We start from the raw sequence: 130,311 nt of genomic DNA, 5'->3' as shown, positions 1-130,311 counted from the left end.
TCTCCAGTACGCCGAGAGAAGCGACACCGAAAACTGCCGGCAGTCACTCGAAGACGGGTGCAAGAAAGACCTGTGATGTGAATTCGTCATCAGGCCGGTGGTTAGAACTGCGCTCGACGTCTGGTGATGTCTGAAGGACCTCGGTGACGGAACAGAGAGCACACTATACAGGTGAGAGATATGGCACCTAAGTGAGTAGGTGGCCAAGTGAGACATACGGCACCTAAATAAGTAGGTGGCCAAGACATGCATGTGGTTGAGGTTAGCCGAAATTAACCGGGAGAGAAAGTAGGCGTTATTGGAAATATATATATTGATGTATGTGGATGTGTTTTTATAGGTTTTAGATTAACCTACACGATCCACCCTAAAAGCAACAACATACTGGTGACTGAAGGATAAAGGACGGGTTTCATCCCTGAAAACTAACACCGCTGCTCTAATAGTGAGCAGTAGAAGGCCGTGTTGGTGTCCTCCTGAGGTCTCATGCCAGGGACTTGCTTTTAGGATTTTTTATGTTTTGTAGTGTATTCAATAAAAGGTAACAATGGGAAAAAATCTGAGTAAACAAATCAAACTAGAGGGAGATGAGAAGTTTATGGAAGGATATAAACCAGGATCAGGACAAATAAGTAGTCAGAGATGGAGGAAAAAACATGGGTTTGAAGGAAAACTCCATACTCCAGACATATTAAAGTTACAGGGAAACTTAAAACTGGAGATGTTACAGACTACCAATAATAAAAAAGGCCAAGATAGAAAAAAGGAATACGTTTTCTCTGATGCATGGTTAGAACAGAGTAAACTAAGAGATAATAAGAGACAACAGAAAAAGGGAAATAAGGAGAAAAAACTCCAGGTGGCTTTAATCACACTAGACGAAGAAACGGCAGCAAGACCTTCTGCCCCTCCAGCTCCTCCACCGCCCCCACAAATTCCGGTGCCTGCACCGGCGCTGGTTCCAGCCACAGATAGACAAGAAGCAGGGGGGGGGTGGAACCATCTCGCATGTTAACTCGAGGGTCTGATCCCTCTCTATATCCTGTAAAAGATTTGGCCACAGCTAAAGTACAATGGCATCCAAAAAATAACACAGAACAAGAGGAGGTAGAATGGCAGTGTCCCCTCGTAGAAGTGGCAAATCCAAATCGAGGCCCAAATAATGCAGGACCCGAAACTATGTTAGTATATAGACCCTGGACCGCTGAGGATAGAACAGCGGCTTTAAAAGGAATACCCCCGGTTGAAGAAGGGGTACCCGAGTTTTGGACTGCCATCCTAGAATTACAAAGTAGTTTTCATTTGAACGGCAGGGAAATGTACCGATGCCTAAGACAGTTGTTTACCCATAAATGGGGACGTGTAGCGGGAGACTTCACAGGACATGGTAATAATGATGAAGTCTTAGCACATAACTCACAGGAACTCATTCAAGCATTACAACACCTGCGAGAGAGGATAGACACAGTCTTCGTGAGACGTGCAGATTATGGGCGAATAGCGCAGTGCAAACAAAAAGATGGAGAGGAACCTGAGGATTTTATGGATAGGATGCGAGTGGTGTTCAGGGGAAATTCAGGAATTCCTCACGACGAGGAAGATGGAGGAGTGTATCAGCAACAATTAAAACGAGCTTTTGTCGCAGGCCTAAAGCCTGAATTGCGAAAATATCTCGACAAACATTGGGTACATCAGAATACTGGCTCAGTCCAACAAGCCTTAGAATATGCCCAACACGCACAGAAAGCGCAGAAACAGCAAAAGACAGATACAATATTCAGCGCCTCTGACGTGGTAGCGCTAGTGCAAACGAACCCTCGGGGACGCGGGGGATTCAGAGGTAGAGGAAGAGGAAGATTTAGAGGCCGAGGAAGATTTAGAAATAAACAAACAGGAGGGTTTTCACAGGAAACAGAGTGTTGGACATGCGGGAAACCTGGACATTTAAGCAGGGACTGCAGGTCAGGGAAGCGACCATTTAATCCAAACTCCACCGAAAATGACCAATGACCCTCCTCGGAGACCCCTGTTGCCGACACTATCCGAGGTGAAACAGAGGTCATTTTAAGGGAAGAAACGGAGGTTACCTTACAAGACCTCCTGGATGAGGAAATAGATTTGCAAGCAGTATGTCAGCTATTAGCAGAAAGGCAGTGGGGAACTTTGCCAAGTCGGAAATTAATCATAAATGGCAAAGTATACGAATGCCTGTGTGATACTGGAGCCTGTAGGACTGTCCTAACCTCCAGTCCTCCTGAAGTCACATACTCCTCATCTGTCATAAATATAAAAACAGCAGGAGGCCAAACAGACAGTCATCAGCTAACAAACCCAGTTGCAGTAAAAGATAAGGAAACTGGGATTGAATGTCAAGCACAAGTGTTAATAAGCCCTTCTTGCCCTGTCAATCTGTTAGGCCGTGACCTTATGGTACAGATGGGCATTAGTGTAGTTGCCACAAACTCTGGCATGAAAGCAATCATAAATGAGGAAGCCTATGTTGTGCAAGGAACCGGAGCACCACAATATTACTGGTCACTGGACCTAGGGGGAACTGCACAGACACGAGAATTGTTGCGAAAAACTAGAGAAAAGCAGTCCCCTAAACAAACCCAGTTCATGCCTGACGATGCCTTACACGTCACTATGTGGTACAAAGGCACCCCAGGACCAGATTATGCCTATGACAAAACGTTTCATGCCCTTCAAGACACTTGTATTACCTTACAACATTTGTATGTTAACTCCACTACTGGCTTTTCTGCTGCCTCAGTCATCTTATCTAATAAACAACAGGCTGTGTTCAGAGGGGAAACACCTCACGTATCTCTATCAAAATCACCTCAGATGCAGTGGAGGGATGTAGAGATGTTCTTACGAGATTCCATGCACAGTTACAATGACTACCAACCCGTACCTGGCTCCTGTTGGAGCTATGACAAAAAACACAATGTGTGGCGGTTTCCTTTGGGATGGAGAGTTCAAACCACTCTCACCACACACTTGCAGGACCCAACCTGACAAATTTTTTCTGTTCTGGAGGGGGGATCATGTCCAGATCTAGATCGCCTCCCGGAAGGGTTGTGGTCGTCCTCCCCCACTGATGTAGGACTGGTAAAGGGGTTCCCACCATACAAAGTAATTGTGAAATCAGAACACCGCCCGGTAGTTAGACAATACCCGTTAAAACCTGAAGCAGAGAAAGGTATAGCCCCTGTAGTGCAGGATATGTTGGCATCAGGAATATTGCGAGAGGCTCCTGAGGCCACTTGCAATACTCCTATCTTCCCTGTCCAGAAGGGACATACAGGGAAATGGCGCATGGTGCAGGATTTAAGACCAGTTAATAACATAGTGCAACACGCAGCACCAGACGTGCCCAACCCGCATTTATTGCTCAACTCATTAACCCCTGATAAAAGTTACTTCTCAGTAGTTGATCTCAGTAATGCATTTTTCTCAGTACCATTGCACTCTGATTCTCAACATTTATTTGGTTTCACCTATAAGGAAAAAAAATACACATATACTAGACTCCCTCAAGGGTTTTCAGAAAGTCCACATGTATATACCATGGCCCTTAGATATTCTATGAGTACCTGTAAAATACCATCCCATAGTCAAGTGCTACTGTATGTAGATGATATATTAATTGCTTCAGATACAAAACAGCATTGTAAGGAAGCCACACTGTTGGTGTTACAGCATTTATATGATACAGGACATAAAGCATCAAAACAAAAATTACAATATTGCAGGGAGGAAGTTATATATCTTGGACATAAACTCTCCCAACAAGGTCGATCATTATTAGAAACTAGAAAACAGGCAATACAAGAGGCACCAAAGCCAAAGACTAAACAGCAAATGATGTCCTTCTTAGGACTTTGTAATTATTGCAGAGAATGGCTACCTGATTATGCTGCACTCGTTCAACCTCTGCAAACCTTAATTTATGGGAAAGACATGGCCTTAAAAGATAAAATTCAGTGGACAAAAGAAGGAGAATTGGCATTCACAAACTTAAAAATGATGCTACAAACAAATGTGATACTTGCCTTACCAGATTATCAACAACCATTTACCTTATGTGTTGATGCTAATCAAGGTTATATGAAAGCGGTATTAACACAGCCGTTCGGGACAAAGGAAAGACCACTAGCATTCTATTCTAAACGATTAGATGCAGTAGCAGCTGGTTTTCCACAATGTTTGCAAGCATGTGCAGCTGCTGCAGAAGCAGTAAAATTATCAGCAGAATTAGTGTTGTGTCACCCACTCACCCTGAAGGTGCCACATTCAGTTTCATTAGTTTTACTGCAGACGCCGCTTCCGTTCCTCACACATGCTAGACATCTGACCTTAGTCTCACTCCTGCTTTCACAGTCAAACATTACTATACAGCGATGTGGTCCTCTTAACCCTAGCACCCTTCTTCCGACAACGGAAGATGGAGAGCCACATTCGTGCAAAGCAGTTGTGGAAGAGCAAACAAAACCCAGAGCAGATATTTTACAGACCCCAATATCAGATTCAATGGTTGTTTATGTAGATGGATCAGCATCAAAAAATGATATGGGAAAAAATAAGGTCGGGTATGCTGTAGTTACGTCCACTGAAGTGTTAGAGGCCAATGCACTCCCACCTGCTTGTTCAGCACAAGCGGCTGAACTCTATGCTGTAATTAGGGCATGCGAGCTATTCAAAAATAAGTCACTTACTATATACACTGATAGTCAATATGTGTTTGGAGCTGTTCATCACCATGCAAGAGTGTGGAAAAATAGAGGTTTTAAAACATCGCAGGGAACGTCTCTAACTCACACAAACTTACTACTTAGATTATTAGATGTTGTACAATTACCGACTCGCCTTGCACTGTGCAAATGTAAAGCACACCAAACCGATGCTTCCACAATAGCTAAAGGAAACAACTTTGCAGATAAAACTGCCAAAGAAGCGGCCCTGAAACAGCCCACCTTATCAGTGGCAGACATTCTTTTCATAGATAGTGATGTGCTGTGTGATGCACAAATTCATGCTCCTAAAACAGAAATACAGAGTTGGATCAAGAGAGGAGCAATACAGCAAGGGAAAGTTTACTATATGAATGACAAGCCCATCCTACCAAAAAACTTATACAAAACAGCTGCCTTAGTGAGCCATGGAAATACTCATGTCTCAACAGGAGGGATGGTACATATTATCCAGCAATACTTTTATGCTATAAATTTTTCTGATTATGCAAAGCAATTTTGTAGAACATGCTTAATTTGCTGTAAACATAATGCACAGGGTAACATGAGACCAAAACGTGGCCAGTTCCCTGTAGCTGAGTACCCGTTTCAAGTTGTACAAATGGATTTTATTGAATTATCTTGGTCACAAGGGAAGAAGTACTGTCTAGTCATTATAGACACCTTTTCTAAGTGGGTAGAAATATACCCTGTAAAGCACTGTGATGCAATGACTGTTGCAAAATGTTTGGTAGGCCATTATTTCCCTACTTATGGCATACCTCATATTATAAGATCAGACAATGGGACTCATTTTGTAAATCAGACCATGTCCCTTTGTTCACAAGCATTAGGTTTTACGCTTAAGAATCATTGTGCTTATCACCCTCAGAGTGCAGGCTTAGTGGAGAGAACTAACGGCACTATTAAAACAAGGCTCAGAAAAACAATGGAAGAGACAAAAAGGCCGTGGCCAGAATGTTTGTCTCTAGTAAAATTGTGGATGAGAATAACTCCCATTCCTGCAGGATTAACACCTTTTGAGATAGTGTACGGAAGGCCGTTTCCCCTAGCAACCGAAATGAGTGATATAGGGAAAGCGGACAGAGAAAATACATTGGCTAATTGGATGCGAAAGTTGCTATCATCACAACAAAAACATAGCCCCAGTAGTCTGCCAGTAAATTCTGTTTCTAACCAACAGGATAACTTGCAGCCAGGGGATTGGATCCTGGTCAAGGTCCTGTTGCGGAAGGAGTGGAGCACACCCCGGTGGGACGGTCCTTATCAAGTCCTCCTCACAACACCAACAGCTGTGAAAATAGCAGAACGACCTTCCTGGATACACAAAAGTCACTGTAAACCCATCAAGCCCTTATCAGAGGCCTCAGCGACAGAGTAGCAGTGGAAGTCCGCTACAAAGGCACAGTAACCAATAGGGTGCTGCTGTCTCAACCCGGTGAAGAAAACAACTGAACTGCACTCTATTAGGATGGCTCTGACGGGGTGGGGATGTGGTAAGGTGACTCTAGGGGTCATTCTTGTTGTTGGACTTGTATGGTTGTCCTTGCTCCCACTAGCTCCATTGCAACACCTACGGCGATGGACCCATGACGACTTCCATCTGTGCCCATTGCCTGCTGACCACTCACACCCGTTCATGAAGAACTACTGGTATCGATATGTACATGACACTGTAACAGCAAAAAATGTGACGAATTGCTATGTTTGTTCTGTGATGCCTACTCATAGTGAAGGACCCACTGTATATGGAAAACCCATGAATATGTCCCAGGCCAAATGTGCTGCATCTTTTGCAGGTATAGGGTACCAAAGTATTGTTTCACTTATATTTTCTTTTGTTTTGTTTTTTATTTTGTTTTTCTGTTGTTTTATAACTGTTATACCATGTTTGAAAATGTTTATTAATCAAGCTCTTAATGCTGCTTTTCGGACACACAGTACAATGTTTCTCTCCCTTACTCAGAATATGGAGACAGAGCCTGTTTCCAGCGATAGCGATGAAGAAGACATGTAATTCATAATGACGGCTGAGCCGAAAGCACCCGTGCAGGGCTCGGACCTGAAGTAACGGAATTAGATGTTTTTCTATGATAAACAGGAGGAACGACTCCTGATGGTTTTCTGTACTCCACAGTTAGGATGATGATGATGTGATCTAAATGACAGTTGTACTGGAAATGCTTTTGCAACTTGTACAATACTGATGTTTTTGATCATACTGTCATGATAAACAGGAGGGACTGTTAGGTTGAAGAAACTGTTATTAATCATTTTGTTATCACTCCTGTATGATCAGCAATGAATGTAAATATGTATATATATTATTTTGTTTTCCCCTAGCCTCATACTTTAGATTATATTAATAATAGCATTCCCACCTTAGCAAAACCAGAACTTTCTCTCACCTCCCTATTCTGCATGACTCTTGCGCCTCCCACTGACTATAAATAAAGGAGTCAAGGGGAACCACCCTTTGTAACACATTCTGCTGTAGTTTGCATTGCAGAGAGTGTGGGTACCCTTGCAAGTAAAACTGTAACCTGTGTGTGTCTCATAAATGTGGAGTTGGGGTGGAAACGCCGGGCGCTTTCCCCAACAATTATATAACACATTACGAAGGTGATTTCCAGTCAAGTCAAACGTTGTTGTCATTTCAACATATTAGCTTGTCTGACACTAACATCAGCTTTACACAGAACAAGTTAGACAATCAAAGACACAAGACAAGTCAGTCATGGATAAAACAAGCTGTACATTGTGCAACTTTCAACTTGGGCTGTGCACTAGGTTCATACTCAAGTGTTTTTTTATTATTATTATTATTATTATTATTATTATTATTATTATTATTATTATTATTATTGTCATTTCAAAGACATTCAGTGATAGAATACATAGTGAAACGGGACAACGTTCCTCTGGGACAATGGTGCTATATATAACATTACATCAACACAGGACTACATGAAGTGTAAGTGTGCAAAAAGTGCAGACACCGAAAAGACAACACGAACTGCAACACGAGTACAGGAAATAGAAGAGACGATAATGTGTGAGACAAGGCTAATTCTAAAGCGTAAAGTGCAACAGTGCAATGGGTTGTGCAAAACGTTCTTGAGGTAGTGGGGTGTATAAATGTGTGTGTGTGTGTGTGTGTGTATCAGTCCAGTCTCTGATTGTTCAGGAGTCTGACGGCTTGGGAAAAGAAACTGTTGTGCAGTGTGGGTCCGAATGCTCCGGTACCTCTTGCCAGAAGGCAGGAGGGTGGAGAGTGTGTGAGGAGTGTGTGAGGGGTGTGTGAGGGGTGTGTGAGGTCTTCCATAATGCTGGTGGCTTTGATGATGCGGCAGCTGCTGTGGGTGTCTGTGACTGAGGGAAGAGAGGCACCGATGATCTTCTCATCTGTTCTCACTATCTGCTGTTGGGCACATTATCTCAGTTTAGAAATGTATGTGTGAACGGCATATAGTGCAGGAACAATGGGTGCATGCAGCGAAGTACAGTGTAAGGCAGCTCCTCCGGTGTTTTGTGCATCTGACGCAGAAAGCGTTCAGCGCAGGTGGTCGGTAAGCAGTTATGAGTTTAAGTTGTTCAGTGGAACAGGGTGCCGAAGTGCAAGTGAACTAAGGAGTCTGATGGGAAGAAGCTGCTACAGCATGGAATGGAGCTGGTCCAAATGCCCCAGAGATGGCAGGTCATTGAGGATGCCTGAGGCCATCCGGATGCAATGCTTATCAAAAATGTCTTGGATAGATAGCAAATCTTACAAAATACTTAAAATAATGGTCAATTTAATAAGAGTCCAAAAAGAACTTTATTTCTGAAGTATTTTTTATAAACGTACATAGTTTTAAAGGAAATGCAAAAGGCAGTACAGCACACACAGTCGATGACTGCGTTCTTAAAATGAGGGTCATATTTTATCACTTCCACCAGATGGCGCACTCTCCATTCCACACCACATAACATACTCCATTGGTTCAAAATAATGGAAGTCAATTGATTCTCATTGATTGCAGAGTTGTGCAAAATTCCGAATTTATGAATTGTGCCGCATTCCACTCATGAACTGGAATTTGAATTGGAATGATAGGAAGAAGAATTTATTGTGATCACACAACAAAAGAATGGCTTTTAATCTAACAAATAACATAATAATAAACTTACTTTCTAGATGGTATATGTATTTACTGAACTTTACTGAAAAAATGAGTGACGAATCACTTGCAGCTCGGTGACAAAAGGCGTTTATTAGCAACATAAAACACAACGAGGAAGACGCAAAAGAAAAGGACCACAGGGGGTCAAAATAAAATAGGAAAAATAAGAATGTAACAAGAAGCGAATACATTGGGGAACTGAGCAACACAGGGAACAGGATTGAGGACCACAGCATGCAACAAACTCAAGAACTAACCACAACCGCATACAACTACAATGAACCAGCAAAGAGCAGAACCAGAACAGACACTTAGATACACACAGAAACTCAGAGCAAACAGGGGGACAGGAATACATCGTAATCAAATGAACCAATCGCAAAAGGAGCAGGACAATGAGCAACAGGTGGAACAATAAAAGAACTAGGGAATACTACATACACTAAAACTATCAAACACTAAGCAACACTCTGGGAATATAGTAGGATGACAGAACCAATTAATACAAACAAAAACAGAAGTTAACAGGAAAACAGCAGGGAACCTATAACCAGGAAAACAGAATAGAAAACGCAAGGGAACAAAACTAATATTTATAAAAAAATTTGGCTCTGTTTTGAACCCATGACCAGCCAGTTCTTGCTTAATGCTATATACTCAGCCTGCTGAGCTATGTGGCAGTTTAAGGAGCAGAGACAGTACATAGGAGCTGAAGGGCGAATGACAGGGAGGAAGACAGGATGATCAGCGACACCTGCTGGTCAAACGGGGAGGAGGCACAAAGAGCAAGGTTGGACGGGTGCCATAGGCACATATTTATTGTTTTTGTGTATTTAACTGTTTATGTGTGTGTTAGCATTTGTAAGGAGTCTTCATGCCGTAGCTTTCTTTGCGAGTATTCGTGGGTTGCCAGTTGATTTCCTTGTGAGTGGCTGTAGGTTGCCAGTAGCTTTTCTTGTGAGTGTCCCTGGGTTTCCAGTAGCTTTTCTTGCGAGGGTCCGTGGGTTGCCAGTGGTTTTTCTTGTGAGTGTCCGTGGGTTGCCTGTAGTTTTTCTTGTGAGTGTCCGTGGGTTGCCTGTAGTTTTTCTTGCGAATGTCCGTGGGTTGCCAGTAGCTTTTCTTGTGAGTGTCCGTGGGTTGCCAGTGGCTTTTCTTGCGAGTATCCGTGGGTTGCCAGATGATTAGGGCGTTGATAGGGTTTCTTGTTTGACTGTAACGCCACATGCCTGTAGTGTTTAAGTAAACTGTCAAATGTATCATATTTTTGTTACTGTTTACTGTTTAACATTTTTTACATTTAAAGCAGATGAAAGAATAGATGGCAAAAAGAATTACTTTATTTCATGCAGTTGTTCTTATATTCTGCATCTTGCCTTTCCATTAAACCTTAGCACTATAGCAAAAAATTTTCCTATCTACACTGAAGATCCTCTCAGCAGGTGTAGAGAAACCGGCTGTAGTGGGGAATTTGCAGGCAAGTTCTGCTAACTCAGAAAATCTGGTTTGGTTTCCTTTCCAGTAAGACAAAGGGTTGGCATTCTCTGCTAAATATGGCTGACTCAGGTATAGTCATGTGAAAAAGAAAGTACACCCTCTTTCAATTCTAAGGTTTTATGTATCAGGAGATAATCTGGTCCTTAGACGGTCTTAAAATTAGGTAAATACAACCTCACGTGAAAAACAACACTTGTATTATACTTTGTCATTATTTATTTAACAAAAAACTAAGCCAAATGCAGAAGACTCTGTGAAAAATTAAGTACCCCCTAACTACTTCCATAGAAATTAAGAGGTCAGGTACTGCTAATCAAATGCACATGATTAATTGAGCATCAGCACGTGTGACCATCTCTTTAAAAGCAGAACTTTTGGCAGTTTGCTGGTCTGGAGCATTCCGGTGTGTGTTAACACACTTCCAAGGAGGAAAGGTATCAGCACTAATCTTAGAGATGCAATTGTCCTCACCCAGGACCTGTTTGCCTTGGGTGACCCTAAGAGGGGCATAAACCCCCGATCCATTGTAACGCCTTGATTCTTTTCTCTTTCTGCCATTCAGTTGGAGATTTGCTGGTGTACCTGGGATACTTGTCCTGTTGCATTACCCAATTTTAACCAAATTCTAGCTGTCGGACAGATGGCCTCACATTTGACTCTACGTTACTTTGGTGTACAGAGGAGTTCATGGTCGACTCAGTGACGGCAAGGTGCCCAGGTCCTGTGGCTGTAAAACAAGCCCAAATCATCACCCCTCCACCACTGTGTTTGACAGTTGGTATGAGGTGCTTCTTCTGATATGCTGTGTTTGGTTTTTGCCAAATGTGGCGCTGTGCATTACGGCCAAACATCTCCACTTTGGTCTCGTCTATCCAAAGGACATTGTTCCAGAAGTCTTGAGGTTTGTTCAGAGGAGTACTGTGGGGAATGCTCTGGGAGTATGGGGTGCCGGGCTTAAGTATCTCGGGGTCTTGTTCACAAATGAGGGAAGGATGGAACAGGAGATCGACAGGCGGATCGGTGCGGCGTCAGCAGTGATGCGGGCGCTGCATCGGTCTGTCATGATGAAGAAGGAGCTGAGCCAAAAGGCAAAGCTCTCGATTCACCAGGCGATTTATGTTCCTACCCTCACCTATGGTCACGAGCTGTGGGTAGTGACCGAAAGAACGAGATTGTGGGTGCAAGCGGCCGAAATGAGTTTCCTCCGCAGGGTGGCTGGGCTGTCTCTTAGAGGTCATTCGGGAGGGACTCAGATTAGAGCCGCTGCTCCTCCGCATCGAGAGGAGCCAGATGAGGTGGCTCGGGCATCTAATTAGGATGCCTCCTGTTCCGAGCATGTCCCATTGGGAGGAGGCCCCGGGGAAGACCCAGGACACGCTGGAGGGACTATGTCTCTCGGCGGGCCTGGGAACGTCTCGGGATTCCCCCGGAGGAGCTGGATGAAGTGTCCGGGGAGAGGGAAGTCCGGGTTTCCCTCCTGAGACTGCTACCCCTGCAACCTGACCTCGGATCAAGTGGGAGATAATGGATGGATGGATGGATGGATGGATGGATGGATGGATGGATGGATGGATGGATGGATGGATGGATGGATGGATGGATGGGTGTTACAATGGCCCAGTCAAAGTCCAGACATCAACCCAATTGGAGTGATGTGACAGGACAGGACTTTAATGGAGTTAAAACAAATGCCTACAAACTTCAATGAAGTGAAGCCACACTGTAAAGAAGAGTGTGCCAAAATTCCTCCACAATAATGTGAGAGACTCATAGTCATACTGTACTTGGTACAAGGGGGTGGGTTTAGGTATTCACTCTGAGCACTGAATAAATGACATGAGGTCTGAGGCAGTGAGTCACCCCCTGACAAAATCAAACTTACATCCACCCCAAAAGTAAAAGTGATGTTGGTTTGCTCCTACCTCATGATATTTCCGGGTTCGTGCCACTGTGATTAATACGGGTTAATGAAAACATTCAGGGCTACACTTGATGTAGGAGATCGCTACTCTGTTTCTTGACAGGAAGTAAATTACAGAAAGTAAAAATCTACCTTTTCCATAAATTTTAATTCAACTGGTCCTGGCGAACCTGGCGAAGCAGAGGACAAGAGGCAGGGCACACCCTGGTAAAGGATGGAGTTCATCACAGCGCAGACACGACCAGTGAGACACAGAACAGCAAACTGATTCATCTAAGCTGCATGTGTTTGCAAGGTTCATATAAGAATTTAGACAAAGGCAAAATGAGAACAGGAAATTCAAAGATATGGGAGCAGGAGTCAAATCCACTGCCCTGGAGGTATGACATCACAGTGCTACCCACCTAGCCATGAGACAACCCCGGTTCGTTACTGTAACGTAAATGTACAATTAAATGTGAATCATCAAACTAATTACTAACCTCAGTTTTGGTGTTATTGCAATTTGCATTACAACTGCAACATCACCTTGAAACGCCATTAACATCACATGAAAATCGACGGCATAGGCCCAGGCTGGTGGAACAAGTTTGCTCACAGCCTCAAGACAGAAGAAACTCATCCAATCAAGGCGTACATCACCCTTGAAGGCCCCACCACATGCAGACGGCAGCCCAATCACAAACTTCCCGTTATGCTGACACACACAACTCTGACACGGAGAACACCAGAACCCTAGTGTTCTGTCTATACACAGGCTGTTATCTGTGTGCATGCATACTGCGCAGCCACAGTGCTGCCGCGGAGACGCAGCCTGCAGATAATGCTGCGGCAGGCACCACACTGACGTAGATAACATTTATCTGCAAGAGCCAAAAAATGATGACTGGTTTCAAACGGAGGGAAATGTTCAGCAACTCCAGTGTGTAAACTGTGGCAGATACAGCAACGGCAAGCATTCCAATCAAAGCCATCAGTAAACAGCAAGAAGGGAATCAGATTTCAACCGAAATTAAAGCACTTCATTGTGTAGGCTCTAAGCTCGAAAAAAATTTATTAATTCAGAAAACAGAAAGTGAACCTGTATCTAACAGCATAAATGTGGTATTTTAGGTTTATGGCCTTTGTTAGACCGGGGACCCAAAAATGAGAAGAGACCAGTGCCGGGATGCCCATTTGAGTGCTAATATTCCTTCGCATCAATTGGGGGGGGGGGGGGGGGGGCACAGTATTCCTCATAATTAAGAAATACTTCGATATAAATCTATAAATACTAATGTGCTAGTCAATGTGCTAAAGTATCCCATCTCACAGGCAAAACCAGAAGCCTTTTCACTTGTTTTTTTCAAACCTGCCATGAAACTCGTGACTCCCTTAAGTGTGATGACGATGATGAGTCACTTCCACACTCGAGACACCAGGCAACTAGACAGCTAGTTAACGGAGACAATCGACTATAACCACATTTACCCAACTCGCCCTTCCCTAAGAGGAAGTCACCTTTTTATCTTGTACAGCAGCCTTAGCACTGTGTCAGACATGCTGCCGTTCTTAACGTCAAACCCCAAAAGCCCAGTTGGAGGTGCTTTGATCCCCAGTTGTTACCGGCGTGTCGCACCGCCAAGAATACGCTGTGCATCATCTGACATACTACATATTCAGCACGAGACACAGCTGTGAAAAGTAGTGCAGGATCTCTGCTGATTTTTATCGGCCAACATGCATTGTGAACCTTTTCTGAAAAATGTGAGCTTATAACCAACACAGCATTAAACCGGGAGACAGTTATGTTTTAAAGGTGAATCTTGTACTGAATTGCCCATAACGATGTGTCTGAAAATACTGTGAGGTACCTTTACATCTAGCAGGAAGAGGCCTGCACAGCTGTCTGATAAGCAGGAAATCTGCGGTTTTGTGTGTAAGACATCTGGGTTAAGAGACTAGACTTCTGTTTCAGCTCAGAATCGTCCTTGGTGCCACTGTCCCACTAACTGGGGCATTCAGTTAGGGATGATTAAGACCAAGGGCTGCCCACCACAGCATGGGAGAGAGGTGATATGGGGGGGGGAAGTGTGTGACAACGTAATAATCTAAATGCTAAGGTCTAATTATTGGGTGAGCATGAATAAATCCAAATTAAATATTGGGGGATACATGTTCCACACTTTCACCCCCTGGCTGTTGGTTATTGCAAACCATGAATATGAAGGTGATGGCAGATACGCAATTCTCAGTACTGAGATACTGAGTACTTCAGCTCTGACTCTGAAGAGGATATGAGTAGGTAGACAGGGGGACAAGCATAAGATGAATTCAAGTTTGCAATACTTACTATGTTTGCTCATTGAGCGATTAAAATATCATACTTTGCCCCAAACACAAGGCCTAATTTGGTGAATTTGAGCCTATACTTTTAATTGCGTTTACAGCTTTGGAAATGTGGCTAACTGGGTCATCAAAGGCCACAGCAGGAATCTGCTTATTGGGTCACAAACTGCCTCATCAAAGCAGAAGAATTTCTAACATCCTAGCAGCGTGTCTCAGGTATGTGAATAAGTGGCTGTAGTTTGACAACAATGGTCGCTTTCCTTCGATTTTATTCAGCCCCGTACTTGTATAGTACAATGTTGTACATGTATTTCACCTGAATTAGCTTACTGTTCAGAAATAAAGGAGACAAAATCAGACAAAGACCAGTACTGGAAGAACACAGCATTTCATTAGGCCTGCGCAGTTCATACTTATCCAGAGAGATTGGTTACAAATGAGTGTATTTACAGTTTACACACATAAATTGTTCCTAGAAGTTGTTCACTTCACATTTGACCTAGAATACGGGATCAGTTTTCTTGCTGGGAGCTGAACATGGGTTTCAAACCCTACAGCAAACCACTACTGCATCTTTATTTCTGCATGTCAGTGGTGGGGCCTTCACCAAAGTCATGTTGTCTTCCCAAAAAACATTTTCTGATGCTCGAAAAACCTCTTATAAGTTTTAGTTTTAGGCTCTAGCAACGTCGACTGTCTAGACGACAAAAACGAAACAGCCTGATGCTTGCTACACAGCTGGTTACGAGGCTGTTTCAGAAAGCGTTCAAGAAGAGGAAGAGAAACAGGCAATTTAACGACGCCTGTCCCACACAAAGGAAAATCAGGTGGTACAGAAGAGGCACACATCAGACGCGTGATACTATCACACGAACACGCGAAGTACCACAGACTCCTTCTTTCAATTTCATTTCATTATAGCCCAAATGATACGCTTAATTATTATTGAAAATTGTCACGAAAACTAGAATATTCAATATCGCTCCCTATACCTACATCTTAGTTTGTAATTTATTGAAACACATGGCGAGAGGCGATGCGGCAGATGTTCCATGTTTTTCGCACGAGCAGGGGATTGGAAATGTTCCGGGAAGGAAGGTGTAACAGAAATAGGCATGTAGGTTAACTTAGTAAGTGGCTCTTTATTCGTCATTGAGGTGTCACTACTCATTTTTTCAACCCTTCACTGTGCACATATCTCGTTGTAATTGTGAGCGTTCATGATGACTGACTACTCATTCAGAAACTACTGAAGCTTTACTGATTCTTCAGTCTCGACAGGAACAAAAGACATTTGCGCAGATGCAAGAATAAGGGACCCTACATTGCACAATGTATATTGTACTTGCACAACGAAAAGCAAGTACCCAACTGTCTCTTGTCTACACCTAAGCTTCCCCCCCCCAGCCCCGTCTCTGCACACGCATACACTTCGCAGTTAATCGTGTCTCCCACACAGTACTGATGATCAGCTGAGAAAAGCAGAGACTTTAGCGCACGTAGGCAGAGACGCACGCGACTTACGCAAGCCGAGTTTCACACCGCTGAGCTCAAAATTCCCCACCAGCATGAAACACCCAGAATCTCCCCAATCCGAAGGACAGATCGTTTCCTTTCCATTGAATACATAGCTGGTGGTAGCCTTGTACCCAGGGACGGATTATGGGTTGTGTGGGCCCCTGGGCAAAACGTTCGCGAGCCCCCCCCCCCCCACTACCACCAGCACCACCACCACAATTCAAGGGCCCTTGGCAGCCAAACGCCCTCCCTATAGGGTCAGGGGCCCTTGTAGGCAGAGGATCAAAGAATGTAGGCCCTCTAAAATAGACAAACGAAAATACATTGTTGATAAACGTTGCAAATTGTTTTGGGCCAGGGGCCAAGGGCCCCTGGGCAGCGGCCCCGCTGGCCCGGTCCGTAATCCGTCCCTGCTTGTACCAGTATTTTAAACTGTCTGAAATTGAAATCCAAACCCCACTTTCCGTGTTTAGCCTAATTCATCCACACTTGGTGGGAAGAAAGGAAGAAATTAAAGAAAAACTAAATAGGATATACAGCATAAACAAGTATTTTCTCATTTCCTTCATTTAAATCGCAGCCAGTATCTTGCTGATCAGTTTCCATCTATATAAAAGCCTTAATTTGCTCCGGCTTAATCAAAATAATCAAGATTTTTAAAAGGTCACAGAGAAAACTGTTAACAGATAAGACATGCTCAAATCCGAGTCATTACCCACATCATTTACATAACGCAGATCCGGCCTTAAATCATTGTGTGTTTGTTTTTCTTGTAATTAATTTTCTGATAGATATCAGTCAAATATAAAAGCATAATCTTTCGTGCATCAAAAATATTTCCGTAAGTTACACTTGTATGTAGTCCTATTTTAAATATGTATTTAATACTCCAAAAAGCTTGACTATAGTGTATACACTGTATCTCATTGTAGCTTACAGCGTTTTTTTTAGCGGTGAAACTGATTTATATAATGATTTTAACTGGTAGGTTTTTCGGACGTATATGGTAAGGGCCCAAAACGAATCGGTAACGAATCGGTGTTATGTAAGATAATATGGGTTTTTGGTCACACTTTACTTGAAGGGACATGAATAGTGTAGTAGTACAGACTTACTTAATGCAATAATTAACCAGTAACTAAATGTTTGCTAGGTACTGATCCCTTTTGTTCATCATTAATCAATAATGACAGTTCATGTGGAAAACTATATTTGTTTTTAAGCAGTAAATGAGTGAATAACTGATTTTTGGCCCCTCGAGTGAAGTCTCATTAGTCTAGTTTTAACTAATTAGTTAACTGTTAATTAATATAGTGCCTGAATGAAATACATGAACTGTCATGATTGATTACAATGGTGAACAAGCATGGGATCAGCACGTAACTAACACTCAACAACTAACCAAATATCACTGAATGCATTAAGCAACGATGCGTAGCAAACCACGGCTTTATCCCAAACGCCTACATAAAATGCTGTAGCCTACATGATTTTCAAAGGACATCTTTAAATCTTAAAATGGCTGTACAGTGAAGCTATAATAACAACATTTATTTCACTTTTTTAATCGAAATTCTTTAATTCACTGGTAGATATCAATCTATTTGGAGGTAAATTACAACAACAACAAAAAAAAAAAACGACTTCGCGTGCACTCTGCAGTGAAAAGACGTCGAGTCATTTAACGTGTCAACACCTACGTTAAAAAGCCAGGCAGAGGGAAACACAAATTTTCCTACAGAAGTTCACTGTGTATCTTTAAAGAACATTTCACACGACCGCAGCTGAAACGAAGTGCTGTACAATCAAAATGGTAAAAACACAAACACTTAAAAATACCAAAGACGATAGACAACTCCAATACTGAGTTAAAAGCTAAAGAATAAAAATGAGTTTTTAAAGAGCTTTAAACACGAAAAGCGCTGTTGCCCGACGAATATGGCAGAACCAAGGGCATAACATTGGGTTGAGCATTTGGGGGGGAGGCTGTCTCCACCCATTTAATGGAGTTCATGGGGTTGTATTGGTTGGCTTTGATTATTATTGTAACCCTCCCATCCTCCCATAATTTACGCCCATGTGTAGAACCCTTATCCTTCTATGAAATATTAAATTCGCATTCGTTAATTATCCAAAATAATACTAATAATAATGCCAAGTGCGGGATTTGTCAGCATTACACGTAGGCCTATACTTCACTTTCTAAAGTAACATACAAGAGCGTAATGACACATTGTTCAGAAATGCTAAAATTAACCGACATCGCAACGCTTAAAACGCATAACACAGAATCAAAAATGCAGACAACCGCACAAAGCAACCGTGGAATATCTGTGGGATTTCATTTTCCCAAGCGTACAATTTATAAATAATTCGAAATAACCCGGAATTATACATGTAAATAACACTTCTTGCCTGAGGCAACCGGCTGACAACACGTAAGGTTGGTCTCTCGCTTTTTCTGCGACAGGGGAAGTGGTTACGGTAATAGCATAGGAATGCTCTGTACAGAAAGAAGAAGCGCATCAACGTTTAAAAAGCGACCAGTCCAGCTCAGATAAGATATGGCGAGCACCATGGCAGTCACCACGCTGAGCCCCCTGGTCAGGTAAGACCGTTTACCTGTACAGGTGCCTCCATTTGTCATCGTTTAGGGGACGATTCATGTTGTAGCCCGCGTCTCACTGCTTAGGTGAGTTAGACAGGTACGCAGCACGGAAAGCATTTACTGACCTGAGTAAGCACGAATACGTTTCGCTAATTCCTAAACTTTGTATGTGCTTTCGTGGCTGAAGCAGTCACACAGAGCCAAATTGAACCCGTACTTAGTGAATCGTGAAAACTGTTCATGTTCAAACTTAACATTTTCTGATGCCCAGTATGAAAAGTGTCATTGTTCTCGGAATATTCCGTTCTATTTGTTTGCCTCGCCCCCAATTCAAATCAAAGTTTCCATTTTGCAGAAAGAGTGCGGCTTTACAGAATGATTCAAGCCGTTTGATTTCATTGTACACGATTTTGCAAAACGCAAAGTAATAACCTGTGTAATTTCTTTTTAGTATGAAAAAAACATGCAACAGTGACTTTAAAAACCTGTGTAACCAATTTATCGATTTCAAGTTGAGTGCGGAGATGGGAGTTTACGTTCATACATTTTTTCTGTCAAAAGACACTGCGTTTGTAAGAGGTCGGGCTCAGCATATGTTGTACATTTTCTCTTCAACTTTTTTTAAAATACTGAAACTGACTTGGTTTGGTTAGCAGGCTTCTGACAGGAAGTTGTACTGGTTACCATGGGACTGGACCTCAGACCCATGGACAACAAGTGACATAAACATGAGCTCTGTTCTAGGAAGCTATGCATGAAACAACAGCTTTATATAGGCACATATTTTATTATAAAGAAATATACATAATAATTATACACAGACCTAATACTGACCATATTCCTTTTACAGTGATGGCAATAAGACTAACTGTTCCTTCGATAAGGTGGACGAACTGATGACATCTCTTCAGCTGGTCATCTACATTCCCATCTTTGTATTCGGACTCCTGCTGAACACCACAGCCTTGGTGGTATTCTATGTCCTGCTGAAGAAGTGGACTGAGACAACTATCTATATGACCAACCTAGCGTCGATGGATCTGCTGCTGCTCTTCTCGCTGCCTTTTAAGATGCATGCCACCACCAATAAATGGGCTGTCAACAAGAAGCTCTTCTGCTCCTTCCTGGAGAGCCTGCACTTCGTCAGCATGTACGGCAGCATCTACACCATCATGTGCATCAGCATCGACCGCTACATCAGCATTAAGCTGCCCATCCAGGCCCGGACACTTCGCTCCCCGCGAATGGCCCGGGTGGTATGCCTGCTCATCTGGGTGCTGGTCCTCTCCGCCACCGTGCCCGTATACAAGTTCCACAACGTCACGGGTACCGAATTCCGCTGCTTCCACGGTTTCTCCGATGACAGCTGGAACCCGATGCTCATCGCCAGCGTGGAGGTGTTCGGTTTCCTGCTGCCTGCGCTGGTGCTGGTGGTATGCTCAGTCCAGATCATCCACACCCTGAAGAAGTCACAGGAGTGCAGTGCTAAGAGTCAGGCCTGTGCTCGAATCATCTACAGCAGCCTGTTTGCCTTCCTGGTGCCCTTTACCCCCAGCCATTTAGGAATCTTCCTGCAGTTTCTGGTGCGCCAGGGCTCCATTATTGACTGCACGACGAAGACCCAGATCAGTCTGTATATGCAGGTGACCATGTGCCTTGCCAACATCACCTGCTGCCTGGATGCCGTCTGCTATTACTTTATGACCAGGGAGATCCGTTCTTCCAAAGACATTCTCACCAGGTCCATCAGTTACCGGAGGACCACCAGCATGTCAGAAGTGTGAGACATGCTTCCACTTTGCATTTGCAACACCAGCATGTGAGAAGTGTGAGATATGGTTAATCTTTGCAGTTGCATCTCCATGCAAAGTGGAGCGGCCGCGCAAGGGGGAAGGCCGTGACTGTGCAGGGTGACCACAATCCTCTGAGGCAGTGGTGGTATCAGGAGTATGAAAAATGCAGTGACACAAGATACTGGAATGAGAAGCTTTCAGTGTCTCTCGTATGAGGAAGAAGCCTTTGTTCTGTTGTTACTCTCAATTTTTTTTTAAGAATATAATTATGCAGTGCATATGCCGTACGCTATGCGTACATGAGCATATGTGTCAAATAATGGTGACGGAATAAAGGAACATGGTGACAGTGATGACATTTTCACCTCCTTATGTTACGCCAGTGAAGTCACTGCCGCTGAGTGGAACCTGACTTCCTGGAGAGAACCTGATTTGTTTTGCTAATGGATGGTTGGTATGTTTGATATTATTTGCCTTTCATATGGCATCCAAAAATCACACAGACACACACAGTTGTGCTTCTTCTGGTAGCTGGAGTTTGTCCTTTTTTATCTAGCATACAGGTTTTTATCAATATTTTATTCACTGTACTGGAAAACACACTGCAGTAAAGCAAAGGTGTAGAAAAGTAACATTAAATTAAGTGATCGCACTAGTGTCCAAATCATTTGTCGGACTACTAAACTTCTTTGGATACTGGTGCATTTTCCTAACATAGACACTTTAACAAAGTCACTGCGAGTCACTGCAAGCACACAGAAACCAGTGGTTTGGTGTGCAGATGACTCTTTGAAAATGGATACGTTCGCGATCACATGTGCGAGCAACATACTCCCACACACATGCAGTCAGACACATGCACACACACATGCATGTGTGCACACAGACACACACAGAAGAGTCACGCCACACTGCAGCAGTATGTCCACCTTTTAGGCTCCAGAAAGTTGCCTCTTTATTACCCCCCCCCCCCCCCCCCCACTTCGTTAATGCAACCGACACTTCCTGTGGCTGCAGCTATCAGTACCAACAGTAAACAGTCAGGCTCAGGAGTTCCAGTGTAAAATGGCTAATCTACGTGATTGTAAATGTGGTGTGATTGTTGCTGTTCCAGCATCTCAGAAACAGCCACCCTCTGGGGATTTTCATACACTGCAGTGCCGGTGAACCCGATTCGCCGCCCCTCCTCAGGCACCAAGCCCAGGCAGCGCACACTGTAACACCAAAGAAGTGGCCAGCTGGCTGCAGTGAGATTTTCAATTCAAGACAAGTCTGCGCACACATTCACATGTATGTAACAGTTTTATCGCCTTGTAAACAGTTGGTAGGGTTTGCAAACTACCCCAGTGCTTTTGATGTAGCTAATTTTAGGTTTATAATGGAATAATATAGATTTGGCGTAAGATTTCTTGCGTGAGTGTGAGAGTCTGAAAGCATGCCTGTCACGCCTTGGTACGAATGGCAATGGGCTCTGACCAGCCTTTATACAGCTTAGAGTTTACAGGAAATGGTCAGTGGCAGTTCTGCGGCAGAGAGGCCAGAGGAGGATCAGCGGTCTTCTTAAAGCTACCAGGAAGGTCTATCCTCAAAGCTGTTCTAGAGGTAACAATTTACTGGTAATTGTCAGGTGCACCAAATAAAGCAGACTCAGTGTTTATGACAACAAAATAGACATTTTTTTTTGTAAAAAAATAATAATTATAAATAAAAAAAGGAAAATAAAGCAATATATAACATGGAATGGGAGAAAAGTTCTGAAAAAGGACCCGGTTGAATCCAATGTGAATAAACACACTGGCAGTGAACGGTACTCCAACTCGATAAGTTCCGAAGCCTCGTTTTCGCTGTCAGTACTTGCGATTGTCTTCCACCATCTAGTGTTGAAAGTGGGGAAATGCAAGATGTCAGCTCAGGTGAGGCTTTTACTGGGGAAACATATCAGACTGTCTCGGACTTACGAATGGGTTCCGTTCTTACAGACAGTTTGTACGTCGAAATGGATGTACGTTGGAATTGGATAATCACATTGATATTTAGATGCGAGAATGAGACTGGGAGATGCATGAGAGGAAGGGATCATTGCGCTGCCATGCAGTACAGTGCTGCGCGCAGCGTGCATAAGGTAGCATAGTGCTGCCAGTGTTCTATCGACTAATGCTACCTATGGAGACGTGTAATCGAGCCTTTCTGCGCATGTGCAGTTCCACTGTCTTGGGATTAGGGTTATGGCTATCAATTAGTAGCCCAACTTGACAAAGTAGCTCAACCAATCAGAACACCGGAAAAATGGCCAAACAAAATGTAAACATTTAATTTTACATACGCAGTGGTTAGCGCTGCTGCCAAACAGCAAGAAGGTCTTGGGTTCAATCCCGGGTCCTTTCTGTGTGGAGTTTGCATGCTCTCCCCATGTTCACGTGGGTTTCCGCTGGGGGATCTGGTTTCCTCCCACAGTCCAAAAGTGTGTGTGTAGGTAAATTTATTTAAGTTGACCCCGTAGTTGTGTGAGTGTGCGTGTGTCTGTGTGAGTGTGTGCAACCTGCTGTGTGTTGAACCAAGGGTGACAGGGTTGGTTTCGGTGTTCTGTCAAGTTGAGCTACTTTGTCGAGTTAGGCTACCGTAGGGCTAATTGATAACCCTTACCCTAACCCAAACCCCTAAAACCCTAACCCCTACCCAAACCCCTAAAACCTAACCCCAGCCCAAACCCCTAAAACCTAACCCTAACCCCCACCCAAACCCCTAAAACCTAACCCTAACCCCCACCCAAAGACCGAAAACCTAACCCTAACCCCCACCCAAAGCCCGAAAACCTAACCCTAACCCCAACCCAAACCCAAATGCAATCGGCCTTTCTACTCCGCTTGGCAATATGTGAGAAATAACAGCCCCCACTCTGTAGGGGGATGCGTCACCAGCTAACCCAATAGGAAGAGAAGAGTCAAAAGGTGTCAACAGGGCATCCTGGCAGGCTTTGCTCCAGCTCCAAGCTTTTCCTTTACAGAGAAGACTGTGTATCGGTTTCAGCATGGATGCCAAGTTGGGTATAAACCACCCATAATAGATGAGTAATCCAAGTAAAGAACATAACTGACTTACATTCTGTGGTGATGGGACATCCACAATGGCACGGCTCTTACATGAGGCTGTATGCAACCCGTGTGCGTTCAACCACATGCCCCAGATATCCAACTAATATGGTCGGAAGAAATCGCACTTTTCTTTACGAACCCAGAGGCCGTAGTCTTGTAGCCTCTGAAGGACAGCATGCAAATTATGCAGATGTTCCTCATCGGTAGCTCTGGTGCACAGAAATTAGGTAACACTGCATGCCAGGGAGACCACTGAGGATCTGATCCATGGCACGCTGAAAATGGGCAGGGGCTGATGTGATTCCAAATGGAAGTTGGCAGTATCCGAACAACCCTTTGACCCTTCCTGTACATGCATCTGCAAATATGCCTGGTTTAGATCTATTTTGCTAAACTTTAGTCCCTTTAGTTCAGCAAACAAATCATCAATGAGGGGACGAGGATACTGTTCATCAGTCAGTACCAGATTCAGGGTCACTTTGGAATCCCCACAGATTCGAATTTCTCCATTTTTTTTCAGTACGGGAACAATAGGCGTGGCCCATTCACTGATAGTTACAGGTTCCAGAACCCCACTTGCAACCAGTCCAGTTCAGCATCTACTTTCGAAGGTATTGCGTATAGTACTGGTCAGCCCTTCAAGAACTTTGGCTTTGCATTTGGTTTAATACTTAATTTTACTGTGATGCCTTTCATATTGCCCAGTTCATTTTTGAAAACTAATTCAGTGGCAGTGGGTGACAGCATCCTCACCGTTTGCCAATTAAGGTTCAAATTCTCTAGCCAAACTCGACCTAGGATAGCAGAGTAATTACCTTTAGCGACATAGATAGGAAGCTTTGTCACTTGGTTGGTGGGTACTGGTTCTCAAAGGTAGGTGCTGAATCTGGTGTCTGACGGTCTCAGGGTCAGTTGTCGCAGGTGACGCTTATACACTTTTTCTGAGAGAATGGATGCTTTAGATCCAGTGTCAATTTGCATGTTTACTGGGTGCCCTTCTAACAGGGGTCCTGCCCAATAATCCTCATCATTTGTATCAATTTCATTAATCTTCAAAGTATGAACCCTTACGTCTGATTCTTCATCAGTGGACTCGCTAGACAGTTCCTCCCGTTGTCTCATAGTGTGAACTGGTCTTTTCTTCTTTTCTTTGCTGGGGTCTTCTTTGTTCACAGAAATAGACACTTCCTCTGTAGTATTTTCATTCTTTGTTACTTTTCCAGCATGTCTTTTGCTTTAAGAAACCCGCTCGATGTGGCCCCGTTTCCCACAGCTGACAGTTCAGATCCTTACACCTGCACGTCGTGGCCAGATGTGCCATTCTGCCGCAGCGATAGCATGGGCCCGGCCTATTTTGTCTCTCTGTGCTCACCGTGTGCACCTTGCTAATTGCATGTAGCCGTTGAGCCTCTTTTGATGCCACTTCCATAGAGACACTGACGCTAAAGGCCTTCTTCAATGTCAGCTCATTCTCAGGCAGTAGTTTCTTCTGCACTGCTAAGACCACATACTAATCTGTCTCTCAACGTATCATCTACCGTAAAACTGGTCCGAATTCACCTTGTTCCGCCAGATTCCTTAGCGCGGCAAAGAACATGAGAACTGATTCCCCTTCATCTTGGTCACATTTATGGAATCGGAATCATTCTGCAATTAACAATGGTTTTGGTGAATAATGCTGTGTCCAGTCCTCAACTCTTTCCACGTAGGGCTTTTCTCCTGGCTTTGTGGGTTGTAACAAATCGCCTAATAGACTGAAAGTTTTTGGCCCCATCACTGCTATAAAACTGGGCACTATTTTGGCCCAATCAATGTCATTGGCCTTGATAAAATAGTTAAAACGCTCCGCGTATGAGGTCCATTGTTCCACATGCTCGTCAAAAGGACCAATATTCCCAGTAATTGCAGCCACCTTTAGCGCAGGTTACTGGCTACTCTCAAGCACGTCCACTTCGATAACAGACATAGGCAGTTCTATTTACCCCCCCCCCCCCCCCACGCTTACCTTGACGACCTCTCTCTGGCTCTCTCACCGGAAAAAAAATCGTGAGCTTCATGACCGACACCGGCGTGTTCAACGGACTCATTCTGTTCCCGCGAGGGACCCAACAGCCCCCTCGCCATTTTTATATTCCGGGAACAGGAAAAATCACTTGGGACATTTGCAATCTCCAACGTGTTTGTTTTTTTTCTCTACTTCCCTGAACTAACACCACAACGTACGATTTCCCATCACAAACTTTAGGGATGAATCTCGGTGCTACATTACCATGGATGACCGTCCTGTGCACGTAAGGCGGCACCGAAAGGAGAGGACCGATCCCGCCAATGTTGTGGAGAGACACACCCACGTTACTCCTGGCTTTATGGTGTGGGGAGCGACAGACTATGCCTGTGTCATGTTGAGGTCCTCTTGTGGCCAGCCAGGTCCCCTGATCTTTCCCCAATCGAACATGTGTGGGATCCGCTCAGACGTCAACTCACACCCAGCACCAGTCTGCAGGATCTCCAGGACCAGTTACAACAGCTGTGGGCCGACTTGCAGCAGGAGAGGATACAACAGCTGTACGGCTCCCTTCTGCACAGTATCAATGCATATGTTCAGGACCGGGGATGTGCCACAGCCTACTGACCTGGGACCAGCAGTGTGCCCATACTGCCAACTCCGGTGTCTGTTCTATCTGATATTATAATCGTTGCAATGAAATCACATGACCTTTCACCATGTGCAGATTCATTATATTTCCACCACTCTGTCTGGGTGCTTTACTTTTTTGTCACTGAGTATATAAAGTGAAATTTATCTTTCTATTTTACTGTTATTCATCTTCAAAAATATGGTAGTTTACGTGCGTTTAGTCCTGCATTATGTACGCTGAGTTTGTGGGAATTATTTAAATTATGCATAACTTGAACTGAGATTCTGCCACGAATGTCAGGCCCAATCATTGTGGAAAAAATGACCACAGCGCAGGGTCCACTGTCATGCTCCTGTCACTCTCCTGCAACCTGCCTCTCTTACAAATACATCCTAACTTTCCGGAAAAAAACACAAGCCGTATTAAAATAGCGACTAGAAAATCTTCTCTTAGAGACCTACAGAAGTAAATATAGGAGATTTACTGAATCTCTTCTTGGTATTAAATGGAACTTTCTGCCAGCACTATTTATGAACTAATTGATTATGAGTTTATTACTATTACTGAATAACAAAGGGAGTACCAATGGGAGTACAAGTACCTGGTACTGAATAACAAGGGGAGTACCGACACCTAGTACTGAAAACCAAGGGGAGTACAAGTACCTGGTACAGAATACCAAGGGGAGTACAAGTACCTCACACTGAATAACAAGTGGAGTACCGGTACCTGGTACTGAATACATAGGGGAGTACAAGTACCTGACACTGAATACCAAAGGGAGTACCGGCACCTAGTACTGAATACATAGAGGAGTACAAGTACCTGGCACTGAATAGAGCACCAGTTTTTCCCACTTCAAGCCCTGGATGTAATATAATTTTGGCATTTCTTTTAATTTTGTTTTTACCCCCCGTGTTTTGAATTGCAGCGCTGGTTTCCTGGTTTATATACACCGTTTTCTGTTCATCTGAAAACAAATTGATTAGAGGGTATTACATGTGCTTGCTTATTTTTTCCTTTTATTTAATAGCAGCGGGCTATTCCAACCATTGTATGTACTTATTTTAATTGTTATGTTACCGAAAAAAAAACTGAAAAGGAAGTGGTATAAACAAGCTTACATTATTCAAACCATCAGTGTACCCATTTCCGTCAAACTTCCTCTGCAGGTCTCACGCGTATCTGAAACCTCGGAGTCACATCGTAGTAAGTTAGCTTTTCCAATTGATTAGTTCCGTGTTGTTGGGAGGATCTTAACACTAATGGTAAGTCTCATATAAAACTGAGAGATTATATATAATTAAGAGATTACTTATAATTAAGTATTCCGGTACATTTTCTTAACCTGGTATTTGGATTTGCCGATAGCGGAATGTGATTGCGTCACGTAAATGCCTAAAAGGCTTCAAAGCATTTTTAAAATAGTGTTAATAGTGTAATTTTTCAGATAATTCACGTAATGGCTTAAATAGAAAAGATAAAAAGTGAGAGTAAGTTACACCTAACCCTGTTTTGTCTAAAGGTTTCAAGATCTAAGTCTTCGTGTATTTTTTATGCAAATTTTAAAAACAGTTAAGTTAAATAATGTTTGAACCCAACCAGACGAAAGAAAGATTTCTAAATCCGTCAAAGTTTTTTTTTTTTTGCCCCCGTTGGACGCTACATCTATGAGTAAATTACGCCTTTCTGCGGGATTTCACGCCGCGTAAATAAGTTCGCAGTGGAAGTTTCTTCACATTAACGTTTTAGCCTGCTTGTTTCAATCGGACAATTGACAAAATACTAATTCAGTGTCATATTACGGAAACCGATCAAGTCATTCAGTGGTCTGCTGATCCAAAAAGTGTCGTCAGCCAGACAGTGTGTACAGTGTGTACAGTGTGTAGTGAAACTTCAGTCTATCTAATCTATCTATCTTACTCCCTCTCTCACTCACTTAATCACTCACCCTGGCTGTTTTACGTGCATAATCCCAGCCAAGTAGATCGATCATTCATTTGTGTTTGTTACAAACTGCATTTCTTAATCTTACTTATTCCCCACAGCAAAATGACACGGTGTGATTTCGTTTGCTGGATCCAAATGACCGTCTACATCCCAACATGTATCACGGCCTTCCCCTTGAACCTGGCAGCCCTGTGGATTCTGTTCTTCAAGATAAGACGATTCACAGAGTCCATGGTCTATTTGGCTAATCTAGCAGTGAACAACTGTCTCCTTTTATTCTCCCTGCCCTTCAAGATTTATGCCTACAAGAGGCCGTGGAATCTGTCGCCAAAGTTCTGCTCGTTCCTGGAGAGCCTGGTCCTCGTGAACATCTACGGCAGCATCGCCCTTATCGTGTGCATTTCTGCCGACCGTTACATCATGCTCCGTTACCCGTTCAGGAGAAGATGGACGCCGCGGTCGCCACGTATCGCAGCAGCTGCCTGCCTCCTCATATGGATCGTAGTGTTTGTGGCCAGTTACCCCATCTACAGTTTGCACAAGAATAATGAATACTGCTTTGAGAACTTCACCAAGGAGACGTGGGATAATGTCGCCCTCATAGCCTCCATGGAGGTCATATTCCTCATCAGTGCCACCGCCATGACCCTATGCTCTGTCAACATCATGCAGATCCTGAGGGCCATGCGTAAGAGGAACCCGGCAGACGCCAAGCTCAGGAATAACAAATCCCTGAAGATAGTCCTGAGCAACCTCGTGACGTTCCTGGTGTGTTTCATTCCCTATCACGTCGCCGCCCTGCTGTTCTTCCTGGCTAAGAATTCCACCCTGCCCCAGAGCACCATTGACCCTCTGAGGGACGTCTTTCGCATAAGCTCCTGCATAAGCAGCCTGAACTGCCTGTTCGACGGCGCCTGTTACTACTTCATGCTGAAAGAGAACTGGATGTCCAGTAAAGAGGAGAGAAAGCTGACTTCATACAATGCGACGCTGCCCCTCGGCTTGCAGAGAGAGGGCTCGCTCCCTGCTCACAAGACCTCCGTGAGGAAGACGACCAGTCTGTCGGACTGCTACTGAGGAACGCAAACAGTCTCCTAGATTTTTTTTAGCACACCCTTGTAAAAAAATAAAAAATACTTTATTTCTATAATGACGGTTTATTTTAATAATGTATCTCAGAGATGGGCTACAGTAAGCAAATGCAGATGTATCAACTTTCAGCTTCTGCTGAGCCAGAGTTATTCACGTGTGCTGGGGCTGGACTGGCCAGGGGCAAAGCATGCAAACTCACCCAGCCGAGCTAGCTAATGTTCCGCTCACAGGCCCTGCCGGGCACAAACACCTACATACGAAACCTGCGGGCACAGTGCACCTACTCCAAAAAGAGCCTTTTCTGGGTGGTACTTAAAAGAACAAACAAAAAGTTGATAATCAAGATAAGGCTTTTGGGTTCCTCTGAAAGCAAACAGAAAAAAGTATAAAGGCAAAGAGAAGCAACAGGATGACAAAAAAAAAAACAGTTTAAAACTCTATAACCTAAAATTTTAAGTTCTATAATTTTTTCAGAAGGGATGTCTAAACAGAACTAAATGATATTTACTGAAGAACAGGAGTAAGGCCTAGCTGTGCTATTGAAACATTCCATCAGGCAGCCTCCCAGGCAGCCCAATGAGGGCCTGTGGCAGAACAAGGAGTCCCGTGAATGCATCATCCAAACATCCTTGAGAAAATTATTTTTTCAATTCAAAATTAATGGATGCAGCATAAATATGCTACATGTATGTGGGATGCATGTGTGAGTGTCCTTTTATTTAAATATTACGTTTATTTACATGCTTGATAAGAAAATCTTGATAGCAATTCTAATGTGTTAAAAGTCGTTACGTTGTTGTGGATACAGTGTGACAGTTGTATCATTACTGAAGTTTAAGATGCCAACGTGAAATCGTTTCACTTTAATCTGTCATAGTCAGCTAACAATTACTCTTAAAAGACACTGAACAAGATTCAACGTTCAAGAGACCCTGAGGTCTCCAATATATTAATATTTGGTCAAAGCTAAAAATTTTGTGAGTGGGATTGCAGGCTTTGAGGACAGTTCAGTAGCAGTTATGCTTTAAACAAAGCAGTTGCCTAAATTCCTGTATTATGTCAGATTTCCAATCTGAAGGCACACTTTGGTGCACCTTTCCTGGTCTTCATGAGTGATGAAGATGCGGTGATGTGGTGAAGGTCTATCAATAACTCACTTAGTTAAAGATCCCTCTTGTATTGAATGACCTGGGTTGAAACCTATGGTAATGCAATATTTTATGGGGGGGTGCACATAATCAGAAGGTTGCTAGTTCACAACCCAAGGGCTTTAACTGTCGTTGTCCTATGACTTGGCAGACTCTGCTGTCTCAAGTGCCTGGATAATATACAAATCCGTGTAAAATGATGTGGAGACTGGACCATCAGCCATTTGGCTGGTAGTGCTGCCCCTCCTGTTGACTTCCCTCCCGGAACAACCATAGGATCTGAACAGTCTGCGCTCCGACACCTCTCATGTTTTCTAAGCACTGTCACCTCAAACTCTACACCCAATATAAATAAACTTAAAATTAATTAGTGTTAAACTCTGGGATAAATGCAAGTCAAACTCAATAAATGAATATTTATGAAATTATTCCCGTTGTAAGATTCTGTTGTACTTTTTGACATACATCCGCTTAGATGAGTGTGTTTCGTTTATCCGATTTTTCATCTGAAAGTGAAGAGTGTCACCATGCAGAGGCAGAGAAACCCCCTTTTTGGCCACTAAAACAGGTGAGGTTACATGCTGGATTGTTACAGCGCAATTCTAAAAAAAAAAAAAAGACGCGTTGAATGTTTTTGGCGGAGCAGCAAAGCCGTCGGCATCCGAGCAGAGACGAAATGAGGCAGAAAACCTGAGAGAACGAGCAGAGACAGCGAGGAGAGCGACGGCATTTGTGGGTGCTAATGCTGAGAACGAGCAGAGAGCGCGAGGAGAGGAACAGCTCGTAAAAAGAACTAAAAAAAAATAAGTGCAAAGAGTGCGGCACTGATGAAAAGCTTGATTTAACTAACAGGCGTTGATAGAAATTGTTGCATTGTTATGTGTTCAAGTAATCAATATGACATTTACCGATTTTTGTGAAGGACATCAATGTGGTCTTCATGAGCTCCTCAGTTTACAAATTTAGCACTGGGTCTTCACCATTAAAGGGAAATCAAGATCAAGACATGCCAGAATTTTAGTTAGTTTATTTATAGATGGAATATAATAGCAGATAAAATATACAGATCAGCTGAAAGTACAGACAGACGTTTACAACTGCGCTGACTTTAGTTCTGACTCTGAACTAAGGCATTTTTGTCATTGTCTCAAGAGATACGCAATATAGTCAGAGAAACATGCAGGGAGACAGATCGAGCAGTTAGCAAAAAGCACACGAGCAGATTGTCGAGGAGGAGCAAGTTAGCGGAGAGGGCCTGAATGCAGGAGGTGGGAGTGCAGGCATGGGGAGGCGAGAAAGGCACCGTGTATCACCATGCCTTCACAACGGGGCCAGTTACTAGCGTCTCTTAAGAGTGGGAATGTCTGTATTCTGCTGGTTACCACGTAAACAAGAGCCTCTAGCGTTTATCAGTTTCCCAACTTTTGAGGAAGAATCGCCGGTGCCCAAGGACACTATCAGCAGCCAATCAACGCCAGCTTCCAAAAGCCCAAAGGATGCGAGAATGTGGGAATTCAGAGGTTCAAAGCTAACCTTTCCGGCCGGAGCAGAGGGGGGCGGGAAGCGCTGCGAAGAGAGGGGAAACTTGGGCGGCACTGCATGAGGATCAAGCGAAAATGATGCCACACTGTTTACAAAAAGGACAGAACTGTAAAAAACAGCAATAACAGCAATGCTAATGATTGGCTTTTTACCGGGGGGGGGGGGGGGGGTCACGTTACATTTAATATTAGATTTAAACATTTTATCGCTACATTAATGTAATATATCACCAAAACACGTGGAAACAAAATCCTTCAACCAACACAAAAAATAAATAAAAATAAATCACCGTGGTGGGGTAAACTACGCAACAAAAATGACGTTTTGTCCCAGAACAGGACAAATAGAAACAATTCTCAAAATGCTTGATATGTAAAAATAAAAAAACGTGAAAATGTGACATACAGGTGGATAAATCAATTCAAAGGGAACGCTGTGCTTAAAGTGCAACTGAACGTAAATCCACAGGAGGGCGCTACAGCAGCTGGGGAAGTGGTCGTGCCGACGGGAAGACAGCGGCCCTCTCAGACGGCATCGCAGATCACCGTCTCCACCACGAACGTGTTCTCCAGGTGGCGGATATGATGGCAGCTTGAGGCCCGGCGTTTGTCGATCCCTGCGGCGATCAAACGGAGAGATTCCACATGGATCCCGCCTCTCGGAATGACAGATCACTGACTAACATTTCCTGGAAGGCTGGTAGCCCCTCTAGTGAAGGGGGGTATTAAAAAGCACTCATTTATGCTAAAGGGAATCCTTAAAAAAAAAAAAAAAAAAAAAAGTACCGAACTGTGTGAACTGCGATAGAGGCGGGGCTTACGTTTCCGGGGGTTTCTGCGCTTTAGCCAATAGGTGTCCTTGCCGTTGCACAGCCTGTAGATGAAGGCGCCCAGCTGACGCAAATTATGAACACGTCCAGTTACCACCATATCCTCCTGGATGATGTAAGTCTGAGGAAGATAGGTCCCCTTCTGCGAGGGGGCGGGGCATGGTTATGCAACACACTGGCCCTTTAAGACACCCGCATCACAAAAATGCTGCTGATGCACATATGTTATGGTTATTAACTGTCATTTTAAGGCTCAAGGCCTCATTAGGGCTGCTGCACCAAATTGACAAAGTCACCGAACACTGCAGGCAGCCCAATCTGCCAAAGCATCACTGCATCATGATTACCAACCAGCATCCCTAAAACGTTCCTCGTTATTCCGATTTGGGTCCCGAGAAAACAACATGCAGCACATGCGTGGAGTATCACCTTGACGTTGACCAGGAGTTCCCAGAGATTCCGTGGTGGCATGACGATGGTGCTGTTCAGCTCGATGACATAGCACTTGTCAAGCGCGATGTCATGGTAGGCCGTCAGACCCTGAACGCGGGACAGAGATCGAGATCATCAGGGGAGCAAAGACAGACAGTCCCTAGAGCGATTTGGGTTAAGGGCTGTGCTCAGGGAAGGGAAGGCGAATGTGTCCATGGCAAATGTTTTTTTACTGAGGAAAAGAACAACTATGTAGGCTACATTTTGAAGTAGCACATCAGCGGTAACAGCAATGCATTTCGATCAAAATGTCCATCACAACTGGCCATGGTGATGAGCCCAGGGTTTAGTTACTCTGCTGATACTTGGATCTGACCCTTCTGATAATGGAGCTTACAGGAACTTAGTTACCTCAGGGGGTAAAGTATCAAAAGCACACACCACCCACTTCATAACACCATCACCTCACAGTGCTGTAAATACCGAGAAATCCGTCCCCAGGCCTGCTCACGTGATCGTCGCAAAAAACCACCTAACAGTCACACAACTTTAAGTCCCCATCCCCCATGAAGGCATCACCTTGACAACCTGCTGGCATTCGCTTAAACATGCAGACACAGCCTCTCTGCGATCCCTTAGGCGGCCACTAGGGGACCCACCTTGTGAAAGTCGTGGATGATGTCGGCGGGGTCACTCCCACCAAAGTGGGGCACAGGGACGCTGATCTGCTCGTAGTTGTCCTTCAGGTAGATGCCCACATTCTCCTCCAGCTCCTGGCGAGCACGCAATGGGGCGTAGATGGAGTCTTCATAGAGCACACGGCAGTGGAACAAGTTCTCCTCGCGGATCTGCTGGCAGAGGACAAGACCGGCGTGTTCATTAATTTAAGCTAATAATATGTGGCTTCTCAGAGGAGCAGGACAAACACATGGAGCTTCCTGTTACAGCTACGGCTTTGGCAAACCAGCCAGGCCTCCTATCTGTCGCTCAAGATTAAAGGGTTTAACATTATTTATATCATCTTGGAAAAAGGATGGGTTGCATAAAAAGTTAGTCATCCAGTACAGAGTTGCAGTATCTTAAAACAGGCTTAATGAATATTTCTTATTAAAACTGAAAACGGTGCTCTGCTGATTACAGCAAGTTGAAGTGGCTGGCAAACCGGTTTGATGTAGCAAACATGTTGAAAGTCACACACAAAATACTTGGTAACACATGGGATTTCTGGAACTCCGCAGTGTCAACACAGTTTCAACATCGGCCACAGAGATAAGATGGACATATTTGGACTGTCACTTCCCCCAAAGACCGTCCTGCGTAGCCCATTGTGGTTTCAAAGGGTGTCGCTTTTCACATCTTTCAAAACACTGGAAACACCTTGTGCAAATGTAAATTTCTACTGCGTGTTGCTGATGTATACTATGGAATACAGAGCAAGCAGGACCAGAATGTGTCCCAAATGTAAACATTTAAAATATATAAATCCAGAAATAGCCAGAGGCTCACCTGAGGTATGAAGTAATACCTGTAGATGTAGATGGACGCCAGGACAAGGCTGGTCATGAACACCACGAGGCCAAAGGTTAAACAGCATAGTCCATTTAAAGGATTCTTCTTCGGACGAAGGGGAGGAGCCAGATCATCCTCCTGGGAGAGAGATTTTTACTCTGAGGAGTTTGTAGCGTCACCATAAACAGATTATAAAAAGTGTGGTAACCTGTGATCTGTACTACAGAGTGGGGTTACTGGCATTTCGGAGTGACTTGTCAGATTTAAGGTAGTCTGGGTAACATGTAAGTGAACGAATATATAGTCCATTTAAACTGTGGTACCTTAAATCCAGCAAGTTACCCTGACCACAGACTCACTGCACTCCACCGGCAAACAATTTAAACCAGGGATGTCAAACTCCAGTCCTGGGGGGCCAGAGCCCTGCACATTTTTGGGTTTCCCCTCATTTAACAGGCCTGATTCAACTGTTTGTGCTAATTACCACACAGATCTTGAGATGAGTGGGGGAACAGGGAAAGTACTAAGCTACACGGGGTCCGCCCACCAGGACTCTAGTTTGACACCCCCGATCTAAACTAACCAACAGATCTTAGAACCCACATTCAGCTGAACTGTGTGAGGTTAAATAAATACTCTAAATGGTTTGGGATTCTGGTGGGGGCAACGCAGATCTACAGTAAGAGGGTAGTACAACAGCACTGTGGAGCCCCCTAAGAAGTTGGCTTTTTTTATGGTGCTGCTCTTCATATTTTTGAGGCCAACAAGCCAGCGCCCTCTAGAGGCTCAGCTGGCTCGAAACAACGATAAATAAGAGTGTGATGGGAACGCTTTTCACTGTATTATCTTACATACCGCTCCTCCTTACTGCTTTTATCCATAGTAATTTACTTTTAGGTATCCACATTTTTAAATGACAAGGTGACTTATTGAATATCTCACTCGATCTGAATTTCTTTGGGGTCTCCTTACACCGCAGGTCCAACGAAAGTGTTAAACTCCAAGACATACGGCAGATGTCCAGTACAGAGAATTGCTGCCAAAAACTATGCTAAATCTTTCTCCTCCTTGGAGGGGATGCGCGTTAGACGTGATCCGGGTGCCAGACTTAGACTGCGAACCCACTGAAATTGTATAATACATCACGCTGGATTAGAGAGGACACGTTTTACTCGTCCACTGTTTACCATCAAGACAGACGAGATTTTAAAAAAGCCTTTAAAATATATATGTGTGTGTGTGTGTTTGTGTGTGTGCGCATAATTTATATAGACACACACACACACACACACACACACACACACACACAATGTTCTAGCGCACTGCCACATGGTGTGCTGCTACAACCGTCGTGACAGATTTTGTCATGGGTGTCTGTGAGAAGGAAAACGTTAGCAGGGGAGCTGCCAGGCCATTAGTAATGTAGTCATTTCGGGACGAGAGCGACGCGAAGCCGCCCCCGGTCTCTCAGTACAACTGCTACCGTGGGAGAGAAAGGCCTGGATGCGTCCGCAGCCATTCCCAGCCCGTATTATTATTGCTACCAAAATCCTGCAGTTAACTCCAGTGGAACACTGGGTGTATAATTTGATGATCGGTTACAATGTTAAAGAAATTGACAATTCATGATGAAATGTATTTTAATATTTGGTTCTCAAAATACACCTTTAAACGAACCAGACATAAGCTTCATATACAAAATAAATCAACAATATTTTACATAACGACAACCACAGGCAGTAATGCAAATGAAGGGAAACATAAGGCAAAGAATCCTTGTGTAATTTATAAAACCGTGTTCATGACGGATGCGTCTCGTTGGATTTGATCACTCGGGAGAAAGGCGTCCATTATACTTCATGCACAAAGCTCTGACTGTATGCAAATAGTCAGCGGCAGCCGTGGTGACATAATGGGGTCTCGGTTTCAGAAACCAAAACAGAGTCAATTCCTCAGACAATAGTCTCGTGTCCCCCTATAAGCCGCCAGGGTACACAGATAACCTTGCAGTAAATGCACCACATCAGCTCACAACAACGCCGTCTGTTTCTTTTAACACCTTTCTTCGTGTCAGATATTAACATTATTTGTATATATGGATCCACCTGCTGAGGCAGCTGACTATTAACCCTTTCATATTTAATTTACGTCTAAGCCGTGAAAAAACACCAGTGAGTATTTTTGCTGTAGGTAGCATATACAACAGGAAGATGCATGCAGATTTACCGAGGATTACTACATTCTGCAGTCTACGTGTAACCGGGCCACAGTGAGCAACGTTTGTAGGTTATGAGGGAATTCTTGTTATTCTCGCACTGGATCTGCCATTTTGTCCGTTGACTTGGCGGTCTACGCTGGTCCTCTCACCGGTGAAATCACTCCATTGCCTAATATTCAATCGGTTGAAGAACTTGCATTGATTAAAGTGAATAATTATATAAGTAACATGTAGATGAAAAGGACTGGACTACAACCAAAGAAATATAACCAGCACAACATAAACGTACAACGTGTGTGTTTGTATGTGTCTGTGTGTCATTCATGTTAAATAATTTTATATATATATATATATATATATATATCTCGCACGCTTCCAGGAATGACTGCTCGGTTTTCCTACGCATACTTAGTTATGGCCGGTAGCCCGTACTGCCGTGAGATCTGGCTCCCCGCCTAGTCATCGCCACGGCGATCCAAAGCCAAACACCGCTGCAAACCGGCACTTTTCGGCCAACCAGCCATTCACATGCGCTGTATAAAATGCAAAATACAACCAGCAAGCGATCCGCACATAGCCGGCAGTCCGCCAGCGTGCAGCCCCGGGGCCGCGGATGCTGCCGAGAGGAGGACAAAGGTGCGGGGGGAAAGGGGGGCAGTCACACTTACGGGGGGATGCGGGATCAGGATCTCGGTTTTGTCCCCGTCGATGAGCTCTTTCTCGGGTTTCTGTCCAGCGACAGGCTGGAAGGCGATCTTCACCATATTGGCCGTGCAGAGTTACCGTTCAGAATCTACTCCGCGCGCCTGGATCGCAGCCCCTTTTGATGCCGCTACAATGTTACAATGTTGCTGCTCGCTCCAAGCGACCGGAAGTTGGCCGTTTTTTCCCCAAACTCTCTTAAAGTGACAGAACAAAAGACGATGCTTCACATAGCCGCACGGCACAGTATTCCCAGGGGCGTCGTGGGGTATGGATATTCTGCCAGATTCAGTCGGCCCAGCACTTGACAGTGGCCCTTGAATACTTAAAACTATACATGATATTGGACGGGTGGGCGCAACTTAACATTTTGCCAGAGCAGGGCCAGCCCTGGGTTTTGTCGTGTCCTAGGAAAGATTCTACTGAGCGTCCCCATCCCCATAGCAAAAAAAGTTTCGCCAATTCATTTATATTACAAACATTCCAGTAGCACTGATTAACTGGCTGCTATCTAGCTAGCTTGCCTCCTTTTTGCAAGTAGTGAAATATTACTAGTGTGAACAACTGTAATATCATAGAATGCACCCGGAGGTACTTCCTCTGATTTTTTTTTCACTCAGCCCTTTGTGCTCCCCAATCAAATATCTAGGTATGTCCGTGCCGATTCCTCTACATATTCATCTCACTGAATCAAATTCACCCCTTGATCTACCAACAATTCTTATTAATTTCCCGGAAACAAGCAGTCTTAGAAATCTGGCATTAACAAAAGAAAACCAATGTTTTCATTCCAGTAAAACCACGATTGAGTGGTAGTACGGAAAATTGAAAAACAGAAGTGAACCGGACAAAAAAGAAATCCAAAATTCCAAAGTGTTTTCTTTTTTCAAATTCCTTTATTTATGTGTTCGGCCCAGGTCTTTTCCACACGTTAAAAGCACAGTCGTACTTTATAGTTTGACTATGAAGTTGAGTTTTAATTAAGAATAAAACATTTCTGATATTTATTCTGTTTATAAACGGTCGTACAATATGTAGATAATTGCACTCCCAGTACAGTATAGTCACATAGAATCATGCTCGTTCAGAGCTCAGAAGCGGCATGCTCTTGTAAGGGCGCCTCTTGGGTGCTTAGCGTGTCACTCAGATGTAACATGTTAGGTTGCATCATTTCATAGAGGCTGCAGGACTTGCATTAAAGCACCATTCTTTTCTCATGCCCTCACTGTAACAGCCAACAACTCCTGAATGGTGAAGGCAAAGGAAGATGTTACCACTGCCTTTATTCAGAAATCCTGATTCATGCAGAGAAAATCTTAATAATGAGAGGGCTGAAACCTCCAAATAATACGGTCGGCAGTATTAACTGTAGTATTCCTGCAGCATGAATGCCACCTTAGAAACAGAGAACATTGCCTTCTGCCATTTGACCAGTATACTTGATATTTATTATATTAACATTGGGGGGGGGGCTAGTTACTTTCAGCTCAACTATGGTTTGATTAAACACAAACACTCTGCACACCTTGCAGCCTAAATCTGTCCAGACATTTGCCTCCCACTCCACCTACACACCCCTCCAGAAGGAGCCAACCATGATGGATGTTCTATACTCTGCATACGTATTTTTTGTCTTATCCAAGTAAAAAACAAAAAAAAACCAAAACAAAAATGGAAGCACAACAGATTAATTTCCAGTTCACTGCTCTCCAGTTCAAAGCATGCAGTGCGATCCGCGGCTTGGTACTCTGCTAGCTGGTACCTGTTGTGAAACCTGCTAGAGGAAGTTAGTAACGCATTTGCAGTCATTTTCCAAAAATGAGAAAAAAGGAGACGGGGGGGGGGGGGGGGGTATCTGCCAGTTCCTCTGTTGAACAAGCAATATCTGCGATGTTGATCCAATCTGGTGAGGACGTTATTTACAGTGGATCAGTAATCAAAATGTCACATCTACAGCCTTCCTACTCCAAAATGTATTCGATACCCATTAAAAAAAAAAATTAAAACATTTCAGGATTATGGTCTTTGTTCCAAATACACACAAAAGAGGGAAAGACACAAAGTGAAACAAAGGCAGCATATGTACAAGTTCAGATGCTCTCATCTCTCCCTGTAGCAATCAGTTAAATACGCATCAGGCGTCCTACCCTATTACTCTAACGTTAACACTGTAGTTTGCGTTCCCAATGCCATTAAGTTAACATGAAAGGTGTGTCTTTCTGTCGTCATCCACGCCCCGTGCAGGAACACGGTTCTGTCCACCTAAATCCACCTGCTGGCTGGGTTTTAAGGCTCAGCATTCGGCACGCATGGCAGAGGCTCAGAACCTCACATTTATCGAGCGAAATCGAGATCTCCGTCCTGCCGTTTACATTTTTGCTGAAGGGAATCTTTCAGATCGTGTCCTAATGTGCAAGGAAGCAGCAGCAGCTACGGTTCGCATTTCTTTAAGGAGAAACAGAACGAAAACGACAGTAATATCGGGGGGAAGAGAACCAAACAGCAGACGACCAGTAACGCTTCCCTGTGAGCTGACAAAACGACGTCCTCAGTCCCAGGACAGTTTCTGCTGAGGGGTCTGATGGTTATACGATTCTCAGGGTGCCATCAGCGTGCCGACCCCCACCCCACCACGCCCCACCCCACCCCCCCCAGGCACGTCAAGCCTCCTGTGGCACTGGCCTCTTCAGATCCCTGATCTGCTTCACCAAGTAGGTCTTCTCGTCATTGAACTGCTCGTCCTCGGTCCTGTCGTTCTGGAACTTGCTGAGAAACTCGATGAGTTTTGTCTGGTTCTTCAGCAAAATGTCCAGGATGGGCTGAGTCTTGTTGGGATTGGCAACAAAAACCTGGACATAGGAAAGCGGTGCTATTTAAAAACAAATGTACACAAGGCTGATAATACCACAGCTAAACTGTACAAGTAAAAATAGTACCACAAATCCCAAAACTCCTTGAATTTGAATTTGAATTGAATTCGATTCAATTCAAATTGAATTCAAGATGTTATCAACAATCTGACACCTTATAGGCAGAAGCAGATCTGATGAAATGATCCAAAAGCAATAGATTTTAATTTCAATTTTTAATTTTTTTGGGAACATCCATATCTACACTTTCATTAGCCCGTTGCTAATAGTAACGATGTATTGATGTCACAAGGACTTGAAATAAAAACTTCTCCCATGTTCCACAGACCTTCCAATCGGAGGCTAAACTGTGCAGATACTGGGCCTTAAAAGCCATGCTGTGTGAGCGAGTACCTTAAACACGTGGAAGGCCTCAAACTGGATATTACGACTCTTGTCGCGTAAGAGGTTCATCATTAACTTGAGGTTTTCTGGTTTGCTGATGTACTTTGTCATGATAGTGAAGTTGTGTCGGTCTAACAGAAGCTCCCCAAGCAGCTGAGACGGCACAAGGACACAAAATAATCAATCACAGCTCAGAAATTCAAGGCAAAGCAAAGTTAATCAGGAGGAAACGGGAACTAAAATATTCCCAATGTCCACTAGGGGGCAGCGTAAGCATTCTGCCCACATTTATCTGGCACCAGCAGTGCCTACAGTAATGGGGACCCGGGTGCAGTGCTTACCTTCAGAGACTGCCTTTTAGTCACATAGTTTTCTGAATGGAGTAACTTTTCATATTCGCTAAAGAACTGGGAGGGAGAGAGAGATACAATGAGGGCCTGTCAGACTAAGATGTTTGTTTTCATCCTAAATAAAACAGAACAAACCGGTAATTTATCACCAGAGAATGGCACAGCCATTGTTGCAGGGATGTCATAGAGAGGCACTGTAGTCATTCTGCTGCCTTTCTTCTGTAATTACAGCTGTCAGCCATCCCCGCCACCGGAAGCGTGTGTGCGAATCACGCGAGAGCCCGTAACTCACTTTGTCATAATGCTGCTCCAGAAAGTCGGCGCTCAGCAGCTTGTGTCTCGTGAGCAGGTCCTGCGGGACAGAAAGTGGACACTGTCTGCAGGCGGGGTGTCACAAAACAAGCAGGGCGCGAGACCCCCCCCCCAAGTCGCCAGCTTGCAGCACAGAAAAAGGGCAATGAATCTGTGTCCTTCAGTGTTCACAAGCTTCTGTTGAGAAATTCAGGCTTAAGAGGCAGAATTCAGCCCCCCGTGCAACACACAGCTCAACACACTCACGCCAGAAGCTTAGAGATGATTAAAATCCAGCTGTTTTCCCAGCACTTTATACGATATTACTTTCGCATCCCACAAAGTTACCTCATATGCCATATTGCATTACCTATTTGTCATCAGTGTTGTACTCTGATATTGCATGTCTTGTCCCATACTGGTTTGAACTGCACTGCTGTTTGTCCTTCCCCCTTGTAACCCCACCCCCCCCATCTGTGGCATGAGAATTCTGCTGTATTTCCTGAACACGTGTGTGACACTGCTAGGGACTCACCTTAAAGGTGGCGAATGCGTCCGAGGCTATGTCAAACGTGGACATCTCCACGTATCTGAAGAAGTCATGGAACTGCTCGGACCACAGGATGATTTTGGCCAGCGGCTCGTGCCGGACGCACTCCCTCAGCATGATGCCGCAGTTCAGCGCGATTTCCGGAGACTCGTACCTACAGATGCGCAAAAAAAAAAAAAAAGAGTGAAAATGAGTCGCCGATGGTTATTAGTGATCACTGCGATTGTGCTGATCGGGAAGGTGGCGGGCTGCTGGAGATACGCACCCTTTTAACAACATAAACAGTATGTTCTGCTGCGTGCAGATGTATTCCACTGTAGGAGTCCTCGTCCCGATTTGCCGGCGGAGAATATTGTTAAAGATCTGAGCCACGTCCTTTTTGCCCTGTTTCATAACACAAAACAAAGGAGAAGGGGATCAGAATGAGTGGAACTGGTGCACGACCTACATCACGCACACAACACAAACGCCACACGGTGCAGATTCGTCCACCTGTTCGGGTGGCTATTTTCTGAAAACTAAGAAGCAAAGCCTGCAGGCTCTGCGTTTTGATTAAAGCTCTACAGACGACACGTCACCCATTGAAAAGTCCGGCCTTTGTTCCTGCGCTCCCTTCTCTACAGAATAAGAAAACAAAAATAGCAGGAGGTGTCGCTAGACCTGTGGAGCCTGTTAAATGGTTATGCTTATTTACGTTCAATTATGATTCTTCTTTAACTCGTTGCTCTCAGTCAGGAGCAGACAAGCACGTTGGGGTGGGTATCAGGGCCGTAGGCTGCAGGCTCAGGTGTCGCCGATTTGCACGGTGGAGTGGGGGCTCACCTCGAAGTCGATGAGCTGCAGGTCAGCGATGAGCGTGCTCAGCAGCCCGCTGTTGTACAGCTCCTGCGCCAACTGCGCTACTGCCTCCGTCTGCGGCTCCTTCTCGTTGGTGCCGTACAGGATCTCCTTCATGGCCACCAGGTTCTTGGACACCTCCTCGGTGGCCTGCGCAGACGGGCCACATCAGGGGGAGACCGAGAGACAGCAGAACTCGTCTCTCAGAAGGTTCTGGAAGCGTCGCAATTAATTCCTCGGTCTAAAAATACAGCCCAGCTTCAAAAAAGTAAAACATTACGTGCCCTCAATGACCAGCACCACGAAATCTGCTGGACACAGAGGTGGAGATTTCAGGTCCAGAGAGTACAAATCCAGACCAAGATTTTGTGTGAACCAACCGTTTGAGTACTCTGTGACTCTTTATATTCAACTGGTTGGCTAAAACAACAGCTTGGTCTGGATTTGTTACCATCACCTGATAGCAGAAACACAGTCTTTTGCAAAAGCCGCACCAGCATTCCTGATAAATGCCGCTTCCTCCTCCTACGCCAGTGTCTGACATCAAGGTGCCTCGGACGTCTTACCTTCTCCGCCTTCTTGTCGGAGATGTCCTGCTTTTCCAGCATGGACATGCTGTCCTTAAGGTTCCTCACGATGTCCGCCGGGGACTTGTGGGACTTGCCAAAAGGGAACGGCATGGCTGGGGCTCGTAGCACGAGTAGTGGAAGGGCACCTGTCCACCTGCGGGCACAGGAATGCCCGGATCAGGAATGCCCACGCGGCTCATTTAAAAAAAACGGACAGAGGCTGCTGGAGAAGCAAAGGATTCTGCATCCAACACATGCAGTCGGATTTACTTGTCAGATTTAAGCCAGTAAATCAAAGTACAGGCCACTGGTCATGAGATTTTTCAAATCATAACTCATAACTCAGCACGAGGTCACCAACACCCTGTCACACACGGCAATGCACAAACACCCTCAGGTACAACTTCTCTGCAAAGTGACAAACATTTCATTTTTCTTTAATTCGAAAGGCGGGTCACGGCTTCAGGATAAAACTGCGAGACATCCTGGGTTTCAAAGTCGTTTGTCACGTTTTCCTGATTTTAGCTCCGGGTCACTGAAACAGGAACGACCAGGAGACTTAATCCAACAAAGCAAGTTAATATTCCACTCGGAGTCATTAAACGGCTCGTGGGTGTCACCCGCAAAACGTCACTCGAGGAGCAACTAAAGTCAAGCTGTGCAACACTGTGGGAAAGCTGAGCCGCGACGGGGCGAATGAGTGAACGGAAAACCTGTTTCACTCAACGTCACCACATATACATTATTATGGAATCATGAGGTTACAGCATTAAGCAGTTACACAGCACTTAGAGTTTTACACGCCTTGCCTGGACCAGGGGCGACTCCACGATTTGACCCCTAATTGGGTGGGGGGGTGGGGGGGGGTTTCACTCCTCCATGTTTGAATTTGCCGAGGAGGGATCACCACAATGTACCATGCCGAGGGTACGACACGTACACGAAAATCTGGGAGAAATCGCTAAATGGATTTAGAGAAATTATTATTCAGGGGGATCGAGACAAAAATGGTGAGCTGACCCCCCCCCAAAAAAAAAAAAAAAAAAAAAAAAACAAAGATGGGTTTATAACAAGCTGTGGCCTGGACTAAAACCCAGGACCATGAGACACACACTGAAGAGCCACCTGATCTCACAATGCTGGTCCACAGAACACAGAGGAGAATCCCAGAGCTGCCCAAGAGCTGGTCATCAGACACACAGCAGCGAACAGCATAGCTTTGCACTGTGATTTATGCTTGATAATTTCCCTGCAGAGTTAAGCCCCTTAACAGCAATACCTCACATTCATTTTATCCTCAGCAGGCAACCAAGTTACTACCTGCGTCTGGCGCGTCAGGCCAAACTCTGGCATCAAGCAGCACTTCCTCCCTTCTGTGGACTAGACCAGTTGTATCTCAATGTACCTCCCCAGGGTTCAACCTTTCCGGCCCCCCAACTAAGAACAGCTATCCTTGACCCCAGCCAACCAGAACCTCCCCCAAAAGCTCCAGCCCCACAACCCATACAGGTGCAGTGACTGAGGCCAGGCCAAAGGCACTGCAGATAAGCATTCCTCAGATTCCCGTCATTCTGTTCACAGCCAAAGATCACCTGCTTCCCAACATGTTTCTCTGAAACTTTGGCACAACCTCATGCTGTCTGTGACCCTCCCACTCTTCCTATCTACATGTTTAGAAGCGGATATAAATGCGTAGAAGACAAACCGGGCTCTGTACAAACTGAACACCTCGTTTGCCAACAGCTGCTGTCAGGCGCCGTTTCAACACGGACCTTGAGTGGCCGATTGAGCGCTGAAAGGCGGCCTGACACAGAGCTGGGGCTCTCTCTCTCTCTCTTTATCTCTCTCTCTCTCACACACACACACACACACACACGCGCGCGCGCGCGGTCAGGGCAGCTATGTAGGGGACTCTCCCTCGTGTCCGGATCAGGACCGTCCTGTAGTGTGAATGAATGGGCAGACCGATCACATTAATTCCGTCACACCCCGACCAGGGCTCACGTACCTACGGGCACCGAAGCAGCCTGTAACAGGAGACACTGAACAGCCCATCAGGAGAGACCCCGATCAAGCCATGCCCCTCAATAATGCTAAAATACTGCCTAACCGTCTAAAGCCATAACGCCATGCAATAGCATGGGAGAGAGGTTCGAAGCGCTTCCATCGGTCTCAGATCCGGCCTTGAAACGACACTACGGAAAAACACATTAAATAAACGCGAGAAGCGACGAAGGGCGTGAGGGTACTAAACACCGGCCGAAACAAGCGGAGGCAAAATGGGCAAGCGCTCCGGATCTCCGGACCGGGCCTTCGGGAAGGCGCACCGCTTCTTCGGCTCATCACTAACCAGAATCGTATCCATATCCCCGGATAATCGTGCTGACTAAAGGACCGAACCTTTCAAACCGCTTCCCCGTTAACTCAGATGTACACAACTCGATAACAAAGCGACGAACGCCGCCTCACTGGAACAATCGCAGCGGCCGACCGGGATAAGCTGCAAAGTGAAATGAAAAGGACGATATAATGGCTTTGGTGCTAAGGGCTTAGCCTGCATGCCTTGCAGGGCTGCGTAGACCTGGCAAAAGCATGCATGCATGCTAAGCCTTTAGCAGCCGAGCCCGTATTTTGTTCTTTTTATTTTACTTTGCAGCTTCCCAGTCTCCCGAGGCCCGGGGAGCTTCCGTGCGCGCAGCCTGCGTCGTGCGCCCACGGCTCTACCACAAACCTTGCCAACACGCCCGCCTCGCCGTGTTATTATCGCCGTTCCTGTCCTCTTGTTACTGATATTAAATATTCCAGTTGGAGGTGGAAGGCGCCACCGGGCTGTCGCTCTCGTTCCGCTTCTTTCCGCCGCCTATACGGCGCTCTGTACTCCCAGCGCCCCGCGTCGTCGCCGCTGCGTTCGGGCTCCGGGATCTCCGTGTCTCTCCGTGAGTCTCTGTGTTTTTTTCCGTTTCCGCTTCGTCGGCAGGCAGGCGGGCAGCCGGGTCTACAGCGCCTCTCCGCGGACGAACGTCTCAGCCTTGCATAAAAGCCCGATTGCCCCATTGCCTTCCTCTCAGGCAGAATCGTTTCCGGCCTCGCTGCCATTAGTGTGTTTCTCCAATTCTCATAACCGTCATTGACATTAATGAAAATAAAAACAAAATAATGCATTGCAAAAATGCTATGCCCCTTACATTAAAATTTTCATGTGCAAGAAATACAAAGTCGTAATGAAGATTAAACAGAACTTCATCATTTTACTCCCCCACTAAAGCGCGGTGTGTTTTTGTTATTTTAATTTTCATTTAGTGTTTTGCATTTAAGCGCCTTGTATCACTGCGATGGTGATACATTCATGACACGTGTGTCTTTGAATCTGATTTAAAGACAGTAAAGTGTTACATTGTTACTCAGTGAAAGTCCGTCCGCTGCGGAGTGGAAGCGCAATATGAGGAGTTTCGCATCCGGTAAATGTATTAAATGCAATGTGCGCTATCCTACCAACGACGCAAGAGGGCGCTCGTGTGTTTCACTGCACCGGCCTATTGTCACTCCCGTTGAGCAAGTAAACAAAATATCGCCTAACCTTTGACCTACATAAATTTGTAACGCAATGTATGGTGCAGTTACATAACGCTGACTTGAAAGGATTTGTTTTAGAATGGATTATTTCTGTAATTTATTATTTTTAAAATATTATTTCGCAATTTGGATCAGAACAGTACTGATAATATTATAACACGAAATGGATAAAAGATAAATAAAAGTTAACGGGAATTTTGAAATGCATCTCCGCCGTATCAGTCCATGGACTAAATGTGGTTTAATAATGCGGCACGACTTGTGGTAATAGCGTACTAAACTATGCCTAACGATGGCGGCCTTTAAAATGGAATACAGGCTTATTTCTCGGGAACCAAGTCCGCCGTTCACAAGAATAGAAATAATTCTAATTAGTAAACTGGGTCTGGAATGCCGCAGTGTCCGCTGAAAGGGTAAGTGAAAAAAGCCCTTTGTGGTGTTGTCATTCCCACGCTAATTCTGATTTGGAGACGCGTGGCCAGATGGTGGGGCAGATGAGCGCAGAATCCTTAAATCCTCCCTACAATACCTCTAAAGAACTCCAAACCAGCTACCAGAGAAACTGTAATTCGGCCTTTGGGGTGACATAATCCTCTGCTCTGAGTGCTTCGCAAACCTATGCAGTGATATTAGTCTAAAACAAGTTATTTGTATTTCCCAGCGTGCCTCACCTGGTATGCTATGGATTTAACGCAAATACAATTTGCTAGTAGGCCCTGTTACATACGCACAACATTCCTTCGATCGTGTCGAAGTATAGATACTAATTTCTATATGGAAAATCCGCTTACTGAAGTTCGCTCAAAACAGTAAGGCGGTAGAAATTTGTGAGGCGACCGTGGCAGGTCTGACTGACTTGTCACCGTTTCACGGCCGCTTTTTTCCTTCACTTTCTATGCCAGTGCGGGACACTTGCCCAGTATTAATGTGCTGCCGTCTGCTGCCGCTGATTAAAAAGGCGGCGCCTGACGGCACGCAGGTCGCGTGGCCAGATGTCTTTCTAAGCATTGTGCAGGGCTCATTGTACTGAGCGAGCCCCTTCACTCCCCATGAAGCTCTTTAGTTCTTCAAACACTCGCCACATTCGGCGAATACGTTAAGCCTCGGGGAATTTCGGACAAAAGGGACTAGCATCATTCGTCCTTAAATTCAGATTTACAGATGTTTTCTCTTTTTAAAGAGGGGACCAATTTCCTGAATAAGTACAGCAGTGCCGCACGTGCAGTTTCGGCTACCCATCGGTCGTCTCGTGGATTGATTGTAAAATCACTTTTAGGCAAATGACAAGTCGGCCTACGTTTAACCTGCCTTCAAGAAATAATAGACGCGAAAGATCAAATAATCATGTTTTTTTTTTACCTCAGGACGACCGCTACGAATCTTATATTAAAAGTGAAATGTCGAATTATTATGTCTATAATAATACCACAGCCCGAACAACCATTTAATAACTAAATAATGTATATACATTATATTTATTTACAATACATAATTTTCATGCTTGTATTTATAACTTATCCTTATCACATTTCCCTAAATTTTGTTTTAGCTAAATTTAGTTTACCTTTAGTTTTTTAGCTTTTGTGTTCTGTGTGTATGAGGAGCAAATCGCCTACACCACGCCAAATTCTTCGTATGCATGTACTCTTGGCTAATAAAACTGATTCCGATTATGATTAGCCCTGTGTCAAATACGCCTACTCTGAGCTCTTGAATATTCAGCAAGACTGGGTTAATTATTTTAATTATTTTAAAACTGCAAAAAAATTCCAGTGAACGCTGTAATCCATATACAGTCAAAAACATCGTCAGGCAGCCGGCCACACATGTTGGCATTATGATGTCAGCACCTGTCACCTCACACCAGTCGCTTGCACCTGTCGAAACGCTCCTCTGGGCACTTCCTCTTGGAGAAGTTGCAGAGGTAGCCTGCACCGATTCTTTGTGAGTTATTACATTCTTCATGGCGATTAAATGGAGCTGAATGCTCGCCTTTTGTCCGGCGCAGTTTCCCACGTCCCGGCATTCGCCTGGCAGTCGCGTGTCTCAAGTCAAACAGACCTGCTGCCATGAATCCCAAAAGCGGCGACCAGCGAGCGGGACATCTGCCCCCTCCATTGAAGAAGGGACGAAAAAAAAACATATAACAGATGTTCCAGATTTTCAGTGATTGCGCCCCTATACGCTGAAAAATAATCGAGATATTTTTCCCAACAACCCAAAAATTAGTTTTCAGTTATTAGTCATTACGATTAATTACATTTTAAGACAGAAGTTATGAACATTTTTCCCCCGAGCACTGTTTTGAGTATTTGTATAGTATTGCTGGCTCTATGTTTTATTCAGGAACAAATCAGGATTGTGGGTCTACTTGAATGACATTGCACACGCATTGGCATTTGTTGTTTTTCAATCCATCCAACCAACCATCTTCCAACCACTTATCCTGAGCACAGGGGTTCGATATTATGGTTATTTTGAAATGAACACTTGCCAAAAAAAAGAAACAATATGGAAGGTTATAATGCGTTATAATCTCATTACACTGTTTCCAATACGTCAGGACACCGACACTAGGTAAAACAATAACCGACACCGTCCAGGGGAAAAAAAAGTCCAAGGAGAATGGGCGTTAGAACGTATTCTGCGAGACCTCGGGGGATAGGTTTCGCCTTTTCTCCGGTAATGCTGTCCCGATTCATTGAGAATGAAAGGGCCGTGCCGTCCCCAGTGTAACGCCAGTAATAGCAGACTCTTGTTAGTGCCTGGGAACGCTGGGCCAGCGCTCCGCGCGCCGCGGACCACGTGACGCGCCCTAATAGCGAAACAGAAGGTTTCACTAGGGTGCACATTTCCAGGCTGGACATCTGTCGCTTTTTCTCTTTATCGGGCGGGCAGCGCAGCTATTGAAAAGAAGCAGTGACCTGTCAGTCTTGACTGATGGGAGCGGGCCACTGGGATCGACCCCATGTGTGGGAAAATACCTCAGCCAAAGAGCTCCCACATTCACATGCTAATCCTGCCCTTATAAATAAGAGGAGAGCAGAGCGCGGAGGCCTTAAAGACGAGACAGAATCCGCTCCAAGAGAGAACAGGGGAAAGTCGCGGTTCATATCCACCAAGCTAGGGAGATGACGGCCACCGCCGTGACCCACAACGTGGAGAAATTGTCGAGCGCTAAAGAAGAGAGAAAGGTACAAAGAGCTTTAAGAAAAATATAAAGTAATCTCGTTGGATTAGTCCTGATAGCAAGAGGTGTCAGGATGATATGCAGTTCCTAATGCTAGTTTTGTTGATGCCTGCGGCTGATTTGGTATATGTTTCGATTTTAGCTGAGAAAGCCACTAATTGAAAGAAAAAGACGAGAAAGAATAAATAATTGTCTCGATCAGCTGAAAGAAACCGTGGTCGGCGCTTTCCGACTAGATGTAAGTATGAGACGATAAGACTATACTTCGGGATATAAACTAGTTAAGTAACTGTACTGTGTGGTACTCTATAAAAGTATTTCTTTTAGCAAAATATTCGTGTATTTCATGGCAGCAATCTAAACTGGAGAAGGCTGACATTCTTGAAATGACAGTGAAGCATCTGCAGAATATTCAGAGCAACAAATTCGCCGGTAAGTGTATACTCAAAACTTAAAAAATAAGTACTAGGGCAAGCAAATTTGAGCAAAAGCGAAGATGTTTATTTAAGAGCCGTTCTTATTTTGGACTGCAGGGGGCAGTATACACGCATCTTTTACAACACAATGAAGATAAACCGGCTCTCCATTCATTTCTTTTACACGCGTTTCTCGAGATCATCTTGAAGATGATCTTCCGTCTTAATAGCGACCTATAGGCCTAGAGCCGTGACTCATGTCCAACCCCTCTTTTTATTACAGCTGACTCCACCATAGGGTTAGAGGCCCAGCAGAAATACAGCACGGGCTATATCCAGTGTATGCACGAGGTTCACAATCTACTGCTAACCTGTGAGTGGATGGATAAAACACTAGGCTCTCGTCTGCTCAACCACCTGCTCAAGTCGCTCCCGCGTGCTACCGAGGATACCCAGCCCGCCCTGACGTCAGGGCCCCCGCCTGCTCAGCAAACGCAGGAAAGCTGCAGCGCTGGCCCTGCGGTGCCCTCGAGCCGTGTGTTCAGCGGGGCTGCAGCCAAGGTCCAGGCAGAGCGTGCCCAGCAGAGCACGGGCACCCGCGATAAGGCGCTCCTGTTACCGGGCAACCAGCTATTTAACAATCAGCACATAGCCACACTTGACATGTGGCGGCCGTGGTGACGGGGGCAAACGGAGGCAGCCCTCTGGTTTTGTTTTTGATCTGCGTGTAGACTCTTTTCCTTATGTATCTTATAGATATGCTTCTCAGAGCACTTGTGGGGCAGTCCTGTTCCAGAATAGATGTGCTGCAGACCTCAGTACTTCCACAGAAGTAAACTTCTTGTAGCCTGCATTGTAGAAGGCTATTATTCAGCTATTTATTGTATTAACTCTTAATTTATTTAATAATGAATACTCGCTTTAGATTATTTCCTCTCTTTTGTATGTAAACGTATTAACCCAATAATAATAAAATGAATATTTAATCCACACGTTGCTCACCAGGTTTAAACTACTCTGTGAAGATCTGCATTACACCCCCTCACCTGTTTGACTATCCAAACATAGAGTAACATTCATATATTTTGGGAACATATCACGCAAATATAACTAAGTATGAATGCCAGGCAATTCTGGTTAAAATATTAACATAAATGAAATGTTTTTAAGTTTTTCCCCAAATATCACAGTTTATTAAATATACTAAAACAAAGCCCTACTCCCGAAATACATTCACATTGTCACATCGGTGGCGTTTCCAAACAGAAAAAAAATGCTTTTTCGAATTAGTTCCCATGTTTCAAGACAACTCCATTCCAACAAAATGCAAAGCGATGTGGCGTTTCATCCAACACATCATATAACGTTATGAGCATTACACTATCCCAACATAAAATTACATCTGTATGACATTTATGCAGATGTTTCATCAGAAATCACAGGCGGTTATGTTTACATGTCATTCAAGTTTCTGACTGCTTTTCCTTCATAACGTGGACCAATCAACAGGTATAACGGAGAGCAAGACTTATAGACAAGGACCCGAAACTTACCGATTCATGGCACATGCAGGGTCCCGACGACGCAAAATTAAGCGAAGCCCTTAAATGTATTGCCCTCACTGTCCAGTTGTGTGCACGACAAAAGAAACAGGCTGTGAAGTTATTTTTGAGGAGCCAACTAGAGGTCACAGGGAGAAATGCGTAATGTCTGTCAATATATCACTGATATCAACATCAAAAAGCGAAAGTTTCCTCTACCGCAGGCAACATCCGGTTCTTCATTCAGCAACACTTTTCAGTAATGTTTAATTTAAACAGTGAGGGTGTAGGCTTTTTTCATTACTTGTGTAATGATACAGACTCTTTAAACAATGCAACGCACACAGAAACACATTAGGCTATATATATATCGTTGAGGTATATTTGAAGAATGATGCCATAATTGCTGAATCGAGGCGCTAACTGAGCTTGAATCCGGACACCCTGTCCATTTAGTCTTACCCTCCAAATTTACGTTCTGCCCACATTATACCCGGCTAGCAATAAAAATAATTATTTTTTCTCAGTTTTTTATATCTCATGGATATAAATGAATCTCAAAAAGAACCCCCTCCCCACCCCAGCTTCTTATAACATAATGTATCACGTAATGTATCTATCTATCTATCTGTGTGTGTGTGTGTGTGTGTGTGTGAGTGTGTGTGTGTGTGTGTGTGTGTGTGTGAGAGAGAGAGAGAGAGAGAGAGAGGGAGAGATTGTGGAAATTATGAATTGTTCCAAAAAGGGCAATAAATAAAGTAAGTATTGTATTCGTAATATGCCCGTCATGAACTATTGTACTTCACGAACATGATTACCACGTAATGCTCACCTCAGTTTACATCTTATTCGAAGATTTCTCTAGACTCTCTGGAGTTTATGTGTAAACCAAGGGCGTCAGAAGCATTTTGAATGTGTGTGTGTGGGGGGGGGGGGGGGATACACTGGCATAAAATTAATATTTTATGTTAAATGTGGGGGGGTCCAAACGAATAATTATGAGATGCGTGGGGGACACGTCCCCATCAGATTTCATGGCGGCGACGCCCGTGGTGTAAACGAAGGTATATTAAATGTGCAATCAATAAACATGAAATGAATAAGTCGACGGGGGCAAAAACGACTGCTGCCGCTTCACAAAAAAAGTACTGTAAAAATCAAAGAGACTATAGGCGACTTAAGTATGAGCTGCTTTTCAAAGGCAGCGTGCGGATAAACCGGGGAGGCAAGGAGCGGGACGATGACGAGGTGCCAAAGTCTTCCATTTCAAAGGCCAGGAACAGTGCTTTTATGCTGGAATCTGTTTTACTACCCCATTATTGTGAACCTGTGGCACAAACGGAAATTTAGAACGTAAACGCGTATGATCTACTTATATTACCTGCAAAGAGTGCTGTAACCTAATACACGACCTTGTTCTAACAGTCTAGCTAAACGCGTGTGGCTCTTCGCGTCTTAGCAGACTAAACATCACTCAAATAACCCATTCAAAACATATTAACCATTTTCAGACATGTTTATAAATATTCCCTTTACCCGAAAAAGCTTAAACTGGCTGTGATTATGCTATGTTTAAATACTTAAATATGCAGCCGCAAGCAAATCAGAGGGGGGGGGGGGGGGGTCCGAAAGGTCGAGAACAAATGAAGCGCGAGCCAACACCTGTCACTTTCTTTGGGGACCGGCCGTCGGTGCCCCGATTAAATTCATTTAGTCTGAGGGGCTGCAGCTTGCAGCTGCCAACTGTCGGCATCGCATTACATTCAGGGGACCTCGCGGGCAAGTCCCCTCGAGAGTCAAATAAAGGGGAACAACAAAAAGCATAAAAGGATAAAACGCAGAATCCCCTCTAATTTATCCCGTAATTTCAGTTGCATAGTCTCTTTGGCACCAATGCAAAGATAATTCGGAGTTGAAAAAAAAAACTCCCTGGTGGCTTTTCAAATAGAATTCCAGTACATTTCAGGTCGTTTCATATGCATTTGTTTTGGGCTTAGAACTTGTTGCATTGTACCAATAACTGCATCAGAAAAATCCAATGATTTACTACTTAAAAGAAAATCTTTTATAATGGCAAAAAACGTACTGGATATTGGACTTCGTATCTACAGACGATCATAGCGGTGGTGTAACAATCAGATGTAAATACGCAACAAAGATTTGTTTTAGCCTGATGTACTTTCGAATCAAGCTAGCAAAGATCATTCTTGTCATGTAGGCATGGGTGTATGGCGTTTCTGTTAACGTAACATTAAACATCTACCAATGACAATTTAAATTAAATTGCGTTAAAGTTGCTTTAGTAGTGCGCCTGGAGTTACTCTACCACTTAAAGAAAAACAAACCATATGATATAAACTGCTTATTATAAACGTGTTAAGATAGAATTCAGCTTTGATACATAATTGATATTTTGAGATAATTGGAATAAGTAAAGAATTTAGACGAATTGCCGCATAACAAATCGCACATGAATTGTTCTGATTTAGTTTACGTATCCAGTATTTATTGTTCAGTGTTTATTGTTCAGCTGTCCTTTGTTATATCTGACTGATGCTCGGCAGAAATACAGTTTTGTTTCGTGCGTGTGAAATGACAAAGTGACTTAACTTGAATTTCACCCAGTAAGACGCTGCATGCGAAATGTCACTTTTGCCGGTGAACTAACCCCCCCTCCCTCCCGTTCGTGCTGCAAGCCGCAACTACAACCGCTGTAAAGACAATGCGCTGTGCGTTGATTGGCTAAAACTGGATGCGCCCTGGTGTTTCTTGAATAATGTGGCCAAACCTTTTATTGATATGTAAATCTGACCGTATAAATACCACCTACAAGCTGAAGGTACTAACAGCGTATTCTGTCTAAGCCGTGCTATTCGCTGGACTATTTGCTGGGGGGGCTCTATTGCGTACGCCTGCCAGCTGCCCCCGAGAATTCCAACCTTAACTGTGGATTACAAACACCGCTTTCTTCTTTGCCTGGGTTACAACTAACATGGCCCCTGTCTTCCGAGCTAACAAAGCTGAATGTAGCGCCGTTGAGGAAGAATACTACGGGATTAAAGGAGACAGAAAGGTAATGACAGGGACTGTACCCGTAGGAGACTCGGCCCAGTCTCTTTAAACTGAACCCCGCGATATAATTTGCTATTTTACCGTGTGCATCACCCTCCCTTTCGACAGGCAAGAAAACCTTTGGTAGAGAAGAAGAGACGGGCACGAATTAACGAAAGCTTGCAAGAACTCAGGATTCTGCTGTCTGACACTGATGTAAGTTTTCACTTAACGTCAACACCTATTCATCTGTAAAGTTATTTGTCTTTTGTAGGGGCGAATTTTAACCACATCTGCATTTTTTTTTGGATTTAACAATCACATCACCAACATGCTTCCCACAGTTACAATCTAAAATGGAGAACGCAGAGGTGCTTGAAATGACTGTGAAACGAGTTGAACATGTCCTCAGAAATCGATCCCAAGGTAGGTTTTGTAATCTTTTTCTTGGGTAATATTACCGAATCCAGGCACCTGAGACATATAAAGCGTGATAAGGATGCTTTTCCCCAGTTATGCGGGCGGCTGTACTTGACTTCCTCCATGTGTGTTTTGACAGACGCTGACACTATGAATCGCGAGGCGAGCGAGCGCTTTGCAGCCGGTTACATCCAATGTATGCATGAGGTGCACATGTACGTGTCCAGCTGCCCGGGCATCGACCCTACGGTCGCCGCGGAGCTCCTGAATCATCTCCTGGAATGCATGCCTCTAAATGAAGACAATTTCCAGGACATGCTTGTGGATTTAATGTCGGATGCATCCGACAGCATCAGCAACGGCACTTTGCCTACCGGCAATGGGAGTGGTGTCACTTTGGCCACAGTAGGGGGTACACGCGAAGTCACCCCCGCCTTCTCCCCGGCACCATCCACTACATCCAGCGACGACTTCTATTCAGACCTAGATGAAACCGATGTGGAGCACAGTCATAGTTCCTCAGAAGACCATGCAGTCCAACCCACGACGGCGTATTTTAAATCTATATGGAGACCGTGGTAGGAATCCATCCAGGACCACAATTTGTACCGAGAAGTGTGAACTACGTTCATGTTTTTCAGTTGGATGTTATTCGAAACTTACACTAACATGTTATATGAGATTGACGGAAGTGATTTGGGAAAGCAGCTTCCAGCACTGTTCCCGTCAGGACTGTTACCCGATGGCTGTCCGTTTTGTAGGCCCAAATAAGTTACCAAATTAAGGCAATTTTAACCGTTCCCAAGAACTTGGATTTCCACTGAACTACAAACTTACAGTTAAATACACAGAAAGTTAAGCATTCACGGTTCTCTCATATTATCGGCAGAATGTGTTATGAACTATTTTACGCTCAGCAGATGTGTGTCTCTGCCTTCAGTGAAGGTATAGGTACGTTACTAACTAGAAATAGAAGTTATTTTTGATAGACATTAATTGCGGGTGCCGCTAATAGGTCGATCGTGTATTTTCTGTATGTCTAGTGACTTGGTCTAAAATGTATTAATAAACTAATTTAATTGAGATATACGTGATTAGATTCTAGTCATACTGCAGATTTGTTAATTCGTACTTCTTAAGGTAATTCTATCCCAAGTAGGCCCACATCTGTGCGGCATTTTTTCACCAATTCGCGAATGTTCTGGAGCATGGTGAATCATTTTCTTGTTATACCGTTTTCATCCACCATCATTTGTCAAATAAACACGAACAGTATTTACCAGTTGTTATCTATAGACTCAGATTACTCTTGAATGACCATCTATGCTGTGGAAAAAAAATCAAAATGTATCGCCCTCCCTGCTCCATCGACTGATCAGGTACAGACCAGTATCATCAAAATCAGAAACATACATTATTGAAAACCGTTTATGTTGCTCCCCGTCCTCGCTTTCATCACACTGTAGACGGGCCACAATTTCCTTTCCTAAAAAGCGCCGAAGTGTCGCCTTTTCTTCAAAGAGGGTGATTGTTCGGTGTGGGGTCACACACGGCTTTGAACCATGAAAGGTGAAAATGACGTCCGAATGCTGAGTCTTTAATCTGCTGTTACTTAATTTCACAAGCAACCACATCGAAACGAGAGAAAAAAAGTAAATGTACATCATACAAAGGTATTGGTTTTGACACAAAAGGCATTAATTTTACGCCTGACAGTTGCAATCTGGCTTAAATTGGTCTTGTCATTTTGGTTTTACCTTTACAGAACATAGTAGCCTATGCTTTGTACGTGAGTAACTAAAAACGCTCTAGTACACCTGAGCACAAGTTCTCGGTGTATTATAATATTTGTTTCAAAATTGACGAAATGTGCTGCATATAAAAACAAATACCGACAACCAGTTAATAAAACTGGTTTTTGGGATCAGGCAGTCCCACGCGGCAGTTTCCGAAAATAACCGTGGAAACCCCGGCCAGAGATGGAATGTCGTTAAGTCAGAGAACAACCAACGGGACAGTGTGAGATCAACATGTATGCACCGGCAAAACGGTTCGTATTTTCCAAGGTTATTAAAGTATCAGATTTCAGAATTTAAAGTATAAAATATCAAAAAATTGTGAGTCTGCGCTGTAGTGTTTGCAGTAGAACGTACACAATTTGCATTAAAAAGTGTTATGCGTGGGGTGAAACCCAAACCGGGTCTGTAAATCATTTTATAAATGACTAAGAATTTCCCCCCGGGTTCATTTAAAATATAAATCAACGCCTATTGCTGTAGCGTAGGACGCTGCACATCAAACCATTGGTCCGTTTTCGCCAGGTGACGGGAGATTCGGGGGATCTTTCTCCGGAGGTGTGATCGTAGTGATTCACACCCCGGCAAAACTGGGGAAGGTGTCAGCACAGAGATCCATAAATTGACAAGCGAAACCTTTGATCTCGGATGGAACCCCAGTTGGCAAAAAACTACTAGCTAACACCCGCCCGAACGATAATCGGTCTAGTGGCTCGGAAGCTAAAAGCTCCTGAGATCCAAAAATGAACAAAACCCAAAGCTTTTGGTTTTGTAACAGACAGACCCGGCAAAGGGCTTTCAAAATCCAGAACCCCCCCCCCCCCATGATGATTAGTACATAAGTAACTGCAAATTTATGCAAATTGGGTGGTTTAATGAATACTCTATTTACTCTAAACATGTGCAACTCCTTCGGGAACAGAATCCATCATCCGTGAAGACATTGTCCTTGGGGTTATTGTAAGGTAGGACATGAACAATGCTTAAGTTAAATAATTACCAGCATTTATTTACAAATACAGCCCCTCTCTTAATCAGCCCCTTTTAGCAGCAATCGCTTTTACACACAAGGCCTCTTAGAAACCGACCCGCGTTGTTTTATTCCGCTTCCACATTTGGACAGAACCAAAACACACTAAAAGAGCACCGACGTACATTTATTTATTCTCAATATATATTGTCAGTGGCTGTTGAGTTCAGCTCCTTGAGTAGATAAGTAGTACTGAATAAGGGTTCGTTAAATGGCATGTCTTCACGCTAGTTACATCGGAAACCCCGATTCGATGCTGGCACATTAGCTGCTTATAATAGGGAGACGGTCCTTTGGGTGGGCTACACTGCCGGACGAGGAAGCGAAGGCAGACAGGACGCGCATCCGGAAGAGGCGGTGATCTCTATACCTCCTGATTACCGCACGGAGACTAAAGAAAAGGAGGCTTTGGCGGGCGGTGGGGGGTTTAGAGAAAACAAAGCGTAGAACGGGGGTGCATGGAGACTACAGCCCACACCCCAATTAATTAACACAGAACACGTCTCAGATTAATAACAGTCGCTTTTCTTTATAAAACGATTGGTTTATTTTTTATTAAACTTCTGTATGAACTCTGTCAAAAAAGCAGACATTGCTACATCACCACAAAAAAATACAGAGAACGTATCCGATGCAAAATTATCAGAACCCCTAAAATAGCAAGGCGCGTTAATTTCAGAAAATAGTGCAGCTTGAAATACGGGGAAACTACCTTTCATGAAATTAATCACCCTCTCGGCAATTTTCCAGTACAGCCATCGCTGCACATTGTTACAAAACAATACTTACAATAGTCATTGGTTTGAAAAATATATTTGTGACCTAATGCTAACACAATACAAACTTCACGGCGGAAAATTGCAAATAAATGTGAACGCGTTTCTCACAGAATTTCTCACAGGACAAACACTTTACATTAAAGAACGAGTATAACACAGTTTTCTAGGTTGTTTTGGTCCAGACAGTGAACATATAGGCCGTAGGTCCTCATATATATATATATATAAAAAAATAGCAGGCGAAATAGTTCTCCCTTCTTAATCCACCTGGTTTGTCATAAAAGCCTTCTGACAATGCTTTCATATAGAATATTCATGTAGACAGCATACATTTTGGCAGAATTACCAACCTGTCGATTTTGCTGGGATCTTAGAGCAATTACCATCCAAAGGTAGGCAATCATGAATCGTAATTACTTACGTAATTACGTAATAGACATCACAGACATCAGTGCTAAAGCATAGTGATTCATAAATACACTTTTAAAGTACACATTCAAAATGTAATTTGCATGGATTCTTTTCACTGCTCTGTGAAAATAGTCCAAAGTTTTGTAAATAACATTGGCCAATTGATTTGTAAACGCATATTTTCAACGTAACGCAACTTAATTAACATAAATATTTGGATTTGAAATTCTATAATTATATGCCAAACAAATATGATCATCTCTCCCATAAAATTACACGGGAGACTTCAGTACAACAGCACAGTCCCCCACATATAAAAGTCTCATAAACCCAGCTTGATGTGCCTGACAGCATTCAGAACGGGCAACTTAATATCGTCTCAGATACTAAAACATAAAAACAGAGGAAATAACACAGAGAGAGACCAGGGAGAAAAGTGGCAAGATGATGAGTCCCTGATTTACAAGCTAACCCATGAACGCAGACGGACACGCAGACGGACACGCAGACGGACACGCAGACGGACACGCAGACGGACACGCAGACGGACACGCAGACGGACGCTTCATGGCCTCCTTCCTGGGTCATGTTGGGCAGGCAGCATTGCCCACTATGCATTTCCGAAGGCTAAGAGGCTCCCAACACAGCATTAACACTCCAGGCTCCCGGGCTCAGGCTGGGGGGGGGGGGGGGAGTCTACATTTGGTGGTGCTTCACCACCAGAGCGCAAGGGTGTGCGTAAAATGGGGCTTGCCTGTGCCTGAGGGCTGCGTCAGTCTGCAACAGTGCACACAGGGCCTTGGCAAACAGTGCGTCGGTGTGGCCACAGGCTGTACGTTACTGAAGGGCGGGCTCTTTGTCAGGAAGCGTTTGCCTTGTAGGGGGCACTCCTCCACCCTTCCGGCAAGGGCCGTCCTCACTCGCCTCCCCCAGGGTGCCCAGCTCCATGGCAGGCAGGCCGTCGTCGATGGGGCCCGACGGGCCAGTGACCTCACAGCACACACACTTCTGCACAAATACAGAGTCACATTTTACTGAACTGCACATGGGATATAAATCACAACCTTTTGAAATGCTGGTCATTTACTGGCTGGTGCTGCCTGGATGCTGCACAAATCATGTGACCCCACTATTATTATAAAAAAAAAAGAAAAGAAAAGTGAAAGGCCAACCTTCACGTCAACAGCCTTGGGCAGACACCCTTTTAGAAGCCAGGGGTGCACCTCCATCAGCTCCTTCTTCTGGTCCTGGGAAAAGCGCGGCTGGCTCTTCTGCATCTGCCGCAGCCGCTCCCGATCCTCCTTCAGCACCTTCTGCACATCCCTAGAAGCCAAAGCAGAGAGGCACCCATAAACTCCTGAAAATCTCACCCGCTTTTCCTTAATGTCACACAAGCGGGTGATTCCAGTCTTCAGAGGCGCCTCAGGTAAATAACCTTAAACCCAGTGGGCATTTTACAAGAAAAGGGTCATGTACTTGCGCAAGACTGTAACCTAGTGGCCAAATGTAGTAACTGCATGCTGTGTGGTCTGCAGAAACTTTTGACTGAGGAGGCTGTGTTATATTTTTGGGGGTGGCCGCACCATATTTGGGGTCTTATTTGGTCCCGCTTAAAAAAATTAAATAATGCATATTATTTATTTAATGTTCTGATGTGGGGGGGCAAGAGGGGCGGGTTATGATGGTCTGTTATGATATTTAGACTTTACGATAGGTAAATGTATTTCACTTGCAGTCCATTATTCAATAAATTAATTGAGATATTAAACACTGTTTTTATGAAACTGGCTTTGTGTTAATGATTTCACCCAACTGTGTCCAAATGTAAATATTCTAAGCATATTTAAGGTGGGTTAAGCTATGATGCTTCTTAGATTAGATGAACTGTATTAAAGTACATTTTTGACTTGCGATGGGGTGATGTTCCGATAAACCTATCGTAACCTGGGGAGAAGCCCCATGTTACTATGGGTGGCTGTAGTGTAGCCCCTAAACTCCGCCCATGACTACATGCCCACAGAAAGTTGTCCCTTTTAGGATTTATGTGGTTCGGCTCCAGCAGGACAGCAGTATCAACTTGAGTAGGCGCTGGAGGGTAAGCAGACCCCTGGGAGGCCCTAAGTAAGGGTGAAGGCACTCACCGCGTAGGGAGCTGGTAGGTCATCATGACCGATTCGTCTGCGTTGGCCATCAGCAGCCAGATGGGATCCTGCAGCACACACTTCATGAAGTGCTCCCCATCGCCCCCTGCTGCCTTGGCCTCGCCGTCGGCCTTGGCCTTGTGGTCGTGCTCAGACGAGTCGACACTGCCAAAGTACTTGCTGGTGTTGCTGGTCTGGCTGCTCCCTGGGGGAGTGAAAGGATGGGGGTGATGAGAATGGAGTGGGGGGGGGGGGGGGGGGGGGGCAGAGCCAGAAGAGAGGCAGGAGGTGGCGGTGAGCGACCTGTGCCCGAGGTGGCCGAGCCGGTGCCCGAGGTGGCCGAGCCGGTGCCCGAGGTGGCCGAGCCGGTGCCCGAGGTGGCCGAGCCGGTGCCCGAGGTGGCCGAGCCGGTGCCCGAGCGCGAGTCCTCCTGCAGCAAGATGTCCATCAGGTCGCTGGAAGAGGAGTGTGTGTCGCTGTGCTGTCCCTCGTCCAGCGAGCCCATCTATCAGGGGGTGGGATCAAAAGAAAAAAAAGACAACCTTCTGAGCTCCTAAAAAGTGGCTGGCATGGAGGTGGCACCGAAATCTCGGTTAAAACGCTGGGTGCTCCGGTTGTCGCTCACCTGCTGCAGCTCTTTGTTGGCCTGGCTGACCCTGTCACCGGTGCTGCTCCCCGGTACGCTGCTCCCCGGCACGCTGGCCGTCCGCACTGCCCCGTCCTGCCTCTCCCCGCAGCGCGTTGTCTCCTCCAGCTGCAGCAGGTTCAGCTGTAGTGGCGAGCTGCAGCGCGACTCAAAAAGCGGGGGCGATGCCGTGTCCTGTGGCACCGACGAGGGGGAGGAGCAGCGGGAGGGAGCGTCGCGGGGCTCGGGGCTGGGGGTCTTCAGGGGCTCGGGCGGCAGGCCGTAGGGGAACGACGGTGTGGGGAACATGGCTTGGGGTGGGAAGGGCGTTTGGGGCACAAAGGGGGCGTGTTGGGGCAGGGGCTGCTGCATGGGGAACTGTGGCTGCGGCAGAAAGGCTGCCTGGGGTGGGAACGAGGCCTGCGGAGCCCCCCCCACCTGGGGGAAGACATAGTTGGGCATGACGAAGGCCATGACGGGTGTGACCAGCGGTGCGGTGTAGGGCGGGGGCTGCATGGGGAAGTGCGGGTCCTGCCCAGCCTGGCTGTCCCCCATTCCCGGGGTGGGGGCATCAACGCCGGGGGCCATGCCCCCCGAACCTGGGTAGACAGGCAGCGGGTATGCGGGCATCACGGTGGGGTAGGCCACAGGGAAGGTGGATTGGGAGGTCTCCGAGGGCGACCAGGACGTCTGGTTGAGGCCCTGCAGGGGGGGGCGCAGAGCCTGCTTCCTGTGTGACACCGTGCTGTCCGAGGATTCCTGCGACTTTAAGCGCGCCTTCTTCGTCTTCTTGTTGCGGCCGCCCCTCTTGGGGGCAGGGTCAGCTAGGCTCCCGCCATGCTTGGTCCCTCGCATTCCGGGGGTGGCTGCAGAAAGGGGTACGGTCAGTGAGGCTCAGCAGTATCCAAATCAGGCTGCCGAAGATGCTGTGCCCTGCCATTGAAAGGAGTGTGTGTGTGTGTGTATGTTGCTATAGAGACGGCATTGTGTGGGTACCATCGGTGTTGGGTTGGCCCCGCTGCTTGGGCAGGGAGAGCGAGCAGCTGGCCTGCAGGCTCCGCACGCGGCGCTGCTCTCGGCAGCGGCTCAGGAAGGCCTGCTCCTCCTTCTGCGTGTGGGCCGCCAGCACCTGCTTGGTCAGGCCCAGCTTCTTGTAGGGCTCCCTCTCCTGGCTAGGAGGTGCAAGTGCTGCCGCCGTCGGAGTGAGGCTTTCCACTACATCTTCGGTGATGTCTGACGGCAAAAAAAAAAAAAAAACACAATGCATGTTGGACTAACAGAATCCCACGGGCAGCAAAAACACCCAGCGCCATCGTGCATCGGGACAGGTTTGGAGGAAGCAGATGGGGGCTCTCATAGTCTGGTGGGACGGACCCTGGTCCCGTGGAAGTCATCAGCTCCAGTGACATATCGACCATAGGGCCATTCTGCAGGACCAGACAGGCAGACGCTTTTCCATGATCTCCCCATATTCCAACACGCAGTTCACTGTAAGATCGACAGCTTTCCCTGGACCGAACTCAAAGGTTCTCTAATACACTCTTAGCCATTTGCTATATTTGGCCCCCCATGTATTTTTATCTTCTGGACACGATTATAAACCGTAGGATGATTATTGGTTAAATGGGGACAAAGGGCACACTGGGACACTTGTATATGTCACACTCTATATCCATACACCTCTGTGGTCTATTAACGCCCAGCTCTTGAGCTTTCCATGATACTGTTACGATCATATGTTTGAAGTGATAAAGTAAGTAACATTTTTAAACTTGTCCCAGTTGAGCAATATCAACCCTACAGCTGCTTGTAAATTATTTATATCCTGACCCGACTGCAGAGAGGAAAACCCCCCTCCCCCACCAAAGAGGCAGGCCGTGTCCCTTACCGGATTCCGGCTGGGGCTTCTTGTCCCCCACATGGACGATGGTGCTGCTGTAGCTGCACTGGCTGGTGATGGACGCCACACTCTCCGGCTTGCTGGGCAGGGCCAGCGGGGTCAGTGAGGCCCCCACCACACCTGAAGGCTTCTTAGGCTCCTTGATAGATGGCAGGCCAGCTGGGGCCTCTAGCAGCAAGGATTCTGCCGTGGGGAGTGAGACAGACCGAGCTATGAACCAGGGACTGGCGTTAACGGGACAGTCACCAAGTGGCTTTCACCATGACAACATAAAAGGTCAATAAACATTCACCTCTAACCACAGAAACTTAAGGAGCAGTGGACACCGAAACGCCACCGGCATCCTGACGCCCACATGCGAGAGCCGCCGGCTTTCATACCTCCAGGGGTAGCGCCGTCGGCCACCTTCTGCTTGTCCTCGTCGGAGTTGGAGGACGTTGTATTCGATGACGAGTGACACTTCCTCTTCACTGTGATGGGGACGTTGCAGCTCTCCAGGTACCTGTAGCAGCCATCACATGGTACACTTCGTTATCCCAACTGAACACTAGGTGGCGCCCTTCTACGAACATTATCCCAAGAGACAGAGCTCTGATATTTTAATCCCAGCTCTCCTCTGAAATCATCTCTTCTAGTGTGGGATACACCCCAACTGCAAATGAACCCACAACATCCACAATAGCTAAGCATCGAGGAAAAACTCTACAAAACGGTTCCATTCCTGACTGGACCACGTGAAGACAGACCCATTCGTGGTCTGGGCGCCCCTGACCTGATGACGCTGTCCAGGCAGCTGATCTGCTGGTAGGAGTAGACCGTCTGGTCTTTACAGGGAAAATCCTCTTGAGCACCAGTGTTCTCCTTGGTGCCGGGAGATGGAGCTGCCTCTTTGGTCCGCACCCTTTGCTCAAGCCCTACTGGAGACAATGTATTATCAGTCAACAAACACACACCCACACACACATGCACACACAGTGCAAGATCATACCAAGTTGATGAGGACCAAGACTCTTTAGGCACTTACTGTTTTTCCGGGACCCTGCCTTGGCCGAGGAGGCTGCGGTGGGCTGCTGTTGCTCCTGGCTCTTCAGGAGGTGGACACCCTTACAGATCTCCTGGAAGGTCCTCTGCAGGGCGACGGGAGTGAGTGGATGAAGACAGGTAGGCAGATCATCATCATCAGTGAACAAAAGGGAAGGATACACAAAACCCTCCCTGCAGTTACAAACCCCCCACCAGCAAGTGGCGCTATCACGGCTGGCGGCTATGCGGCTCACCGGCTTGGCCTTGTGGGCCTCGTCGGGTGCGTGGCTGCTGCTGTTGCTGTCGCTGGACGAGGCCACGGTGACGAGCTGTTCGTGGGAGCCGTTGCTGCCCAAACTGCCGTAACCGCTGGAGCCGATGCTGTGGACGGGCTGGAAGGGAACAGCGGACCGAGGATTGATGAGGAGCAACCTCACATACCTTAAACATGCACTCTCACTCAGACACACACAGTGAGTACGCATCCGATCGGCCGGGTGCTCAGAGAAATGTCTCTTGCAGCCTCGGACTAACGGGTTATCTGCAGAAAAATGGCTAAAACACTCTCTGATGATTTGCTAATTAAACTGACATGTTTGAGACAGACCTGTAGCAGCAGGCGATGGATCTGCTCAGTGATTCCCTGGATGTCCGAGTCCATGATCTTCCCCTCGGTGAAGTCGGGAGTGGCGAACACATCCTCATTCACGGGGCCCCTGGGAATCACAGGGCTGTCACTCGTGTGCTCACACCGCCTCCAGCAGGCCAACCAAGAGAAGATCCTGGACGCCACATCTTACTCCTCCCGGGTAACTTGCATGTTACTCCTCGCTTAACAAGGCTACTCTTCATTACTCATACACAGACCTTATGAGGTTACTGGCTACTCACACACTGGCCTGGCAAGGATATACCTTGCTACTCATATTACGAGGTTACTCCTTACTACTAACAAAGAGAATTTACGAGGCACCTTTTTGCTACTCACGCGCAGACCTGGCAAGGGACTTTTAAAGGCTACTTTTAGCTATTCACATGGGTACTTTACATGAGTATGAAGTTACTCCACGTTTACTCGCCCCCTACTCACATGCGGACTTTATGCCTGCCGATGACGAAGGACACCTTGCGGCTCCAGGGATTCACAAAGCTGGACCAGCTAGTGTCCAGGGTGACGTACTCGCCATTGCGGGCGCAGAAGCGGATGGAGGAGTGGTCAAAGGGCTGGCCCATGTACTGCAGGACTGCGAGGGATGGAGGGAGGGGGCGTGAGGCAGGTTGGGGTGGGGAGGGGCTTAACGCTTTAGCACCGTGAACAGCGAGGGCTACATCCGGGGAAAAGGTGAACTTACTCTTGCGGTGCACGGCCAGCATGAGCGGACGGTCACTGGGGTGCAGGTGCAGCAGGACGGGTGTCCCGATCAGGTCCTGGGGCAGGTACCCCAGCAGAGGGACTGCCCTGCAGCAAACAAACACACTTATGTGAGGGTGCGCCTCTGGGGACCGCCAACCCAACGGGGCGGGCTGCTTACTTCAGGTGATGAGATCGTCTAAGCCGCTACACAACAGCAGCATTCAGCTGATGTACATGCTTTGTGTACACATGCCACACACGTGAAGTATCGTAGGCGATTACAGCAGGGTTCTGATAAACTCGATGACTCCCAAACTGAGTGACTGGGGATTAAAGCACAGAAACATCTAGAGGAGGCAGGGAAGGGGCGCTCACCTCTCGTCCACATCCTGAAATAAGCAGTTGGGCGTGTGCGTCGTCGTGAAGATCCGCTTGTCCGTGGGGATTCTGGGAGCTGGATGCACAGAGGAGACTCGCATCGTTAGAGCTCCATGAGCACCCATCAACGTCGCATCATGCCAAACAGGAGGTAAACAGCTGTGGTTACCACACACACACACACACACAGCTCGCGTTCCTACGTGCATGTCACCTTCATATCCGGAGTGCACCCTTTCTGCCAGCAGGAGGCAGCAGATCTGCTCCTCGGCCAGCTCCGGGTCCTGCACTTTCATCAGGTACGGCGTCATGCGGAAGGGGTAGTACTGCAGGTTCCCCCGGCGCTCCCTCCCACCGCTGCCGGGAAACGGAGAGGTGCCTCAGATAGCCGTATCATGAATCGATTTAAAAATACCAAAGGATTACCGGCGGGGGGTGCGGGGGGGGGCAGAAAAAGAGAATCGGCAGGGGCTCACTTCCTGTTTCCACTCACTAAAAACAGAATTAAGGTTAATATGCCAGCGAGGCAAATGTCAGCTCCAGCATTTAATTTTAATTAGATTATGAAGAGAAGGTTACAGAGACTATGTTCTGACACATTCACTGCAATTGCCCATTTGTCCACCAGAGGGAAGCCTGGGCTTAAAGTCCAGCAGGGAGGATGGGCGGGTGGGTGGGGGGCTCTTTAAGGTCCTTTAAGGTGAGACTAAGCTAATTTTACATCAGACGGATGGGAAGGAATTACAAACATGGAAGTTAGGTCGGCTTCATCAGGTTTGGGGGTGAAAGGAAATTACCTTATTCGGCAGAAGAAAGACTTCTCCTGCATGCAGTCAGACAGCGAGGACTCTGAGAGGACAAGGCAGGGCACTGAATGAAGCCAAGCTGCCAACAGTGAGGTGGCAGCCTAATGAATGCGATTAAACGTCGCGCTCGCTGATGCATGCCGCACGCCAAGGAGCCGCTCCGAAACCGAGCCGCAGCGACGACAGATGCGCACTTAAAATAAGCCTAAATCTGGCCCACGCACATATGAATGATGAATAAGTGCGATGCTGTTTCAGGGTCCGCGGCTGGTGCGTTGTCATGGTGTCGGAGAGGCCCGCAAGGGGCGGGTTCGTACCTGCCCCCGTGCACATGCTCCAGGAGGGCAGCCGGTATGGCGTGGTGAAGCTGTAGAAGACGCTGACGTCCTGCGGGGTCAGGAACTCCACGAACTTGGCGTTCTTGAACACGTCACGCTTGCAGTTGAGGATGGAGGTGGCCTGGTCTGAGATGTAGACGATCTTGCCCGTGATCAGGGACACGGCTACGGCGAAGATGTCCTGCTGGACGCAAGGGCGGAGCCAGACAGTCACGCGGGGCTGGGGCACGTTTTACATTTATATTCATCCGAAGTGATGTGAATTTCTGAGAAAACAGGGACCCACGATCCCGGGGAGCGATCGGGGGTTAGGGGCCGTGCTCAGCGGCCCAACGGTCACATCACTCTGTCAGAGATTTCAACCAACAACCTTCCAATTCCAAGCACAATATTCCAACCCGGTGAGACACACACCACCTTCTCTTTAAGATCTGGGGACCATCAGTAATCTTAAAGACCCCCACACCCGCCCCGAACACTTCTGACTCACGGTATTCTTGAGCGTGTACTCAGAGGTGATGCTGTCGATCTCGGCGATGGTGTAGGACGAGACGTCGAGGCCCGGAAGCTGGCTGTCGTTGATCATCAGCATCTGGTAGTACTCCTCATTGGCTGCAAATCATATGGCCTGGTCAGTAGCTCCCTCCTTCTGACCCTCATAGTCATCCCAGCTAACATCCTCGTGACACTCTGACCCCGACACCCCAGCTTGTGTTACAACCACCCCGCCCCCCCCGGGCCGCGCCGGCCTCACCTTTGACCTGCTTGATGCAGCGCAAGGCGTACTTCAGTGTGTTCAGTGTGCTGGACTTGCCCTTGTTCCTCTTCTCTGAGGGCAGGTGCACCTTTAGCTCCTTCAGGGTCTTGAACATCTCCTTCTGTGTCTTGGCCTTGGCGGACTGCTCACTGCTGCGGGACAGGAGTGCGGCACCTTTGAGCAAGCGGCGGCTGAGCGAGCGTGACCTGCGCGAAGGCGTCAAAATAGGCGTGGAGACCAACCTGCAGCCGCTGGTGGAGGGGTTGTCCGGCTCGGAGCTGGCACTCAGCAAGCTGAAGACATTGGTGCTGCTGGGGGGGGATGGGCTGTGGGAGTTTGAGCTGGGGGGGGAGGGGGGGATAAAAGGTCACATGGGAGAAGGAAACAGGAAGACAGATATACAGAATTGCCTTCATTCGCACTGACACAAAGGCGGGAACTGAGCGGCTCTGGCCTTATTCAGCAACACAAATGTCAATGAAAATATTCTCCCATTCTCCATTTCTGTGGCTCCATGAAATTAGGTAATCGACATGGTAAAGGTTCTTTTTTACAACTATCTCCTGGGGAAAAGAAGGAGCACAGAGCCCATTCTGATCCTTTGAATGACTTCGGCAGGGTATTGTGCTGGGATTACATAATTCTGATCTCACACCCCCTCCTACCCACAGAGACACTCCTTGGCCACGCCTGACCTTTACAGACTGACTGTAGGTGGCGCTCACGAGAGTTCCACAGCCCCCAGTGTGACACAATGAACCTGGAAGCGCTGAGCATGATCGGGAATCCGGGATTAGGACATTAACAAGAAGGATGACTATAAACGGCTGCCGGTAACACGCTGAGCTTCTACTTAACGCAGGAAAAAAATACATAAATAGCCCAAGGAGGCAAGGAATTGATTGTCCGTCTACAAAAAAAAGCATTAATGCAGGGTAAGGCTTTCTAAGCATAAACCACACACCCAATTACGTAAAGGCAGGGTTCATAAATAGGCAGCCACACTCCCAGTACAGAAACTCATTTAAACATCACCTATGGGGTTTTTCCCACTGGCAGGCCGGGCCACGTTCAAGAGCCCTGGGTCCGGCCCCACACCAAGTGCCATCCAGACGGAACCTCCCTCTGGGTCAGCATGTGGTCGCTCATAGCCGTGTACCGGAATGTTCTGCACTGCACTATTCATAAAGACATTAAAAAGTGGAACGGGCAAAATAAAAGCGTTAAACTCCATCTCCATTTTGGCCAAGGCTGCCCTACTGGGGACTCGGTCCTTATCTCCTTCTGGCTGTGCTCTATAACTGTGAATTAAACATCTGAAGCTTTAAGTGACCCTGGCAACGCATTAGCGAGACCACTTTCATTCAGCCCACAATTTAACAGCGTCAGCTTGTAGACCATTAGCTGTTGTTTATGCAATTTGTGCTCCTCTTCCCTTCATGAGGCACCGTGAAATCAGCACTGCGGCTAACGTTTTAAGCGGGCTACGTCATCCGTGCTCACTGTCAACATGGGGGGGAGAGGGGGGGTGCAGCAGGATCTATTGGAAAAACAAACAAATTACAGTCCAAATTAAGGTCTGGCGTCAGCCTGAAGATGACCACTTTTGGCCATTTTATACTCGTGTTTATCGTAATACTTCTTGGAAACGTCACTTAACCAAATCATTGCTGATGTCTGAAAATCAGCAGGTTTTGGGGCACATTTTTGGGGAGGTACCCAGTGGGGGGGAAAAACCCCATGGTTACGGAAAGCCAGCAGCTGAAGCAGATAAATGCCACGATAAAGCAGACGAGGGAGCGATTGGAAGGGCAGAGTGTCTAAAAGTGCCGCTCCTTTCCTCCAATCCGACATCCTCTCGGCTTTGATGCACGGAAGTCATTAAAACTCCGTCCAGCGCACAAAAGCTCATTTCGGGCCGTTATCTGCTGTAAAGACTATCGCCACTGGCTGCAGGAATCTTTCACAAGCACCGTGTTTACTTAACGCGCGCAGAACTGTAAGCGGGCCGTGCTGGCCCTGCCTGCTGTCCGGTTCGGGCAATCTGGACTGGAAATGAAGCCGATCAGCAGGATAGCGACGGAGCCAAGCATGACCTCATCGCTTATGCATAAACACGCCCACCTCACACGGCGGCTTGTTACTGTGGAAACGGCCACCTTTCTCAGTCTCGGACTCACGCCTAGAAATGAGGCTGGGTGCCGTGGCTTCATGCGCTTCTGGAAGTGCGGCCGTGGGAGGCCGACGTGCAATGCACGAATCGCAGGCACTGCAGGAAGCGCATGCGCAGCAGGCATTGGCAGCATTTTAGGAAAAGGCGGGCCCACGTACACAGGTGAAAAGCAGCAAGTTTGTGTTAAAAAGGTGAGGAATCTTTTCTACAGTCTGGGTCTCCATCGCCCCGTCTGCAGCTGCAGAAATACCCAACGCCCACATGCCCACATGCCCAGTTCCCTCTTTCAGCGGCTAAAACCCAGGAGGGCTTGTGCAGAGTCTGACCTCTTGTTACTCCCTGACGACTCCAGCAGCGCCGAGTCCTTGCCGTTGCCATTGGAGCTGCCCAGCGACTCGTTGCCATGCGACTCGTTTCCATGCGACTCGTTGCCGTGGGACTCTGTCCCGCTGCCGCTGGAGCCGCTACCGTTCATCTCCACGTCCTCGTGTAGGGAGCGTGTCCTTTGACGCTCGCCGCGCGGCTCCTGGCTGCTGTCACTGCCCTCGGAGGGCAGGCCGCTCATGCAGCACCGCTGGCCGATAGCGCTGCATGCTTCCTCCTCTTCCTCCTCCTCCACCCTGAACACGTCCGGCTCCTCCACGGAGCTGTACAGGTACCGCTTGGTATCCGAGCCTTCAGCCATGGTTAGGGAGATGCTTCTGGGGCCAGGTGGGAATCAGCATACTTCACACATGACTCTCTGATGGAGCGCAGAGCAGGAAGGACACCCCCTACAGGCAAGCAGAGAAGCACATGGTATTACTTTCCAGCATGGGAGAAAAAGTTGGGACAAGGACAATTTGACATGAAAAATCATGCTTCATAACATTCAAAGAACGGTATTTCACAGAAGCCACTCCGGAATCTATCCAAGAACAGCATCGGGGTTCCTAGACTAAGGCAACTGACGAATCCCGCTTCGCGGTTCTAGGTGTGAATGTCAAAATGAATGCAGATGCATGAGTGCAAACTGTTTTGATGACATTTCGGAAGCCTTTGACTCAATGCTGATGGGCTTCAGACAGACTTGTGCCCCCCCCCCCCACAGCAGAGTGAAATCACAGCTGGGGAGGGGCCCTGTGGTGCAGAGCATCAGACCCTCCTCTGAGCTTCAAAGGCCGTCCGTGTCTCTGCCCTCTTGCTGAGGCCTGTCTGGACCCCCCTGCAGTCCCGCTAAACCCAGCTGCCCCTCGCTTCATACCAGCCTTTAAAAAAACAACAAAAAAAAAACAAGCTTGTGATCCACGAAAGGTCAGAGGGCTGAGCGAGAGGAGGGAGGCAGACAAACAGAAAAACACTCAGGGCCGTCAGGCACAGGGAAGCCGCTCTCGTTACTGCTATCAAGCCTCGTTTCTTGTCATTTTAAAACACGGGCAAAGAAATTGGCCGACTCCAATGCACAGGCAGCGCTCGGGTCAGCTATAGGTTACTCAGGCGGCCTAGTCGGCTGGAAGATGCTGAGGATTATGGGAAATGCATGACAACATAGAATCTTTCAGATTTTCACTTTTGAGACCTGTCTCCAGACCGACCGGCAGACACATGAAAAAGCAGGCTGCCACACACCTCAACAGACGCCAGGCAGTCACACATCTGACGGCAGGCTCTGTAAAAACCCCGGTGGAAGGATGGGGCAATCCTGGGGTGGGGCTGCGAGGTAAGCGTAAACACAAGGTACTGCACCTGCGCTTACCCCTAACCACTGGGATGTGCAGCCCAGGACTCCTAAACTAATTATAAAAATATAAACATACAAAGCCAAATGCGATGTCATTACTGCTCACGGTGTAAGGAAACCAGCCGCCTCTCACCGAATCACACAGACTCCCAGAGGAAAACATGCGCCGCTGACAGGCGGCCTGTTGGCCTGTTGGACAGATGATTGCAGAATCATGTCTACATGACAGCTCCTCACCAACACCCTCCCCCCGCAGCGTCGTGAAGCATACAACAAAAAAAACCTGCCAGACAGGGTGATTCATCGCAAACTGGCAAAAGCTGGATGCTACGTGTCTGTGTGAGAGTCAAAACAGCTCACAGACAGTCCAGCTAATCAGGCAGGGCTGGCCAGAGCAGTAAGCTGGCTGCTGACTGGAAACACTGTACCGATAAAACCTGCCAGTGCAATGCAATCCAATCCAATCCGATCCAACCCGATCCAATCCAATCCAATCCAATCCAACCCGATCCAATCCAATCCAATCCAATCCAACCCGATCCAATCCAATCTGATCCAATACAATGCCTCCCTAACATCGTGCCCAGGTGCCTTCTACTCGCCAGGCTCTCCAGATTTCATTCATGCAAACAAACAGCATGCTGTGCAAGCGGGACAAACCCACAAAACAGAAGTGACAGGAAGGGCCGGTGTGGCCCACAGCCCTCAGACTACAAATGCAAAATACTCTGGTTAATGTATCGGCCGACGGTGCTTAAAGAAAATCAAGGCGTCAGCATCAACCCGACGTGTCGATCTTAGTCGATACTGCCCGCCGATATTCATTCAACACTCTAAGTTAGCTCACAGACGACTACAATGCTATCTGCTGTCAAGCCGATACCCCCAACACCCGTGTCAACGGTGTCACAGTTCACCAGCAGGTGCTACACACATTTTTGTTTATCTGTGTGTTTTCAGTACAGTAAGAGGCTTTATTCAGACCTTCAGAAAATATTAGCTACGAGTATCTTGTAATATTAGGCAAAAATACACGAGTTTCTGATATCACTTTTTTCACATTTATGAACCGAAAATGTGGCAAACTGACTTCCAAGATTGAGTGTGGTTGTTTAACCTTATTTATCTTTCAACACCCACTTTCTATTTTAACTAAATATGGAAATAACATAACTACTTAAATATCCTTTACTGTTGAATTCCTTAGAGAGAACTGATGCAGCGTTTTGTTCAAATATTTTGATCATTTTTACCATATAATCGGAACCAAGAATAGACACTAACTGGATTCGAAGAGCAGAATCGGAAATGATAAAGTCTAAATGACACCCAACCCTACTGCTGTGTGGGTGTGAGGGAGACAGAGAGAGTTATCAGAGCGGAGAGCTAATGGCAGGCTCTCATCATGACATCGTGGGTTGGTGGATGATTCTGTGCAGGACGTCATTTCCCGGTATCCGGTACATAAGTAGCCCCACTTGTGCCTTTGGTGACGATGAAATGAACTCTGGTGTTTATGATTATTTCTGTAAATTGTATATTTAATACCAAAGCATTTATCAGTAGTACAGTTAAGATGGAAAGAATATGACTGTGCAGTGCTGCATGTTGATGTAAGTGGTGTGCCAAGATTTTTTTTTTTTGCTGCTCCAAAAATTCAGTGAAAAGCACCAGTGCTACCACTGGAAAAGGTTACACTGGAGCCCTGTAATGTTAAAAGCAGTTTAACAAACCGCAGCAATACGCACAAATCAACAGGCCACACTGACCAGACGGACGTGCTTTAAAATAATCCTACTGACGTTACCCCTTAGTGAGAGCGAGCAGAGGGACACATGGCAGCGACTGTGGTGACACAGGGTGTCTTTGGGCTGGAGGAACCTGGATGTGCTAATAGACTGGAGGGGCTGGAGTTGAGCTTAGAGGAGGATGTACCCATGGGCAGATCATACCCCCCACCCAAAGCTGATCTGTGTTTTAATTTCAGCCAGACCACAGATATCTCATGCACCTGTACTCCACAGCCTGCCTGTAAGAGAGGCGGAGCTGGGGGCGGGGCATCCACACATGGGGCAGTCAGGTGACACAGTTCCCAGTAGTTGAGCAATAGCGGAGATACTTTCCCCTCGGCCTAGTTAACTTGCCAAGACCTGACACCCCACCCACCCCGTCAGCCCTCTGTTTGTTTATGTTTTCTCCCTCTTGCTTTCATCTTTCACACCATCTTAGTTTAATTCATCTCCAGCCACCAAAGGCAGGTTTGTTGTTTTTGGGATCTCACATTCAAATCGGGTGGGGTGGGGGGGGAGGGGGTGATGTTGCAGAAACTTAATAAATAGCTAGTGACAGGTAGTCAGCAGATTGTGACTAGCTTGTTCGATAACAGATCCTGCAACGCTTAAATAAGGAATGTGTTAATACAATATTTAGTGTAGTGACTATTTGTGACCAGCGGCTGCGGGGAGGTGGGGGGGGGGCATGCAGATGTGTGGATTGAGTGATGCTGCCTGTCACCCCCATGTCACATGAGTTTGTTTGGCAAGCCCCCCCCCAGCCCAGATCTTACAGTATAAGGCATCTTTCAAAAACACTTACAGCCTGAGGTTAGATCATCGTCGATAGCCAGCACACAAACCCGAGCCTTCACCTGAGGAGTCACACAGCATGCAGATTCTTAGTAATCCATACCCCAGAGTGCCCATTGGCCAGAGGATCATTTTCTGACGATTTTCAGTTGTGATGCTTCTGACTTTCTACATTCAACTTTGCCTACGGGACTTAAGTCAGTATGCTTCCCAATGGAACATTCTGGCAATACACTTAGGAAAACAGACAAGGAAAGACCAACATACTACATGGTCATCTCCACTTCCAAGAATGACACATCAATAAGTGGCATGATAATATCAGCTGTTTTGTTAAGCAACAATGTTGAATGACACCTAAAACAAAATGGCTACCCCGATCCCTGAATGGATTCTATTTTGTCAATGAGGCAAGATGGTGATTACCTGATCAGACTGCAGAGAGCACCGTGGGTGGGGAGGGCACGACAATTCAGCCCCCAACACAGTAGCTCAGATAGTACTCATGAGTGCCACTCAGAATCGCTAAATGCACAAAGCCGTCCAATGAGATATTAGGGGGTGGAATTACAATCCTAACTCCCCAATTATACCACTCGTTTCCTAGAAGGTCCGTGTTGTGCAGAGAGACCATGCTTTGGAAATAAGTAATCGCTCTAGGGGGAGCAGCGGTTTGGGAAGCTGCGATATCACCGTTATATTTGCTCAGCTCATAACCCCGCGGAAGCAGAAAGCCATTACGATCATTTACAGAACAAAGACGAAAAGCATTTAAATAAAGGAAGAACATCTCATCGTAAAAATTAATCTGCTTCTAAACACTTCTGCATTACTACAGGGTGAGTAACAGCTAAATATACTGCAGTTTTGATACCAAGAAGAGACCAACAAAACAAAATACCATCAACACTCTCAGCCGTCAGGTCTTATACCAGTGAAATGTTTAGTACGCCTACCGTGCGAAGATATTAATGATCAATAAGATTCAAATTACTGCTCAATTCAACACTTATTTGTACATTATTAAGTAGACTAGTTTTATTTCAGATAACGTTAAAAACACGAAAATCAATCCCAAGGCATTCCCCTTGACGTACAATAAGAACTCAGAGCATGCTCTGCAGGCAACTGTATAGATAATAGGGAAGTATTCCAAAATAAATAATGTAAACACGAAAACGAGGTCCTGTATGCGTACACTGTTTGCTACAGAAGGAAGTCATAAAGGCGGGGTGCCTTGAAAACAGCAGTGTATGTACATAACCCAATATTCCTTGTGCCATCAAAATTTAATTATTACACATGAGAGTCATATTCCTCGATGCTGATTGGCTGGAACGCGTTCCAAGCCGCGCTTCCTTCCCATATTAAGAGGGTGGCAAGGCGCCACCTTATAAACGGTGTTAAAGAGCAGCTGCAAACGGCGGAGTCTCCAGTAAACAGATTAAATTAGAATGAAGCGGATCATGTATCGTAAATTGATACCTCCAAATATAAAACACTTTATTCGGTGTTTATGCACAAAGGGTTAAAACCCCACCATTATGATGAACCATATATAACAATTGTCTGTGCTACCGTAAGTTGTCCTAAGTGACCAGGGAGCTTTAGATCTTAAATTTCATCATTGGTGAGATAAGAATAAAATCATGTTTAATATTAACTACAAGAAAAGGCAAAACCAACAAACACTGAGGAGGAGGAAATTAATCCTTTGAGAGTTTGTGTTATAGATACTACACTTAAGACGATTTTTTCTTTTGAAACAGAAGTTGAGCAGTTAATTCACGCTACAACTTCTAATCTCATCCAGCCTGATGAATACGTTCGCCTGAAATAACACCGGTGCACTCCTTGGCAGCAAGGCCAGCTCTAAGCGTGGTATTTAGAGCAGGCTTTGCAGCTGTAGGTCACGGGCAAATTCTGTAGCTCACTTGTCCTGACTTAGCTCCGTCAACATGCATGTACAGTTTCTGCAGTACAGGAGCAACCAAACACAACCACGTGGTTCTGCCATGGGATCTGAAAAGGACAACTCCCCTTCCCCTATGATTATTAAATTAATCACAACGTACATAAATAACACGAGGAGTGAAAATCTCATTGGAGTCCCAGTGATTAATTTATATTTACAAGACAAGTTACAACTGCACACATTCAATCGTACATTATCAATGAAACTTAATTACCATAATTCACAGTTCATCCTATAGATTCATATACATGTTTCCTACCTATTAATTCCAGAACTGTTGATTGTTTATCGAAGGCATGGGGAAACAGCGCCAATGTGCGACGCGACAGTAAAGCAGTAGCAACAAATATCTGGGTCGCCCACGCTTGTGGTTTACCAACTTTGCACAAATTTTACATCACCGCACCTGACATTTAGCCATTGATAATTACGCGTCACTCGTCTATGCAGCTTTTACCAACCACAGCCACCTGCGTTTAATAACAGGTACTGAGGTAGAGATCCGGCAAAGTCCGGACCGAGAACTAAGATTGCTCCATGCGTACGAATACTCCATATAATACGCACTTACCGTTGATCATGTGTAGCTGACGCCCTGGAAGTTAGTTTTAAAAGAGCGCATGTTTGTCGTTCACTCCCAATACAATGGACATTAACTTTGAAGTAGGAATTTTTCACTTCGCAGTTTTAAGGCATGACGTTGTGCTTCCTTTTAAACTAACCGGGGATGCAGCTTCAATACCAGCCGGATCATATGCATACGTTTCAAAGTGGGTGGACAGCAAAGCCAATGTAAGCTGTCATTAAGGTGTTTAACTATAATTTTCATATATTCACAGAACAGAAGCATACAGCTGGTCGGTTACTACATTCCGGGCAACACAATGCCTCGGTTATGTAAACCCGAGTATTACTCTCTTTTCCCCATAAACCCTTAGGCGGAAAAAAACCCTGTGTAAACACAATAAAACCACAACACATTCTTGCTTTTGGTATGATTTTGATGATCGGATAGTGGATAAAAATACATTTAACAAACTAGTAACGTTATTTTGAGATGGACTTATCCAGTGCGGCACATGCGCAGTGCGTTTCAAGTTATGCAACCTCTTTCTCTAGGCATTGTTACAGTTACAAGTAAAAGTAATCTAAACACTAACCTGTACAATCCAAAACAGTGCCGAGTAGTTTGTTGTTGTTGCGATGATTTCCGTAACGTTCTTAGTCGGGATAAGGGAAAAGCAGCTGTAGTGTCCCGCGGAACCGCTTGCGGAAGGCAGACGGGCTGACACACTGCTCCAGGTTCAGCGTGAGACTTCCTTGCTGCTGTCCTACTCCCGAATCCTCGAGTGTCGAACGTGACCTCAATTCAGACTCCTCCCCCAGCCTTCTGCTCATTGGGCGCCCAGTCGAGTTTCCATGGAATATGTTTTCCAGTTGACGTCACCCCAGCGTCGATTGGCCGATTCTGCCGCCAGTCTCTTTATGTAATGATGTCATACTCCTCACGTGTAATTTCGTGTTGAGGGGACCTAGCGGAATCCCTAGTATGTAGAGTAGCGCACGGCGCAGTGGTTGAGTTCGGCATTAATAGAGAGCGGTGGTCGTGGTTGGTCTGGGATGTTTGAATGTCGTTGGCTGTTACCTAAAGCTATTATCAACTGTATGTAAAGGGAATGTGGACCACTAGAGTAACTGGTATTTTTTGTCAAACAGAAGCTGATTTAAAGCAATTGAATACGGAAGAATCTTTGATTTCTAGTAAGGAAAAATGTTACAGATAATGCGTAACGTAGGCGTATTCTCCGAATTTACCTCCAAGGTATCAGGGGTTTCAGTCCTAGAATATTAGGTTATTTATGTAAGTAGGCGGGCACTTGCAAACTGTGATAATAATACTGATTCAAGTTTATAATGTTGCTTCTATAAACTAGAACTAAATTACATGGGACGAGAGCTCAATCAAGCAAAATGGATCTGCATTCTTATATTACAAGTATTAAACGACCGAATGTGAAACTTTTCACTAAGAAGGCTATGCATCAGGTCTACAATACAGAATATATATATATATATATATATATATATATATATATATATATATATATATATATATATATATATATATATATATATATATATATATATATATATATATATATATATATATAAACCTGGTTTTATTTGTATTATGTCCAGATGTAGGATATCTCATGAGTAACTTATTAATTCAATATAGAGTCTATGCAATTTTGAAAACACTATTTTCTTAGTTTTATCACTCAGTAATATCTACTCTCCCGTTTGACGTACACTGCAGTCATACCGCCGCTAGTTTCCAAATCGTAACATGCATATCCTGGTCTGACTAGTTTGCATTTTTCCTACTTGAACAAATGTGCCGCACATTTCCTTCTGCAGATCGGCTTCAGTGCAGCGTAGTGGAGGCAGGCGGAGATGTGAACTGGGAGCGTCTAGCGGCGCCGATTTCAAGTATGATTTAGCGATTGAACACGTACAGTTTAATGTTTTGGGATAGAAATGTCGCACAGCTGAGACGATGCTGGTCAGGCGGTTGAGTCTGTTAAACTTCGAACGCAAGATACAACGTTATACAAGCCCGAGGATCACGTTTTCATTACATAAGGTTGCAATGTCAAATTAAGATTTGAATACGTAGCCTTCTATGCACGGTGTGAGCTTTACGTAAACCCGCTCCCGTTTGCCAGTCTTCAGATGCATGTGACAGCGATGATAAAGGATTTTCATTGAGTAACAAAGATCTATGTGTAAAACAATTGGATACGGTGGTCGTCATGAACGGGCTTTAATGAGAAATTTGCAATTAACGGTGAGATGGGACCGGTAGAAATTAAAATACAATTCATGCTACAGAAAAGAAAACTAAACGCTGTTTGACATACAGACAAAAACAGCTGGAAGGGACTAATACGCAGCTATGATCCTACAGCGGTGGCCGTTCGTGAAAGACATGACGCTTCATAAGCGTGACTACCCTAAGCTGTTGTTAATAAAATGGCCAAGTAGGAAGGATTTAAATATGTCAGTGATCGACTACACTCGATATTCTCTAATCACGGGAATCCTCTAATTTCTTTCATAAATACACACTTCTCACTGCGTCTGCAAACTTTTGCTCCATCGGACTATCTCTGGGGACAGTCTAATAAGGATCAGGGGCGCGGTAAGGTGGGAGGGGAGTTAAGATGATTTCAAGGACCCCGGAGTGATAGGGGCCTTAAATAATTTGGAAAATAACTGGATTGGTCTGGACTGGGGGGGCCCAAAATCTATAGCGATGCCCCAGATAAGGATGAATGGGTGATGTGAAGGCTTGTTAGTGCTTTCCGAACAGGGAAATGATCAAGCAGCCTGGTTGAATTGTGGAAAGTTAGGGACTTGTATCACCAAGCTATGTTTTGGGGTTAGCAAGATAACTTGTCAGATTTAAGGTAGTCTAGGCTAAATGTAAGCGATTGAAGAGAAACTCCATTACAGCTGGAGTATCTTAAATCCAACAAGTTATCTAGCTAACCAAACAACAAATCTCACTTCATCATTCAGGCCCCAGCTGTGGCCAAAATGCTAGAAAGTGCAGTGCTACAGTGCGGTAGCATGGTGGAAAAGAAGGAAGAGGATTTCAAAGCTTCTGTGCCAACTCAGAGACCTGAAGACCACAGCGCCGGATCACGAGAGAAACTAACAACGTTGTCCAAATTTTCCCGGGTTTTGTGTGCAGCTACAGCACATGAAATGGAGAAGCTGGAACAACCCGCTGCCTCAAAAGAACATTAATTTTACGAGATAAACTACAGCGGCATCCCATCCAGGGCGGGACCCCGGTCTTGTGTCCTGGACCGGCCTGGGTTAGGCTCCAGCCCTCCGGTAACCTTGACGAACACAAGCGATTAGAAGATACAGGGAGACACCTACATGCTGGAAGGAGGAACATACTAATAAGGAACAAATCGAAGAAGATCAGAACAAGGACTTACAGTAAGAAGCAAAACAGACTCCAGCATTACTGGTTCAGCTCCCAGTATGGATGCGTGGTGTCCTTAAGTTAGGAAGGTACCTCCACTCCCCATTGCTCTGGTAGGATGCCTTTTCATGCTCTGAACTGTGTGATTATTGCAGTTACTCTGTGCTTGTTCCATGTTGTGTTGTATTTTGTACTGTGTGTATGTGTAACACATGCTGTTGTGCAGTCGTTCTATGTACAGTTTATATTTGGTGTATTCCACTGCAAATGAGGAGCCCAAGACTAACTCACTAGTTCACTTGTTCCAGTGATGTGACAGTAGAAGTATCTTGATTTATCTTGATAAAGCACCAATCCTGTTGCAGTTAGCTGCCGATTCTTTCATCCCATTTGTTTTTCACCTGTTTATGCAGCTGGAGACATTTTTCACCCCAGGGTACGGCAGAGCGACTCCTCTTGGCACTTGGACCATCTAAGACGGTGTTGAGCTCAAGGCCGTGCTGTTCCCATCACACATTAGTGGATGCGAATCAGTGCAGATCAGTCAGAGAATTTTGTAGAATAAAATTGGAAAATCAGGCACATAGTGAACTTTAAGTGGAAATTGATTCAGCTTTATTGCTGGATTTCTGTAAGCAATGACCTGAACTTGAAATACGAGTTAATGGAGTAAATTGCTTCAAAATGCATGAATCGGGGTCCTACTGCTGAGAAACCACACAGCCTGCGTTAAACTAAAACGTGTGCGACACTGTAGCCTTGGTTCTTGTGCCCACCCACCCCCTTACCCTGCTCCGGGGCCCCAGCTTCACGGTTGGCTAAACCCCGGCTGATGAAACGATGACGTAATGCGTGACCTTTATTTGGAATGAATCAGAAGCAAAGTGGACGATTTCGAGAGCATCCACCCTGTGGGGAGAATTGTGTTTTTCTATCCAATTCCACTCAGGAGCAGGAGTGCAGTAGCACCACAGAGCAATTTAAAACACCACCCACACCGAGTCATGACTGAAAGGTGGTGCTTGAGACTTGTTTAAGGTAAGCGTCTTCCGAACAGTAGGGCACCATAACAGATTGAGTAAATCTGTCACGTTTGTAAACAGTATGGGGGGGGGGGGGTAAGGTGACTGTTTCCATCACATATTCAACAATTATGAACACAGTGAAAACATTTTCCTCGGTTGTAAACAATGATATAAAGAGTTTTTTATAAATTGAGTTCGTCACTCAAAGGCCTTAGCAAATTCTGCAGTGCAGATTAAGGAAAACCATGCATTACCTCTCTGAAGGTGGCCTTCGTAACTGTGCATTACGTACTACAAATACTACGTACTACAAAACATGATCATTAGCGAAATCCAGGAACGTGGAAACACATGTTATGCAATCGAAAAAACAACCTAATAACGATGATTTCCAAGAAACCAAATAAATCAATCAATGGGCGTGCAGTTTAAAACTGACTGTGCCAGACGTGACCCCGTCGGAGAGCAAATACCATTTTTCACCAGGTTCAACAACTGGCGCTTTGTCTCCCTCTGCTGGTTTTGTGCGACACTACAAACAGAAATCAAGCGGTAAAGGCAGACGCAAACAAATTTAGATGATAAAATTAGCTAATTAAGGTAGAATAACATAAAAGCAAAACTATTAAGTCAGTATAGTGCAGAGGAATGCTAGGTGCCAACACTTTCCGAAATCTACTGCTCTGTGTTCAAAACAAGTAAACAATAGCGGTGATCCCTACCCACAAGCGGCAAAGCGGCATTCTCATTACCGTTTTGTGAGGAAATTAAACGGCAAACGGCGTCGTGATTCATCAATGGTTGAACCGCACGAAAAGGCGTCACTTATCCTTAAATACCCACCTGACATTTGGTGCAAATATACCAACACTCCATTTCTAATTTAAATGACCACTTTACGCCATAATAAAATATACTTCAATACGCGATGACGTCAAACATGTCTGAATCAACGATTAAAAAAATGTCACTCAAAACAACCCCTGTGTAACAGCACAGTGAAAGTGCGTTTCGGCCACAGAGCGAATAATCATACAGATCGTAATTATTAGCTACGTGACAGTTTCATTCTTAAACACATTGCTCCTACACTTATTAAACTCTTTATATATATATATATATATATATATATATATATATATATAAATAAAACTAATTTAAAGATGTTTACAAGCTTCGTGTCAGATTCCACTGCTGTGTGTCGAAGTGCCTTGAGTGAGAGCTATTCCCTGCCCTGGTCAAGTGTGTTGGAGGCTAAATGCGTTTCGGTAACAGTTTACCAACCCCCCCCCCTCCCCCTCCCCCGCAGTCCAGAACAGCAAGCGGGAATTCCCAGGCGTGCGGCAGGAAACATGTAGGCGGTTGTTATGCTGTCCTGTCCCGATTAAGAAAACTGATCCACCTACCAGTTACAATCACAGTTTTTAAAAACCATTTTAAATAAGCAATAGTCCCAAATCTGTGTGCAATTCAGTTAGCAGAGATGACCCATCAATTAAATTGCATTGAATAATCTGCTGTGTAGATTATACCGATGTTACACATGGAAAATGGCTACCAACCCCAACTCATCCATCCATCCATCCATCCATCCTCACTACCCACTTCGTGCAAGACCGGGCGGCAGGGGTCCAGGGCCCTAGAAGCTACGACTGCAAGGCGCTACGCACTGCAAGGCGCTACGCACTGCAAGGCGCTACGCACTGCACCAATGACCCCCCTCCCCCCAAAAAAACAAAACACAAAACAAGCCCATAAATGGAAAACGAAAAATCCGTATTAGACGTAAAATAACTTTAATTCCTATAATTTTAAGTCCATTGGGAGGGGAGGAAACATCTACAGAACAAAACCTGTACATTCAGAAATATTCAGTGTCTAAAAGAATCCAAGGCTACAGGTGCAGCAACGGCAAATAAAAAGGCATTAAAAACACAATACAGGGAGACTCGCAATCTGCAGGTTCATACGTGTTTAAGGATATTGCACAAAGTCAGACGCAGATGTTGGGAGAGCACCTTAAAAACGTAGCTTTGAAACAAAAAAACATTCAAAGTAAAAAGACTTAATGCTCTGTCAGGCAGTTAAAAAGAACAAACTCTGCCCACATCTGCGGATTTTAAAAAACAAAACTCATTTTTCCACATATTAAGACACACATTCCCCTTTGAGAGAAAAAAAACAAGAGAATGACAAAGTGTGAACGTTGGTCCCTGGTCCCAGGTCAGAGTTCTTGTGCCATTTTCAGTTACATCACATGCCCAAGCATAGCTCTGGGTGTTGAGTGTTTCCTGATGGTGACGACAGGCTCACGGTGATGGAGGAGGCCCCACGCGACAGCCTCAGGCCACGCCCCCCAGCCCGCACCCCCCACACCCATTAGTCGTCTGCTCCCCATGGTCCTCAGGCACTGGGGCGGTGGGGGGGACGAGGGGGGACGAGTGGCTTCACAGCGGCAGATCTGCCCTGTAGCTCAAATTTTCAACATTTCTCGTCAGTCTTCAAAAGAGGGAAATGCTTTCGTTCAAAGCCTTCATTTGTAACACAAACAAGTTAAATAAAACCATTCAAAATCAGACTCCTCTGGCTTATTCTTAGAGTCAGAATCCCAGTGTCTCCGTGGTTTAATTTTCCAGTGTTTAGTGGTTCGATTGGTGCTGTCAATCTGAGCCCGGACCTCAGCTCTGGACTGTCCCATCACTGAGGCACATGCAGCATTAATACTCACACACACGCGTAACTTCAGCATAACCCAAAGCCCCCCTTTTCCTAGTCATCCAGTAGGAGGCGCCATTAGAAACAGTGAGAACACACACATGTATATTTTGGCGTCGTTTTATGCAGGAAATGGTAGCTTTCTCCTCTCAATCTGCGTGACATCCATCAGTGCTGTGGTGGATGGAGGGAGGGTGGCTGGTTGAAGGAGGGACTATCCCACTCCCCCCCCCATCCCAGTTCAGGGTGTGAATGAGTCCGTGCAGTTGCAACTCTTCGGGGCGATCACAGCGCCCTCCAGTGTACAAACTACCCCTCCAGTTCCTCACTCCAGCTCAAGATCAAACAAAGCCTGACATCCAAAGAGGCGTATGGATACAGTGTAGCTCACCTCCTGGTGCAGGTGGGGGGCTTTCACTCAGCCCCACCCACTACAGGCATGCCTCTCAAACATGACCATGAGTACTAGCAGCCCCCCCCCCCACCGTGCAAAATCAGCAACTTGTTCAATATTGATTACTCACTATATACAGATATGTCACAGCAAAAGAAAAAAATATATTGGTCATGTTGTTTCGTCAGGAAGCAGAGTATCTTAGGACAACAAAACAGGGGCACCCCCCTGCCGGTGTGTGGGCCCCCACTCTCCAGGTCCCTTCATCCACACTCACTAGGACCACGTATGTGCCACGTTGTGGGCCATCCAGTTGACCTTGGTCGTCCAGCTCTCCCTCAGAGCCTCGTCGAACTTCTGTCGGAACTGTTTGAGGGCCTCCTCGTCAGTCTTCCCCAACGCCAGCGAGTCCTGTGGGTGGAGGGGCTGCTTATGCCAGGGCCCACAACTCAAGGACTAATTATCACCCAGCTTAGACCAAGCCTTCCCTTCTGTATCTCCATGGCAGTAGCCCTCCTGCCCTTTGGCATCTCATACGGCTCGCCTTCAGCCAAGGTGCCCCTTACCTTCAAGTACTGGATGTCTTTCACCGAGGTCAGCTCAGGTAAGCCGGCCGTCAGCATCAGCGCAAACAGGGTGATGAAGAGGTTCCCATTCTTGCGCAAGATCAGGTAGGCTTCCTCACAATACTGACGGAAACTGGAAAACGTGAGGTTAGCATGTCAGTGGACAGCGTAATGTCAACACGTCACCATTAGGGGGTGCCGTGAGAGCCTCAAACTCCAGCCGGGTCACCAACAGGACAGGGTCCTGGACAGTCACACAGACGACACACACAGTGATCGCCACCCACCTGCCAAACTTCTCTGTGTTGCCCGTCTTGCCCTGCTGGATGACATGGATGAAGTCGTGAGTGAGGATGAATGGAACGCGCTCCCTCTTGATCCCGAACTTTGACTTAAAGTTCCCAAGGATGTGTCCAAAATCGATGTGAAAGAGCTGGAAGGACACGGAACAGAGGCTGAAATCGGAAGGAGCGCTGAACGCCCCCCCCCCCTCGGGACCCACCCAAACCCCCCTCCAGCTGATACTGCCTGTGATGGGCGGGACGTACCTGGCCTGTGCTGCGTACCATGATGTTGTCGCTATGCCGGTCACCGATGCCCAGCACGTATGTGGCCACGCAGTAACCAGCACAGGACAAGGTGAACTCCTCTATGGCACGATCGAGGGCATCCCTAGTCCAGGGGAGGAGAGCAGAGAAACCGCAGTAAGACTACAGCCCCCATAATGCAACAGGATGGCTGGCTGAGCCAAAGATCTTATGCTGCGTTCCAAGTTTCCAATCAGAAATTTCAACTGGATCGCCTCCTGAAGTCAGAATTCCGACTCAGAAAGTCAAAGGAATCTCTGCACCCCAACCTCAGAATTCAAGGGTGGCTCAATTTCGGCTGCCCACGGATTTACCCGGAATTCTTCTCCTTAAGCCAGTTGAGCAGCGCGTCCTTGTTGAAGGCCGCTGCTGCCGCCACGTTGCTGTTGGTCAGCTGGATGTTCGCGATCGTCTCTGCGGCCGACACTACCTCGATCAGCCCGGAGCGGTCGCCTGTCGCTAGGCAACCGTAAGGCACGATTCTGCAGAGAGACAAAGAGATCCACAAAGAATGGTCATAGAGAGCAAAAAAACAAGGGATTTCTCATAATCCTCACCCAGTACATCAAGGAAAACTGTACATTTATGAACGCGTGCAACAACGTACAGGAGAGCCAGATTCTCTGAGCAGTAATGCCCTTCCTTCACCACTAGGTGGGAGTGCATATTTTTCCATCTCCATTTCACATGCTGTTTTTCTGTGCTCTGGTAATGAATTCCACATCATTTAATTGCAAAAACAAGCAGGGTGGACATCAGACTGAAAATGTGCAAGACACGTGCACATGTGCTGGACATGTGGGGGCGGCGTGTGCTCTGGGTTCACGCTGGAAAGCAGCCCACCACATAATATATAACAGCACAGCAGATAACCAACAGACACCATTAGCATGCTATCAAAAACTTCCGCTCCCCCGACTTCCTCAAGACTGAGGTCCAGCGGGCTGAGGCCAGAGCTCTGTTCCTCAAAGCTGCTGGGATTTCTGTTGTCAAAACAAGCCCATCTCCTGTAGTCCACTCCAGATGTGAGGGATGACTACAAAAGCAGCCGGCTGTTCCCAAACAATCGAGGCCTTTTGGGGGCAGGCCCCACTTCCTCTGATGAGGCATGCTGGCTGGAGGTGCCATGTCCCCCCCCCCCATCATGTGACCGGGGGGAGGATGAAGCCAGAGAGGAAGAGAGCAGCACTGCTCCTCATTTGAGGATGGGGGGGGGGGGGGCGCGACTCCAGACACAGCACCTGCGGCCTTGTCACGGCTCATTGGGCCTGGCATCGCTTGAGATGGGGGGGCAGTTTAAAGTAGCCCCATCGTGTTGGGCTGCTGGTGGATCTGGTTAGTGGGACAATAACTGACGGGTTCTACAGAACCTTGGCAGTGTGTCTGAAATCTGCAGGGGCCTTTTTTGGGGGTGGAGAGGACAACAGCCTCCAGAGCAGGAACAAACAGCACTGTTAGAGGGTGCCTTTGATGAGTCGGGGGTGGGGAGATGGTGGGTGGGGGTATCACAGGCAGGAAGAAGGACTGTGGAAATAAATCAGCATCCCTTAACTTTAACGATTTTGACAAAATAAGGTTCTATAACACAATTAAACCATAAGGAGTTCAGTTTCCCTAAATGGAGGCCCTCTACCTTCCTCATTAGAACCTGAGTGGCTCCCCCTGCTGGCCAGAGATCCCAGTGACAACCTCCATGGACCAAGGCAACAAAGGGGGACACGCGACCCTCAAGCTCCACCTTTACACTGCCGGCGTCGGGTATTTCACTGTGCATTGTAACGCTGTTCCTTCACCTGCACAGCCGAGTCACATGAGGGGCTCGATAATTATTCGGACGTGCAGAACAAGGCATGCATGTGGTCTGACAGAACGGGGTCAAAACACTGACGAGGGAGACGGTTCTGCAAGACCCTCACGCCAGACTGGCTGCTATGGCAACAGGTGATTGATAAACGGATACAAGTCTGTCCCCATCGTCGAACATCTCCAGCACAATCATCCCGCGAGCTGGATGTGGGAGAAGATGGGTCTGGGATCTACCTGAGGTCCAGGTTGGCCTCCTTCCAGAGAAGGTCCATCAGGCGCAGAATCTGAAGGGTGAGCATGTCCTGCCGCAGGTCTGAGGAAGGATAGGGGACGGAGGATTAAGGCGACGACAGTGGTGACATCCCCCCAACGCCACAATGTCAGATTCACTTACCATCCCCATTTTTGTAGATGATTCCCAGCGTGTCTCCATCCAGAAGCTTGTTGTTGTAGACAATCCACAGTGGTTTCATCTTGGAGTCCATGTAGCGGCACTTTTCAACACTGCGAATGGAAGGGGGGGGGGGGGGGTGGCTGCGTCAAGCCTCATGAAACTGACAAGGATCTCAAAGGTTGGGGAGATTCTGCTCCAGTAGGGGGGGGGGGTAGGCTCAATTTCTGATCAAGTCAGACATCCCGAATAGGAAAAACCACCTCCTGAGATTCCCAATAAGTGCCGCATTCAGAGGGAAGGAGGGTATGGAATTCGGATTGATATCAGCTAACCGCTGCTCGCCCTGCAGGGCTGTAGGGGTGCAGGGTGCCCGGCTGACGCCCCACATCTGCGGACCGTTGGTATCCCACAAAGCACTGCAGCAGTACAGCGCCGGCACGGTGTCAAGTTTCAGCCGCTCGATGGCCGGCAACAGCTCTGCTCAAATATCACATTTTCTGGTTTGGCAAAAAATAACAAAATCTGGTTTTCCCCTTGAGCAGCGCGAGCGTGACTGACGCCGAGCGCCAGCCAAGGAACGTTCTGGAGGGTTTGGACAGCAGCTTCATTCTTTAGTAACATAATTCATAAAAAAAATTAAAATAAAAAGCCTAAAAGAGCAATACACAGTTCAGAGCTCACTGTCGGGGAGGGGGGGGGTTTTGAGGGGATGGGGTGATGAGCTACTGGACAGCAAACAAACAGCATTATGGGAAAATAGAGAGCCTCATCTATGTCTGTGTCTAACCACGAAGGGGGGAGTCAATTTCCTTAAAATTGAGATCCACCGATGGCTGCGAGCCCCCCCCTGTACCTGATCCCGGACAGGAGCACTTGGGGGTTGAGGGGCGACTGCAGGTCCGACAGCGTCTCCGCGTAGCCCGTCTGCCGCAGGCATGTCAGCATAGCCTCCTTGCTCAGCATGGCCTCCTTGGCTTTGCGCACGTTCTTGATGGTGCCCAGCTTGATGAGCTCATTCACAGCCTTCAGTTTGTTCAGGGCCTCCACCTGTGCAGTGGGGGGGGGGGAATGGGGGTTACTAATATGAGGCAAGGCCACAATCCCCTGACCGGGTCCTGCTCTGCTACGAACGCTGACCGAGCAGGAAAGCTTCAAGAACAGGGAGTCTGACACCGAGTCCCAACTGAGCATGTGACTCTGTGACACAGGAAACCAGCAGCGTTTGAACAGTGTGACCAGACAGGAAAGGGGGGGGGGGGGGTTAAGGAGATCAGCGTGGGGGAGCAGATCACAGCAGCTTTCTGCTGCTGGGATCAGCACTTGGAAAAAATGGGTATTTCTGGACGGGCTGTCATTTATAGCGAGGATATTCCGGGATTTATCCACAGGCTGTGCCGATTCATTAAAGCACGATGCCTCCACAGGGACACGGCTGACGGAATTTCAGCGGGGAGGGGGGGGGGGGGCGTGCCGGTCATCGGGTTCATTACCTGCTTTTTCAGGATCTCGATGTGAGGGATGCTGCCTCGGCAGTAGGCTTCGAGAATCAGAGCGAACTGCACAGACACAGCTGGCATGTGCATCTCTGACCTGCAGGGGGCAGCACGACACCGCAAGCTCTCTTATGAGGGACGGAAGCCTCTACACCAAACACACACACAGCCACACCCCCGCAACTCAAACCCCTGACACATTGCGCACTAACCTTAGATGCCAGAAGAGGAAGTGGCCGATGTTGCGATTGGCCTGGGCGCGCTCCAGCAGGAAGCGCGACAGCGCACAGTCGTAGTACGGCTCGTACCGCAGCACCTGCACCAGCTGCAGCAGGTATTGCGACAGCTCGTCGTCGCTGGACGCCGGCAGAGATCGGGAAGTTTTACCATCACAATTAGTCCGAACGTCTCGGTGTATGTAGATCGGCAGGCGATCGGACGGGACGGCCCAAAGGGTCCCATTACCTCATCTCGCACAGGCAGCGCACAGCGTATTCCCGCACATACTGGTCCGGGTAGTTGAAATCCAGCAACTCCAGGGCGTCCCGTGGACTCAGTTTCGGCCAGATCTGCAGCAGGGCCTGGAGCTGCAAGGGACATTTATAATATTTACTCATTGACATGCCAGGACATTCACCTCTGCCTGTATTAACATATCAGGTGCCCCCCCCCCCCCACCTGCCCGCCCGCCCCTGTGCCAGATTTGATGACGGGAAAATAGAGACCTTTCAGAAGAGAAGTAAAGGGAGATTTTGACACCCCCCCTTCCCTCCTGCCCAGCTCAGTCTTACCACACAAACGTCATATTTCGACACGTGCAGTATGGTGCAACACTACGCTTGGCACAAGCTGGTGCGACGTCGAAACAGTCACTATCGAAATGCATCCAGGCCATTAAGTAACAGACAGAGATTAGCGGAGTCGAGCCGGCAGAGTTAAGCGGTGAAGGCACTGTAAGCAGTAGAGTCAGGCCAGCTGAGGCCAGGCAACAGACACTGGATTAAGCCGGAGCATCAATGCCGGGGGGGGGCAGGGAAATGCCCCCAGAGAATCACGCTCGTGTTGCTGTGATACAAGTGCAAATCAGGGAACTAAGTTTCCTCTCCTGGCTGCAGTCGAGCAGTGGCCGACTCTACTGGCCTCTTCCGGACTAATGGCTTCATCTAAATGGGCTTCATCAGCTCATCTTCTGAGGGAATAGAGACTGAATCGATCAGGCGCCTTAATGACACCATCCAATCACCCCTCCCACTTCAAAGTGGACTGGGAGGGGTGTTCAGAGCGCATGCTCTAACTGTGCCACTTTTTATATGGGGCGGGGGGGGGCTAGCACTGTGAGAGCTAGTGATGTGGACAACGTACCCCCCCCCCCCCACTGTAAGATGGGACACATCCGCCTGACAAGCGCATTCAGACAGCAAGCTGAAGAATCTGGTCTTGTGGGGGCGAAGGGGCTTCGTGGTGAGGATACCTGCGCCATGTCCTCATGCTTGCTCCACTTCACCGACAGCAGGAGCTTGGGCAGCGATTGGGGGAAGTTCTCCCTGCAGTCGTATCGTAGTGTCCAGATGAGATCCTTCTCGTTCTCATAAAGCTGCGAGAGGGGGTCCCTCTCCATGATCTCCTTCAGCTCACTGTGGAACTTCTTGCCTCCCCGGCCCTAGAGGATGAAGCGAGTCAATATTGGCCACAAGGTGGTGCCATTGTGCCGAAGTGCACGGCGCAGCGGCGCGGACAAGACCGCGCACGTCCGAGCGGCGGCAGCCGGTTATGTAAGCCTCCGATTTTCCGCACGCTAGATGGCAGGGAGGCGCAGGAACATTCCAGTGTCCAAGCGGAGGAAAACAGCCACAGAAAAACAATGTTGTTTATGCGTTCTTATGGCGTGTCATCACTAATAACTTTAAAAAAAAAACCACACCAAACTGATGTGGAGCCAAAAAATGGAGGTGTGCCTCTTACCACCATGGGCATGCAGTCACTGCCACGGGCGATCTCAGCCGCCTTCTCCAGGATCTGCGAGGAGCACGAGGACAAGCGATCAAAGTGAAGCTCCGCCTAGCCACGGCATCGGCGTGAAGCCAGCAAGGACAGGACATGTGATTACGCAGTCATCATGTGATTACTGAGACTAGAATTTACACGTCGCTGCAAACACTCACTGACGGGGAAAGGTTATTATAAGGTTATATTATCTGAAGTTAAGAAGTTACAGCGGTGTTTCCCAATTTGGCCCTCGGGGACTCACAGTTGGTCCTTGTTTTTGCTCCCTCTAAGCTCCCTGCTAGACCACATTTTTGCGCCCAGTAGGGAGTTGGCAGAGAACAAAAATATGAACCGTTTGTGGATCCCCAAGGACCGGATTGGAAGACGCCGACTCAGAGCAATGTTTCTCAACCCAGTTCTCAGGGACCCCCAGTCCGTCCGAATTTATACTCCCAGCACACTTGTACCAGGTATTCGGTGTTCTTGATTGGTTGGTTCAAGCATGCTGGGAGCTGTGGGGCGGGGGGGGTCTCCAAGGACTGGGCTGAGAAACACTGGCTCAGTGAAATAAGGCTTTGAATCCAAGACAAAGAAATGATTGTGCCAGCTATAGTTGTAAGTAAACGTAGTATCTAAATATAAATGCAGAGAGTCCTTTAGCGTGGGCTGACCTTATCGAACGCAGGGAAGACAATGGGGCAGGCGTGGTACTCTGGGAACTGTACATGCAATGCAGTGGCGTTCTCTGTGTATGGGTTGGTCTGGATCGTGCCTATTGGGTTCAGCATCTCTTCAAGTTCATCTGCAGGATGGAATTTACAAAGCAGCCTTATATAAGGTGGCCCCCATCTTTGGCCACTAGACTCATACAGTGGCCGTGGGGGGGGGCACCAGGTACATTTACAGAACACTGTCTCATTCACTGTGCGATGCTATTTATTTACTATGGAATTCCATGCTATGCGTTCCCCGACATTCTCTGCCTGTTTATTCGCCTCGTTTCCCGGTTGAATGTGAACTTTCAGCGGCTCTGCAGACGTTCTCACCAGGGAAGGAGGACCAGCAATGGAGGACGACTTCACCGGTTTTCAGGTGTCCTCTGTAGTCAAACACCATGGTGTTGACCCAGGCTATCGGGTAGTGCTGAGGGTTCAGAGAGCAGGGTCAGTGATGCACATTGGTCCATATTGGGCGAGGGCAGGATAAAAGGAAGCATGACTGGGGCATGGGATGGCTGAACATCTCCAGGGAAATATCTGAAGATCTCTGAGGCAAGGTACATAGGTACAGACGTAGACGGGAACTCTTGGGTGTACGTTACAGCTAAGAAACGTACGTGCACCTTCATGCATTAGTAACGAGAAGTAGATGTTGGAACATTCCGGAGGGAATGCTGCCGTAGCATCAGAGGGGAATCACGCACCACTTTCCCGGCCTTGCGGATGGTCTGGTACTTGTTGATGTGGGGGCTCTTGGTGGACTTCTGCTTCTTGACCTTGTCCATGACGGCGTAGATGGCAAAGCAGAGGCGGGCCATGCGCGGGAGGTCGCCGGCGGTGATGTCGAAGTCCAGCGATTGGCCCCATGTGTGCTCACTGCGGCTGTTGGTCTCCGAGCTCACGGCGGGCTTACACAGCAGCTCCGTGCCGTGGAAGAGCCCCGCCCGCACCTGGACCTTCGTGAGGGGGTGGTCAGTCATACGTTTAGAAACACCTCAGTCCCAAAAAAATGGAACTTCTGGTACATGTGAAGACGGTGGGGGGGGGGGGGTTACCTTGGTCGTCTCCTCAGCGTTAACCTTGGCTCCTTTGACCAACGTGATCCTAAATGGGGTGTGGATGTCCCAGACACACGTGTGCATCTGCATGTGGGGAGAGGGACACAGACGTCCATGACGGGGGGAGACATGCGGATCATGAAAGTGATGAAAGGTCACCCAAGCATAAATGTACAAGTATATCAAATCACATGACTTTTCCTTGGTGTCGAGTCAGGCAACTAAAACTGCAGCATGAGTCAGTGTCACGGGCAACGGCACACGCTTCCCTGTCATTGAGGCCATGTGGGCCTGGTGCGGGGGGGGGGGGGGTTGCAACACTGCCCAGGGGGCGGGATTTGGGGGGTATATTATAACACGACTGCATAGTCAGAATTCCACTGTGTCACACTGTTAAAGTGCACATGCAGAGTCATAGAGACACAAACACAGGGGGGCTTCAAAGGGTCACTCGTCGGCTGGAAAGGCAGCGTGTGCTGAACGAGGAAGGGAGCAGAACCTCTGGCTCACCAGGGGCCGGTTCTGGCCCCCATCTCCATCTCTCTGGGGGAGCACAAATGGCCGCGGTGAGCCACAGTTAACGAGCCCAGTGTTATTTACGAATCATGGGCATGCTGGGAAGAGAGATGGCCATCGTGTCCTCGCCGCCAATTAAAATCCCTGTGACCTTCACTAATTAAAGACAGGAGGCAGAGGAAGGCAGAGGGACTGACCAGTCCCTCCGGGGGGCGGCGGAGAGCGCGAACGAGGGAGATCAAAGCGGTCATGAGATGATTGCTACGGGGTACGGATCTGACCATCAGGGTAGCACTGAGGCACGGTGAGCAAAGGGAACACTGTGAGCCTTTGTCTCTGGGGGGGGGTACCGGAGGGGGGCCGGCACAAACAGAGGTATGGCAGGAGGAGAAGATTTGGGAGGGAATTACGCTTGGAAAGGGACTGTAGCACTCACTGAGGGGCCCCGCCGCTTGGGCGGCAGAGGCACCGGGGGGGTTGGATATCTTGCGGTTGACCACGGCGCCGATGGCGGTGATCTCCTTCTCAAACATGACTTGGATGGCGCTGCAGTGTACCACGGTCAGGTGGGGGCTCTCCATGGCCATGACACAGGTCCGAATATACTGGGGAGGAAGACCAAAATGAGGGTGGGGTGCTCACAGAGCATGCCACTGACCAGGGGGATTGGGGAACAGCTTTATAATGCATCCACAGGAAAAACAGGAAATGGGGAGTGACATGTGACATGAAAGCGGCCAATAAGCAAGCAGCACTAGGGACTCCCATCTTTACATTCCCCCTGTTACCATGGAGGCCAGCTGCTATGGGGGATGTTCAGGGAAGTGATGTTAATGCCCACCGCCCCCCAACATCGAGAGCCTGAGGCTCCCGGGGGCTGCATTCCACCACGGTGTTCATCATGCCTCCTTTTAATAGCACATGGCTACATCTCGTACAGAAATAATCCCGGAACTCAGAACGAAACGAGAAAAACAAGTCAGCAGGCAGAGGAGCAGAGACACATGACTGCAAGCATTCACAGGGCTTCGGCAGGGCAAGCGCCACGCATATCAGGAACGGGGGGGAAGCAAACTCCAAATATATTCATTTCACTTCCACATTTCTCAACGGCGTCCAAGATGCGAGAACCACACAGGAAGTACAGTCCGAAAAACAGGACAGACATTACGTCTGACGATTACGCCATCTAGCGGCAGCCTCTGCCACAGAGTTCCCTGTCGAGTGTAGGGTCTGGGGGGGGGAGGTGGAGTAGCACATCAGTACAGGGGGGCTCACCTTGAAGTGGATGAGGGAGTGCTCTCCAGTGAGAAACTCCAGTTTCCCACTGATGCGGAGCACATAGTCATCCCAGCGCACCTCCTCCTGCACCTCCTCCGAGCTGCTGTGGGTGGTCAGCCACTTCCTGAGGGCCTGCTCCGTTAGCTCACGGGGGGTGATGCCCGGGGACACCTTCAGGCTGGCTGTGTCCTGGGGGCGCATGGTTGGGGGAGAGACAGTCAGTGATGGAGATCAGGCTGCCCGTCTGCTTTCTGCACCAGCATATAACAGACGCCATGTGGGCTCGTCCGCAGTGAGCTCATTAAAGCAGACCAGCCTGCCAGCCTTGAAGTGCTGATCCCCAGCCTGGGTCCAATGGTGCTGCAAACCCTCTACGACTGACTGCCGGCCCTCTTAGCCTACAAGGGCTCAAACCCGGGGTGTGCTCTTCATCTGGCTGCTGTGGCCTCGCAGAGGAGTCCTCCAGTGGACCCAGAGCTTCAAGCAGAAAACCTGATGACCCATCGGAGACTCGGCATAGTTAAGTTACTACAACATCACAGGGGTCACATCCAAAGCACAGACACGAGCTCCCCTAGGTACAGAGCCGGCATTAGGGCCAAAGATGGCTGCTTTATGCTGGCCAGCAGGAGTCAGTTTGGTGCGTCTGGTCCCACGCCCCCCAGTACAGTGACTGTAGGAGCCTAATGTAAATCTGCAATTTGTTGTGGTTTGGGTGTTGACATTTTTTTAAAAAAGATTTTAAAGATCAAAAAAGCAAGAAGCTGCCCGGTTGTGGGAGGGCCGCTCTCTGCAGCCTGAGTGCAGGGACAGAACCCCTCCCCATCTCAGAGCTTCACGTGTCGAGCCTGAGAAATCCGGTTAGACTGGATTTAGATCCGATCAAAAGAACACGGTCTCCAACAAAGACACGTCACAGAGGATAACATGAAAAGGCAAACAACGAAAACAACAGCAAAGGCGAGGCCGACAGCACCTCACGCTGGCTGACTTGGGTATTGCAGTCAGTTGGTGGGGGATTGGACACATTTGGAACAGGAAGTTATGACATCACTGCCACAGAGATTATTGTAGTGAGCTGGCTGTGGACATTATTGTGGGTGTTCCTTTTTATTATATATATTTTTCTTAATCTTCCAGTTGGCGTCAACCACAGTCAACTGGGTGATTTAAAATGATGCTGATCCACCAAAGGACCATCAGTGGACGTGTGTGTGGGGGACCCACACTCTCCCAAAAAAACAGAACAAATCACTGAGGTAAAGACAGAACGGTCCAGGAAGCAGCAAGCAGACAGGACTAAGCAGGAACAGGCAATAAGGAGAGAACAGGCCCAGGATAAAGAGAGGACGGGCCTGGCACCGGTGAGCAGACTGGAGCGAGCGGGAGGAGGCGTTAAGGAGAGGACGGGCCTGGCACCGGTGAGCAGACCGGAGCGAGCGGGAGGAGGCGATAAGGAGAGGACGGGCCTGGCACCGGTGAGCAGACGGGAGCGAGCAGGAGGAGGCGATAAGGAGAGGACGGGCCTGGCACCGGTGAGCAGACCGGAGCGAGCGGGAGGAGGCGATAAGGAGAGGACGGGCCTGGCACCGGTGAGCAGACGGGAGCGAGCAGGAGGAGGCGATAAGGAGAGGACGGGCCTGGCACCGGTGAGCAGACCGGAGCGAGCAGGAGGAGGCGATAAGGAGAGGACGGGCCTGGCACCGGTGAGCAGACGGGAGCGAGCGGGAGGAGGCGATAAGGAGAGGATGGGCCTGGCACCGGTGAACAGACGAGTCTCCTTAGAGACGCCGTGTGGTATCCCACTCCCTGCTGGGACATGCCCCCGACAGAAGGCGCGAGTCTGTGCATGGGCTGATCGGCGCCGACATGTGTGCAGATACCGCGTTTGTGTGGGCGGCTGTACCTTCCTGGAAAACTGGGATCGTGTGGGAGATGAGGAATGACACAATGAGTGCGGGAGAGAGAGCGAGTGGGAGCCCCTGAGACCGCCCTCGAGTGCTTCCGGCAGCTCACGCGGCCACAAAGCACTGTTGTGCACAGACCGAAGAAGAAACTCAACTCCACCAGCATGGCCCACACACCCAAAACCACATTGGGAACTCGAGGCTTTCAGGCCGACTTACTGGCAGGAAAGGGCAGGATCTGTTAGATGGTCACCGGCTTTCTACCATTAAAATGGCCATTTGTTTTGGCATATGATCCCACCTTTTCTGATTGAAAGCCAATAGAATAGGAGAGGGAGCAGGGGTAGACCTGAACATGTCTTAGCATGGCGGCTGGTGGTCGGCCACCTCATCCTCCGACTGGAAACCTACTTCCTGCCAGAGGATGTGTGTAAGATGGCCCACAAGGTACTGCTGCCCCGCGGATCAGAGACCCACGCACCTGGGACTGGCTGAAGTGCATGGTGACCTTGAGGGCCCCCTCGAACAGCTTCTCCTGCAGGCCGTCAATGGCTCCCACCTCCACCTGTGGCGAGAAGCAGCTCTCCAGCCACTCCATCCAGGTCATCATCTGCACACGCTGCATCTTCTCCTCGCTGATACGGAACATCTTGGAGCGGAAGTCCTTCACTTCCTGATCCTGGAGAGCATCGAGCTCATGGAGACCTAAGACAGAACCGCAGCATCCGTCACAGTCACCACGGAAACTAAAGCAGCGGAAAGGTGATGGGAAACGGACACCGCGATGAGACCCTCTGGCCAGTGTGCATCGCCCGAATCCAACAGGGCCGTAATGAAAGGAGTGATACCAGACTGATCTGATTGGTCACCTTCAGTTACCATGAACATGCATGAGCACTTGAAAGCCCTCAGGGTGCAGGGTCTGCTCCGGAAGGACATGCATGATCTAGTGTCTCTGGCCTGCAGGTCTCACAAAGGACTGCAGACCCCACACAAACCACATGTGCACTAAGGAGGCACGTGTACTGACGGCTTTTAACAGATGGGGCCATAATCCACAACAGGCCCAACAAAATATATGCAGCATTTAATAGAAACACAAAACAGACCTTGAAACATTCGATACACACCTTTAAATTAACAGAGACCTTGAGTGATTGATCCATAGGCCAAATGATCAAATGCACATTTAATACCAGATTTTAGGGGCAATATTTCTGGGATGATCGACTTCCGAAATCACAAACAACCTTATTTATTATTAATATAATTATTTTGGAATAGCAGTGTATTGCCCATTAAGAGACCAGTCTGGGTTGGTTAGTGTAAATGAGCCTAACGAATGAGCCGTCATGGTCGGTCATGTTTCCTTGGGCAGGATTTGCACAGGCACGGAGAGGTAGGCTTCACCTTTGCCGATGAGCACGCCGATCTTGGAGTCGAGGCGCTCGGCGCGGCCGCAGTTGCGAGGAACGAGCCGCAGCACAGGCAGGAAGGGTCGCACGTCGCAGAGGCGCTGGGTCTCATCCTCCAGTTCCTCATGCACCGCTGACTGGTTCACGCACTCGAACATGTGAGACTCCATGTCCCCCAGGAAGCTGAACAGGGGGTGCCGCTGCGCTTCTTTCCATAGTGACTGCATGAGGGGAGAACCAGTGTGACCGGAGGAGTCTGCTTCATGTGGGACACGGCCACACCGATACAGAATCGGCGAAGAGCAAATGGAGGGAACCCCATACACACACACACGTAGGATATACCTATCCTTATGGGGCCCGCTCATTCACTTCTATGGGGAAAATGCTAACGCTAACTATGACAACCTTAACCCCCACCCAGCCCTAACCATAACCATAAGTAACCAAGCAAAATACAAGAGTTTTTGCATTTTTAACTTTTTCATAGCAGTTACTGGACCAGGAAACCGGTCCCCATAAAGATAGGTATGCACACACACACACACACACACACACACACACACACACACACACACACACACACACACACACACACACACAAACAGACATACTCACAGACAAATGAGAAACACAGACACACAGAAATCACGATGACACGATGCGAGTCAGTGGCTCCACAGAAGAGATGGCATGACTCATATGTTCTGTTGCCCATGATAGGGGTGAAGGGTCTGAGGAGGTGTGTGTAGGCAGGGGGGAGTCAGCTGAGAACCACGGGGCTTGAAAACGTCACAGAGCCTGATACTGTTTCGCTGCCCTCCCTATTCAGCTGAACGGGGGGGGGGGGGGGGTGGCTCAAAACACCTGAGAATTAGCTGAATTAACTGACACCTCAAAAAAAAAAAAAAAAAAAAGGGGGGAGTGAGCACCTGTACTGACACGATCCTGAATCCGAACCAGCGTCTCATACGCTGCCCTAACCCCCCCGCCTGACCACTCACGTCTCCTTTTCGAAGCACTAAAATCAGCAGGAATAAGCTGTAGGAAACAGCCAGCTGAGAATTGAGCTCCATCGTAAATTTGCTGTGAGCTTCTTGTAAACCCAACGGGGATGACAGAAAACCCACACGGTCGTAAAAATAAGAAAAAATTAAAAATCATTTATTTTACAGTTTGAAAAAGCTAGCAGCATTTACGCTTGTTCTTTAATTGGCTGACAACAGTTGAAGCCAGAATGATCTCTGCATGACAACCAAGATCTGCTTGACCAAAAGACATTAAAACGTAATTACAGAGGAATTCAATTACACCTCAATACGGTCACAAACGTCGACCAGCGGGCACAGACTGCGAGATCTCGCATCTGTTGGTGGGTATTCATTCCACACCTCTAACACGACTCTAACCAACTGCTTAAAGAAGACCGCTTCTAGATTGTCTCTCGGATGTTATCTGTATGTTAATGTGAATCCAGTGCCTGGACATCCGATCTGCTTGCTGCACCGCCTTCGTACGGACAGAGCAAAGCAGATTCTTCTGAATAGCCGCGTGTCTGTAAGCATGAGTAACGGGTGATTCTGCCGCACAGCAATCCCTGGGAAAAAACAAAAACACTGAGCTAACCACCTGCAAAAACAGAAATCGCCCTGAAGCCGGCCTGTCCCGGCTCCGATGACAGCAAGGTCACTGCCCACAGGGCCAGGGGGGTCGGGGGGGGCATACTCTCTCAAAGAGCAGTTCCCGTCTCTCAGCTCAACGCGCTCGCATTGCGGAAAGCACTCTGTTTATCGACAAAGGCCAACCACAAGCATTCTTTGTAAAGCACATGTGCGTACATTCATATTCTATGGCATCCCGAAAGCTACCAGGAAACATTTCTTCCTTTGTTTCTTGCCACATTTCACTTTCGCGTAAATGTCGAGTTTGGAAGCATCAGGAAGGAAAAAAACAAAAAATAAATAAAATAGGACAGTCAGCTACTTTGATTATTGATGACTTACGATCAAGACACCCAAAAAAGGGGGCCACTCCCCAAGCCCGTCACCCACCAATGAATGGCCCCTCCCCTTATTCACCAACACCCCCTACCCACGATAGCCCCTCCCTTATTCACCCACAGCTCCTCCCCCATCCAATGGCCCCTCCCCATTAACCAACACCCCCTACCTCACCCACGGCACCCCCTCTCCTATTCACCCACAACAGCCCCTCCCCCGTCCAATGGCCTCTTCCCATCCACCAAAAGCTCCTCCCTCACTGATGGTGAATGGGGGAGGAACTAACAACTCCTACCCCACTCAATACAGCTCCTCCCTCACTGATGGTGAATGGGGGAGGAACTAACAACTCCTACCCCACTCAATACAGCTCCTCCCTCACTGATGGTGAATGGGGGAGGAACTAACAACTCCTACCCCACTCAATACAGCTCCTCCCGCACTGATGGTGAATGGGGGAGGAACTAACAACTCCTACCCCACTCAATACAGCTCCTCCCTCACTGATGGTGAATGGGGGAGGAACTAAACTCCTACCCCACTCAATACAGCCCCTCCCTCTATTCAACCACGGCAGCCCCTCCCCCATCCACCAACAGCTCCTCCCCCATCCACCGACAGCACCTCCCCCATCCACCGACGGCCCCTCCTCTACACCACTGATAGGCTCCTCCCCCAGCCTGCCTACCAGTTTGATGTGCTGCATGGTTGCCTCCCGGGCCACATCCATCTGGATGTAAATGCCGGTGGGGAGCAGGAAGTCCACGGCGACATAGTCCTCGTTGGAGAGCTGGGAGTTGGCCGCCCAAATGTCCAGAGTGTCCGTCATGGCGGGAGGCATGGTAGAAGTTGCACACCAGCACAACCATATGGACCTGCGGGAGGGAGACCACAACATCAGAAACACGGTCAAAGGTGGGGGGAACCCCAGAATGGCATGGGGGCCACTTCAGATGAGAATGTGGGGCAGCGCGGGCAGGACACCAGGCCGTGCTCAGCACCAGCAGCAGTAGCATATAATTAGCCATAGAGCAAGATGCCTGCATCCATTATTCATAAGAGCCACTATCCGCATTCTGCTTATGGCCGAACAGCGGGGGGGAGAGAACTGCACAGCAGGGATGCATCCATCACCAGAAGGGGGCGCCGGGGCCAGTCTTCATCACGGTCTAGAAAATCCTACGCCTCATGCTTCCGACTTACTCTACGCAAAAGGACTGAGACGTCAACAGGAAATACTCCAACGATTCACAGCGAAGGCGGACGGTTCAAGTGTTTGGTGAGCGACCAGGCGAGTAGCTCGGATCAGGCGTAAACCACACCTGCGCTCCACTCAGAGTCGAACACGAACACAGCGCCCAATCAAGCTCCGCTGTGGGAAAACACGCAATCGGTCTGACACAATCAGTTCTCAGGACTATGCTATTTTAGACACAAATCAAAAGGGTAATAAACACTTTTTAAAGGGCAATGCTGAGAGGTCAGTATATTATCTATGAAAAAAAAAGTCATATTCCATGTTGCACAAATGTATATTGCATCAGGAGAACAGCATACATTGGTGGAGGAAAGGTTTCCTGGAGATGTACGCTGTTCACAGGGCAGAGCTGAAGCCACAAGCCGAGGGGCGTGGGATGAAAGCAGGGCCCACCACAACCCTCCACCCCCCCACCCCAGGGTTACAGTAACAGTAACGCACAAGTCATGACCACATGTATAAATGCAATTTAAAAAAGGCAGAGAGGTGGAAACTGTTACCGCAATCGGCATTAGACGATACACTCACCCTTCACATGAAGGGAGCGAGATCAACAACGGCTCTTAGAATGAAAAAACAGGCAAAGAATGCCAGACAGGGCCCCCCCGAGGGAGGTACAAACGGGAATGGGGAGTCAGAACCTCCATGGATCCAGGGCTGCTGGGACGCGGTGCACGGACTAGCATAACAGATTCTGTGTAGACCCAAGCATGGTTCTGGGAGCAGGTGTAACAGAAACTGACGTCGCAAACATACGGAGAACTGAGCTCCAATGACGCCCTCAGCTAAGGGACCATCAGCTAGACCAGGCTGGAGCACCGATCTGTACACATCACAGAAATCACTTCTCAGCTGTGAAACGTGGAAATAAATCGTAACAACACTTCGGTTGGGTTGCGATCCAAACAAACGCAAGAATATCAGTGTATATGCAGGAACGATTGTGCTCCAAAAGGCAGGCGTCTGTAAGAAACCTGGCAGCTTAAGTGGGAACCGTGGATTTGACACTGTCATCCAACATGGTTCATGAAAGGAGCAGACAGATCAAAGGAGGCACTGCGATCTGCTACTGGATCACATTACTGAGTGAGCAGCCCATCACCCAGGCCAGCAACATAGCCTGGGGGGGGGGGGATTCACCACATGAGTAGAACCATCCACAAAGGTTATTCCATGTGAACAGCATCGCTTCTGATCTGAAAAGGACATTTCTCTCACACACACACACACACACACACACACACACACACACACACACACACACAGCCTGCAAGCAACAAACAACCGTTCTGGAATGTGGGGGGGGGGGGAATTGGCACGAGACCCACACCAGCCAGCAAACCGAATGCCACAGATTCCCCAAAATGAAGATTAAGGATCTCACTGGAAACCAGTGGGAGGTGACGAAGGGCCAGGCTGATACACACAGGTGTAAAAGGAGACAACTGGAATGGGGAGGGGGGATGCGAAGGATGAAAGTACAGGCACAGCAGCATCCGAAATAACACCACTCAGCAGCCCTGAGCGGCTGGTCACCCTGACTGGGACACGCTGCCACGGCTCCTGTTTAAGCCCCCAGACACACAGGAGGGTATGTGGGGGGGGGGGGGTGTGACTCAGTGTGTCCGAAGTGAGTCAGAAGACACCCCCGGCAAATGGGTTGATGGCTCCTCTTCAGCCATGAAGCAGAGGGGTCCTGCCAGTTGCTGGGGAGTGCGTGGGTAGGGCAAAACTAAGCAAAACAAATGGGGGCTGTGTGTGTATGTGTGTGTGTGTGTGTGTGTGTGTGTGTGTGTGTGTGTAGGGGGGGGGGGTGGTTACGAAAATAGTTATCCGAGAGATTACAAATTCAACAGCCTGTCAACATCAGCACTGGTGAAGGGGGAGGTGAGCTATTGCATCAACTGGCAGGGGATAGACAGATGTTTCTGGAAAATCGACAAACAGCTTTGAGAGAAGCACCTGTAACTATACTGGAGTTCATAGCCTGTCCCTACGATCAGAAGCTGGCCGGCATCATTCCCGACATCAGCATTCCCAGATGCGAGGCATGAAACGCTGTAAACACCAGATTCGCGAGGCTCCCTTACACAGACTGTTTGTTCAGGCCCAAGGCCCACATCAGTGGAGGGGGGGGGGGGGCAATTACGAACAGAGGCACCCTCTTTCTTAACCCTCTGGATCTGCCCTGGGTTGTTGCTGCGGCTGGCAAGCGCAAGGAAGACACTGTCAGAGGCACGCTGCAGCATTTCCTGCTGATATTACGAAAGCCTTATTAATCACACTAATGTCCTGTTATGCTGTCAGGCCGTGCGATAGCCACCCCTCCCCCAAAGGACCACATCAGCCGAAGATGGAAAACCTCACACAGGAAGTGCGAGGCTCTAATCTCGGGCGGCTGTTTGTCCTCCTGAGCTGCGGCGGTTCCGGCCGATAGCCCGTCACGACGACCACAAGGAAATTCAACGGTTAACATTTCTGGAACATCTGTGCCGCCTCTCGTCAGTGCGGTTACCGGGATCCGCCCCAGCTGACTGCAAGGTGACCGTAGCTGAATCATGTCAATGACGAGTGGAATCGGACCCCAGCCAGCACACTGGAGCCGAGTCACAGGTCTGGGGTACATCCCACCTCGTCTGCTCCCTGTATGTGCCCCCGAACCCTCGAGGCAGACCGGGGTCAACCGGGGGGGGGGGGGGGGTGGATGACCCACAGTGAGCCCACAACTAGCTTACATCCCACCTCACTCAGGGAGGGAGCTGAGGGTTGCATAGCTGCCTCTCACACGCCCCCCCCCCCCCAAGCTCTTTCCCACTATCTGAGCACTCAAAAATTCACCCCTCGCAGGCCACACCGGCGAACCGGATCAGCCAGAACATACGGGATACGGCACAACTTCCTTCCTTGATCAGCCACGGCCATTAGCCGCAGTTGGCTACACGGGCAGCATGACGGCGCAGCCCCACCGAATGAGATCACGCTGACAACACAACAGATTAAAGGCTTTACACAGTCGCCGGCACATGGGTGAAAAAAAAGGTATAGTGCGACCAACCGGTAAGGGGACGCTGGTGTCACCAGACGCAGGAGAGAGAGAGTAGACAGTAATGTGCAGAGCAAACAGCAGCCTGACGCTTCCCGATAAAACACAGACTCAAACAGGATATTGAGCTCCCCTAATTTCCGGCAGAACTTTTGTATACATGCACATATTAAAATATTAAATAAATTGGGTTACCTGGTGGGATGACATTAGGACCGATACAACAGATACAACAGAAGGAGCCATTATGTTGACCAGATAAGCCAAACTGATTTCAATGGACCAAGTGGTGCGGCAAGGGAGATGGCGAGATATGCGGTGGCGGGGGGGGGGGGGGGGGTGTCAGCTTATTCCAGGCAGATGCACACGGATCCATGAAACCCAGACGTTATGACTCACGGAGCGAGTATCAGAGCAAGCGGCACTGAATTCTTGGGAAAGATGAATACGCTGAGGCCAGAGTGTACAGACTGGGAAAAGGATGATCTTCCCAGGAGGGGTCCATCGGAGGAATAGAAATGCTGGGGGGGGGGTAGTTGTCTGGGTCAGAGGTGCAGCGGTCGAATTAGACTGGAGCTACAGATGCTCTATCCGGCAGCCTGCTCCTCCACCCAAATACCATGCCCCCCCCCCCCCCCCCGCAACACAAGGCCAGCCACAGCCCCCCCGCCCCTAGCAGCGAGACACTTGGCTCCCAGCACATGACATGACTTCACTTGCAGAGTTGATAGGGGTTCATTCGTCGCAAAAGCAAGTCAAAACAGTATCAGCCATGGGGGGGAGGGGGGGCATTGGATGGGGGAGGAGCTATGGGTGAATAGGGGAGGAGCCTACAGAAACAAACAAAGCCATAAAACAGCCACCAGGGAAACCAGGCTGGGTGCTGCTGCAGAGTCTGAGCCTAATTAAGATCTCAGCTACTTCTCTACAAACTGGCTGAGTGGCCACCATGCATTCAAAGCAGCGATAATGAGCACCTGACCATTCGGCTCCTGTTTAAGCAGCTGATCACAAACATCTGATCATTTAGGACATCAGCCCTCTCCATTTCAGATAAGATTTAGTTCTAATGTCTTAATATTAACAGTACCAGACATTCAAGAACAAACACATACGAACCAGCCAATGCTAATCCTTGTGAACGGGCCCTGTCATTACCACGGGCGACTGGTCCGGTCGAGGCCAGTGGCGGACAGGAGACCCCCCCCCCTCGTCTTCCCAACCTCGCAGCTTGTAACCTGGGACAGAGCGCAAGCAGAACGCGTTTGCGTCCTACTGATGGTTACAACCGAAAGTCATTTTAAATCAGAGCAAGGAGGGAATGAAAAAATATGGGAGATGGGAGCTGAATTAAGTGGAACTCGCGTGCCAGGGTGGGGTAGGGTGGGGTGGGGTGGGGGTCCTTCAGCCTCGAACCTGGAGCATGCCCCGGCAGATACGGAGCTTTGAAGGTGTACGTTTCACGAAAGCAGACAGCGGTCACACGCGCAGTAGAAAGCTAATACAGGAACGATATGCAAAGGACTGCAGATCGTATCAGGCCAAGCACAAGCGGAACGGCTCAAACACACGCGCCGTCCAGCCAAACATCTGCGGGACCTGCACACCCCCCTCCATACCACCGGGTACGGTTTCAGATGTGCTGGACGAGTGCCAGACCCAGGGCGCACGTCTCAGAGTGTGAGTTTATTTACCAATGTGCACCTTCCACGTACAGCTCCTGGGACTGAGGCTATTGCACGCCACCTGCCCAGAACAAAACCAGGCCGAGCCCAGCTCATTAGCGTAAGCGTGGGATCTGCAAGTCACTGTATAACTCAGAGGTGTCACAGCGTGACATCTGTCCCGGCGAGCCCATCAGGCCGGCATCAAAAACAGCGACTGAGCAGACTTAACTTGTTTTGAGGACCAAAATGACATAAAGAGAGCCGTGTCTGAGCTCTAACGGAACACCTAGCAAACTATATTATAAACCTGGACAAAACGTCCTCAGTTTTTATCATTATTACTACGGTGTTCAACAAACTAAGTGAAGAAACTGGCTTATGGCAGATAAGTCATTCGCTTGCACTGAAAGACAGCTGCTGAAACGCCACATACACCAGGCACGACTTAAACGCTAACTCCCTTGGTTAATGATCAACGGAAAGTTAGCACAAGACGACCGAGATAAAACGAGGCGGGCAGATGAACGTCAGCTCTGCTGGCACCTGGCCCAGTGGCCACAAATGACCCCCTTCCCCCAACACAAGCACTAAGCTGCCTCCGCTTAATGGATGTTGAGAGTCAGCAGCGAATCACGGCACGGGGATAGGAGACGAACGGGATCTCCATTCTCTCTCAAGTGCTTCTGTGGAACCGGGATCAAGTGACAGATGAAACAAAACAAGATTCAGGCCGGTACTCACATAAAACAAACGCTCTACGCTTTTCCCAGAGGAGCTCACACAGGACTGGAAGCGAGTGGTAACCAAAGGTGTAGCTGGCTTGTATCAATAAGGCCCCCGCAGCCACCAGGGGTCCAGGGACAGCCATACGCGATAAAAGGGGGCCGCACAGCACAGCGAACGGCAGACTGGTGAGGCGGTGGGGGCTGAAGGAGGACTGGACTCGTACACAAGGAACCGTCACTCTGTGAATGAACTCAAAGGTAACTTTCACTTTACTGTAGCTCTCAGGCCAGGCGACATGAAGATAACAGCTCTGTGTTTCTCTTAATAACCCCGAGTTAATCATTTACCTCACAAACATTTCGGGCCGATTTGTCCAGCACATCCATCTTGTTCACTCAGAGAGCAAATCGAGTCGCAGAAGCCTGAGAGCCTAAGCTGACAAAGGAAATCGCCACTCACCGCCCGTCAGTGGTTAATGGTTAGGCCTCTGTGCCCACTTCTCACACCGCAGTACCCCATATGGCCACCGGGAGGGCGCCCCTCGCAAGCCCAGCATGCGGCTGGTGAGCCAGACCGAGAGTGGTCACATTCCCCAGCGGTGATAACATCACTGATACCACAGAGGTACAGCCAACAGAACGTCCTCGGAGAGGCACAAAAGGGGGGCGGGGGGGGGTCGATCCGATTCACATGCCTGGCAGGCTGATAAAAAAAAACATCAGGGCAAGGGTCGTCATGTGATGGAAACCCGGGTCAGTAAGACAGCGAGAGAGAGAGCAAGCAGCGGTAAGAGCGATGCAGTACTCTGTCCGGCATCCGCCGACAGACAGGGCCATTCGGTCCGGCATCCGCCGACAGACAGGGCCATTCGGTCCGGCATCCGCCGACAGACAGGGCCATTCGGTCCGGCATCCGCCGACAGACAGGGCCATTTCAATACAAGGCAAACCGCGCCTCGTTCGGGACGGCCGACTCAAACAGGTCCTGCACTTCATCGCTCAGCTGGCGGAATAGATAACAAAGACACCTGTAGAAATTGCCCAGCATGCCTTGCAGCTACGACACCGAAGCGGCGCCTCTCTATGCGGATGTCTCCGATGTCACAATTAAGCTCTAAGCAGGTGAAATGAGGACAGGTGGGGACAAATGAGGATAGGCGGGCGGGGCACGCCAGTGCCGGGGGGCACGGGTAGTACTCAATATTCACGGTTCATATCCCAATCTTTGGACCTACATCAACTAATGGGTTGGGGGGGGGCACCTTATACTGCAAGACATAAGAAGTGCATGTATGTAGGGAGGTGGTGGCCAACAAGCTAGTCACAAATCCAAAAACATAGTGGGGGAGAGAACAAACAACATGAACAATGAGGAACCCCCACCCCACCCTGAAGGCAGGAGGGCTGGGCTTGTGGCTGGAATGGCACCGTTTTCCAGGAACATGTACAAAGCCAAACGAAGAGAGCTTATAGGAAGCAGCCCACCCCCCACACAAACAATTTAACAGTTAGGTACGACATGAGGTGAGGCTTGCTTCCTAGGCGAGAAGTTTGAGAAGATCTCCGACATTCCATGCCTGTCAAGGCAAAGCCCCTCCCAGATTCCATGGTGTACGGATAAACACATTCCAGCTACACGGGCCTGAGGTTGGGAGGCTTTTCCCAGAAGTCAGTGACGGCGGCGAGTTGAACGGTTTCTGTAATCTCCGAGGCGCTCCCACGAAGTCACGGGGTTTGTGGGGCACCATTTCGCCTCTGTCCCTCTTATCGCGGAGGGCCTGCTACAGCCTGCCCAACGCCACTGTACCGCCCATTTCCGTGAGCACGGAGCAGGCACGCGTGCGAGTCACGCACACACACATACACGCACGCACGCATGCATGCACCTACCTGATGTCAGCTTGGAGCAGTCACTTCCCGGGACACTCCTCCAAACTCAGGAGATCCAAGGCAATGGGGGGTACAGCATCTGAAATACGAGGAAGCGGAGTGAGGTAGGTGTGTGTATCTGTGTGTGAGGAACAGTCAAACAGAGAGGGCGAGGTGGGGGGAGGGTGAGCAAGCGAGAGAGAGAGAGAGAGAGAGAGGCAGCAGGGGACTGACTGGCCAAGTACTGTAGCACTCTCTCTCCCTCCATGTCTCTTCCTCTCTCACTGCGGCACCATCGCAACCCCACATGCGACCATCAGGGCCATCTTGAGGGCAAGGGCAGGAAGCCTGGGGTTGCCTGCGGGCATGTGCAAGGCCTACGGTGCTCCGGAAAACGCCTGACTCAGCACCATGCTGCCCGCGGGAAGGACAAGTCTGTGCGTCAGAGACAGAGCTGCACAGGAGCTGCAGCATGCCATAGCAGGCAGGAGAGTACTGCGTCCCCCTCATGCACGCAGACATGCGCCGGAAGGCAGTGCCATGCACGGCACATTTCAGTCAACCATGCAAAGAGTCTTCTCAATAATTCACCCTTCCCCATTAGCAGCAAGTGTTAAGGTGAGGTTAATGTTTCAAATGCTGAAACCGCGTCTTAAACTCCCAAGCCAATGACTTTCGCGTCGGTTAGGATTTCCATGAGAGCAGAACCGCTGCACCCACCTCAGGATCTTAGAGGTCTGACAAAGAGGCGGCTCCCTCTCGGAGCACAAAGTCCCTTCACAGGGCACTTGGGGACTTCCACAGGTGCTGTTCCTGTTCTGCTAAGCTCGGTGCCTCACCAGCGTCACCAATTCACAGGTAGACAAATACGCAAGCGGGGGAATTCATGGAAATTCAACTACAGCGGCACCATTTAAGGAACAGGAACGATCCCTCGTTCTGAAAGCGGCAGCTGTTATTGGCAAACCTGTTTTTACACCATGAGTTTGGAACAAAAAGGAGAAGCAGATCGCTGTGGGGGGAAAAAAAAAACCCTGTTCCCTGAAGTGTCACCTTAAACTGAAGTACGCAGCTTTCTGTTTACCTTACCCTACTATAAATGGATAAGTTCTGTTTGGCGAGACAGGAAGTCTGTACGCTTCACAAACTCATCTTCAAAGAGTAACCTCCGAATCGAGGAGCAGAGCTTCTGATCCCACAGATGATATAACTCGCTGCCCAGAGGCCTGACTTCAGCACAAACAAGACGCACTATCTTGTTTACAAGGGTGTGACCTCACGTGGCCAGGAAGGCAGCAGAGGAAACGGCCTTCTGGGACAACGATGACCTCACAAGCTGTCCCTAAGGGCCCACGCATGGTTGGCTCCTGCTTAACATGACACACGCTCCGCACGCACTTCCCACACAGTGAGCGGCACTGCGCCTCCGCACTGCTCCGCCGTCACACTGCACGTCTGTGCGCCAAATTTCAGGCGAGTCCCGAGGCTGTAACTGCTCCCTTCACAGGACCAAAACTCACCACTAAAATATGCCCTGATCGCCATGTAATATCTTACGAAGCTCACCTATCACACGTTTAAACAACTGCATTTATAAGCAGATCTTTGTCATACAACCAAAACTGTTTGTTTCAATATAAGCTAATATTAGCATCAGTAAACAGTCACATGGCAAAAGGCAGCTACAGAAACAAACATAAGATTAATAGTAATACTTTAAAGATAAAAAATGTGCATTGACTGGGATGTAAAATAAGGTGACAGTGTACATAAATAAAGTGGCAAAAATGCAAATGAAGGGTCACTTGTAAAACTGGAGTAATTTGGTATGGCAATCTTGCTCTTGAAACCGTCCAGGGATATTAACTAGCTTAACCTTAACCTTAAGCTATTAACCTTAACCACGAAGCTACCAGCTGCTGTGTAAAGGATGGAACCCATCCCGCAATCGGCAGTGACTCTGCTCACTCTTTCCGAGTCCAGTAGCACCTCGGCAGAGGTGGCAGCCAAGTTAAAACGGAGCCTCAAAGTGACTGGACGGATACGGGGGTCTGCCAGAGCAGGGCGGCTGTGCAGAGCCCAGCGCAGAAAAGCCACACATCGTATCAGCTGCTTTCCAGACAAGTAACAGGTCTCTTGCCACGGGGGTTGGGGGGTGGGGGGGGGGGGGGGTGATTGGATCCATTAGACACCCGGGAGTGTTTAAGTGTCCAACACAGGGAAGTCCGCTCTGTACAGGAAGTCTGACGAGAAAGCAGGCTGCAGAAAAGGGCGACGATAAAAATAAAACAAGAACAAACGAACATGTCAGTGAGCGGAACAATGGACACAAAAGAACAGAGAGCGCAGGGCATGTAGGGCCTCCTCGCTGGCTGGGGTCCGGCAGGCCGACGCCACACGCCTCTGTTTTTGGGCCTGTCAAAAAATGGCCGCTCCGTGTCTATTGAGTCCCACCTATGCCCCCTCTGCTCCCCAGAGCCTTCTCCTGGGCCCCCCCAGAGCCTCCACCTGGGTCCTATATGCTTCCTTGCATATGCTTCCCTCCACCGGGACGGCCAAAGCCTCCATCCGCATTTTTACTGCTCAGTTTAACACTTCTGTAATGGACCTCAAGCCATTACCATCCCAACCCCAAATATTGGAAACCTTCCTTGGAAATTAGGTACATACTCAGAAATGTGAGGAAGCTGAATTGTCTACCCCCACCCAGAAGCCACATCCTGTAGCACATGGATGATGCCAGGGGCTGGTGTTGCCTTGTTGTTCATCTTGTCTCATCATCATCATCATCATCATCAGGCCGACTTGCGGTTCCCTCACTGTACCGCTCCCTGGATGTGCTTTCAGCCCAGGGCTTGCATCTCCGCACAGTTACCACCATCACCTGGTCTCTCATGGCGACTGGTCCCCACAATGTCGAAATAACAGGTTTTTTTATTACATTGTGGGGAACATTTGGTCCCAACAATGTACTATAAACATAATCCACCCACACACACACACACACACTTCCATTCTTATCAGTATGCAAACAAGAAGACAGGCACAGCCTGAGGTAACAGTTTTTCTAGAAAGTTCTCTATTCCCCAGTGTGTGGATAGAGGCTTCACAAAGACACAAAGTCAGGAGACACCAAAAGACACAGCTTCCCTGAGGAAAGTCCTGCCTCATCAGGGCTGTGGCTCCCGTCTGCAGTCAGAAACACTACAGCACCAGCGAGGCCCCTTACTGAACACGACTGGCGGCAAACACAAGGGGACCAGCCAGGTGCTCAGCGGACGCCCCTGCCAACCTGACAGTCAGTTTCCACCGAGCTTCTAAGATGAGTTTTACCAGGAGCCTGGGCGTGATGGGACATGTATTTCTGGACAAACAATGTTCACTTATATCTCCGATCACGTGGGGGGGGGGGGGGGGTGGGATAACTGCCCACTTTGTTCCACAAATTTCAGCTGCAAGTTTGGAAACAGGAAGCATGGGTGAGATTTAAATAGCGTGACAGCAAAAACACACACACACACACACACACACACACACACACACACACACACACACACACACACACACACACACACACACACACACACACACACACACACACACACACACACACACACACACACACACAGAAAGAGGGAAAACCACATATGGCTGCAAGGTAAATTACAAGGTAAATATTTGCAGTGGTGAACGAGAGCAGACTCAGCATACATCATCACCACATACAGTCACTCAATCTCTCAGCAGGATTCTAGGAAATTCCTCATTGGTCCAACCGATTGAATAATGATCAGTGGCCAATCATAGCTGCAGCTGCCTCTTAGCCCCGCCCCAGATTCCACTTGCTTGATCACCCACAGGCCGGCTCTGACGTGCCACCCCCCTCAGCCAAGCCTCCTCCTCACTCCTGCCAAACGGTCTTCCATGCGTGCATTTCGCATGCAAAACTGGCAGAATCCACAGAAGGGCTGGGCCTCCTACGGGCTTCGGATTGACATCCTTTCAATGAGTGGCCTTGTTACAGAAACCGCCATGTCACAGAGCTCAAGGACTTCAGAGGCCGAAGAAATGGCCAGTGAAAGGTCAGAATGGACTAGCAGACATCATAGCCCAGGAAGCACAGCCCCCGGGGCTTTCGGCTGCTTGGGGGGGTGGGGGGTGGCGTTCCCAAGCCTGTCTATCCCCAGTGACAACAAAGGCCCCTCACGCACCTCGCATCATGGAAGGGAGAGTGCCACCTAGCAGTGATAGGTGAACAGTGGTTAAGGATGCACTCATCCCATAACCAGACCAGCGGCACCTCCAGCCTGTAGCACCGGACACAGGCAAGTTCTGGAGCGCCAGGTTTGTCCCGGTCTTCCCCCGTCGCAGAACACACCTACGTCCACCAATGAGCTCCACCGCCTCCACGCTCATGGAGTAACTCAAGTAACTCACGTCGGTTGTCTAAACTCCTCACCCAGAGCTTAGGTGAGCCGGGCAGCAAGCCATCTTGGATAGGTTTTATACAGAAGGAGCCCCAAAACAGAGCACAGCAGGTTCCCAAGATACAAACCAGTTCGAGAGTCCAAAGTTAGATCGTCATCGGCTGGATGCTTAGGAGTGCAAAAACATGCACAATATTTTCTCCCCCATTGTTTTCAGCCAGCTGATCTTGCTTACTGCTTGCGAGCAAAAGTCCACGTTACTGTATCAAGAATACCTATGCACATTTTTGTAAGTTGGATATTAAAGAAAAAAGTTGTTAATCCTAATTAAGAATCGTCAGAGATACGAACCAACTTGTGCGCTGCTGCAAAATTTGAAATTCGGGCACAATGTTTAAATTTTGAAGTTAAACATTTTTTTTAATTTATTGGAAACGCACGTTCACATCTTTGAGAGATCGCATCTAGAGGTTTGTATGTAGAGGATTTTCTGAACAGGAGCTCTGCTCTCTGCTTCCGTACTGCAGCCTCAGTAACTGGGAAGGGTTCTTCCACAAAACGAAGAGCATGATGACGACGTGCAGAGATGTTTCCCGTCCGCATGGCGGCTGGGACTCTCCGGAAAGTGGGTCAAGGACACAGACCTACAGCTTTAAAAGTGCAGGAGAGATACCTGCCACTACAGCTCAGAGCAAGTTCCTCCAGCTGCAGGAAGAGCGGGCAGCGCCACCCACAGGAGCCCTGCAGCAGGATGGCAGTCAGGCCACACACAGAGGCAGAAAAGGCAAAGTCCCAGTGCCCTGATGATTGTCAGGATACAAACCCAGGGGACAGATGGAGCAGATACACTCCCAGCCCCAAACCCGAACATCAACTCCAGTCCAAAGAAGGTTGCTAGTTAATTATGAGGTTATGAGGAGGAACCAGAGAAATACCAAATTTAGACCCCCCCCCCACTCCCCCTAAGACTTACCTCCAAATATAGCCCATAGGACCAGCTTCCATACTTTCAGCCCCATAAAAAGAACTGAGCTGATTGTTAAGATGACCTTTTGGATCCTTCGACCTGGAGCACAATAGTACCCTGGGGGGTGGAGGTGGTGATGGGGGCATTAATCAGTTACCCTCACCAGCATGAGGGAACAAAGGTCCTGCTTCCGAGCCGTTGGGGCAGGGCGGGGCGCTAGGGGGAGGGATGTACACGCTTCCGTGACCAATCCCGAAAAAGGGGCAAAGTTCCACTCGACAAGACGCGAAGGCCCAGGAGGTGGGTACTCACAGAAGCAAGCACCAGAACTTGCCGGAAACACTGTGATCCTCTGTCCTACTGGAGGAAGATAAACATTGATGCTTCAGCTGCGGGAAACAGTGAGAGCTGCCCCCCCTCCCCCCCCACCCCCGTTGTCAGGGATGGTCGCATTTCGCATTGTTCATTATGGGCTGGCACAGCGGAAGGGTTTACGGTACTGCCTTGTACAAAGGCCGCAGTCATGGGCTGACAAAGCACCACCCATTCAGCCATTCCCCAGCGGGGGGTGGGGGGGGGGGGGGTAATAAGCCGTACCACTCTTCTCCGACTTCATGCAGAAGTCGCTCCCCTCTTAAGGATCGTGGGTGCCACTCCCCCCCCCAGCAGCAGCCAGCTGACAGGTGGGCTGGGCCGAGCCAGGCTGCCCCCCCACATAGCTGCCTGCAGCGCTTGAAGTCTTGGGTTCGGGCCACTGGGCACATCAGCACAGTGTCACACGCCACGAGACAGCCATGAATGACGAGGCGCTGCAGAGCCACAGTGCTGAGAAAGAGCCCCCAAAGATTAGGGGGGCATCCCAAAATTTTTGGGTTGAGGGCCCTCCTGCGAGAGGCCTGGCCTGCTGTGAGCGGCATGGCCTGCTTTGTGCAATCACTTGGCACTCATTGGTTAAAGACCCGGTTGGCCTGCCTGGCTTTTCAAAATGCACCACATGGAAGCAGATGAGTTAGCGGTAGGGGGTAGGTAGGGGGAAGGGCTGAGAGAGAGGGAGCAGAAGGAGAAGAGAGAAAGGTGGAGGAGGGAGGCAGAGGGGGAGAGACCTATAGTCACCGAAGATGGCAGCAGTTTAGACCCCACCCCACCTTCCGTGGTGGAAGTCGACCGTAACTTGGAGACGCGGCCGGAGAGGCTCCTGGTGCCTCCCGCACCTCAAATTCTGCAACAGGTCCCATCTTGTCAGGGTGAATTCTGGAGAATTCCGTCAGAAGGCTCCCAGGCGGCCTCCGGGGCCCCGAAAATTCCAAGGATTGCCCCGGAGGAGGAGCCTCGGCCCCCGCACGGCACACCAGGGGCCCCGAGGCAGCAGGGGGGGCGCTGCAAGCGAAAGTGAAGCCTGCTGCCAACTTCCTGGAGAGGATGTTACACAACTGGATGGGACTCTTGATGAAGGGGTGTGGAGGCCGCAAAAGGAAGAGGAATGGGAGGAGGAGGGAGAAGGGGGAGAGAGACCTGCTAACATCTTGAGGCTGCAGAAGTGACAACGGCTGAACAATAAAACTGAATTTACAGGTTCAAAATTCTCACCGCCCAACAACACCGATAGCCGGAAACACGACTAGTGCAGTCACAATATCGAAATTTGTTTCGACATCGATACTTGACAGTTTTTCAATATTGTTCCCTTAAAAAGGGGAATTATCATTCTGCTTTATTTCAAACAAAAATGTTTTTCATTATATTCGGCTTGTTTGCGGACGGATCAGTTAAACTAAAATTTAAGCATATTGGTCAAAAATACAAGTCGGGGATCATTTTGTCCGTTGGGTAGAATTAATATGCAAGTTTGGGTTGGCCGTGAAACACATTACTGTAGCTTATGTATTAATATGTATACTACTGCAGTGGAGATTTTTCAATCACTGATTTCTTTCAACAGCATAATAGGGGAGTGAACAAGGTAACGATCACCTGTCGGTCGTTGGATTCCTTGAAAAGGTCGGGATGTTTGTCCATCTGATGTCTGACCAGTGCTGACATCACGTCTCCTTTTGCGAGAGACCTCTTACGGGCCTTTGCACGACGGTGCCGCTGTGTTTAGAAACTTGCCTCTCTTGCCGACTTTATAGCCGAAATACCAGCACATTTCACTTCAGACCCCCTCTTTCTCAGTGAGTTCAGGTATTTCTGAAGCTGCTGCCACCTCTTCAAGTCGAACCACTGCCGAAACTGAAAAAGTGCACTGCTCTCTCTACCTTAGTGCAAGAACCAACCGAGGACCGTCTCACACACCACTGTCACTGTTGGCTTAAAGAGACAGATTTCTTTTAGCCACATCAAATAGCTATTCGCATAATAAAAATGATCCATTTTTCCAAAATGCCATTTTCAAAATCCCAGTACACGCATTTTTTCCCAGTATTGCTTTACCGTGTAACCCTAGATGTGACAGCCTTATTCAACTGGTAAAGCGGCTTTAGTTGGACGATGCCAAACATTAGTCGCAAGACAGGAATGATACCTTCTCAAAGGCAGAATGAGAAGGCCTCTCTCATTGATGCGACTCATGTGCGAGAGACTGACTCCTAGACGTGGGAGCGCTTAAATGGGAAGACGGAACATGCCGGAAAGTCAGGATTCGGCCTTCGGAGGGGTCAGAGGAGCACCACTCATCGCATCCTCTCGCCACGCAGCAGGAGGGGGGCAGCTTGGAATCTGTCATGTCACATGACAGCCTGGGCAGCTGGGATTGGGCAACGATTCAATGCAATCCCGCCCCCCTCCCAAACACACACACCTGGTACATACTGGAGGGGTGGGGACACAGCAGACAAAGAAGAATTTGATGTTGTGGGGCACGGAAAACAAAGTACACAAAAAGCATCCTGACTTCACAGGTATGTGAATGAGTGTGATAGCTTGGGGAGGGGGGAAGGGACAACAGCAGTGACAATGCCCTGCAGACAGCCACACCAGACAGCCTCTCGTCATCCGTTACTTGTATAGCCCAGAGGTGCTGGAAAAACAACCCCCACCCTGAATACAGGACACAGGAGCTCTGAGCTATACTGGACATCGATATCAAGGGAAAACGTCAAAAACCACTGATACTCTAAGGACAGAAGGTAGCCCACAAACCTCCACTCCGTTCTGCATGGTTCTCCTACGCACTTTCCCCCTGACTAAAGGCACGGACCCATCTTAAACCACAGTCTGCTTAGAAAGCACACTGGGTTCTGACAATGAGGAACAGAAATGGGCTTAAGTGGCATGAGGGGAGTGGATGTGGACTCCCCAGTCGAGGCCACGCACACACCTGCCTCAGCCAACTCTGCGGGGAAAGCACCAAGGAGGCTCCTCCATGCGGGCAGCCGGGTCCAGGGTGTCGGAGTCACAGCGGTGTACAGAAATGCGTTGGGATAAGATTTTATCACCATTCCCTACCACCACCACCTCACTCTGACAGTGTTTCACAATGACGCCAGATCTGTGAATGGCAACTTCTGCGGACAAGCAGCTGTCAGAAGGCCTATGCGTATGCTTGTGTACATGTGGTATGCTTTCTGTCTTAAGAAAAACTAAAAATACTCTTACCGATGCACAGAAGCCTTCACATTACAAGAAGAAAGGTTCATTCACACCCCAGTCGCTCCACCCCCCATGACCCTGCAAGAAAACACTAACAGAAAAACATCCCCTGCGTGGCCACCCCGAGCTGTAACCCCCGCACGCGGTCATATGACCGATGACGTCACACGAGCTATTTCAGGACATCTACCCTTTGCAGTTCCACTGACTTATTGTCACATCACATGTTTGTGGGTCACACAGGCTCCGATTCACAATAAATAAATAAATTAATTTTAAAAATTATAAAATCAACCAATTTTTTCGGTAGGAGACTGCAATGGCGTACGTTCGCCATTAGGGGAGTGAAGTTAAGTACCACCTTCCGGACTTTGACAGTGGGCCTTAAATCAACAAATCATTTAGCAGCGAATGGCCTGTAAACGAGAGCTTTAAAGGCAGCAGTAGGCGGGCTGAGCCATACAAATGCCCACCGGTTTTATCCCAGGGGAAGACAACAAACGGAGCAAAGGAAAGCAGGTAAACCGAGCTGGTGACTGGCAGCGCACCATCGCGCGCGGTCCCCCAGGGCCCTGAGCCTTACGTCACTCTACACTGAAACGCGGATCATTCACACGGGTAATTCCTGAGAGACACATCAAAGCGGCATCTGCCTTTCCTCATTCAACCCTACCTAGATATCGCTTTGAGGCTTTTCAAATCATGTCATGACTGTCCTGTGATCGGTCACGTAGAAGCAAAGAGAAGGAATTAGTGTAGAAAGATTCAAGATAGACCAATTCGCCTGATAGGACATGAAGATTTTAAGTAGCCATATGTTTTTAGTCTGCGCCATTTCATCCACTAAAGACCAGTAAAGGTAAAAATATTCCCAATACAGCGGACGTTCCGCTGTGATAGAATCACCACACAGGAGCGGCACTACAGCAGCTTCAAACCCTTCCCTTTAAAGCGTTTTATTAAAAGTGACACCGGAGAGAGGAGGCAACCAGACAGGAGCAGATCCGTGACTCCGCATCGCGGACCGGAGGCACCTGTTGTTGGTCGATGCGCTGTGCAGCCTGGCCTCCACGCGTTATCCCGTGGGCAGGTCGGCCCCTCCCGGTAATCTCCCTGCTAAGGTACGCGGAGCAGGACGGTGTTTTCCCCACAATACTCCCCCGCCCATCATCAAGCTGCACGATGCAATTCATACCGACGGGAGCACCCCCGCCTAAATGCAATGCCAGTTTACATATAAGCTAGTCCAGTTGGCCATCAGAAAATCCCAGCATAAATTAAACAATAATAACTTTAATGTAGATTCCGTATATTTGCGGGTTTTTTTTCTCTGAAGTTTAAAGCAGAGGTACAGATGACAGCGCCGGAGAAGGTGGCGCATTACGGAGATGCGCGGATGGGGATCCGCTGGGAAACATCAGGAATAATAACCGCAGTGAAAATGCCATCGGAGAAGCAAAAGCGGGGCCGCCGACCGGGCAGTAAACACCCCATATGAGGAAAACATTACAACAGTAACGCGGCTATGAGAATCAGCCAGACTAATTTATAACATCGCACTGATTCAGCTTTACAGGTGTCCATCGCGTAGCAGGGTCTAAACGTTGTAAACAACTACAAGATTGTTTGCCAACTGAGACGTAATTCGTTAAAAACAAGCAGTATTAGAACATATCAAAGACCGAAATCAAATCAGAGCCAAATTCTGTATGATAACACACTGGTTAAGACATTCCAGAACAATCCATTTATTGAACTTATGCGGCAAATCTTCCTTTATGGAAAATATGTGGAATACATAAGAACAACAGTGTGTCAGTTGGAGGGAATTCAGCGGATATGGATAGAAGTTAGCCAGTTTACAGCAGTAATCCAGCGGATATGGATACATGTTAACTAGGTTAAAGCTGTATTCTAGTGATCTGATAGAGACGGTGCGGCCGGGCGCTTTACCTTCATGTGTTTATCGTAGACCCGAAGTTTCCTTCCCGCAATGAAACGCAACGATCCGGCCACTGGCCAAGTTCCTCCGGTAAGGGAGCAGCCAAACACGGGGCTTTACATGTCAGACAACGCGATGCAGGTGGGCGAAAGCTGTCGCTTTTCCCCCCCTATTCTTTTTTTAGCACGGCGGACAGAAACGCAGAATTGAGCTGCAGCTTCCCCCCCGATCCTCATTCGGTTTCACTCCTCCCTCCCCCCTGTCTCGCTCTCTGTCTCTCTCTCTGACTCGCACCCAGCCGCCGGCAGCTTCCCGTTTCACAGCCCCAGCTTGAATATATCGTGGTGCAGTGATTTCACCCGGAAACACAAAGTGCGCTGCGATGGCGATGAAGCGCGCAGGAATGCCATTCATTTCATTTGGACTGTGATTCACAGCTTAATCCTTTTAATCGTAGCTAGTACTTTTGTGTATTGTTTTGTACTGGATTTAAGGGGCAGTGTGAGTCATGTGTCAATGTTCGTGCCTTCTGAAGTCCGAAAGGACTATGCTAAAGAAAATTTGGGCATCCCCCTAATATCCCCTAATCCAAATGGTGTTTACGGAAGGAAACTGAACCGGTGACAGTGTAGAACGGTTTAAGAAAGCGGTTCAAGATTTCTTAGAACAGCGGTTGAGCAAGGAAACTTCAGTCTATGGATATAGTCACATCACAGGATCCAACGGTACTGGATGGAACCGAAAGCTTAAACTTTACAAAATACAGAAGCACAATAATAAATGTCGTTCATTTGTATATTTTTCGTATAAAATGTAAAACATAGGAAAACCTTATATTCTTGGAAGTATTAGTGACTAAAAATATATGATTCTGTTGACACCTGGTGGCGGACTTAGGAAAAGCACCACACACCACTGATGGCTCGATGGGTAATTTAAGTACAGTTATTGTCTTTTCCACAATTATGAAAACATATCATGCAGTTTATGCATTCCAATCTTGTAACAATAGAAGTAGTCAACATATATCAAAATATATGTGCATGGAAATCGTGTCAAGGTAAATTGCAAGAAAATTATGAGAAAAAAAATTTATTATATTTTTACATTTTGATAAATAACCCAAAGTGGTATTTTTCAAATTTATTAAGATGGCCTATTTATAAATAGATTTACTTGTAGGCCAATATTCTTCTTCTCCATCAAAAAAAATATACATGTATAACTAACCTAATTTACCATCAGTCAGGGTGTGTATGAAATACATGTTTACATCAACTGGTTCAATTTCTTACCAAAATCCCAAGTATTTTGGAAAATCTGACAAAAATATACATTGAGAAACCTAGAATAAATATGCTAATTGTTTACCTCATTTATGTATAGATTATATCAGAAAACGAACCATTAATGGATTATTCATCTCCAGTATTTTCATCAACATCGGAGATTTTACAACTTGTGTTTAAAGAAAAATGGTTATCATTGGGTTTACAACGCATATTAACAAGAATTTGATGTAATTGTTTGGTATATTTAAGATAAAGGTGAATTGGAAATGGGGCGGCATGGTGGTGCAGTGGTTAGCACTGTTGCTTCACACCTCTGGGACCCGGATTCGAGTCTCTGCCTCCGCATGTTCTCCTCATGTCATCGTGGGGTTTACTCCGGTTGCCTGTAAGTGTGAATGTGTGTGAGTGTGCCCTGTGATGGGCTGGGTTGTTCCCTGCCTTGTGCCCATTGCTTCTGGGATAGGCTCCGGACCCCCCCAGTAGGATTGAATCCCAGTAGGATAAACGGTTTGGAAAATGGATGGATGGATGTATTGGAGATGGGTGATGCAGTGGTTTGCACTGTTCCCTCACACCTCTGGGACCCGGGTTCGAGTCTCTACCATGGCTCCATGTGTGTGGAGTTTGCATGTTCTCCCCATGTCATTGTATGGCTTGCTCTGGTACCCCCCCCCCCCCCCCCACACACACACACACACACCTAAAAATGTGCTGAGGTGTGAATGGTCTGTGAGAGTGCCCTGGAATTGGTTAGCATACCATCCTGGATTTTCCCTTATCTCTTGTATAGGAAAAGTGTTGATTGACATGACACCCCCCCCCCCCCCACCATGGACCCTGTGTGACACTGAACAGCACAAGCAGTTCCAGAAGATGGTAGATGGATTTATATTAAATGTAAAATTGCCATGAATCAGGCTTACAAGGGGTCCAGAGGCAGGTAACAACCCAGGAAGGGCTGCCAACCCGTTGCAGGGCACACACTCACACACACGGGCAAAATTGTCATGAGTCAGGTTTAAGTAAAAGTGCAAATGGATGGATTAACCGCATGTCTAATCCAAGGGTGAACTTTGGTTTGAATATTTGGATGGATGAACTCTCCATCCATTTACGGGGAAACTTGATTATTGGGGGGATACAACGCCCCCCCCCCCCATAATTTACTCCTATGGTCTAGTTGAATTGACCTATGTAGATTAAATCTTAGAACTATAGATATTTTCTTATTTGAACATACAGCTCTATAGATCATCAAATGGAATGTTTGTCATTTCACACTTTATCCCAAATGCGTTTTACAGGCTCCAGTTTACCAAAGGATCAGAAACAACAACAAAATTGCGAACAAGGATGTATGAGATTTTTATGTCTTCTGATATATTAATATTTGACAGCCAAAAATCCATTATTTAGATTAATGACGAAAAGATAGCAAATTCACGACCTGTAAAATTAGACGTTTAAATCCTGTAATGGACACATTGAAACAGAGACGTGACACTGTAATGTGCATATAGAACTACATGTGTTTTGTCGCTGAATTGTCGTAAATTATTAACATGCAGTGAATGGGGCTAAGGGGCGGCATAGAGGTGTAATGGTTAGCACTGTCGCCTCACACCTCCCCATGTCGTTGTGGGGTTTCCTCCGGGTACTCCGGTTTCCCCCCACAGTCCAAAAACATGCTGAGGCTAATTGGAGTTGCTAAATTGCCCATAGGAGTGCATGCGTGAGTGAATGGTGTGTGAGTGTGCTCTGCGATGGGCTGGCCCCCCATCCTGGGTTGTTCCCTGCCTTCATGCCCGTTGCTTTCGGGATTGGCTCCGGACCCCCCGCAACCCAGTAGGATAGGTGGATTCAGCATAGTCACCACAAGAGGTCGCTAACACATTTCTTTTCATAGATATTTTGACGCAGTAAACCGAGCTGCTGTCTATTACCTGGGCGCGTAAAGATGAATATTTTAACATTAACGGCGAGGGTAACTTTATTTCAGATCTGGACGACTACCAGGTAAAAATACAGGTAAAAAGATAAGTGTATTGTGTATTTGTGTATTTTAACGGTCTGTAGTTCAGAAACATATTGTGATTTGAAAATATGATTAATAAGAATCTAACTTTTCCAAAATCGTTTTTAATGTTACGCGTTTGCGTCACATACGGAAACGAGTATATTTGTACCTCCACTCCTATTGAGACTATCTGTGTCCTTGTTGCATTTAATTTGCTAAACATAAGATTAACTTTGAGAGAAAAGCGATCCTCACAACTCCGTGCAGCATGCTTCGATTACAGAGTTATTCCACTTTGATTTTATTAAATATACTCTAATTCAATCCAAACTAGCGTTCGGTATAATCGAATAAATTAGATTACCGTGTAATAAAAAACACATTTGACTTTAAAGTAGACCCCATACGAATGCATGTAATTAGATGTATCAAAATACATCATTTGTTTAATTGTGAGTCCCAGCCAAGGACGTATGTAATTGCTTGAAAAGAATACTTCTCGTTTAAATTAAATTGAAAGTCTCAGATGTGAGACTGGGCACACTTGAAAAGAAGGCGGAGTCATCGCCAAGGTCAAGTTGAAGGCGAACTTCTTACGTTTATGAAATGCAAACGATGTTTACCAAAGGCTAGACTTTCTTTCGGGTGATTCCAACACATGTCTGGCCGCAGAAAAAAATGTGAAAATAATGGCGACATTCCAGACTTAAGAAGATGTAACACTTTCCCAATTGAATTTATCTATATATCTATGTGGAATAGTTTCATTAAGTGACACAGCGTTCCGTTATAAAATAGGCCTACTTGAATTTCCCACCTTATGCCTCTTAAGAACGTTTGATGTTAATTATTTTTGTTTAAATTATGATAGAATAGCAAGTGCTGCATTCATTATTCGGATTAACCTATAGGTTTGTCGGATGAAAATAAGGCTATACAACTTGAAACCGCATACCTTCTCTTTAACGAGTTCATAGTTACCCAACAACCCGGGGAAACGCACCCCGGAACATTTGCATCAACGGGTGTTATCAGGTGGTCTCATTGTAATTCTGCATTTGGTAAAACACGTACCTATACCAAACTTAAAAGGAGTAAACATTTTGTTTTTTAGTCAAGACATCTCCTGTTTTGTGTACCACAATTTATCAGTTTAATTAGCGGCAGCTGACATGGAGGGTAAAGTTACATGTATGACCAAAAAGTTACACCCCAGATAAAAAGGTTTAACGTAAATCTTGTCGGTTCGTTGTTCAGTCGTAATTTGTGGAAGTCACTCTAAGATTCAAGCTTCTGTACAAGTGTAGAACAGAAATAAATGCGCGCTGTAGCGTCACTCATTGCACCTCATATCCCGACGGTGTAATCGGTGAGTTTTTGATTATGTCAATCAACACCATTCCTTCAGCAGTTGTAAAATGCCATGCAATTACAACAGGAATACAAATAGCAACCGCAATTCTCCACGTTACTCGAGCGCCACGACAATATTCGAATGTGCAGTACTGTAATCGTTTTAAAATCTCACTGCAACAAAAAATGTATATACAGATGGATTCCGATAGCGGTTCATTTTGTGTGTTGTATAAGTGTGAAATGTAAATGAAATCATTCGAAAGAACCACGAAAGAACACTTGGAAATTCGGCGAAGTTTAGGGTAAATGTTAATCTCACCTAACCTTGCCGCATAGTATAGGGAACAGGAAGCTTTCACAAAGGACCAAGAATGGTTGGAAGTAAATGCATCGCTATCCACAATGGGATATCCACTACTTGCCTTAAACCGACAAAGTCATTTACTAGCCGTAATCAGGTTTGGCTGTTCTATATTTAGTCGTCTAAAACGCTGACATAAGATGTTAGAGAAGAGAGACGTTTCTTTTTATAAATGCTGACCTTTCCTTGTGTATTTGCGGTGGAGTATTTTTAGAAGACAAACGAAATGTCTTTTTGGAAACGGGCTGGTTTTAAAACAAGTGTGTAGTTTTGATGGATGGTATTGTATAAGAAGCGCGCTGAAATGTATTTGACGTACGCTTGAATCGTCCAAAGCAACCGATGTTTTCCAGAGATGTCATTAAGAAAAAAATGACACGTATATGGAGATAAAAACATCAGGTATGTGATCGCGTGTAGGGGAATAAAAAAGTCTCGTTGTATTTATGGTCACGCCAATAGGGCAAAAATACCAGTCAAGTTATCCTTTAGGCTATATTATTTATTAGAAACTCACGCAGATATTAACAATTAACGGATTTCTGTGAACCGGATAATCGCATATTCCCCTATATATGTCCATCTATGGCCATCTAAACATTGCTGACCCTGCTCTTCTTTTCAATGCATTCGAGGCGAATTGTGTTTCGATCAACTGGAAATGGTTGCGCTTAAATCTAAAACATTCAGAAGAATTCATGGAATTCAATTGTGTAGCGCATTGGGGAACCGGCAACCTGTACATGACTTGGCCAGGCGGGTCAGCTGGCCGTCGTGCTGTCACCCCGACCTTACCTCTTACGGACACATCAGCCCGCTCTTAATAATTCCAGGTACAGGGCATCCGTAGAGTCCTATAGGCCCAAATCTATTGAACTGTTTTTATATCCATCGAAATTATTACTGTATTCAATCATTAACCGGAATTTAACATGTTAATTGACTGAGGCGTTTTTCAATTCGCAACAAATATGTAGGAGAACAACGAAAAAATGCTTGATACCCACCAATACAGCCTTACACAAGCGTATCGTTGAAACATTTCAACATTAAAATGCCCCTTTCGATACTAGTAATGGCGGCCCTTGCTGATTACTATATCATTCACTTTACATGAACCGTGACTGAATTACCACCTTTCTGTTAATCCCTTAATCATCTAATTATTAGACCTGTCACTCAGCTGGATGACAGAAAAGAGCAGCAATTTGTTTGTCACTTGAAACCCCAATTTTAAAGCCCCAATCGGGAAATTACCATAACATACACAGCTTCCCGAAGTAGTACCGGTGAATATACGAAAATGCTGAAAGGTGATAAAGGAGGCGGAAAGTCAGAACAGCCTGTATTCTGTAAACGTGAGTTGTACTCCTGCCGTCTAAGCGGTATGTGACATGTAAGAGGTTTACTTATTTGACACAGTATACAACTTATTACAAATATCACGCAATGCTACCAATAATGAATGAATGAACGAGCGAACGAACGAATGAATTAATGATTTTATAGAACGCAAAATGTGGGCTCTAATACACTAATTATGATCATTTAATCTATATTACCAGCTTAACAGACATTTTTTTTTCTATTAGTTTTTGCCGGAACAGTTTCAGAACCCGGTTTCTCGGAACCTAAACGCTACCTCGTTGGTAAGTTTAACCTTAAGTTGTATCTTAATGTGTTTTGAGAAATGTTCTTGGTTAAGTATATCTTTCGTAAGATATTCTTTCGTAAGGTTGTTTTGAACCTCTCTTAGCTGTCTCTTATAGCTTTGTGTCAGCTCATACTGCATGCTCATTTAAAATAAGACTAACATCGTTACGGGTATAGTTCCATAAAAACATCACTTAACTAAAAAAATAACTGGTTCATATGATAAAATGATTTTGTCTGATAGAATGCATGATTACAGTAATCATTAGGTTTCGTCCTTGCACTCTGAATGCGCAGCGAATTGATTTCGGTAACGCGCGGATTCATAATGAAAGATAAGGAACGCGGTGTTGATTGTGTATTTATTTATTAATTGGGAAGGAAGGGGGGATTCTGTCGATTCTGGGGTGGACGCGTTCCCCCAATTTCCGACGCCCCTGGAATGCGCACACCTCTCTAAATGTGCCAAAGTCACAGTATATATAGCAAAACTTTAGTTGATGAGGTTGATAAGTAGACACTGAGGTTCAATTTGGGGAGGCGAGTTCGTGTAACCAATCGGCGAACGTCATATTTATCCTTAGATCATTCAAGTTCTCAAAATGCCATATTTTTAAGCATTCCTGTAGTGTTATATTCATAAAGAACACCACTTTCTCTCATGCGGCATACAGTCAAGTAATTGCTGCATGGACGGAATAATCAATTCTCGAGCCACCTATGTCAACCAATCAGGTGTTCCGGTGCCAATTAAAGTCGGACTTAAGAACCTCCCCTTTGAGCAATTTCGTAAGATATTGGTCGAGGAATATACGTAGAAAAACAAATACATTTCGTAAGATATATTTTTGTGGTCTTCGAAAGACGCTGACAGTGACCTTTTATCGAGAAGCCGGGCCCAGAACTTGTCACGCCCTTTCCAAAACATATTGCGTGCATATAAAAATTTAAAAACAAATAATTGGAAAAACAAATTGGATGCAAGAAAGGTGATACTTTACTACGCTGCAGTTAAGATCAAAAGGGTTTCGTGATTCTTGACATAATTGTAATTAAATCAGTTATTAAAAAATCAGGGGATTTGCTTTACTGCGACCAAGACTGGGCTGGCGGTCTGGCGCACCTGGCGGATGGGTATGTGGGTCAGCAAAATGTATCGCTCGGCAAAAGTTATCACTCGGGACCCTCCAGGCTGGCAAATTTTACCGTGGGGCCTTGGCAAGGCCCAACGTCCCGAGCCGAATTTTAATCACAGTCCTGCCATGTCCACGACCTATTGTTTATACACGTTATTTGTAATTAAAACCGATATCAAAATAAAGAAAATATCGGGTATAATACCCGAGCAATAGAGCGCGAGATTTTAATTAGGTACGTCCGCGATAGAACCTATACTTCAAACTTGGACGTCGTTAGGCCCGATCACTCGGAGCTATACCCCCCTAGTATATTAGCCCCGATGCCAATCATCCTTCTCCAAAAAAGGTCACGCGCCAGGTAAACTTGACTTAGCTCCTGATCTTTTCAAAAGCTAGAAACTGCCCTGACTTCACATATCATTGATGATCATTAAAAATATCCATTCGTTATGATAAACGTTTACATCGAATAACTAGTTAAAAATAAAAGTGTTTATGGTGAAGCTATTTTGTGGTGCATAGGCACTATTAAAAACGGAGAATTATTCCGTCAATAGCTGAAAAGCTTAATCGTTCATATGCTGTCAAATGCCCGTGTCACTGTCAATAATGTGGACTTAAAGTTTCTGGTCAAACTTAAAATATAGTTATCATGAGAATTTAGTTAATATACTCAATTGTCAATTCTACGCGATGGGATTCTTTTTATTTTACATTCCTGGCACCATAGGCTTATAGTGTAGCCAATATAAATGCGGAATTAAATCATTAAACGATATCCATTACGACGTTCGTCACTGCATGGTTGTGTTTTCATTCCTCTCCTGCACCGCCTCACGGCGGCGTATGATCACCATCTGAGTCGGACAGAAAGCAACATATCAAAAGCTAGACCAATGCAGGAAGCGCACTCTTCAAAGAGCTCAGTCATTTCCTATTCGTGTGACACTGTTTTTACCAGCTTATTATTATTGTCTTAACTCTGCGTGACCCTCCGTCGCTTCGGTTGCTTTCTAATTGCATAAAAAGGGTCCCGTCTTTCTAGTCAGGAAATGTAATAGTGATGCTTTGCAAAAACAGATCTAAAGTACACTTTATAGTGAAAAGACGCTAAGTACATCCAGAAATATGCATGCTTTATTCGATTATTTTCTTATAAATCATTTCAATGGTCACTCTAGCACGCATTCCTAACCTATTGTCTTATACCCCTAAAATATCTTTCTTAATCGTTTTAGGTGTGAGGTACAGACTTATACTCCATAAAACATGAGTAATATGTGATTTGTATTACCCCCCACGCAGAATTTAGGTAAACACGTAGCTTCCGAAAAAGAGGAGGGGCCCAATTTGTACAGCTGATACTCGCGGGCACGGTTAAGTTTCCCTGTCCATCTGATGCTGACAATATACCACTATTGTATTTGAATATATGTTTTTCGTAGACGCAGCGTTCAGGAATTCCTGATTCGGCCCTGTCTTATCTGCAGCCGCTCTGAAGGTTTCCTGCATGCAGGTCCATTGTTCGAGACCGGCTTGCTGCGCCGAAAAGTGCACACCTGCCTCACTCTGAC

The 130,311-nt window shown here is 47.1% G+C and overlaps 8 protein-coding genes across 12 annotated transcripts; 4 read left to right on the top strand and 4 right to left on the bottom strand.

Moving 5' to 3' along the window:
- The first annotated feature begins 9,692 nt into the window (after positions 1-9,692).
- LOC125711559 (G-protein coupled receptor 55) lies at positions 9,693-20,935 on the top strand. Of its 3 annotated transcripts, XM_048980559.1 has the most exons (3): positions 9,693-9,710; positions 18,652-18,789; positions 19,640-20,935. In XM_048980559.1, the coding sequence occupies exons 2-3, from the start codon at positions 18,746-18,748 to the stop codon at positions 20,571-20,573; spliced, it is 978 nt and encodes a 325-aa protein (XP_048836516.1). In that variant the 5' UTR covers positions 9,693-9,710; positions 18,652-18,745; the 3' UTR covers positions 20,574-20,935. The 3 variants fall into 3 exon arrangements, with proteins under 3 accessions (XP_048836516.1, XP_048836517.1, XP_048836515.1); XM_048980560.1 differs by lacking the exon at positions 9,693-9,710 and having other exon boundaries at positions 17,841-18,789; positions 19,674-20,935; XM_048980558.1 differs by lacking the exon at positions 9,693-9,710 and having other exon boundaries at positions 17,850-18,789.
- A 43-nt stretch (positions 20,936-20,978) lies between these two features.
- Positions 20,979-30,931, top strand: gpr55a (G protein-coupled receptor 55a). Its single transcript, XM_048980561.1, has 3 exons — positions 20,979-21,036; positions 21,697-27,581; positions 28,362-30,931. Exon 3 carries the CDS (start codon positions 28,366-28,368, stop codon positions 29,338-29,340), a length of 975 nt encoding a protein of 324 aa, XP_048836518.1. The 5' UTR covers positions 20,979-21,036; positions 21,697-27,581; positions 28,362-28,365; the 3' UTR covers positions 29,341-30,931.
- Positions 30,932-31,513: 582 nt separating this feature from the next.
- LOC125711562 (integral membrane protein 2C-like) lies at positions 31,514-38,009 on the bottom strand. Of its 2 annotated transcripts, none has more exons than XM_048980562.1 (6): positions 37,702-38,009; positions 34,813-34,953; positions 33,966-34,157; positions 33,304-33,414; positions 32,866-33,016; positions 31,514-32,661 (listed from the first exon to the last, which is right to left on the bottom strand). In XM_048980562.1, the coding sequence occupies exons 1-6, from the start codon at positions 37,795-37,797 to the stop codon at positions 32,570-32,572; spliced, it is 783 nt and encodes a 260-aa protein (XP_048836519.1). In that variant the 5' UTR covers positions 37,798-38,009; the 3' UTR covers positions 31,514-32,569. The 2 variants fall into 2 exon arrangements, with proteins under 2 accessions (XP_048836519.1, XP_048836520.1); XM_048980563.1 differs by having other exon boundaries at positions 33,966-34,154; positions 37,702-37,996.
- Positions 38,010-40,366: 2,357 nt separating this feature from the next.
- On the bottom strand, positions 40,367-52,417 carry cab39 (calcium binding protein 39). 2 transcript variants are annotated; one of them, XM_048980556.1, is made up of 9 exons: positions 52,319-52,417; positions 43,584-43,740; positions 43,003-43,167; positions 42,446-42,564; positions 42,166-42,334; positions 41,632-41,691; positions 41,331-41,396; positions 40,999-41,142; positions 40,367-40,584 (listed from the first exon to the last, which is right to left on the bottom strand). In XM_048980556.1, exons 1-9 carry the CDS (start codon positions 52,324-52,326, stop codon positions 40,396-40,398), a joined length of 1,077 nt encoding a protein of 358 aa, XP_048836513.1. In that variant the 5' UTR covers positions 52,327-52,417; the 3' UTR covers positions 40,367-40,395. The 2 variants fall into 2 exon arrangements, with proteins under 2 accessions (XP_048836513.1, XP_048836514.1); XM_048980557.1 differs by lacking the exon at positions 52,319-52,417 and adding an exon at positions 46,318-46,577.
- Positions 49,995-51,755, top strand: her8.2 (hairy-related 8.2). Its single transcript, XM_048980564.1, has 4 exons — positions 49,995-50,353; positions 50,492-50,587; positions 50,703-50,781; positions 51,049-51,755. The coding sequence occupies exons 1-4, from the start codon at positions 50,291-50,293 to the stop codon at positions 51,444-51,446; spliced, it is 636 nt and encodes a 211-aa protein (XP_048836521.1). The 5' UTR covers positions 49,995-50,290; the 3' UTR covers positions 51,447-51,755.
- Positions 52,418-55,028: 2,611 nt separating the features above from the next.
- Positions 55,029-57,498, top strand: LOC125711596 (transcription cofactor HES-6-like). The gene is made up of 4 exons (XM_048980671.1): positions 55,029-55,379; positions 55,487-55,573; positions 55,702-55,783; positions 55,917-57,498. The coding sequence occupies exons 1-4, from the start codon at positions 55,299-55,301 to the stop codon at positions 56,357-56,359; spliced, it is 693 nt and encodes a 230-aa protein (XP_048836628.1). The 5' UTR covers positions 55,029-55,298; the 3' UTR covers positions 56,360-57,498.
- A 1,628-nt stretch (positions 57,499-59,126) lies between these two features.
- On the bottom strand, positions 59,127-78,933 carry per2 (period circadian clock 2). Its single transcript, XM_048980670.1, has 23 exons — positions 78,729-78,933; positions 71,615-72,061; positions 69,358-69,456; positions 69,113-69,267; positions 68,849-68,970; positions 68,338-68,539; positions 68,012-68,063; positions 67,429-67,571; positions 67,212-67,290; positions 66,835-66,941; positions 66,573-66,726; positions 66,090-66,198; positions 65,737-65,874; positions 65,484-65,586; positions 65,232-65,376; positions 64,840-64,961; positions 64,448-64,642; positions 63,556-63,792; positions 62,560-63,425; positions 62,238-62,439; positions 61,935-62,139; positions 60,966-61,116; positions 59,127-60,801 (listed from the first exon to the last, which is right to left on the bottom strand). Exons 2-23 carry the CDS (start codon positions 71,971-71,973, stop codon positions 60,631-60,633), a joined length of 4,116 nt encoding a protein of 1,371 aa, XP_048836627.1. The 5' UTR covers positions 71,974-72,061; positions 78,729-78,933; the 3' UTR covers positions 59,127-60,630.
- A 5,442-nt stretch (positions 78,934-84,375) lies between these two features.
- On the bottom strand, positions 84,376-121,234 carry pik3cb (phosphatidylinositol-4,5-bisphosphate 3-kinase, catalytic subunit beta). Its single transcript, XM_048980651.1, is given in 25 exon segments — positions 84,376-86,116; positions 86,272-86,404; positions 86,559-86,704; positions 86,820-86,943; positions 87,173-87,340; positions 88,899-88,977; positions 89,059-89,168; positions 89,912-90,105; positions 90,549-90,648; positions 90,764-90,907; positions 91,017-91,138; positions 92,023-92,211; positions 92,514-92,567; positions 93,209-93,339; positions 93,584-93,680; positions 93,961-94,212; positions 94,312-94,398; positions 95,267-95,303; positions 95,305-95,435; positions 96,109-96,300; positions 98,500-98,723; positions 99,429-99,654; positions 102,122-102,308; positions 110,017-110,095; positions 120,931-121,234. Coding segments are annotated over 23 exon segments (3,228 nt in total). The 5' UTR covers positions 102,275-102,308; positions 110,017-110,095; positions 120,931-121,234; the 3' UTR covers positions 84,376-85,981.
- Positions 121,235-130,311: the final 9,077 nt, after the last annotated feature.

The sequence above is a fragment of the Brienomyrus brachyistius genome, chromosome 17 (genome assembly GCF_023856365.1).
Source record: "Brienomyrus brachyistius isolate T26 chromosome 17, BBRACH_0.4, whole genome shotgun sequence".
NCBI classification, from domain to species: domain Eukaryota; kingdom Metazoa; phylum Chordata; class Actinopteri; order Osteoglossiformes; family Mormyridae; genus Brienomyrus; species Brienomyrus brachyistius.
Note: the sequence above shows the minus strand (reverse complement) of the source record. Positions and strands in the feature narration are given on the sequence as shown.

Coding starts and splice junctions, on each gene's coding strand:
- LOC125711559 (XM_048980559.1), top strand. CDS start 18,746: ATGGCGAGCACCATGGCAGTCACCACGCTGAGCCCCCTGGTCAG. Junction 18,790..19,639: donor ACGCTGAGCCCCCTGGTCAG/GTAAGACCGTTT, acceptor TTCCTTTTACAG/TGATGGCAATAAGACTAACT.
- gpr55a (XM_048980561.1), top strand. CDS start 28,366: ATGACACGGTGTGATTTCGTTTGCTGGATCCAAATGACCGTCTACATC.
- her8.2 (XM_048980564.1), top strand. CDS start 50,291: ATGACGGCCACCGCCGTGACCCACAACGTGGAGAAATTGTCGAGCGCT. Junction 50,354..50,491: donor GCGCTAAAGAAGAGAGAAAG/GTACAAAGAGCT, acceptor TTTCGATTTTAG/CTGAGAAAGCCACTAATTGA. Junction 50,782..51,048: donor TCAGAGCAACAAATTCGCCG/GTAAGTGTATAC, acceptor TTTTTATTACAG/CTGACTCCACCATAGGGTTA.
- LOC125711596 (XM_048980671.1), top strand. CDS start 55,299: ATGGCCCCTGTCTTCCGAGCTAACAAAGCTGAATGTAGCGCCGTTGAG. Junction 55,380..55,486: donor GGATTAAAGGAGACAGAAAG/GTAATGACAGGG, acceptor CCCTTTCGACAG/GCAAGAAAACCTTTGGTAGA. Junction 55,574..55,701: donor TTCTGCTGTCTGACACTGAT/GTAAGTTTTCAC, acceptor TGCTTCCCACAG/TTACAATCTAAAATGGAGAA.
- LOC125711562 (XM_048980562.1), bottom strand. CDS start 37,797: ATGGTGAAGATCGCCTTCCAGCCTGTCGCTGGACAGAAACCCGAGAAA. Junction 34,954..37,701: donor TCCTGATCCCGCATCCCCCC/GTAAGTGTGACT, acceptor TCTCTCTCCCAG/GAGGATGATCTGGCTCCTCC. Junction 32,662..32,865: donor GCGCAGAAACCCCCGGAAAC/GTAAGCCCCGCC, acceptor TGATCGCCGCAG/GGATCGACAAACGCCGGGCC.
- per2 (XM_048980670.1), bottom strand. CDS start 71,973: ATGGCTGAAGGCTCGGATACCAAGCGGTACCTGTACAGCTCCGTGGAG. Junction 69,268..69,357: donor CCCTCCACCAGCGGCTGCAG/GTTGGTCTCCAC, acceptor CCTGTCCCGCAG/CAGTGAGCAGTCCGCCAAGG. Junction 68,971..69,112: donor CTGCATCAAGCAGGTCAAAG/GTGAGGCCGGCG, acceptor TATGATTTGCAG/CCAATGAGGAGTACTACCAG.
- cab39 (XM_048980556.1), bottom strand. Junction 42,565..43,002: donor TGCAGCTCATCGACTTCGAG/GTGAGCCCCCAC, acceptor GTTATGAAACAG/GGCAAAAAGGACGTGGCTCA. Junction 40,585..40,998: donor AGGCCTTCCACGTGTTTAAG/GTACTCGCTCAC, acceptor TCCTATGTCCAG/GTTTTTGTTGCCAATCCCAA.